At 30.2% G+C, this 115,194-nt stretch overlaps 15 protein-coding genes across 19 annotated transcripts in view; 6 read left to right on the forward strand and 9 right to left on the reverse strand.

Moving 5' to 3' along the window:
• Positions 1-1,002, forward strand: part of LOC137815039 (putative acetyltransferase At3g50280) — a 1,843-nt gene extending 841 nt beyond the window's left edge. The window contains exon 2 of the mRNA XM_068618060.2: positions 62-1,002. Within this exon, the coding sequence (XP_068474161.1) occupies positions 62-822 (761 nt within the window). The 3' untranslated portion in view covers positions 823-1,002. The remainder of the gene's footprint in view (positions 1-61) is intronic.
• Positions 1,003-8,660: 7,658 nt separating this feature from the next.
• Positions 8,661-10,686, forward strand: LOC137816256 (putative acetyltransferase At3g50280). Its single transcript, XM_068619333.2, has 2 exons — positions 8,661-9,346; positions 9,721-10,686. Exons 1-2 carry the CDS (start codon positions 8,710-8,712, stop codon positions 10,506-10,508), a joined length of 1,425 nt encoding a protein of 474 aa, XP_068475434.2. The 5' UTR covers positions 8,661-8,709; the 3' UTR covers positions 10,509-10,686.
• A 5,587-nt stretch (positions 10,687-16,273) lies between these two features.
• On the reverse strand, positions 16,274-20,345 carry LOC137815059 (26S proteasome non-ATPase regulatory subunit 7 homolog A). The gene is made up of 10 exons (XM_068618089.2): positions 20,146-20,345; positions 19,158-19,250; positions 18,986-19,067; positions 18,604-18,700; positions 18,369-18,444; positions 18,161-18,219; positions 17,887-18,009; positions 17,565-17,622; positions 17,399-17,484; positions 16,274-16,594 (listed from the first exon to the last, which is right to left on the reverse strand). The coding sequence occupies exons 1-10, from the start codon at positions 20,330-20,332 to the stop codon at positions 16,526-16,528; spliced, it is 930 nt and encodes a 309-aa protein (XP_068474190.1). The 5' UTR covers positions 20,333-20,345; the 3' UTR covers positions 16,274-16,525.
• A 2,181-nt stretch (positions 20,346-22,526) lies between these two features.
• Positions 22,527-23,358, reverse strand: LOC137816257 (WUSCHEL-related homeobox 5). Of its 2 annotated transcripts, none has more exons than XM_068619335.2 (2): positions 22,927-23,358; positions 22,527-22,828 (listed from the first exon to the last, which is right to left on the reverse strand). In XM_068619335.2, exons 1-2 carry the CDS (start codon positions 23,255-23,257, stop codon positions 22,626-22,628), a joined length of 534 nt encoding a protein of 177 aa, XP_068475436.1. In that variant the 5' UTR covers positions 23,258-23,358; the 3' UTR covers positions 22,527-22,625. The 2 variants fall into 2 exon arrangements, with proteins under 2 accessions (XP_068475436.1, XP_068475435.1); XM_068619334.2 differs by having other exon boundaries at positions 22,527-22,831.
• Positions 23,359-26,641: 3,283 nt separating this feature from the next.
• Positions 26,642-30,497, reverse strand: EIF2 (eukaryotic translation initiation factor 2). Its single transcript, XM_068618062.2, has 6 exons — positions 30,083-30,497; positions 28,802-28,881; positions 28,274-28,503; positions 27,329-27,450; positions 27,146-27,259; positions 26,642-26,981 (listed from the first exon to the last, which is right to left on the reverse strand). The coding sequence occupies exons 1-6, from the start codon at positions 30,311-30,313 to the stop codon at positions 26,892-26,894; spliced, it is 867 nt and encodes a 288-aa protein (XP_068474163.1). The 5' UTR covers positions 30,314-30,497; the 3' UTR covers positions 26,642-26,891.
• A 1,890-nt stretch (positions 30,498-32,387) lies between these two features.
• Positions 32,388-33,761, reverse strand: LOC137815060 (putative aquaporin PIP-type 7a). The gene is made up of 4 exons (XM_068618090.2): positions 33,374-33,761; positions 32,993-33,291; positions 32,762-32,902; positions 32,388-32,641 (listed from the first exon to the last, which is right to left on the reverse strand). Exons 1-4 carry the CDS (start codon positions 33,708-33,710, stop codon positions 32,549-32,551), a joined length of 870 nt encoding a protein of 289 aa, XP_068474191.1. The 5' UTR covers positions 33,711-33,761; the 3' UTR covers positions 32,388-32,548.
• Positions 33,762-40,713: 6,952 nt separating this feature from the next.
• LOC137815061 (nematode resistance protein-like HSPRO2) lies at positions 40,714-42,879 on the reverse strand. The gene has a single exon (XM_068618091.2). It carries the CDS (start codon positions 42,310-42,312, stop codon positions 40,813-40,815), a length of 1,500 nt encoding a protein of 499 aa, XP_068474192.1. The 5' UTR covers positions 42,313-42,879; the 3' UTR covers positions 40,714-40,812.
• Positions 42,880-50,233: 7,354 nt separating this feature from the next.
• On the reverse strand, positions 50,234-52,112 carry LOC137816258 (Ribosomal protein L10 family protein). The gene is made up of 5 exons (XM_068619336.2): positions 51,720-52,112; positions 51,524-51,592; positions 51,209-51,307; positions 50,714-51,106; positions 50,234-50,504 (listed from the first exon to the last, which is right to left on the reverse strand). The coding sequence occupies exons 1-5, from the start codon at positions 51,975-51,977 to the stop codon at positions 50,370-50,372; spliced, it is 954 nt and encodes a 317-aa protein (XP_068475437.1). The 5' UTR covers positions 51,978-52,112; the 3' UTR covers positions 50,234-50,369.
• A 10,275-nt stretch (positions 52,113-62,387) lies between these two features.
• Positions 62,388-66,517, forward strand: LOC137815042 (auxin transporter-like protein 1). Its single transcript, XM_068618063.2, has 9 exons — positions 62,388-63,103; positions 63,194-63,375; positions 63,617-63,802; positions 63,929-64,041; positions 64,227-64,410; positions 64,517-64,614; positions 65,304-65,511; positions 65,630-65,887; positions 66,140-66,517. The coding sequence occupies exons 2-9, from the start codon at positions 63,205-63,207 to the stop codon at positions 66,350-66,352; spliced, it is 1,431 nt and encodes a 476-aa protein (XP_068474164.1). The 5' UTR covers positions 62,388-63,103; positions 63,194-63,204; the 3' UTR covers positions 66,353-66,517.
• Positions 66,518-68,227: 1,710 nt separating this feature from the next.
• Positions 68,228-72,763, forward strand: LOC137815063 (anthranilate synthase alpha subunit 1, chloroplastic). Its single transcript, XM_090294431.1, has 11 exons — positions 68,228-68,533; positions 69,138-69,322; positions 69,421-69,610; positions 69,990-70,141; positions 70,542-70,657; positions 70,744-70,990; positions 71,091-71,147; positions 71,311-71,463; positions 71,899-71,979; positions 72,080-72,166; positions 72,263-72,763. The coding sequence occupies exons 1-11, from the start codon at positions 68,353-68,355 to the stop codon at positions 72,584-72,586; spliced, it is 1,773 nt and encodes a 590-aa protein (XP_090150557.1). The 5' UTR covers positions 68,228-68,352; the 3' UTR covers positions 72,587-72,763.
• Positions 72,764-73,525: 762 nt separating this feature from the next.
• Positions 73,526-79,223, forward strand: LOC137815062 (anthranilate synthase alpha subunit 1, chloroplastic). Of its 3 annotated transcripts, XM_090300477.1 has the most exons (11): positions 73,526-73,794; positions 74,132-74,307; positions 74,377-74,566; positions 76,666-76,817; positions 77,045-77,157; positions 77,242-77,488; positions 77,573-77,629; positions 77,782-77,934; positions 78,309-78,389; positions 78,475-78,561; positions 78,657-79,222. In XM_090300477.1, the coding sequence occupies exons 1-11, from the start codon at positions 73,629-73,631 to the stop codon at positions 78,978-78,980; spliced, it is 1,746 nt and encodes a 581-aa protein (XP_090156603.1). In that variant the 5' UTR covers positions 73,526-73,628; the 3' UTR covers positions 78,981-79,222. The 3 variants fall into 3 exon arrangements, with proteins under 3 accessions (XP_090156603.1, XP_090156577.1, XP_090156630.1); XM_090300451.1 differs by having other exon boundaries at positions 77,242-77,629; positions 78,657-79,223; XM_090300504.1 differs by lacking the exon at positions 78,657-79,222 and having other exon boundaries at positions 78,475-78,570.
• Positions 79,224-80,009: 786 nt separating this feature from the next.
• Positions 80,010-84,891, reverse strand: LOC137815064 (flocculation FLO11-like protein). 2 transcript variants are annotated; one of them, XM_068618095.2, is made up of 6 exons: positions 84,562-84,706; positions 84,121-84,438; positions 83,809-83,926; positions 82,403-82,517; positions 80,713-81,810; positions 80,010-80,515 (listed from the first exon to the last, which is right to left on the reverse strand). In XM_068618095.2, the coding sequence occupies exons 2-6, from the start codon at positions 84,317-84,319 to the stop codon at positions 80,258-80,260; spliced, it is 1,788 nt and encodes a 595-aa protein (XP_068474196.1). In that variant the 5' UTR covers positions 84,320-84,438; positions 84,562-84,706; the 3' UTR covers positions 80,010-80,257. The 2 variants fall into 2 exon arrangements, with proteins under 2 accessions (XP_068474196.1, XP_068474195.1); XM_068618094.2 differs by having other exon boundaries at positions 84,121-84,891.
• Positions 84,892-88,883: 3,992 nt separating this feature from the next.
• Positions 88,884-93,732, forward strand: LOC137815065 (arginyl-tRNA--protein transferase 2). Its single transcript, XM_068618096.2, has 6 exons — positions 88,884-89,262; positions 89,942-89,980; positions 90,533-90,683; positions 91,122-92,246; positions 92,496-92,811; positions 93,421-93,732. The coding sequence occupies exons 1-6, from the start codon at positions 89,151-89,153 to the stop codon at positions 93,535-93,537; spliced, it is 1,860 nt and encodes a 619-aa protein (XP_068474197.2). The 5' UTR covers positions 88,884-89,150; the 3' UTR covers positions 93,538-93,732.
• Positions 93,733-95,158: 1,426 nt separating this feature from the next.
• On the reverse strand, positions 95,159-98,015 carry LOC137815068 (Yippee family putative zinc-binding protein). The gene is made up of 6 exons (XM_068618098.2): positions 97,891-98,015; positions 97,713-97,812; positions 96,227-96,270; positions 95,687-95,795; positions 95,546-95,601; positions 95,159-95,442 (listed from the first exon to the last, which is right to left on the reverse strand). Exons 2-6 carry the CDS (start codon positions 97,806-97,808, stop codon positions 95,358-95,360), a joined length of 390 nt encoding a protein of 129 aa, XP_068474199.1. The 5' UTR covers positions 97,809-97,812; positions 97,891-98,015; the 3' UTR covers positions 95,159-95,357.
• Positions 98,016-99,753: 1,738 nt separating this feature from the next.
• LHCB4.3 (light harvesting complex photosystem II) lies at positions 99,754-102,032 on the reverse strand. The gene is made up of 2 exons (XM_068618097.2): positions 101,362-102,032; positions 99,754-100,275 (listed from the first exon to the last, which is right to left on the reverse strand). Exons 1-2 carry the CDS (start codon positions 101,872-101,874, stop codon positions 99,955-99,957), a joined length of 834 nt encoding a protein of 277 aa, XP_068474198.2. The 5' UTR covers positions 101,875-102,032; the 3' UTR covers positions 99,754-99,954.
• Positions 102,033-115,194: the final 13,162 nt, after the last annotated feature.

A 115,194-nucleotide genomic window follows, 5' to 3' on the forward strand; every position in this document is an offset into this window, starting at 1 on the left:
TTTAATAGTAGCAACGTTTAAAATTACAGTAAATTGTGTAGTTGCTAATATTTTGAAATAGAAATCAAGGTGACCTTCGACGTTGACGCACCCTTTCGCGAGAGAATCTTCAGCTTCAGCCGTGAATCAATTCAGAAGCTGAAAGCCGTGGCGAATAATGGTGGGAAAGTTTGTTTGTCGGAGAATGTTGAGTTGATGGGGAAGCTGAGCCACGATACACAGGTGAAACCGGTTACTAGAGGCATAACTAACGAAACGACAGAGATTTCGTCGTTTCAATCTTTGTGTGCGCTGATGTGGCGGTCGGTTACAAAGGCGAGGAATCTGGAAGGGCCTCAGGTGACGACGTTTCGAATGGCAGTTAATGTTCGGCAACGCATGGAGCCGAAGTTGGGAGATTATTACTTTGGAAATGCGATTCAAAGCATTGCCGCGTGTGCAGCAGCAGGTGACGTGGTATCCAGCGATCTCCGATGGTGCGCGGAACTACTGAACAAAAGTGTGAAGGCGTTCGACAGCGATACAGTGCGCCGCAATGTGGAGAATTGGGAGCGTGAGCCAAAGTGTTTTGAGTTGGGAAACCACGACGGCGCCACCTTGCAGATGGGAAGCTCACCCAGATTTCCGATGTATGAAAATGATTTTGGATGGGGGCGGCCCTTGGCTGTACGGAGCGGCGGAGCCAACAAGTTTGATGGCAAAATGTCGGCGTTTCCCGGGAGGAATGGCGGCGGTAGCGTTGATTTGGAAGTGGTTTTGGCGCCTGACACAATGGACCAACTTCACTCTGATCCCGAGTTCATGTTTTATGTGTCCGGTTAGTCTGGATAATCACTTTTAGAACGTACTATTGCTTTCACTTCGTCAAAATCTACAATAAAAGTCCGTTTCTGTCTTTACATTTCCTAAAGATCGGAAAAGAAAAAAGCTACGTTGTTTAATATATTCCGCTTGGATTTCACTGAAAATTAAATATATAGAATTTTATTTCACGACAATCAATTCTTATCTCATCATATTAAAAACATTTGAATGTATTGAAACAAAAATAATGTTTATTTGAAGAGATGTTAGTTTATTCTATATCGTCATAATATAAATTTGAATTTTATTTTTATTGACTTATATATGATACTAGGACGGTAGTATTATGGGCGAATCCAATATTAAGAGACATGTAGGTTGATTGGAAATCGTCAAAGTAAACTTGACTTATAGTTTCATTGACTTATGTCTGAGATTAGGGGCTCTAGCGTTATGGTTGAACTTGATATTAAATAATATAAACAGGTTCTCTATCAACATTCATATTTAAGAATAATAATAGCATATCAACGTAAATTAATAAATTTTGAATAATCTATCTTAAATAGAAGACGACATTTATTATTAAATTAAACTAATAATAAAATCAGATACAGAGAAGATATCGTGAAAATTTTAATATATTAAAAAAAATATACAAGAAAGAAAGAAAGGAGTTTATATATACTTAATTAAAAAAAAATATTATCGTGAATACTATTGTCTAAGTAAGAGAAAGATTGTCAAATTTATTAACAATTAGAACAATATAAATTATTTGTGTTCCTCTTTAGAACTGCTACAATACTTCTGCTGCTATTTTACGCAAGTTTAGCTTAAGAGTTTCATAAATATCGACAACCCATATAATAAAGGTCGACATAACATCTAAAGGTTAATTATAGCGACAATAAATTCAATTTTATATTGACAAATATTAAAAATATCTAAAATGTCGTTTGTGTAAAGTGAAGTGAACCACCCTCTTACCTATTTACTGTTTCTTCAGTTTTAAAATTATATATATACACACACATTAACCTTAGTTTAAAGCATCAATACAGCTTCAATTTGAAACCTGATCTCACTAATAATAGGCAATTTTATAGAGATTTGTGTGACTAGTTTTTGAAAGTTTGTATTTTGATTCGGGCTGAATTGATTAGATGAGATACCCGAATGCTTCAACACGAATCACACATGTTGGGAAGAGGACCTAGTCCTCAAACATTTTTTTTTTTTCAAAATGAATTTATTTTTTTAATTTATGTAAAGGAATCATGATATGAAGCACTTTTGGATAGTTTACTTTTTTTTAAGATATGGTACGTAGAAGTCGTGCTTATATTTATAACTTTAGGATATTTAGTTTTTTTCTTTCATTTAAGTAGAAATTGTGTTTCATGACAACTTTAAGGTTTTATTTTTAGTTAGTTAAAATTTCATTTGTAAAAATAAGTTTAATGTAGATTAATAAATGTGTTGATTTGTAAATGATAAATTAAACAAACATCGATGAGATGAGAGCAAATCAGATAGTTTGAAATTTCAAGAACCATACAACCATTGTTGTGTTTCGAAGGAAAATTCTTTATGAACTACTTATAATTTTTTTTTTTAAAATCCACATTTGCATACATTGCCATACAGATGTAGTACACAACCTTCAAAGTAGTAGAAAATATACTTTCCCTTGACGAATTTAACTTAAATACATCACAGATGATGCATGATAAGATATAAATTATTTAAATTTTTTATAAACTGAAAGTGTGCATGCCAAAAACAAGGTGGAATTCCAGAGGATTGTGGTAGTGTGTAGTCTTGTAATTAGTGTTTTGTACGTATAATTAGTTCTGATGCCTTTTTGCTTTAGCCTCGATCTTCTTTAACTCGAATGTTCTGCCAAATTTGGTGGTTGAGGTTGGACATCACTTCATGTATGTTGAGACACAGAATAATGGTCTCTGTTACATTCTATATACTCCAAATGTTAATGGTTCCAAAGAAGATTCCATTGTTCCCACCACATGAAACTTCATTCATACACAATCCATGTTTGGAAAGATAGATATTGTCACTCTGCTAACTGGGTCAGATCACCTCATTTATTTCAAAGATTTCTCTTATAAAAAATAACATGGAAGAAACTCTATATTAATTTAAGGGTAGAAATTATCATAATTTCTTTCTTTCTGAATAAGTTGAGGTGAATGAGAGGTAGCGTCGTTATTTACTTTTTAAAAGTAAAAAGAGCTTAAGTAGTTTGGAGTTAGTGTTATGTTTGATTTGAAGTAACGTTAATGAATCACAATGACTCATGATATCATTTTTTTTATAGTTTATGATGAATGGAGCATCTGAATCTGTTAATGATGTTTGAGAAACAATTTGAATTGCTATAATAAGTGAAATTTGGAAGCACATAAACAACGTCACATTTAAATATGGTGTGATTGATGTTTCAAAAATATTTACTTTTGTTTAAGTGAAGGTTTGGTCGTGAGTTACTTCCAAGATATCTTCATTTTTTTTTTCTCTTCTTCTGATTAGTGTCTTCACCATTTGATCTGTATGAGGTTAGTTATATGATATTTTTGCAATGTTAGCTTGTCTTAGGTGTTGGCAGAAGTTTTGTTTATTGTTGGTAGGAGGTTTTATTTTTGTTAGGAAAAGACTAAATTTTTCTTTTTTGATATATATAAGGATTGTTCACATTTTTTTTATAATATAAAAATGTTTATTTCTATTATTAATAATGTTTCATTGTACATTCTTTTATTTATTAAGTTTGTTATTGGCTCTACCGAGCCATAACACTTGCCTATTAAAGAAAAACTAAGTCATAACAATTAAATAACACGGAAAAATTATAATTTGCCATTGAAAATAAGTAAATTGCCAAATGCGAAAAAATTTACATATATGGAGAGTATTCGTCAACAAGTACAATTTCAATTTTCAAAATAATTAAACTCATTCAGTCTGAAAAAGAAATTACAATTTTCAAATACAACTTCAACGTAAATTTTAATAAAAGTCGTCTTCCTTATATGCAAATTTAATTAAGTCTTTAATCTATTAATTTGTTTTCTAATTCAAGTTATGATAGGGAATAATAATTTCAATGTAAATAAATTATAACAAGTCGTCATTGTTTAGTATGATTTTGTTTTAATTTATTTAACTGAAATTAATATCGTCTATTGATGATTTAATTTAAAAGAGATTATAACAAATCAGAGATTTAATTAAATTTGTATATATAGATGACGACTTCTATTTAAATTTTCATCAAAAATTATATTTGGTCATGAAGATTTCTTTTTTAAATTAAAATTTGTATACATTGAAAATATTTAAATTATTTTGAATGATTAAAGTTGTACTTACTAATAGCGAATCTATATACGTAATTTTTTGTGCGTTTATCCGTTTAGGTATTTTCAGTGTCAAATTGCACCATTTTTATAATTTTTCCAAATAACACCATCTCTATTTAGTGCGTTTTCATGTGTGAAATTCTCCTGATTAGCATTTTCCTGTTTTAAACACCTTCAAGTGCATGCATCTTAACATTTTTTTTCTCTAAAATAATTGTTATATATGTTTTGTCTCAATCTTTATCCAATGTTCTGCCAAATTTTTATTATTATTTATTTCTAATTGTTCTCATCAACCTCACATGCTTTGCTCCCGGACCACTACATAAGACCAAGAATCTTTTCTAAATACACCAAACCTATCTTAACTAGTTAAGATTAATTCGGTATGAAGTTGTGTCTTATTTTATTTTGTTAGATGATCATGAGAAAAAAAATATGAAAAGATATTTTATATTATTACATGACCAAAATTGTTTTATGATTTTGTATAATATCACGAAGCATATATAAATTACTATTACCATTCAGGGAGTACGCCAATCTAATATTATAAAATAACTAAATTTCAGTTGGACTATATCAATTTTAAAACAAATAACTATCATATCTAAGTAGGTAGTTGTCATTCTACATTTTTTATTTATTAATTGAATAATATGATAATGATTTTTAAAAGGTTTGAAAGTTGTATTTGTTAAAGTAGATCTTATGTGAAATTGATTTTTTTTTTTATCTAAGCTAAAGATTTTAGTCCAATAAAAACATAATAGAGATTCAAGTTTTGCTCTTTAGTCTTATTTCTATTTAAGCAAACATAGAACTAGAAATCAAACATTTGTTTTTGGTCCTAAGTGAAAGATTTTTGGTCCAACCAAAAATAGAGTTACAACTCATTATTATTTTAAGTTGGATTTTTGTTTAAATAAAAAAAAATTGTTCAAGCAAGACAATTTTCATTCTAGGTTAATTTTTTTTTCACTTTCTTTGTCTCTTCAATGAAATGAATGTGAATATTTATTATAAATATAAAATAAATATTAATTTATATATTTATTTTATTTGTGATTTTGTTTAAATAAATTATGTTGTTTGAAAATAATCAAAATAGTATAAATTTAGAGTCACAAATCTAAGATGTGAACTATTAATTATATATTGAATAAAGATAATTATGCTATTTGTCTAACATGAAATTTTTTATTAAAAGAATAATAATTATGTTATTATATATATTTTTTATTTTATTGATAATCTAAGATGCATACACATTGACATCAAGTAATTAGAAATAAGGAGATAATTATTATATAGTGACATATATAGTAAACTTATTCTAATTCATTATTTTTGGTGGTAGATTTTTCAAAAATCCTTAAATGTTGTAGTTCGCATTGTACATTTTATATTTGTTAATTGAATAATATGGTAATGACAAAGGACTGAATTTTATACTGGCCTAAGAGATTGTGATAATCCTTAATATGAAATCAAATGAAATTACAGGTACAGATTTTTTATTGGACTTAATTCTACTAAATTCAGCGGATAAACTTAACTAATTTAGGTCAATTACGTTATATATTTTTATTTTTTCTAAGATTTGTAATTTGAAAAAACAATGTTAAATATTTATAATAATTAATTAAAATAAAATTTAATTTAGTTAATATAATAATTTTTTTGGTTTTAAATTAATTTTTTTATTTAATAATTTTCTAATATAATGATGTCATAATTTTAAAACAAAAGTTATTTTTATTTAACTATAAACTGTTATATATTTTATAATAATTATACTAATAATAATTTATAAACAAAAAAAATTAAGAAATTAATTTATAAACAAAAAAAATAAAAAATTAATTTAAAAAGTTTGTATACTATTTATGTTTTAAAAATATATTTATAAAGAAATTCATCCTAGTTTTCAATCTTTATTAAAAAAAAATTGCATTTACATTAAATGGTGGACATGCAGTGGTGCAGACTATGGGTCAATCAGTTGACGTTGCAGAGATATAACAGTGGCCCGCAAAATTATAATAGTGGCTGCCACCAACTAAAACCTTGTCACACACAAACAGAAGAAAAAGGGTCAATTCTGACAATTTAGTTAATATAATTAATTATTTATTATTTTTAAATTAATTGTTATTTAATATTTTTTAATGACACCTTGGTTAGTAATAAATTTTAAATTTAAAAGAAATTGTTAAAGAACATATTATTATAAGAACATGGAAAAGATGGAAGAAAAAAAATGTAATATAATATGTATAGTAAGAGAAAATAATTATAAAAATAATCATATATAAACTATTGTATTATTATCAATTATTTTCATTTATTAATTTTTAATTTTTTTATTAACTTTTATTTTAATTTCATTTTTTTTTCTTTATTTTAAATAGTTTCTATATTTTTTTAACACAAAGGTTCATCCTTTTTTTATAGTGCTATTAAAAAAAGGACCTTCAATAACTTACATTAAATGTTTGCAAAAGACTTTTTTTCCCATTAAATATTCAATATTGAATGTTGATGCTATAAACAATTGCTTTGATTATTGACTTTTTAAATTGAAGAATCAATGAATTAAAATAAATACTAACAAGTGGTTTTAAGAAATTGATTACCAGATTTCAAATAAAAATAATTATTTATGATAAACATTAAGAGGAAATTACAAGGCACTTCAAATGTAAATTATAACAAAAAAAAAACAGTTGCTAGTGTACCAATTATCAGGATTTATAAATCCATATAAAATTAAATGAAAGAAATAATTAACCTCTTATATTTATATACTGTGAGTATTCTCAACAAGATGAATTTAAGGGAGTTAGTCTTCTTTTGATCCCTTTATTTGAATAAAAATAAAAATATATTAAATTTAAATACATGCAAAACAAAAATTGTTTGATATGATATTAACATCTGTAACTAAGCTATGGTGCTTGTTGACATAATTATGTGACGATGATTCGTTAAGAAATAATAATGCTAAAATGGATTAGACATAAAAAAGGTGAGACTTTCGAAATACATAATCAATTATATATTACCTATAATAATAGGATAATATATATAATTATTATGTTATAACATAATTAATTATACAAATAATTTATTATATTATAACCTAATTGATATAATATAACAAAAATAAAACAATAATAATAAAATTAAATTAAATTAATAATAATAAATATAAACTAAATTTATAATAAAAATATTTAATTCAAACGAACTCATTTTTTTTCTATCTTTATTCTCAAATATTTTTTATCTTTTCTAAAATTTATCTTCAAAATCAAACAAAAGCATAAATATAATAAAAACATTGACACGAGTACATATAATATTTAAAAGGTAGGATACGAGACACAGATCTATATATTATATAATTATGAATTATATAAATTGACAATAGAAATTTATATGCTCACTTTTTTTGAAGAAAAATGTGTTATTTTTCATGTGTGGTTCAAAAAGAATTTATTTCTTATTTTTATAATCATAATAAAAATTTATACAACAAATTTTAATTTTTAAAAGATTAATTTTTTTTTTTCAAAATTGTATTAGAACGTGTTAGAATGGTTAGAAATTCAGAAAGAAAAAAATTTGAATTTGATATTTCTAAAATTAATATTTAGTTAATAATTTTTTTCCAGTATTATTATGTAAACTATAAAAATATAAAGAAAACGTAGAACTGTTTCATTAGAAAAAAAGTTATTATAGTTTTAATTATGTAAAATAGTCAAATATTTAAATGGTATTAATTGCTATTTCATTGATTTTCGTGAAATCAATTTCGCTATAAATGATCTTTTGACTTACTCTCTCTCTTTTAAACTAGAAACGTAAACATGTAATATTAAATTGCAAGAAACATATAGAAACTGGTTATATTAATTATTTTTGTTATGCCACATAAATGAATAAATTCTAATTGACGTAGCATATTTCAAATAGACATTAACTATCCTTAAATTATTATGTAAATAAAACTGCTACTACCTATAGCGTAACATCTTATTTTGTGTTTTCTTCACTTTTGATTTTTGTTTTCATAAAAACTCTTATATTAAATACTATTATCAAACCATATTATCACTCACATTTTTTATATCACATTACAACTATTAATATTATTGTTTTAATATTTTTTCATATTATTCAATTTCAAATTTATTTTTATTATATAAATTTATTACATAAAAAATTATATATAACTTTAAGGGTCGTAAATAATAACAATGGTCTTTCATCACATAATTTTTTTTTCTTTCTTCTCTCTTCTTAATATGGTTATTTATTACTTATTTTCTTCTTTATCTCTCTCCTCCATAATTTATTTTCAGATGTTTAAAGAAGAGTTAAAAGTGTTTATCCTTAAGGGTATGAGCACACATACATGTTTGGTAGTTAGTATAAATAAGGCACACCCATCGTTCTCTTTTCCACAGAAACAAGAGTTTGAAGAACACATTCGTTTTTGTTACATACAAAAATGTCTTCTCCATCTTCTCCTTGTGATTCAGTCACAGTGATTTCAAAATGCAAAGTTGTCCCTCTGAAGAACTCCACTGTGGGAGATCTGAAACTCTCAATCTCAGACCTTAACATGCTCTTATGTCACTACATCCAAAAGGGGTGTCTCTTCACCACCCCATCTCCACCGTCTCAACCTCTCATCCCTCATCTCACCAAAGCACTATCCCACACACTCTCCCTTTTCCCTCCCTTTGCAGGTCGCCTCAAAACTGATGTTGACGGCTACGTCTACATCGCATGCAACGACGCTGGCGTCGATCTCATCCACGCCACCGCCACTCATATCTCCGTCGCCGACCTCCTGTCGTCGTCCGATGTTCATCCAACCGTCAAGCACCTCTTCCCTTTCCACCACAAAATTAGCTACGCTGCTCATTCTTCCCCTATCATGGCCTTTCAGGTCACCGAACTCGCTGACGGCGTTTTCGTCGGTTGTGCTGTCTGTCACGCCGTCACCGACGGTGCCACCTTCTGGAACTTCTTTAACACTTTCGCCGCCATTTCGCGAGGAGAAACCGCTTGTCCCTCCAGGCTCCCGGATTTTCGTCGGGATTCCATCCTCTCCTCGAACGTCGTGCTTCGACTGCCAAAAGGTGACAATACTTGAAATCAAAACTTTTTTTTTAATTTCTATACATAAATGCTTTATGATTATAACTTTTAATTAAAAAAATATTATTATATTTTTTCTTCTTTCACAATCTTCAATATATTTTTATATAAGACGAATGTTGTTGTGGAAATTTTATTCTCAGATGACTTTTAATTAATTAAAAAAGAAAGAAAAAATGTAAGTTGTTATTAATTTGAATTATTGGATAAGAAAAGAGTTTTGAGGGTAAAAGGTATTAGTAGTAAAATAAATTAAAATTTATTTATAAAAACAAGAATGAAATGTTTTGAATTATAGAGAAAATTAATAATTATATACAGAGTGCAGAGTAACTAACTTTCTTTGTTTAAGTAGAAATCAAGGTCACCTTCAATGTTGACGCGCCGTTTCGCGAGAAAATTTTCAGTTTCAGCCGTGAATCAATTCAGAAGCTGAAAGCCTCGGTGAACAGCAGCATGTTTACGGCGGAGAACGTTGATGTGGCGGATGAGTTGACGGCGAAACTGAACGGCGACACAGAACTGAAAACAGCTAGCGAAGGCGTAAGGGGTGAAAGAACAGAGATTTCTTCGTTCCAATCGTTGTGCGCACTGATGTGGAAGGTGGTGACGAGGGCGAGGAATATGGAGAAGTCTAAAATGACGTCGTTTCGAACGGCTGTTAATATTCGGAAACGCATGAAGCCCGAGTTGGAGGACTGTTACTTCGGAAATGCGCTTCAGAGCATTACGACGTGTGCAAAGGTGGGTGATGTGGTGTCGAAGGACCTTCCATGGTGCGCAGAGCAACTGAATAGGAGCGTGAAGGCGTTTGATAGCGCTACGGTGCAGCGCAATGTGGAGAATTGGGAGAGTGATCCCAAGTGCTACGAGTTAGGGAACCATGACGGCGCCACTGTGCAGATGGGAAGCTCGCCAAGATTTCCGATGTATGACAACGATTTTGGATGGGGGCGGCCCGTAACCGTGCGGAGCGGCGGAGCAAACAAGTTTGACGGTAAGTTGTCGGCGTTTCCCGGGAGTAGTGGCGATGGCAGCGTGGATGTGGAGGTGGTTTTGGCGGCTGAAACAATGGCGCAACTGGAGTCCGATCCTGAATTCATGGTTTACGTGTCTGCGCAGAGCGTAGGGAGTCGTGTTTGAACGTGAAAGGAAATAATAAGTTTTATCGTAATCTTGTTATTGGTAGATTATGTTTATGTTTAACTATAATTAACTATGTCTTGTTGTTTGCGCCAACATCTTTGCATGGATGTAATATGTATTATCGCTATTTACTATTATTGGTTTGAGTTCTTGAAAATCTTATAGTTTTTTAAAACATCTTTCTTTATTAAATTTTATTAAATGAAGAATTATTCTAATTAAAGGAGATGTCTCCTTATTAAAACATAAATTGAGTTAGAAAAATTAAGTAAGAAACAGTGATTTTTAGTTTTAAAAAATATTGTAATTTAGTCTGTCATTTTGAAATATATTCTTAAATTAATTACAATCTTATATATACATTTAATATTTATAATTAACGTTCTTTTTTTTTTATGAAACATAGATGAGATCTTTTATATTAAAATCATTTTGAGTTCGGTTTATAACCTTACAACCCCCTAGTCTCATGGGTAAGTCAATGAGACTAATAAACTTAAATATTAAATTTTAGATATGACTTCATAGCCCAACCTCATGCAAAAGACAACGAGGTTCATAAGTTCATAAACATTATTTATATAGATTGACATTAAAACCGTTTCATCACATAATGAGGCTCGGTTCATAACCTCACAGCCTCTTAGTCTCAGGTATAAGCCAATGAAGCTAATAAGTTTGTTGGTATTGCTTGATTCCACCTTTCAACTGACTTCCGATAGTGGATCGAACTTGAGCTTGACACTTCTTTTACCTGCAATAAATATAATTTAAAACTCAATAATTTAGAAATAACTAAATGAAAGGTCTCTAACAAAATGATTATGATAAGAGAAAATGTTCAAAAGCATAAGTACATTGCAGTTTTGGTAACTTAATTCCTGAAGTTCTATATTTTTTAATTTAATAAACTTTCTATCCATTCTAATTAATAACATAATTGAATTCATGAAAATAATTTTTATTATTGACCAAAATGATTTGAATGCTCCAAATGTTTATGATTATCCTTCTCACGAAATTTAACCAACAAGTCATTTTTAATTGTTATTACGAAAATATTAAAATATAAAACAAAATTTAAAAAGTAGGAGAATTATCCAACACTAACATAGTTTTATACAAACAATTTTTAATGCATAAAAGAGTATTAAATTAAATATAAAAATTAAACCTAGAGAACATTAAAATAGTAAAGTAAGACAACAAAAATTACTTACCATTGAGGAAAGAACATTAAAAGAGTAAAGCAAGACAACAAAATTACTCACCATCATGGAAATTGTGTTTGGAATGTACCTAGTGGTTTGCAAGAGAAATGGTTTGATGGTGTGTGTGCTGCCTTGTGAAATAAGAAATTTTTTTCATATATGTTGTGGAGGTAGAAAAAGTTTTACAAATGTTCTAGTTAAGAGAGATGTCTTCTTACTAGAACATACAGTTAAGCTGAAAACCGTGGTTTCTAAACCTAAAAAATGTTGTGTCTTATGAGATCATCTTTTTTTCCTTATATAAGGTAGTACTCTCCTTCTCTTTGTATTTGGTCTTATTTTAAGTTATATTTTCAAATTAATTACAATCTCGCATATACAGTCAATCTCCATAATTAACGTCCTCCCCCTCTTCATGAGAAATAAATGAAACATTTTTCATTAACTTTAGAGATCGTGAGATCGACATTAAAATCATTTCACCATATGATTGAACTCGACGCATGACCTCATAGCCCCTAGCCTCAGGCGTAAGCCAATGAGACTAATAAACTTAAACATTAAATTCCAGATGTCAATATCATATATGCTTTCAGCCTATTATTGGGCTTGGCCCATGACCTCACAACCCCAGAGTCTCTAACATAAGCTAATGATATTAATAAGTTCATAATCATTATTTACATAAATCGACATTAGAATCGTTTCATCACGAACTCGACCCATAATCTTATAATATTAAATATTAAATACTCTGTATACTAAGTTTAAATTTTATTCTACAAATACCAATAAAATTAAATGAACTAATTGTATTTAATGATTATAGAAGAACCCCACCAATTAATTATATCTTAAAAAAAAAAAAACTTTTAGTTTCTCATATATTTATAATATAGGTATGCATATATATCCTCCTCTCCACTTACGTGTGTTCCCATTGGGCAATAATGGGGGTACCATTCCTATGAACAAGTAAAAGTTGTACTCATGATTTCGCCATATCAGTCCCATACGTCTAGTAGCATTCTTATTTAATCATTGTAATGGGGCAATAATGTTTTCACAGATCACGTAATTGTAATGTACTTATTTAATCATTGTGTTCACGAACTAATATAGTGAATTTACTCTTTCAATATTGGTGAAACTATAATTTATTAATTTAATCTCATACTAATTATTTTTTTTTATTCTTTAATAAGTATTTTTTTTATTTAACATTTAAAAGTTGTAATTTTTAAGTACAAAGAAGGTAAATGATTTTTCCTAATCCAATTCTTTTATAAATCATGTAAATTACAGAAAAAAATGTAAGCGGAAAATTAAGTACACACTATTTTCCACTGATTATAATGTAACATATAAATTCCATAGTGCAACTGCCATGTTTCTGCTTTTATAAATGTGTTTCCTCCTGTAATAGTTTTTTTTTTATATTATTTATTAAGTAGTATTTTTTATATTATTTTACCTATAAAATATATTGGGAACAATAAAATATTTACATTATCTAATAAAAAAATGTGATTCAAATATTATATTGAAAAATATTGTATTATGAGTATGAGGTATTACATGTCCCATCTTTATACAAATACATTTTATACATTTTTTTACAAATATTACTACCTTAAGAGTACCTCTCCACATAATTAGCTTCTAATACATATATTTTCTTCATATATATATATATATATATATATATATATATATATAATAAATTATAATTATTTTATTGAAAGAAGAAATTAATAACCATTAATTTATGAAATACTCGTTTCTTTTTAATCGTTAAGATTTTGAAATATTTTTTTTTTAATTTAAATGTTATTTTAAAATTTGTGAAGAGATCAAAAGTATAATAGATGAACTTCTTCCCAAATATTTTCAGAAGAAACTAAAATAAAATAAGTTTTTTATAAATGAAAATAAATAAATTATAAAAATCTTGTAAAATAATATCTTGGTAACCTTTTTTAAATAAGATTTTCAGTTATATGTAAATGATGAAAATTTTAATTTAACTTTTTTTGTTTTTATTAAATTTTTATAGAAATTTTTATCCAAATAAACGGTTACTGAGATGTATTATGCACGAGACTAATCTAAAACTATATATATATATATATATATATATATATTATAATAAAATCATTTATGATTAAAATAGTTTTAAAATATAATTAATGTATGCGCCATTTTAATTTTTAAAAATCAATATCCTTATATGTATATGTGATAAATGTTAATCAATATCTTAAATTACTTATTAAGAAAAAAAAAAACAGTGATGTACGTTCACATATGTTTTCTATGGTGAGAATTTTTGTAGTGTATTAGTATAAATTTATAAAACAAATAAAAAGTAAGAATGTTATGTAAAGTAAGATTAAAGTTTAATTAACAAAGTATGTAAGTACATAAGTAAGGATGTATGTAGATTGGTTTAAATGGCATTACAGAAGTGATGTGAATGGAAAATAGCGTTGAATTTGTTTTAAAAAAGAACATAAGAGAAATAGAATGAGGGGTAAAGATAAATAGTACAAGGAAACTCATTTTTTTATTTCCTTTTTTTCATTTTATTTTTTTGTCTAAAACAAAATCAAAATATCTTTTCTCTTTCTTGGTTAATTTATGACTACAATTTAATGAAAGGAAACTTTATAGTTCCAATCTTGAGTTTGTCTTGATATGTACAAGAAATACACCATATTGTATTGTTATTTAAATGGAAAGCTTATCAAAACCAACATTGTTTTTGTGAAATGAGAAGGAAATAACATTTATAAAAAAAAAAATACATATCAAAATGTTAGTAATGATTTAATTCATATTTCTCTTTTTACAATAAACTAGATAATAGAAATCATTTTTTTCACAAAAGTGATATAAGTTGACTTGGTAATTACAAAAAAAATTTATTACGAGATTAATTAAATCATATATGGATTAAACAACTTTTACATAGAAAACATATAATACTATGATTATTGGCGTATAAATAGAAAATGGTAAGTATTTTGCATATTCTTTTATTAATAAAACATTCTGATTCAATAAGCCATATTTTATGGAAATAAAAATGTAAAAATGTTTTTTGAAGTCTTCTCCTAAAACAACTAGGAACGCATTTCAAAAGTAATTGACGAACCAAAAGCTCATAAAAAAGGGTGAAAAGATTTCATTTCTTGCATAAAGAGTTTAAAACCATTTACTTGGTTGTATTGGTTTTTAAAACGGGGCAAACGTTTGTTTGAGCAGAAGTTAGTAACTTAGCATTTGGTTTTTTTATGGAAAAATGCTTTAAGAACGTATACCATGTCTAGTATGTACGATTAAACGTATACCATGTTAAAGATTTTTTAGAAAAATCGTTGAAACATAAATTGTAGGGGTGGCCTTGGATTTTCCAAAAGATCCAATCCAAATCCAAATAAATATATCCACTTTAAATAGATCAAAATATAATTAATTTTTTTAAAAATTCATTTAAAAAGTGAGATTAAGTTTACATTAAATCTACTTTGTTAATTATATTGAATCCACTTTGTAAATTACATTAAATTCATTTTGATATGGACACAGACTAACTTGGCTTGAACTGGACCTAAGCCGACTCAACCTGGACATGGACCAACTCGGCTCTACATCGAACCAGACCCAGACGCTCAACATCGACCTGGGTCCGGACGACTCGACCGAACAACCAGACATCGGTCCGGGCCCGAACTAGTCGACATCAACCCGGACCCGGACAACTCAACATTGACCCCGACCCAAACGACTCTACATCACCCCCGGCCAAAACGACTCGACGTCTACTTGGGCCGAAACTACTCGACATCGACATGGGCTGGAACGACTCAACATCAGCCCGAGCCCGTTCACCTTGAAATCGATATGGGCTCACTCGCATCGAAATCAGCCAAGACCCCTCGGCTTCACATCGGCCCGAGCACACACAACTCAACATCGACCCCAACCCGGACGACTCAATATCGACCCAAGCCCGAATGACTCAACATCGACCCAGACCCGCTCAGCTCTACATCAACCCGAGCCCGAACGTCTCAAAATCAACCCACGACTCAACATCGACACGAGCCCGAACGACTCGACATCAATGCGGGCACGCTCGACTTGACATCGGCACAGGATTGCTTGACTCAACATCGATGCGGGCCCCCTCGGCTCGACATCAATGATGCATTTAAATTGACACAAACTTCACTTCTTGTTTTACAAAAATGATTTGCATTTAAATTCAAGATGATGTGTTACTAAAATTAACACTTCTGGGGCAATATATCAAAAATCTAGAACTTGCAAGTAATTTACGATCTAAGTAATTTACCATTGCAATTAGCAGATACTTGCTTATTTGCAGGTTATACTCCCACCACCCCCAATCTTAGCTAACATGGTTCAATCTATTGCCTAGTCCATAAACTATAATATGGTATGTTACATGATTTCTTTCTAGTTGCAACTCAACACAATGCACGGGATTCAGCGGATACAGGTCAATTAAAAATCAGCAAAAAATTACCAGAGCAAAGATTCATTTCTGATATCTTCAATCAATTTGTTTATAATAACGAATTCTTTAAGAGCCGTTACCAAAGCTACCGAACAAAGAAAATGAGCAACGTAATGAAGAGTAAAATACACGGAGCACCGGAACAAGCATAAAAGGATCATTATGCCATGTTAGGTGTAAGTTTCTAACCCGACAAAAGTGAAAAAGGTGTTACAATCTCAATCCAAGGAGTTCCGACCATCACAATCCATCAAAACTTATGCAGCTGCACTCGGCACTGGAACTGACTTTGAGTCTTCTGCCCGCTCATGTTCTTTGTTAAGCATCTGAAATCACATTCCAAAAAATAAAGACATGAAACACAGTAAATCGCTGATGATTTAACAACCTCTTTCACCTGACAAGATTAACTCATCATTTATGATATAGATATAATCCATGTACCCAGTAGGTGTAAGCAGAAATCAATTGGAATTCACTAGTTTGAATCCAGGAATCCAAACTGAACCAATTAAATTGGTTTTTGATTTTTAACCTAATCAAATCAAATTCAATTTGAATCAAACTCAATGTGATTAGTAGAATTAGATTTATGAACTACCAAAAACTCAACAAAATCAGTATTGTAAGTTTTTTGCTATTAAATATTGTGCATGGAATTTTATAGCACAATCTTTTTTTCTTTTTTAACTTCGCTATTATTTAGTTAATTTAAGCCACTTACAATAAGATGTAATTTACCGCTTTCAAGGACAGGACTATGCAACTTTTTTTTGACAAAATAATGTATTCATTCTATGCCTAAAATAAATTTTTTGTACATTTACATATCAGTGGACTTAAATCGATTCAAACCAACCAGTTTTTTATTGGTTCTGGATCATGCAATTTAAAAAGAAAAATTCAAACCAATAAAAATTAATTGGTTTGGATTTCATTTTCCTTGAATCCTGTTCAAAGTAATGCATGAACACACCTAAGCTCATCAAGTGCCTAGCTTGTACAAATGGAGCACTAAATTTTTCTCCAACCTTGCCACAATTGCTATTTTCATAATTTAATACCAAAATATTAAGTAATCAGCAAACATAAATGATACTTGCAGCAAAAATTAGGGAAATGTTTCTAACCTTGTTGTTAATCAAGTTGTGGAGTGCAATTACACTTCTAATGAGAGACGAGAGGTATATTACCAGCATCATATCATTGGTTTTCACTACACAAGACAGATCAACTATTTAAAAGAGATATTCTAGAAAAACATGACATTGAAAAATACAAGTCACAAATCATAACCTGCAAACGCCTTGATAAGATCGGCAACATTGAGATTCGGTAGCAGGTTAAACACGTCCTGGAAAATTGCAATAGAAATGAGAAGGAATAATGTAGCGTAAGAAAAAAGGAAAAAAATGCTTCTATTATTCCAAGTAATTAAATTAAAGCCTTCCAGCCATTAATGTCACATCACATGTTTTGTTAGTTTTCTTACAAAACGTTACAAATTAAACTAAGAAATTTGGATCAGCAGACAATACTTAATCAAGATTCTTTAACCAATTGATAACAAAGCCAAATAATCAGAGGCATTAACTGAGCCAGAATACGAGAAACAAACCTGCAGATGGTACAGGATCTCATGGTTTAATGGAAGTTTTCCATCAATAACAAGGTCAAGGTAACTCCTTATCTCTTTAAGTCTAGCATCCAAACCTTTCAAGGCTGTAAGTTTTGCACTTACCTGAGTAAAAATTACATTGTCAACACTAAACATTAATTTTTTTTCTTTTAAAAGGACAACAAAAGTATAAGCAGTGAAAAAAAAATCAAGAAAAATGAACACAAAGTGAAAGGAATTAATAAATAAGGACATCATGACGGAATAATGAAACCTCAGTCGCAAGGGTGCTAATGGTTGTATCTTTTACATCTCTAAGCAAATGTTCCACTCCTGCACAGGGGTAAGAAAAAAATAAAAGAAGAGGAATTGGTTACACTACTGTATGGATAATAAAATTCAGAATTTTCATATTAGAAAGTTTATAAACAGAATAAAAAAAGAAAAATTACAGCAGTTTTATGTTCAATGGCATGGAATACCTATTTCTTCAACTTCATGAGCTGCAATCTCTGATGGCACATGTACAAAGACCTTTTGGCTTTTCTGGGTGGCATTCTGCATTCAAAATAAACTATATGTAACTTTCTTTGACAACTAATTTAGTAATGAGCAAACTCCCTTCCCACCATCATATACAGCAATATTACTTATGCAATAATATCAGTAAAAACAATATAACATTTCTATTACAGATATAAAGGACTTAATTTCTACCTCTTTAACCTCTTCAACGGCGTAATATGCTTTTGTTGGGATTCCCAATTCCTTGGGTTCAACATCAATGATAACCAAGACAGGATTTGGAACATAACTGCAATCGTTACAAGCTTGGTCAATTTGGAAAAAGTTTGAACAGGGTACACACAGCTACAGATGAACACGAGTAAAGACAGAATGAAGCAAAGACCATAAAAGTAACACTTAGTTTAAATTTATTAAAAACATATTGATGAGGATAAGGAACTTCCAATGTGTGTGTATCTATGTTATTTTATTTTTCCTGTAAAACTACGAAATATTTATGCTCAAATGAAGTGAAGAAAACACATTGCATTTGAAATATTATTATACCCAGATATTCGGATCAATAACATACTCATTAAATAAGCCATGAATGTCAAGGTCATTTTCACGCAGCTTTGGACCAGTGCTATACCACCCCACAACATGCTCCTTTGCTGTAAACCAAAACAAAAAATCCATGTTCAATTAGTTAGAGATATTCAATTGAAATAAAATAAAGGAAAAGGAAATTGTCCAACTCATACCATTTATTCTTTTAAACATGGAAAACATTGATTCATGGTAATTGTGATCAAGAAACCAAATGCTGGGATCTTTGTCATCTTCTTCAAACGGCACTGTCAATAAGATAACTAAAAAGTGAGCAATGTTCTCAATATCAAAATCGTAAAACATAGTATCCTAACAAGGTTAGAACGATCTTACCAAAATGTAAAATTGTACTAATACATACACACGTATAGAATAGGTAAGAAACAGATAAATAGCAACATTAAAGCAAACATCAAACTGAAATTTAATAACCATGACGTCCAAAGAGACTCATAATATAATTAGTTGCGTAATATCCACCAGTTCCAGACCACTATCTCCAAGCCCAAAAAAGGAAATGTTCAGTGATTACAAAGCAAACCAAAACACTAAACCAGTAACAGCATCCAGAGATGAGAAAGATGTGCAGGGAATCAGCAAGACAGCAAAAGAGAGGGTCAGGCGAGAAGGCAAAGAACGGCTTAAGACAGCAGCAAGGCAGGCGAGTGAAAGAGAAAGTGTATATGAACGGCAATTATGGTGCAGAAGAAAGAATAGATGAATCTGTAAAGCGCTTGGACACATATAAACAAAGGTGGAGGAGCAAATGCAACGCATGGTCAACGGAGTAGACACACAGAGACACAAAACTTACACGAATTGATCAACGACATGCCACTGCTCTCAACTTCATTTTACTCAGCAACATGCTTTTAAGGTCTCTAAAGTAATTACTATCTTGGCCACCACGCTAAATAAACCTAGCTATACATTAAATTTACATGTTCAAGAGATTTACAGCAAGAGAGGTTTTAGTGTCGGAGTTTCTATTAATCAAGTTTCAGGATCAACAAACACACGATCTCACTACCAATATCTATTAGCTAGACAAAATTAGGGCACAAATCCTTGCAACAACTCTAACAATTGAGTAAAGGAATGCGGTAATGGAAAAGGAAAAGGAAAAGGACAGATCCGAACCGGCGTAGCTGTTGGTAACGTCGACCGTGCCTCTGAAAGAGGAGCCAAGCAAAACGCCGACAACGCGCTTGCGAGTGTCCTTGGCGACTCTGTTGTAGTTGTCGACGATGCTAAGAAGCACTAGCGGGTGAACCACGACCTTCTCGATTGGTCGAGATGAGATTTGCTGCGTCTTTATCACGTCCATTGCAATTTCAGAAACTCCGATTTCCCTCTTTCTTCCTCTTCTTCTTCTTCCAACTTCAATTCTTTTCTTCTCCCTCTCCTCTCTTCTCTTCTGCGCCTCACCAACCGGCTTTTCCTTTTCCTTTTCTTCAACTTTTCTTTGCGTGTTGTGTTGGATTGGACTCTCATCTTATTTAATCCCTCGATATTGTACAACGGCCCACTTTTTCTGTCCTCAAACTGCTTTGGGCTTCAAGCCCAATCTTAAATCGAAACTTCCAGAAAAAATAGTTAATTCATACTAGGTGAAAATTACTAATATCATTTCATTTTATTATATTATATTTATTCAAATGTTATTTTTTATTTGATTAAAATTTGTACTAATAATAAAGAAAACTAATGAAGGTATAGTTGTGACTAAATAAAAGATATTTTTCATACTGGACATGCTATCATCTTGGTGTGATATCATATGAACCGGTCCAATTTTGCGAATAAACCAATGACTTTTTGCAATATTTTTAAAACAAATCCACACATTGATGTATATAATCCATAAAAATACAAAAAAAAACACTCATACAAATACAAGCAAATTTTAACACTAAGCCAAATTGATTAGCAAATTATATATAACTATTTTTTTATTATTATATTGGTTTGTGTAATCATAATACCATAAATTATTATTTTTTAAATAAGATCATAAATTTGAATAATAGATTTTACCTCGTCGATCAATTTTAAACTGCACCCAATTTTTATGTAAGATGATAAAAAATACCCTTAAATAAAAGTAACAGTCCAAATAAAAAATACTTTTATAATTCTCTTTCTGAAACACGTTTCTGAATTTGGATTTTTTTAACACTGAATTTTGGAAATCTTTTTCCGTAAGTTTTCAAAAAAATTCTGGAATTGAAAATAAGATCATGAATTCGAATAATAGAATTTACATCGACAATTACTTCCCGCACCTGATCAATCAATTTTAAACTGTATTCGATTTTTATGTGAAATGATAAAAAATGCCTTTGCATAAAAGTGGGGCCGAATCAAAAATACTTTTGCAATTCCTTTTCTAAAACATGTTTTTAGATTTGGATTTTTTGGAACACTTTTATAAATCTCATAAATCTTTTTCCATAATATGTTTTTAATTTTTTTTCTGATTTTTTTTTTCAAAATGTATTTTTTGTATTTTGAAATTATTTTTTAATAGGATTTTGATTTTCGAATTCTATTATGAAATTTCGTTTCTGAAACATAATAATCTATTTAAAAAAAAAATCCATAATATATTTTTGAATTTTTTGAATTTTCAGATTTTCAGTTCAAGATAAAGAAGGGTAATTTAAATTTTTTGAAAGAAGATCTGGTACAAATCACAATTAATGAGGTGGAGGAAGAATTTGGCTTTTACCTCCTCCTATGTTAGATATGGGCTAGAATCAATGTTTAGTGTTTAGGCCCAGGACTATAAACAGCTGTACAGTATTTCAGAGTGGACTCTTTCTTCCTACACCTCCATACCTTCTTGTGCCACCCCATACTAAATATGAAAATACTATTTTATCATTTTTTTTCACCCCCTTAGATTTGAAATAATAAGCTTATGGATTATGTAATCCGGATAAATTCCGGATTACATAATCCGGAAGTCAATTTCATATTTAGAAAAGACTTCCGGATTATGCAATCCAGAAGCTAATAACACATCTGAAAAAAAGACTTCCAGATTACATAATCCGGAAGCTAATCTTATGTATAGAGAAGACTTCCGGATTATGTAATCCGGAAGCTAATCACAAAAGACTTCCGGATTACATAATTCGAAAGCTAATTTTGAATCTAGAAAAAGACTTCCGGATTATGTAATCCGGAATATTGAAAAGGGTATTTTTGGAGTAAGAAAAATTTATGGGGGTGGCACAAGAAGGTATGGAGGTGCAGGAAGAAGCAGCCTAGTATTTTTAGCATGGTGGCACAAGAGTGTATCCTAGTATTTTTAGCATTCAATTTTGACTTTCGTCAACTAACTCTTTTAAGAATATTATGGTTTTCTTGAAAAACATCAAGAAATTATAAATATAATTAAATAGATGTTAAATAGTAAAATTATTATTAGAATGCAGAGTTATTAGAATCACAAGCATTGAAGATATCTAACGACAATCCAACAGAGTATACTCAGAAAAAAAAAAAAAAAAAAAAAAAAACTAACACGACGAACATGCAGAGAAGAATGTCCAAGAATTTATCAAAGAAAACCCTTCTCTTTTCTAACCACCACCCGAAAAAGATTCTCATGTTCACGTGAAACTCAAGCGAAGATCTAATGGTGAATGATTCATTTGTTCCTCCTCTGTGAAAGAAAACACTGTATTATTCCTGCAGTCACTTGCATGAACCCTCATATTCTCTGATTCTGATTCACAAAAAGAGTTCAGGGGGAACAGTTGAAGGGTCTCAGTGACTTTCTCAGTCTCAGAAACGTCATATAGCTGAGTAAAATCTGCTAAAAGAAACATATCAGATAACATATTAGACCAATATGTTTGGTGTTTGAAAGAAGATTGTGGTGATACAAAATGAATCTGATATGGTACTTACTTTGTGTGAAAAAATTAATGGAGATAGAGTTTTCACTACGAGTCACATCCCTATCAACCTTGCGACGCTTTTGTCTTTCCCTGGCCTTATGGTTCTGAAACCAATAGAACACATTTTTGCTCTCAATCTTACCATAAAAACTGAGCTGATTAGAGATCTTTTGAATCTGATCAATGCTTGGGTTTCGAAGTCCAGAACTGAACAGTTGAGTCAGAACCTTAGCCTGCTCAGTTGTGGGATTCCAACGCCCACACTTGGTACCACTACCACTACCTCTATTACAACCAACATTTTCACCTCTGAAACAAAAATCTGACATGCCCTCTTCCATAGAATTTCACTATCAGAAGCCACTCAATGATTATGTGCCTCTGAACCTTAGCTCTGGGCTTCTGAACCATAAAGATCTCAGTCCGTGTACATTTATAATGCCATGACTCAATAATCTAGTACCAAAATCTTTTACCTTTTCCACTTTGTTTTTTGTATTTGCTTTTGGGGATTACAGATCAACCACTATGTTTTATAATTCATCTTCTGTCTTATTGAATTTAGGAAATATGAGACTAATGAACACTGAACAACATGTGTAGTTTGATTTAGCCTAGTTTTTTGTGCTAATAAAGAAGTAGAAAAGAGAAAGACATGCGCAAAAGCAGTCACTATTCAACGTTTTGGTCTGAGGCCGAAAACATGTACGTATTGATTAAACTATATATGTAGTTTATGCTATGGAAACATATTTAAATGTTTTCCACTTCTCCTGCTATTCTTCTTAGATACAATACTGCTATTCTCCTGTAATTTTCAATGCTTTATGTTTCACCAATTATACTTATGAGATTAATCTAATTCCATGAAGAAGTGTGAGTTGAGCCAAAATTTGTTTTTAAAAGAAGTGGTTGTCTTCTAAAGTTTGTAAAGAACGGTCTAAAGTAGTTTTATATGTAAGTATGAAGGAGAGACAAAGGGAAGTGAAAGTCAAAGTTGCATATTGTTTCATCTCTTTTGGACTATTGTGATCAGAGTAAAGACTGACATAGAAACGAGTTAGGTTGACTAGTTTTCATGGAAAACTTCTTTTTAAGATGTGAAAACATATACTAGTGACAACGAACCCACCCAATTGATTGATTTTAGAGGAACAATTCAAGACCTACAAAAAGGAGAGTAACTTGGCTTTTCTTATGTCACTTTCTCTTGTCTTTAACATTTGTCTTTCGAACAGGGACTCAAAGTAGAGTGTGATGAAATAGTAGTAATAGTATGATACAATACTATTATTTGGTAGTGAAGAAAGGAGAGAGGATCACTTCCTACAATTCTCGAGGATCATTTGTCTGTTCATAGTTGGCAATAAGGGGTTTGGGTACTCTAACTTGTAGGACTTTTGGACTGAAGTTGTTATCCCAACTTCAAATACTAGGCATCTAGTTATTTGTCATACACAAAAATACCTCATCGAGCAGCTAAGAATTCTTTAAGAAGGTTAAGTGTTTCAAGTGCTTCGTTCCAATATAATTAAATCTCATTAATTTTAAGTATAATTCTATATTTCAATTATTTGGATTAAAAAAAGTGATAAAAAAAAAATTACACAAAAAGTAATTGACCAGTTTCTTTGTCAAATAAGTCATCATTATAGTACTTCATGCTAAGAAAATGGTTAGTAATATTGTAAGTGTCTTTGCAAAATTTCATGAAGAAAATGTCACAAGATTTTGAAACAACATGGAAATATATGAAATTTCTGATTTGTTTAATTCAGTTATCTAAGGGTTCGAGGAAGGTAACACAACTTGAAATCAACTGAATCAATCAAAAATCAAACGCGATCGCAAATAACATAATTCTTTTAATTTTGAATTAAGCACGAATATTATTTACCAATTTGAACAATCACGATAGATATTTATATTTGATCTCTTCTACCAAAAAAAACATCCACTTTATTGATAAACTATAATTTTAGCTATTTTTATATAAAGAACTTTTTTTACTCTGTCTTTTCTAATTGTCAAAGATCCCCCAAAAAATAGAACAATAATACTTATATACACTCCATGGATGATCAAATTTCTTGCATTCATTAAGCTAATTCTTAGTTTTACTTGAGTAATAATAAAGATTGCATAATTATATGAAATTTTTATCTTTAAGAAAAAATGTTTTGCTCTAGATCAAATATTATATTTAGAAAAATTGTATCTATACTTTTGATTATTCACGAGATATTTGTCTAACTATTTGTGACTTTCCCAGTTAAATTAGAATTTTAGTTTGAATTTTTTCATTTTATTAAATAATAACTTGAAACTCCAAATATGATATTATCAATAGTATTTTATTCGTTTTTTAAATTTATTAAAAAAAAGGTTTAGTAAAAATAATTCTATAAAAACGGTTTAGTAAAAAAAAGAATTATTCTATTTATATACTTTATAATCAATTTAAAATCTACAATACACCATCTCGAATTAAAGAGATCAAACATAAAAGTTGAGGGAAAATCGATAATTGATAGTATAATAGACTAAAATTTCAATTAGAATATACTTTTAACTGTTTTAATACTATATTAAACTAATAAAATTTAAATCTAACTCTTCCAACAAAACCACATGTATAAGGTGATATTTACTCTAATTATATACTATTAATTAATCTTATTTCTAACTTATATGGGATTTTCAACAAAGTTTTGAAAAAAAATTGCTCTACTTTTCATACTTTACCAATTTTATATTCCATCTGTGTCAAAAGACAACAAGTGACTAAAAGTCCTCCATTGTATTTTGCTTGATTGTAGCCGCTGAGTGAAATAGTGTTAGTTTGGTAAACCAAAGATTAATATAATGTGTTAATGAGAACTATTATCACAATTATGTAAAGGTGCATGCATCAAATAGATCAATTAGTTAGCATAAGGAATAAATTAATTTTGAAGTAAATAAACCCTAAACCCTATACTTCATGGCCAAAAAATATATAACCTAAAAAAATAGTTTTTCTGTTAAATAGAAAATAAATTAAAAAACTGTTCAAATCAAAATGTCTTTATTTATAAAATGAAGGATTATAGACCAACAATATTAATTTCAAATATTAAATTGTTTTTTTTATCAGCAAAATTTAAATTGGTTAATTTATAAATATTTGATCAAATTACTGCCGCATTGTGACTAAACTATTGTGTATTGTGGAAGTCTAAGGGCAGGATTTAGAATAAGAATTAGTAGAGTGCAGTGTGAATGTTTGACGTCTTTCTGTATCAGCCTGCGTCTTTTATACTTTCATCGACTTTGTAATCCTTAACAGCTCATTCATTTAAAAAGGATGAAAGGAAAAGAAATGCTAAATTAACAACACACACATTGAATGGCAATAATCGCTACATATTGTTCTTATTCAAACTTCAAACATTACATTTTTTAAGCCTGAAAGATTTAAAAAGCACTATTAAAAAACAATTAACAATAATAAAAGTAATAATAGAGAAAATAGACCGGCTTGTTCTTTAGCAAAAAAGTTTAATAATACAATATAATACTATATTAGTATCATTTGATAAAAAGTTTTAGAAAAAATCTCCATTCTTCAGAAAAAAAAATCTAATAGAAAACCAAAAACGAAAATAAATTTCAAGATTAACTTCTAAAAGAAAAATATCATTTTGTCAAGCTTTATCCAATCGCAAGAAGAAACAAATAGGCAATGGAGGGAAGGCATTCGCTCATATTACATTAAAATTAACAAGGGGAAGCTACAACGGCATACCTTGCTAATATCCAAGTGAACTAAATAAACTATGCAAAGAGGACCCAAAATATTAAAAAAATATATATAAAGCAAAGTAAAACTGGAGTATAAAACGCTAACATTCCACGTTTCTGGAAATTTGACATAATAATGACAACAAAACTATCAGGAAAATTTGTCTTCCACGACACAAAGAGGCGAAAGAATCACAGAATCTGGGCAGCTGTGTTCAGTTTTTCGGCCAAGCTAAGCTGCGTTCTTGTGATGCTAGATAAATATAGCAAAAGCAAGTGATCCTGAAATGGATGAAACACCCGTGTCAGCACAACAACACTATGAAAGACAAGTTCACAAGCCAAAAAAATAATAATTGTTCAATCAATCACGTTACAAAATTTTCATCAAAACTGAAGTATGAAATTCTAAGCTATCATTCACCAGTAAAGCATCAAAATATTACCTGCAAGCTATCGTTCACAAGCTTATCAAAAACCCGTGGAGACACTTTAGGAAGGGAACCTACAGCATCGGATATAAATCTCCCAATTTTGTTGTCTGGCGCAACTCGCCCTTCCTGTGATGAAAAACTAATTAATACGATCTTATAGGACATGAGGAGAGATTAAAGATGTCAATATCATACCACAACATCGTCAACATATTTGTAGATATCATCAATCAAGACTAGTAGATGTTGCATTGATGCTTCCATCCCTTCTAAATCTGAAGGAATTTTGTCAACTGCAGTTGCCTTAAGCATATCAACTGCCATTACCAGAATAAACATAAATTCAGCTATAAACATTTCAGAATCATTATTATAGAAAGATAATTTCAACGTTAGTTAAAGGATGCAATTGAAAAGACATCGCCATAGCATAGTGGAGAATATAGATCAGAAAATTCCATCATAAAGATAAAATTTCAAGGACCTTTCTTTCTATACTATGAATATAAACATATGAACAGCTTAAATAACTATGAACTTTCATCCAAGTGAACGTCCAACCAGATGACAATTAAAAAGGGACATTAAAGCACCCACAATCCATACACTAAAAAGCTGAACCAGAGAAAACAGTTTGGAATAAGAGGATAGGGAATCCTTAGTTGAAGACTCAGTGAAGTACCACAAAATTTCATTCAGTGAAACTAGAGGTTTTCAGATTAAAGGAGGATAACTTTATATTAAAGAATGACTTTAGACTTAGAAGGTATGTCATGAAAAATTACTTCATCAAGAACTAAAGAAAGAAGGTCAAGAAAGTCAGAGAGCACGTGTTTAGACTGCATCCTTTTGGCACAATGCAATGCATGACTTATTTACATAATTATCAATTAAATAATTTCAAAATACTCCATATCAAGCAATATTCTAGAATACAACTCACAGAAAACAAGTTACTGATGAAGAGAAGAAAATTAAAACATTTGTTTCAAGTGCATCCAAGGAAGTAAGCACATACTCTTTATTAAGTATATAAAATAAGAGACAAGAGTAAAGAGTGAGAGAGAGTGAGAGAGAGAGAGAAGAATGGGAAAAGGAAAGAGAGAGGTGATTGAAAATACAGGCCCAAGAATTACTTACATCCAATTCGCTCTGCTTCAACCATACGAAGATCTAATGGGATTTCCTGAAACTGTGCAGCAATTTGCCGTTCTCCAAGAGATAAATTGTTGGACACGTATGCTTTGATGGTACCCCCTCCATTTGTAAACCCAGTATCAACAGTCAAATGAATAGGATTTTGTACTTCTCGAGAATAAAACTCGTGGATTAATGCACTACCACCAGTTACTCCAAGACCAGTAGAATACCTGAATAAATAGCCAAAGTTAGCATTGCTTTCTTTCTCCAGGAAAATAAATAAATAAAACAGGATTCAGTCTATTTATACCCATCACCGAAGCTCCCCCCTGAAAAACATTTATTTTTTCCAATAGGATCCAACAAAACCAACTTTATTTATAAGTCAAATATTGCAGATGCCTCCACCAAAAGTAAACGTCATTTAACCTAGGCCATATGGATTTCAAAGTACTCTTGACCACCACTTCATTGAGAATACTATCATGATAATAAAAAAAATTACGTTTTACAAAAAAATGGAATTACCATCCAACTATGATTTCTTTTGGATTCACTTTTTGGTGGGATATTAACATGTTGTGGTGGTACTCTATATCCAAAGCAACCTGTAGATTAAACAAGTTAAAATATCAGAACAATTTTTAGTAAGACCGGAAGCTGAAATGTAAGAAGAAATAGAATCTGCAACCAGAAGAGAGACGGTTAAAGCCAACTGCAAAAGTTCAATAATAGAGTCAAAGGTAAATTTTAACAATGCAACTCTTTTATAGGCTTTAAATACTAGTGTCAACTATACAGGTATCGAATATAATTTTAACGTAATATTAAAAATTAAAACCTTTCAATCTTTTTAAGAAATCCATGCAGTACGCTCAATATAATTGACTCAGAATTACTAATCTCAACTTCCATGACAAAGATAAAAATAAATTGCCTCAACAGGACATAAATTAAACATATACATCTTCTCCTATAAGAGGCCCTAAGCCAGATTTCACCTGGCTGTAGGATAAGGCTGTCATTATTTGTCTAGGCTTAAACTGACTTTCAATTAAGAAATGGGCATCCCTCTTCCTTCCGTCCAGTTTGAGTTTCAGAATGAGAACAAAACAATTAAATAATGTGAGAATAGTATATGAGCCTTAAACTATGTTTGAATATCAATTAAAGAATAAATTGGGAGAGAACAGAGAGGAGTTACAAATTGCTAGTATGCAACAATTAACCAGAACAGAGAGCATAGTAATCAAAACCAAATTACTAATAAAAGCTCGGGTCTTTATTGGATAAAATTCTCTCACCTGTAGGAGAAAAAAATAAGAAAGTAAAATGCATAATGTTTCTTTCTATCATAACTCCCTGGGTTAACATTTTCTTGGCATAGGCTAATTCATAAAAGTTTTCTTATTTGACTTCCCCAAAGGTTTATTTTAATTTGTAATAAGGTAGGTTTACCTTACACCTTTCTTTTTTTTCCTATCCTAAAAGTACTTACTGAGAAGTTTATCCACACAATGCCTAAATAATAAAGAAACAGCAATGAGAAAACATGTCGCATATGGTCAATCCAATGCGAGAAATATATTGGAGCATACACAAACCTAAATGCAAATCCAAATCAAAACATAAACTAAACTAGATAAATAAATAAAACTACAAAATATAAATGTAACATCCAATTTCTCAGATCCAGATGCGGAACTAAATTCCAAATGTATAGAAGGCAAGATAACATAAGCAGCTACCAAGGTTTTACCCTAATTATCGATGATAATATAAATAATGATAAAAAAAAGAGTAAAGGACCTGCTCAATAGACTCGTTGTGAGGAACAGCATAGGAATTGCGAATGTCGACGGTTCCATCGGGAAGGACGGATCCGAGAAGGGTTCCGATGACACGGTCTGCTTGGTCAGGACGCCGAACGTAGCAATCGCAGATGTTGAAGATAACGAGAGGGTGAACCTTCGCCGAGATGCTTTGCGAAGAAGAAGATGATGAAGAGAATTGCAACACTGTGCGATCGCTCGACGCCATGTTCGGAGATTCGATTCTGCACCGTCACTACTCACAGCACCGAACAAGGCGTGCAAACACAGCACAACGCAAGCACCCTAATCTGGAAGTAGGGTTTTACAAATGGGCTCCTCAATATTCAGGTTTTGGTCAATAGGCCGGTCAGCAATCACAATTCCCTTTTTTCTGATGTAAGCTTTACTTCAAAAAAACAAAGCCCATAAGGCCCAATAATAAAAGGGTCAGTTACATACGCTAAGTTTTTTTTTTTTAAATAAAAAATATGCTACTTACACAGATATATTTTTAGGGTTCAATGTATGTCTACAACATTAATAAAAAAGATTATCTCTTTTAACTTTTTTTCCATACAAATTCTTACTTTTTATCTAATAACTCTAAAAAATACTATTTACAATCAAATTATTTAATTTATAATTCCTTTTTATCTATATTTTAATAATTATTCTAATATTTGTTTATTTTTTAAATTATTTTAAGACAAATTGAACACACGTATACATATACAAATGTGTTTTCACTAATTAATATATAAGAAAAAACTATTATCTTTCTTTTCTCCATCTAATTTATATTGCAATGAATAATAAAGCACATAATTAAAAAATAGCACTTTTGTGTACTTTGTTGTTGAAGAAAGTGATATCTGAAAGAAAAAATTTATTGCTCTATATATATATATATATATATAGGGAGAGTATTTTTTTAATAAAACAAATTTAATTTTACTTTCCAATTTTTAGACGTTCAAAATATTAAAATTTTAATTAAATTCTACGAAACTATTTTTATTTATAGGATTATTTTTTTGAAATTATTATTAATTTTTTAAAATATATTTAAACAGTAATCTTTAATATTTTAATTAATAATATGTTTTAAACTTCAGTATCAAAATATTTTTAAATGAATTAGGTTAAAAATAAATTGTGGAAAAAATTAAAAATATTATACTATTTTTTTAAATATTTTTCAAATTAAAAAAAATGTTGTATTTTAAACTATGAATTTTATAGTAAAAATAATTAATATTCTAAATAAAATGATAATTTAAAAACTAGTTAAATATAAATTTTAAAATTATATAGCTTAAAATAAAAATTTATAAAAGAAAATAAATAATTAAATTTATTAGATAAATATTTTTATTTAAAAAATAATTATGATTCAAGGAGAAATTTAACTGTCATCGTCTGAGGATGACGTGACTTCAATACAAAAATAAATTAGCTAGGTTTATTAAGTTTTTAAAAAAAGTTATCAACTATAATTATAACTTTACGTGAAGTGATGACTTCTCTATTTATGTAATCTTCTGGGCTGGTGTAATTTTATGATCAAATTACATTATTCTTATCATTTTCCCTATCACTTTCACAAGTATTTTTTACAAAGATAATTTCTATGTTTTTTTTTATTAAAGATAAACAAATCAACTAAATATATAAATTTCATCTCATCAAACTCATAATATTAAAGGTCAATGAGTCATCAAGAATCCTGCCTAATTTCCTTTAACTTGTAACTTTGTGTTAATGCTTGGCCCCTCTTATTTATTTGTATCTTGTTTTTAGCGGATGCTACATGTAAAACCGTAAAAAAAAATGGTACGAGAAAGAGGATTTGTCGGTTTAGGAAAAGGCCCGTGATACTTTAACACCGTAAAACACATCTATTTAACAATTGATAAATTAATATTTTAATTATATTTATCTTATTTTGTTAATTTAAATATTATTATAAAGAATTGTTAAATGAAAGTAAGTTACTTAACAAATCTTTCCTTTGGAAAATCATGACTTCTGGTTCGTGAAGAAGCATTTTTAGTTTTAAATGTGCTAACAACTCAAATAGCAACATGGGAATGATGATATATCTTTGGCAATCAATCTTTAATTACATGTGGTGTGGTTTATGAATTCAGGGTTGTGTGAGTTAGGCATCACCACCCACCCACCTTAATAATGCAACAATATTAGTAGTGTGCATAATTGAATGTAATTTGAGCATATACCCAATGAAAGATGCCAAACGCAGAGGGACAAAACACTCTCAAGAAAAAGAGGCACAACAATGAGCCCAGAAAAAGAGGACGTTGTTTTTTATTTCACAAGCAATTACAGCACACATCGCTCATGGTCATCTTCCAACTTAAATAACAGATAACAATATAAAATTAGACCATAAACTTTGCTTCGTCTGGTTCTTTTACCCACTCATCACAAGCTTCATCCCTTAGCTGGATTTGAAGGGAATAGCTCTGATCACGACTTGGTGGTAAAGAGCCGCAAGAGCTGCTCCAACGAAGGGTCCAACCCAGAAAATCCACTGTGCAACAAAAATGCAAAAGGTTATAAATAACACTGCATTACCTCATTAACTTGGTTCCTGAAAATTCTAAAATTTGATAAAACTATATTTCAAAATTTACAGAGAAAGATAACATACGTGATCATCCCAGCCAAGGTCTTTGTTGAAGATGATGGCAGCACCGAGACTTCGAGCAGGGTTGATACCAGTGCCAGTGATTGGGATGGTGGCCAAGTGCACCAAGAACACAGCGAACCCAATGGGCAAGGGTGCCAAAATCTGATCATTTCATCAATATTATTATTAACACATTTATATATGTATTTATCTAAAAATAAAATTCATGCATAATAACATGAGGGTACATACAGGAACGTGTGAGTCTCTAGCGCTACGCTTGGCATCAGTGGCTGAGAAAACAGTGTAGACAAGAACGAAGGTTCCAACAATCTCAGCACCGAGTCCATCGCCTTTTGTGTAACCAGGGGCAACGAAGTTGGCACCACCGTTGTGTTTGCCGAAGAATGTTTTTCCCTCGAAACCCTTGACCACACCAGCTCCAACGATAGCACCCAGAACCTGCATCACTATGTAGAACACTGCCCTAGTCAACGACAATTTCCTCGCCAAGAAGAGTCCGAATGTCACAGCCGGGTTAATGTGTCCCCCTGCATCACACACCAACACAAACCATTAGTATAATTATAACAGCATAACAGCATATGAAAGAAAGAGAGGAAGTGTTTTGACCTGAGATTCCAGCGGTGCAGTAAACGAGAGCAAAGATCATACCACCGAAGGACCAAGCAATGCCTTGAATGCCAACGGTTGCGCACTTGGAATCGGACCTATTGACACCCATGACGGTTAAGATGGTTATGTAGAGGAAAAGAAAAGTGGCTACAAACTCCGCTATTCCGGCTCGGTAGAATGACCAAGAAGTGAGTTCGGAGGGGTCGAACAGTGGAGCCGATGGAGGCTCTTTGTAGTCCTTTCCATCGTCTTGGATCTGAGCCGCAGTGCCAATGGGTTGCCTCTCCGAGAATTTGTTCGCTCCCAGTGAAACATCTTGCTCCTTTCCCTCCATTTTTGCTCACTCTATCCCTCACACAGTGGTGATGATGATGAAGATGATGATGATGATGGTTGTGTTGAGGGGATTATTTATATATGCGTAGAGTGTTATAATGGATTAGAAAAGAAAATTAGAAATTGAGGGTGAGTGGGGGGTGGCTGGTGGGGCCTAATGATGTTGTGATTTCTTATCTTTTTGGCCGTCCAATCATTCTGATTCATGAATTGGTATGAAGGGGACTTCGTTGGAAGACTATGATCGGAGAAACAGACAATGGTACTGTCCTTGCTGGCACGCCTCTAACCACGGAGACCATGGCCCACTGTGCCATTTTTCCATTCAGTTGCACATGCTCATATAAATATGCACAAGAGATGGAATTCGATTTCGCCATGTTTTAATTCCACTGTCAAATTCAAATGCACTCACCGTCATTCTACTCAAATTGTCGTTTTCAATTTTCATAGCCTATTGTCACAACATCTTACACCTTCAAGAGTCATAAGACTACCGATTTTACCAAATTACACCTACCTCAAGATTCAACACTAGTTCAAGATTAACCGATAATCAAAACTACGACACTAAACGTAGGATTAACAAGATTAATTAGTGGTTAAATACTAAATGATACACTCTTAATCATTATTTAATTTGATTCAATAATAATAAACTCATGCAAATCATTTTATACTAATAGCACCGAGTGTTGAACACCGAAATTTTATTTGATCTTCAGAGTGTCTTTTACAGGTACCATTCGAGCTAGAAGTTTAAGAAAACAAGGAGTAGAGAAGCGAGATGAGTATAAGGAGATCGTTCGAGTGAAGGGAAAAAATGTATACCAACCAATTGAGAAAAAGACAATCATTCTCTTAGTTTCAACCTGGTTGAAGAACAATTAATTTATGTTCCTGTTAGGGATATGAGACCTAGAGAACTATTGAAGTCTTCGTCTTTCTCCTTCGGTCAGGCAGGTTGTTGGGTATTTGACTGGGGTTCTTCTCGTTTTCGTACTTCTCCTTTGGCTCTCGGTCTCGGGTGAACACTGAATGGGGTACCTGTGGAAGGCACTCCGATGCTCAAGTCAGTAAAGCGGGTGATCAGTATTCGGGTAGGTGCACAGTAATAAATGACGTACATTTCTCCTTGGGATGTGTGTTATTTATATTATTTTAATGAACTTATCTTATTGGGTCTGATTAGTGGAATGAACCTCACTTATGGGTGTATTACCTAGTTCTTAATGACGAATTAGCTTTATTGACCTTGGTTTGAGCATTGATGGATGTATGGGTCGGTCGGCCAGGCCGACTGTGACGATTTCCCTCGTCTTGACCAAGTTTCTGTAATCTCGACTAAGTTTTCCCAATCTCAGTCAGCAAGCCCGAATCTCGATCAGGATGACCGAATCTTCGATCTTGCCCATACCAATACAATTTACATTTCTCCCAACAACCATTGTCTTAAATATATTTAGATTAATTTGTTGTAATGTTAGACTATAATATTGTTGCTTGCTTGTAAAAAGTTCAACACTATATTTAGCTTATGAGTTGTTGTTTTAAATTTTTTTTTTTTTTTCTTATTCCTTTCGAAAAAACTAGTGAGTATATAAATTCACTTCCTAACATATTTCTCCACGTTGTTAATATTAAATAGCCAAAGCCACCTTTATATATAGAACCAATCATACTTTTAAAAATATATCGAGGATTAGATAAACCTGGTTTTCTATCCGTTATGATCGATTTTCTTCTTTTTGAATTCGAAAATCAATTAATTAGAATATGGTTGGCCTATGGCTGTCCAGCAATTAACTTATCTCACGTCTGCTACATAATGTTTATTCTCAATTAGAATAATTGATCCAACTCTGCACTATTTTGTTTCTATAAGATAGAACGAGACAGTGAATAACTAAGCCATATACTTTTTATGCCTCCTAGTTTGTATATCAGGAACGTGTTCTTTATATTGAAGCACGAGGTAAAATCAATTCCAGAATTAAAGAAAATAGATATATAATAAAAAATTCGTAATTTTGTTGAGTAAAAATTGAAAGAAAACTATGTTATGATGACAACAAAATGAGTATGCCGATAAAGATTATAAAATGGTTGAGACAAGTGTTTTAGGTGATTTACAACTAAAAGGAATATTGTATTTTTGTTTCATAGAAAAAGAAAGAAATTTAAACCATGCACTTAACATATTATAATGGTTAATAACTACTTTCATTATAGTTATTCATAGACATGCAAAGTTGTTATCACATAAAACAAATTAAATATTTTTATACCTTTTTTTAATAATGCTACCTAACATGCGTTAATTTAGTTCCATGTCTGGTTCCAATGACTTGTCAGGGATGGCATTAATAAAAACAAATTATTTGTGATCACTTTGCCTTGTAAAACCATTTTTTAGTAAGCTTAGAGTTTTTCTTCATCATTGTGATCTGGCAATGCCACTCATGTCCTGTTCAAATCATAGTCCTCGACCCTTCTTGCTTCTTTTAAACTCTGGTTTTGCGATGTTAAATAAAGAAAGAGTTAACTATGTTATATATTTTTTCAACAAATTTAGATTATACGTTTTTTTTATTTTTTTTTTAAATATTTACAGCAGCTCTCTTCGCAATATAATTCAACGGAATCTTTTAATTAAACAATTAATGGAGATTGATAGATAATATATAAAAATTATCATGATAACATTTTTAAATAATAATAAAAATTCAGTGAAGAAAAAAAATAATTATAGTGTTTAATATTGTACTTTACCCATTAAAAAAACTGATAAAGAAAAAACTTTGGTTATTCGCTTTTTGCTTTCAGAATGATGTATTATTTTAAGAATAAGAATTTGTCTCTTTCAATTCATAACAACGTATGCCTCAATAATTGAATATATATATATATATATATATATATATATATATATTATACAGAAAAGTTTTATTTTCTGTGTTGACAAACTATTGACGGAAAATTATTAAATAGTGTAATATTTCTTCACCATACACTGTCAACTAAATTAGAGCCACAAGTTTCAAATTATATATTTTTTTAATTAGAGGCTATATGAATCTTGACGGTTTATTTTGCTATATGAAAAATTCTCACAGCCGCACACTCATTATATCACATGCTGAATAATAACATTATTTGTATCATTTTCGTATTCATTCATTCTTCTTTTTTTACACCATGAACCCCATTTTGACCTTGCCGTGTTCTGATTTTCCTTCTATCTGATTATTTGTCGATACTTTTCATCTTGTTCTTGTTCTTTCTTTAACCCATTTTTGCATATATGTCATTTAGCAAGGTTCATGAACTTGGAATCTGGAGTGGTATGCATGAGTTCATGAATTAGTCCTGCAATATGATGGTACAGAAGATGGCTCTGAAGGAAGCACTTATTAATTTTTAGAACAAGAATGCAAAAGTTATATATAATGGTTATTTTAAATTTTTCTCATTTTTAATGATGTTTTTTCAAAACCTTCTACAAGGACAAATAAATTTAGTGTAATGAGTTCTGAAAACTTTAAAGTTTAATAAAAAACTTCCCTGTTTAAGAGATTCGTGGAACTGTTTAATAAAAACACTTCCCTGTTCTCTAACTTTTTGGATATGGTGTTATGTTACTTACAGATTGAGAAGTTCTAACGGGAATTATTATTATTATCTAATTGGATCAACAACAACATTGAGAAATCTTTGTTTATCTACCTGAATGGCACGTATACGTATATTACATTGTACATACCTTTAATTTCTTAATTTCTAGCTTTGTTTGTGATATGCTTATCTTGTTCTTGGAAATTTCAAAATTTTAAAGTTCATAAAAGTAGTGGATACACATCCTTATTTTATGTTTCATATTTTCTTACACGTTGAATCATGTAGTGTTGTTTTTTCTTGTGTTTACATTGCTTCCTTTGACGCATTCAACATAATTTCTTATCAATGTAAAATTTGGAGATAAATATCTAATGATGTCATCACATTGGTAATTGGCTCTTATAAATCAGTTTGACATTGAGGTTTGGAAAAATACAATTCAATACTATCGGATGTATGTATAGTAAAACTATATTATAAATTAATTGTAGGTAATAAGCTAACCTTTAGCATCTAATTGATAAAATTTAATTTCTCTGAGTTAATAAGTTAGTTTATTGAATGAAAAACATTTATTAGAACTAGCTTATAAGTTAGTCTATAAATATAAAATATAATTACATAATTTTTTTCATATAAATATTAATAGAAATTGTATTTTTAAGACGAGGATATATTGAATTTTTTAAAATAATTAAAATTTTATTAAATTTTATTAAATTTTTTGTATTTTTATTTACTTTTTAGAATACATGCTTTTATTTATTTGTACAAGTTCTATTTAAACTGGTTGGTTTATAAGCAATAAACAATTAAAAATAATAAATAAACTAAAAGTTAAATTCTAATCGAAGTAGAATATGAAATAAAAAACTTAAAATAAATTATTTGAAATATATTATGAAACATTTTGTTGTAACAATCAAACTAATTATAGTTAAATAAATAAACTAGTATTTAATTTATTAGCCTTGCCAAATACATGTAAGTATATGAGTGTAATTATTTTTTAAGAATAAACATTTTTTTTTTACTTGTGAACACTTAATTTTATCTAAATTAAAATATTTTAAAGAAAAATATTATGTCCCTGGTGATAAAATATTTCTCAGAAACAACACTTTTCTTTTACTATAATATATTTTAGTATTTAAAATTTTAACTAATTTTCCCAATAAAAATAAAACATAGTTAAGTTTTTTTTTAATAATATAAAAGGTGTTGCGTAAATGCAATTGTTTTTTGCTATTAAATTATGCGTGGTGTCTTGTAACTGTAAGTTATAGATTTTATCGAGGTCAAAGTATATTTTTATTTTCTAATAAATGGTCGACTTTCGATTTTAGTTGATGTTTTTTTTTCACCTCTTTTCAATTTTTAGTCGCTAAGTTTAATATTTATAAAATTAATGCATTTTAATTACAGTTTTTACAAAATATTTTTTAAATGTTAATCTTCCGTAGTTACTTTTTAATATTCTTAATATTTAATTTAAGTTAAATAAATTACATTTGTTTTAAATGTTTTTGAAAAATTTATAATATTATATATTAACGTAGTACCACGAATAAACCTCGTTTCACAACTGTCAAAACATTACCTTGCATTGAAAACATATACTGTAATCAAATTTGACTGAACAGACAATTGACACTTTCAATATAAAAAATAAGCATTTTCTTTATAATTAAAAAAAAGATCACCTAACTAGAAAAATAGAAAAAATAACTTTGAGAGATGAGAAATATTATAAAAAAGTTAGTCATTGTACAAAGAATAAAATAATTTTCACAATTTTACTATCAATGGAGCCCCTTCAATAAAAATATAAATTTGTGAAAAGCATGACCTTTTGACTTCTAGTTTTAAGCACTCATCGTTGGATTATTGTGGTCTTTTTTTAAAATTATAGCCCAATGAAAAAGGTGTAAACAATAAACAATATTTTTAAAATCTTTTGCTGTTGTGGGTACAATTGAATGAGCTGGGCCAGCATAAATCATGAATGACCCACAAGGCACTGAGGGTGTTTCTCCCTGCACCCCAACAAATGGCTTCCTGCACCCCATCTATTTTGAAAAATACCATTTTATCCTTTTTAAAAATAACTTTCAGATTTACCATTCTGAAAATTAAAAAATTGTGTTTCAAAAAGAATATTTTGAAATATTTTTTTGCCTTCTAGAAACTCTTATTTCAAAATCATCCAAAATTATCAATGCAGAAAAAAATGTAGGGATGTAGAAAGAAATATCCGATTCTGAATGCATCTAAGCCCGTCAAATTTTATGTATGTAGACACACATATCCAAAGCTTCAAACCTAGTTTTAGCAAGTACTGAATTATATGTCAGAAAAGATACAAAATTCAAAAGTGATTTGTGGAAGGAACTAGATGCTCAAAACAGAGTAGAATATTACGGTTGAAAGGATTGAATAGAAGCAGTGGAAACTCAAGTTACTCCATAGATATTCCATCATTACCAAAACGATAACCATGTTCTTGTCTCAACTTTGGATGGATAAGTAACACGCTTTTACTCATTTTAACACGACACACACATTATCTTGCAAATAAATCAAATATCATAGTTAAAGAAAATAAATAAAAGGTATATATTGGGAAAGCAAAGATGATATAATACATCGAGAATCTGACTGAGCAAATGAAATGAGTTTATCTCTTTTTTTAAATGATTGTCGAGTTTTAAAATAAAAGTCACGTGGATGTTCATCTGAGGGAAATTCTCAAAAGTCTCAAGAGAGTAAGGGTTTGATAAAATATAAGTATGAATGAAAGTATTATTAAGTGTCTCAATATGGTCCCATGTAGGCATATTTGACTAAATTTGAACTTGGAAACATTCTTGGAACCTTCAACCGAAACCATGACTTGGTTTGTTTCCTACGAGTTTCTTTAGCTGGCGGCTTTTTTTTTTCCATGTTTGGTGGGTCTAGTTGCCTTTGCCAATATCATAATCAACATCTACTCAATCCATTTTCATAAAAGAGTAATAAAATCTTATAATGTTAAGAGTAAAATGGGAGCCACGTTCTGATTTAATAGGCAAACATGATCATAATTATCATTCATTACAATATAAAACACAGTCACAACATCTTAAGCGACATTTATCCACCTGGTAATCAACTTTTGAAATAAGAATTAATAATTTTAAGTTTTGGAATGACTAAAATAGTTTTTATAAATCAAAACTAAACTCAGACTATAAGTCGATAGTTTCAACATTACTTAAAATAAATAAAAAATGTATTCGCGAAATTATTCCAATTTTCATTTTTGAAGTTCTGTATTTCATTCCAAAGAAATTAACGAAGCAGAATCATTTGTCGAAAAATAATTTAGACCGACGAAGCCCGTTACAAAATATAATTTTCTTTAAAAAGAAAAAAAGAATTTCTAAATTACAAATTTAGTTTTTGTGAATTACACGAAGATGAAAGTGTGTTGGTGATGAGATCTAACACTTGTTATCGCTATTATCCCAGAAGTAACCAAGGAAAGTCTTGGCGGCATCCAAGCTTGGAAAGTACGTCGGTTCAAGGAATAACTGAGTCAACGAGTCACCCGACTCGCAACTCAGTCCAACTCGGTTGCCGTTAGCCTCCGAACTCCCCATCACCACCGTCAAAACTTGCTTATACGCGTAGAAGAACCTCTTCATCGCCGCTTCAATCGCCTGCATCGCCTGCAACACGTGAACCTTCTCGAACGCGATCTTCGAGACGTACAGTTTCATCGCCGCTTCTTGAATCCTCGGTCCTCCCTTCGGATCCACCTCCACCTCCAATATCTCCGGCACCCTGTGCCTCAGATCTCTGCACATTTTCGTCAGTTCCACCAATTCCTTCGATCTGAAGCAGAAAGACGCCGTTTCGCCGCTCGACGAGCGCACCGAGAGCTGGTTCTTCAAACGCAAGAATTCGTCCGGATCCATCATCAGGTGGAGATCCTCCACCTCCGCGAGAAGCTTCCAGATGCGCTCCACCGCGTGGCAGTCCTGCGCCGCCTGCTCCAACCTCCTGGAGACGATAGCATCGCCGATCCTCTCAAGAAGCTTCCGCGACGCGTGGATCCAGGACTCCGCGATCTGGAGCGTGGCATGCACCGCGTGGTTCTCGTGGTTCTCCACGCGCTCGTCGTAAGGCGTGGTCTTGAGCGCGTGGATTTCATTTGGTTTGCAGACGCGATCGTAGAGCAGGCTCGGTTTCCCCGCCTGGTTCGACTCTCCCAACCCTAGGGTGTAGCTACACCTCCTCATTTGGCATTCCACGGTGAGAAGAATCCTCTGCGCCACGTCCTTGGATTTGTACCACGTGGCAAGCCGCGGAAGAAGACTGGCCTCGCTGTAGCTTCTGTTGGTGGTATCTAGAGTGAGATCAGCGGTTGGGACGGCGCCACGTGTCTGAGAATTGTACTCCTCGTCTTCGCACAGCATGGCTATGATCTCTATCTGATGAACAGCGAGGGACTCTATGGTACGTTTCCATTCTCTTCGGTTGGAATGAGGCCTGGTATCGGAGAAAGCAATGGAAAGAAAACGGAAAGTGACTTCCAAAGCATGCAAGGCAGGTTTCAAAATTGGTTCGTTGGTCCAATTGGGAAAGTCTATTGAATTCCAAAGGGCTCTGAGTTGTGGAAGAGAGAGATAGTAATCGTATGCAGCACAGAGTGAAGGTGCAGCGGGAGATATGTCTGTGGTGCGGAAGGGAAGGTGCAAAGAGGGTAAGGAGTTGGCGGAGAGCGAGAGTTTTGGAGATTTGGAAGACATGTCGGAAGCGGGCATCTTTGATTTCCAATGTAAATCAACCATTTTGGGAGTTTTGTGTTGTTGTTGTTGTGTTGTGATGAGGAATTGAAACGGGGAAGGAAGATTGAAGGGTATATATATGGAAGGAAGGAGAGGAGTGATGGAGTTGTGAAATTTGAAAGACGTGTGGACTGGGAATGTTGGGGGCATGAAGAAGAAGAATAATAAGGAGAAGAAAGTCGCGGTGGTTTTAAAATGATTTAAAATTACGGAAAGTGGTTTAGGATAAAGAATATATTAATTTGAAGATTAATTAAGGAGAGGGGGCGATATTTATCTTGTGGGAAAGAGGGAGCGGCAATGCAAAATTGAAGCTTATCCAAAACTGAAGAGGCTCTCCGTTTACTTTCAACTCTCAAATGGGAAACTGGTGCTTACTCCAAGTTACGGCACGCGTTGGAAGGCAGCGTTTGGTTTCCCCACCCACCGCTTTTTCACACTCCTCTTCTTCTGTGCCCAATCATTCGGCGCTCGGTTCGCCCTAATATCCTTCTCAATTCATTTCTAAAATTATCATATCAATCTCCTTTTTTATTCTTCATTTCTATCATTTTTACCTTTTCAAATTCATACTTATTTATGTATAATTAATCTACTCTCTAGACCAAAAGGTTCAAAAGGGAGAAAGATTGACCAAAACGTAGAAAAATTAACAGTAAAATTGAAAAATTAAATAAAAAATAATAAAGTTCATTAAATAGGTCCAAAAGTAAAATATGTTTAAAGAATATTAAGGAAAAAAAATAAAAGTCCAATTGAATTTAAGATGGTCAATAAAAAATTGTAGGTATAATGAATTTTATTTCATAATTAATTAAAATTGATTTTGACTTTAGGAATTATTTTAGATAAGAGAAGTTAACAAATTAAAAAAAAAATTGTTTCTATACTCCGTAGTAACGTTATTAAGGATTAACTTGGTCATCTACTCTCAGACTCATTTAAAAACTTATATTATCCCTGTGTTTTTTGTACTTTAATAGAGGTTGTTGATCTCTAAAGTTATTAATAAATCTCATTATCTATAGTCTCTTCATGTCCTTGATGCTGGAGAGTGAGAGACTCTGTAGACTTTAAACCCTATGTCTCTATATCGACCAATGATTCTAACTTCTGTATTTACATGCTATATCTCACTCACATATACTGTGTTAATATCGAGATACGCCATGGACAATCAAACTAATATTTCTCCAAAAACTAAATAAATAATCAAATTTAGCTTCTTTTTTCGATAACTGTGAAATGTTTCTTAACTTCTATTAATAATTATTTTTGTCATAAAACTTTGTTTATCACTTGTAATATTCATTTTTCGACCTATTTTTTGTTTGTAAAACTTGAAAGACTTTAACAAATGAACAACCTTTTACTAATCACCATTTTTAACAATTACGTAATAATACTGTTGCGTTTCATTGGAGACAAAAACAAGTAACTAAAAACACTTTGAATCTAGATTAAAAAAGAATTCATAAAGTAATAAACAGGTCTGGCATAAATGCTGTGATCAGACTCCTTTCCAATCTGACAGATAATAATAATAATAATAATAAGAATAAGAAATTTCACTGTTGTTCTTACACAGTGGCCTAATTCATGAACTTACTTTAACTCAGTCTTAAGTAATATGCACGAAGACTTTCTTTGGGTAGATACACAGTAACTATACATACATACATATATATATATATATGTGTATAGTGTGCATTCCTTAAAGAGTAGGGAAATGTAGGAGAAGACTAGATACGCAGAATGCGAATGGTTATTTTGGTAGAGATGAGTGAAGTTTCTTTGTCACAAACTGCCCAATTTGGCCGTGCTTTCTGGGAAAACGACGGCGCCCACACTCCACCACATCCACTGCTTATTTTCTCCAACACACTGTTTTAGCTATTAAATTTGTTTCAATTAATAATATTTTATATTTAAATATTATGAATAAAAAACGTAATTAAAAGAAGAGGCTCGATTAAAAAAAAACTGAATAACAATCATAAAAAGATTTCATCAGCGTGGATAATTTCTTTAGCAAGAACTATCGGTGGAATTCGCCAACTTTGTCATGCGTCAGAAAATATCTCAGTAGCCGCCACTTTTCACCTTTTATAATGCATAAAAAAAACCATTTACGATAAAAACGACATAAATTTGAAGTACATTACACCGATTAAACTGGGCGTTCTCCCATGCAGAACAACTGGCATATGATGACCAAAAAGGTTAATCAGTATTCATTTACAATTAAAGATTAGTTCACAACTTTCGTAGTTAAAACGAAAGGTTGTATCTTAAATTAGCCAGAAACATAAGGATTTGTAGTTTGAGTTTCTTTTTCCCCTTTCAATTTTCTCACATGTTATAGTTCTATTGATTTCTTATTCTTCCTTCTTTATCTATACTGTTTTTAGTCTTTATTTATTATAAAATACTACTTTTATACTTTTTATAATATTTTAATATTGTATTAAAATTATCTTGAATATGAAAAAAAAAATTAAAGAGTTCCTTTTATTAAATGTTTGTTTCATCTTCAATTATATATTTATCTAAAATCAACTCTTATTCTATCAAAATCATTTTCAATCGGATTTATCCATGACATCATACAACCAAGGTTTTGAGACCTATATAATTGAAATTTATGACACCATATTACTTTTTGTCACTAATTTTTATAATCTCATATTTATCTACTCCTTTGTTATAATCCATACCATGTTTTTTTTAGTTTCCATTCATCACATTTATTACTAATTACACTTCTTTAAAATCATAATGATTCGTATTAAAATAGTTTAAATGTTTTAACGATATTATCCAAATTTAGTTACTAAATAGATATAACTATTGTATCTTGTTCTTACATGACTCTTACATGTCGGTCAACAACTTACAGGTAAATTAAAGATACACCAGGTTTGAACAATATATAACCTTCAAATTATGAGTGTGTTAATCAGATCGTTGTCTCATCTTCTATCTTCTATATTTTGACCTTAAATTCATGCCTTGTATTTTCCTAAACATTTTATACTCAATGCATTTAATTTTATCTTTGAAACTTCTAAGCTTTATAATGAATTACTTTTGCTCAAACAAAAAATAATCTAAAACATACCTTAGAAAAAAGACATCATCCAGATGTACGACATCACTCATCTAACTCAAGATTAATTTAAAATATAAAATAGTTGGTAGTTAAAACTTTGGTACTAATAATCTAAAACATATATTAAAAAGACTACCATCTAAATATACGACATTACTTATCTAACTCGAGATTAATTTAAAATATAAAATAGCTAGAAGTTAAAACTTTGATACTAATATTAAATATCAATTTAGATATTACTTTAAATTTTTCTATTAATAATAAAACCACTTTAAATATCAATAGTCTTTTATTTATAACATAATATATAATTTAGTCAATATAATTAATTAGTTATTTTTTTATCTCTAAATTAGTTGTTATTTAATAATTTTTTTTAAATCTAAATAATAAAAAATCACATATTTAAATTAAATAGATCATTCTGTTCTGTCTGCCACTTTCTTTTCATGAATCTAGATTAAACACTGAGATTTACGTTTTGAGGGTGAAGTTTCCTTCTTCTTTTAACATGGTGTTGATTCGTTTTTAAGTTTTAACCGTCTTTTTTATGATTTAGGGTTTAAGAAGATGAAATTGGAGAAACTCAATTAAGTTGTCTCTTTAACGAATAAAAAAAAACATAAACAATTTAAATAAAACACTCTATAGAAGATTGAACAACACAAATTTTCTTTCATGCATCTAACCAGCCATGTCCCACTCTGACAACTATCTTCATCTTTTGACTTCTGAAAATGATGTTTCTATAATTCCAATTTCAATTTCTCCTTTGCAGCTTGCACAGCTGGATCCCTCCCATTCTGAGTTTTTGTAATATTATATAGCTCAATGCACTGTCATTACATAGTTAATCACTACTTTTTCTTAAGATTCTTCACTATTTACTTTATCTACTATCTTTACCAAGTGAATATCCACTATTAATATCGCCCAAACTTAATATTTAGAAGTAAATTATATCTCTTAATATGTACTTAACTTAATTATTATAAGCATCTTGTCTTAATACTAATATTAACATAATAATTAATACTATATCAGTCTACACTCAAGATTCATTATGATCATATTAGTATGTAAACTAATAAAGATAAATATTCTTTATGAAAAAAAATATGTATTACCAACAATAGCTATATTTGTAATACTAACTTAAATATCATATCATAATATTTTTAAAAATTGAAAACTAATAATAGTATTACCACGAGAAGACTAATATCTTTCTGCCCTTAAATGAACACTTTAGTCTAATTGATCATATAATATATAATATATGAAGAAATATATAATTTTTCAATAATCGTGTTAAATATTAGAAATAAATCATTTATATCCTTCCATAATTTCAAGTCTATACCTGAAATTAGGCACTCAGCATATAGTTAACTAGCGTCTAACATTTTTAACTTTTCATTAACCAAATCTTTATTATCATGTCTGGTAAAAAAAAATACAGGTCTTATATGTTAGGAGGTACAGAATAACTACTGTTTGTTATTTAAATCAGATCCAAACATATTTGTGCTTTTATATCCATTCAAACTAAAATAACAAAGAATTGCCTACCATTAACAAAACTGAAAATAACTATAGCACTAAAATTAGATTCATTCAGAGAAATTAATTTAAATGAACTATGATCACGTATCCATGTATTTAAAAGTGAATATGATTTATAGAATAATAATTATATTTAAAATAAATAAAATATCTGTCGACTTATTAGAAAAAAAAAAAATCCAGCCTAAACAAAATTGTGAATGGACGGAGTCGACCGTTACAAGAATAAATTGTGAGACGTGGCGGTCCACTCACGCTGTCGGTCAAAGGTAGACACATCAGGTCGCTCGGGCGGTTCACAACTGCACCACAGGATGCTTCCACGTGTCACTAGACTGTTACAGTTCACAACTGCATCACAGGATGCTTCCACGTGTCACTTGATTGTTATTGGGCTGTGAGTAAAGTAAAGTATATATAGCAGATATTTTGCCTGTGTACCATAAACTGTTAAGCAAAAAAAGGTGATAAACACAAACACGGATTCATAAAATTTGTACCAATTAGTTGATACAAAATAATTTGATTTTGATCTGTGATGATACTGAAGTAACAAATGGTTTTAAGGGTTTTTCTGTTACAAAAGCATGTGTGTGTATAATATAACAATTTGGAGATTATGATTTGTTTATTATGGTTTTGATAAGGATAAAGGAAATGATGATGTATGGTAGTTTGAGTAGGTTGACATCGAAAGAAAGCGTGTAAATGATGAGAAAGAAGCATGTTTTGTGGCGGACTACATGGGACTCTGAATCCATGTGTATCAATAGATGAGGCAATACTATAGGTAGCCGTCATCTACTACCACTTCAAAAAATGTCGTCTACTCATTTTAACACGTTTATTATGAAATATTATTGTATAACATGAGGTTTAGAAATTCATCTCTGTTCGTGCTTTAATTTTTTAAAAATAATTGTTTATATAAATTTTTATTATCAATTTATAATTATATAATATATAGATTTGTATATCTTTGTGTTTCTATTCGTGTGGTATTAGTGTCGGTGATACATATTTTCATAATTATCTACATTTTATGTATGTCAACAATCCTGTAGTCTAAATGTTGAAAAAATTCTAAGATGGTTTGTTTTGGTGTTGGAAAGAAAGATAATGTTGGCATGATTGGTGGTACATTCTCCATGTGTAAGTTGTTAATGTGATTTTGGTTCAAAATTCAAAATGCAGGGACGATGAGAATGATTTGTTGCACTGACTTTTGGAACCATTGTGCTCTCATTTTCAGTCCCTTTCTTTCCCAGTTGGCTGTTGGGTGACACAACCACAGATATTCTCATTCTAATCCACCTCTACTTTTACTAACAGATATACATGGATCACTTTCTTTCTAAATATTTCTACAAAAACTTTATTCAAATATTTATTATTTTTCTAAAATGAGTTGAAATGTTCTTAAAATTCTTAATTTATTTATTATTTTGCTCATAAAAAGTTAACTAAAAGATAAGGTAAGGTAAATAAAAACAAATTCTTTTTATAATTTTGTGTTATGATGTGGTTAACCTGTTATTTCTTTTTATATTGATATCTACTTGTTATGTGTTATAATTTTTTTCATACATATGTTTTGTTTCATCCAATAATAATATAATCAATTAGAAGTTATTTTAAGATAAACACTTATAAACTTCACAAATTTCAAAATATTCACTTCCTTAATAAATGTATAATAAAAAGCATAAATGACTTATATATTTTATTGAATAAATAAATTTTAAAAAATAAACACAAAGCACATAATTTGTAAGTATTTATTACAAAATTCAGCGGTAATATTTTATGCAAAGTGACATGATTAAAGCAATTATTTACATTAGATGCATTTAAATTAAATTTAAAATCTACAAGAAAAATAAAATGAATATTTTATTTTTAACCTCTTTTTTGTTAATCTATCTGCTGCTGAATTTGTAGCCGTGGTTTATCACTACCAGTTTTAGGTTGTGTTTGTTTCTGGTTGTATTCGAAGAAAGAAAGACACAGATTATTTGCGTTTGTTTCCACTGATTTCTGTGTATTGGCGAGCGAAGAAACGTGCTGAAACATATTTTTTCATCTTCACTGGTGTCCAAAGATTTGCCAAGAAAGTCACATAGATGATGTGAATTGATTATATTACCCTTGATATTATAAAATTATTTAATAATATTATTAATAATAATAATAAATATAATTATTTATAACAAAGGATAATTTATATAATAATAGTATTAAATATAAAAAATAACAATAACAATAAATATAAATTACATATTTAATAATAATTAAAATAAATTTATTAAATAATAATATTAACAAAAATAAAAATAAAAGTTAATTTTAGTTTTGATTTGATTTGTGAATTTTTTTTTTAAAGGGTAAATTTGTAAACTTACATTTTATACAATTTAAAAAAAATAAAAATCTCCTAACAACCATCCTATCATACACAAACTTCAATAAACTTTTCTCACATATCCACTCTAATATACCTTAATCCAATCGAACACCGGCGGCAAAGAAGAAAATATGGCAATGCTACAGCAACATCAATAATATAAAATTGTTTTTTTATTAAATTAGTCTATCAAAATTATTTTTAAAATATTCTAAAAATAGTAGTATTATTCATAGTAATTTGACTCTATTCAAGCAAGATTATATTAATGAAGGAAAGTCATTGAAAAACAAATTACAATAATTGCGGCATTTCCTTATAATATTTTAAATAAAAAATTCTTCGTAAAATAAAATAAATTCATCCGTAAATCGATTTCTATAAGTTATTTCATATAAGTTCTCTAAATTTTTATTTTTAATTTATATACAAATTAATTTTAATCTATAAAAAATAATTTATTTTTTTATATCTTTTTATGAGTCATTATGTAAAAGTAACAAGACTATGGGAATAACTAAAAAAATTAAACTATCTAGATTAATGTCAATAGTGAAGGTGTTCAAAAACTAAGAACTTTACGTTTTAATTATAATTCAAGAACATGTCGAAAATAAAGTCTCTTAATAATGTTCAAAAAAGTTTTTAAATTTTTAATGTAATTCACAGTTAAAAATATTGTCTAATTATGCTAAATGTTAAGACCGAAAATGAAATCAAATCAAACTGTGGTATGGCAGGCAAAAGTTTCACAGCATTAGAATACAAAATACATTATAACTGATACTTTTAATTTATTTATATATTTTTAAAAGACAAAAACGAAAATATTTACCAACTAGATAGTCGTTATTTTTAATCTGAATTTTAAAATTGTTTCGATGTAGTCGTATATAATATTTAAATATAATAAATTGCATTATATTAAAATAAATTAAATAAAACTAAACTACTCCTAATTACTTTAAAATGGTTCAAATAGTGTGTGCTAGCACTATTATTTATTATAAAGAGTAACTAAAATAGGAATGATCAAAATAGAAAATAACACCTACATAAGAAAAAATCTATTTTACCAAACCAGACAGCAATTTTAAACTAAAATGAATATAACCATACAACTTAATCAAACAAACTGAAGCCCATGTCATCATCAGATTCTTCTGGTTCTTCCTTCTTTTCCTCCTCCTTAGCAGCCGCTGGAGCAGAATCAGTAGCAGTTGCGGCAACAACAGCTACTGCAAATTTACTAGGATCCTGCAATCATCGTCTCAACGGTTAGTCACAAAGTTTAAAAATGAAAACAATATCTCATGAATTCTACAGCAATCTATATAACACAAACACTAATACAACATGGACATAGATGTATACAAAAATTCATATAATCTTTAAAATGTTATGAAAATCCTTGATGTTGAATTGTTGAATGGCATTGAAGACATAAATATTAGAAGAGTATATACCTTCAAGAACTCCTTAACCTCGTCAGCCTCGGGGAAGGAATATTCTGTTACGACTGCGACAGCGAGGACGTTCTTATAGGAATTGGCGAACATGTGTAGTGCAGCTGCAATTGTTGGGTAGGAGATAGCCAACGACAGTGAAGAAACCATGGAAACACCATTAGCAAACATATTAACCAGGTCATCATCAGTGAGGTTAAGAACCGCAGGGCTAAACACCGAACCGTTGTCATAGACAGAAACCACAACAAGGCCATAAGAGAAGGGCCTTATCGCAAGCTTCGAAAGCAGTGCAGCCTCAGAAGACCCCACCTTCTCACCCTTCCTAATGAGTTCCACAGGGGTGATAATTTCCACAGTACCCTTGTTAATTTTGGTAGGAATGTTCAACACCTGAAATTTTATATTTGTATCAAATTCATGTAAACGAACACCATACTATATATGTATATTATAAACAGGTTCTTCCAAGAAGAAGAAGAAGATCGCAGAAACCTGGAAGAAAGAAGTTTGAGATGGATCCAACCCTGTGTTGCCTGGAGGAACTACAACATCAATTGGTGCAATCAACCCAACACGAGCAGGAGCTCCCACCTGTAATCACACATTCCAATACAACAAAATTCAAACGCCAATATATAACAAACCACCACCTTTTATACCTAAACTTTTTATGCAATGTATACACCAAACGTTCATACATAACCACGATGTTAAGTTCAGTAATGAATGAAAAATGCACCATTAAAACTTGAAAGAGAAATGATGCATTGGAAGGATGAAAAACGAAAACAATGATAATGAGTATACCTTGTATTTAGCCACCACTTCACTAACCTCCTTCACGTCACCTTTGGTGAAAATCAACCCCACATTACCCTAACTCAACCAAAAACATATACATATAAACATCATGAATGAACAAGGTTATGTCTAGAATGGTTAGAATAGCGGAAAGCTTTAATGAGTGTAAGGATATTGTGAGAATGTTAAAGCATGCACTGACCACGAGAAGTGGAACAAGATTGAGGAAGGCATTGTTGCCGGTGCTCTCAGCATGGAGTTTAACAGAGCGTTTCATCATGGTGTTCTTTCCCATGAGCACAATGGAGTCGCCACGTAGACCCTGTCGGATGTTCTGAAGCTGGTTGGATCCCACGTTGTCCGCAGCCACCACCAGAATTTGGGTGTAGTTATCCAGAAGTCGACACAGCTTCGCATCGTACGCTATCTTCTTTTGCGCTTTCGTGAGTTTCACCGCCATTGTTGTTGCACCTTAGTTCTTCTACTAGGAGCGAGGACCTAGACAAAGTTAGCTAGCTAGGGCTGAGTCAAGGTGGACAGCGAAACGCCGCCGTCTCTTTAACCTCCTCTACGGTGGGTGCAAATCTATCTGAGAGGAACAAGAAATTGTTAGAAATGAAGTGCAAGTACAATACTAAGTTATGTGAATACACACTTTAACTGCACCCCACTTGGTTTCTAAAATAGCCCACGACTTCACTGCTCCTACAATCCTGCTTTTTGACTAAATCAGAGAAACAGAAAAACAACAAATTGATCCCTTAGTAACTACATTATAATTGTTAGCGGCAACGTCTCTGTTTTTTTATTTTTTTATTATTATATACAGAAAAAAAAAGTCTCTATTTGTATTTTGTATTTTTATTATTATTACATGTGTATTTATATTTATTTAAATGAGATATAGATATATGTATATTTTAAATATTCAATTATTAATTTATATATATATTAAAGAGAAAAAATTAAATTATTTTTTAATGAAAAGATCAACTAAAAATAACTATTAATGTTAATAAAATCATATTTTAAATTTACTAATTTTATAAAAAAAAATTGCAGTGATTACAATTAACTTCTTTTTTAATTTAAAACTTAAGTAATTATAAAATGCAAAATAATCGAAATAAAATATTAATATAATAATAAAATATGAAAAAACTGTGTAAAGAAATACAGCTATAATAAAAAAATCCTCTTTATATAGATATAGAATAAGTATAATATTACTACCGGAAACATACGCATCAATTTTTTTATTTTTATCATTTATATATATTTATGTTTAATATTAAAAATTAAATAAATAGTATCTGATTTTTTTATTATTTATATATAATTATGTTTAATATTAAAAATTAAATAAAAAATGTTAATTAAACTAAATAATAAAAAAATATAAAAACTATAATTTTAAGAAAGACGAAGATATAAAAAGAAGAATGGTTTCAGCTTAAGAATGTTTCCACGTCTAACGTTTAATAAACTGTTAACTGTTAGCACGTTTAATAAATAAAGATTTTTGACCAACTATTCCATATAAATGGATAACTGTTCACACTATATTAGTTTTTAAAAAAAAAATAGTTTTCAATTAATTATAAAAATAATTATTTATTTAATAAATATTTAAAAATAAAAAATAAGTGAAATATAAAAAAAACTCGTCTACGACCAATTGTTTTTAAAAAATATAAGAAATAACATAATATCAAGATAATGAAATAAAATTAAATATTAATATAAAAATTAAATAGAAAAAGAAATGGTTTGCAGTTAAAGACAATAATCTAAATGCTACACCGGTGAAAATGTTGATGATTATTGTTCAATATTTACAAATAAAGCACCAAAACTAAAACAATATTTTGAAATATTGGTAATGGTCCAACTTGCTGCCAATATAACTTCTGCCCTTGAAAATTTCACTGCTCCTCTATAATCCTGTTTGAGTAAATTAGAAACAGAAAAGCAAATTAATCCTGACTAAAAACAAATTAATCCCTAACTACATTATTATTATTATTATTAACTAGTGATTTTTTTTATCATTTATATATAATTATACTTATTAAACTTTTTAAATATAATACAAATAAGACACATCAATCATCTAAGTGAAGTATGATAAAAAAAAAATAGCCAACATAATAATTATATATCACAAATGTCATGCAATTTATAAATGTCATGTAATATGATAAATAAAATGTCATGTAATATGGTAAATAAAATGTCAGACAATTTATAAATATCATACAATTTACATAGCCAAAGATAATAGTTAACCATAAATTTGGTGTCTTAAAAGTTTTAATGATAAACTTTAAAGAATAAAGCAGTAATTTACAATGTTGTGATTTTGTCATAATAAATTCTAAGACATTAAATAAATATTGAAATTTAAGATGTTTTTATTTTTCCATTCAATTAAAAGAAGTAAAGTATTTATTCAATTATTCTTCATTTTCTATTTGCAATATTTAGTTTCTAAATTTGTCTTTCACATTTTAGTGTTAATAGATATTAAAAAAATCATTTAAAATAATCTAAAATATAAATATTATTAATGAGAGTTATAAAGTAAAAAAAAAATAAAAAAATAGATGCAAAAACAATTATTAGGATATAATATAATTTAAAATTAATAACGACTTTTTACAACATGATAGAATATTAGATTAAAAAACAGTTTTAAATTAATTATAAAAATAATTAATTAATTATTAAATATTTATAAAAATAATAAAATAATTGAAATTTTCAAGATAAAATAATAAAATAAATATTAATATAAAAATAAAATTAATAAAAAATACAGTTAAATTAAAATAAAATTAATTAAAAAATACAGTTAAATAAGAGAATCTCTATATTTTATTGATAGGGATAGATTATGATCTTATAAATAGAGAAACCCTCAAGCTTACTGAGTTCTAAACAACACTTGGAATATTGGTGATGGGCCTAGATCCAATTTACTGCCAATATGACTTCGGCCCAAATTAAAACTCTAAAAAAGATAACAACAAAATGCAGGCAGTTTCTTCCTGCACCCCTACATTTTTCTTCCTGCACCTCCATAATTTTGTAAATTTCGAAACTAACCTTCACCTATTATTTGAATTCAGGATCTAGGAGTGTGCTATGGATTCATCAATCTTGAAGTATGTTGCTTTCTGGATGAGAGGATTTTCCGAAAGCAAAGTTTGCATAAATTGTTGATTTTCGGATTACTGAATTCAAAAGCCTAATTTCTATTACAAATTGGTAGATCCATAATGAACTTTTTCAATTATAATTCTGAATCTAGAATGCATATTTTGAATTATGGATTGGTGGATTTGTAATAGTTTTTTCAATTATGGATGTTTTGCATTTTTTTATTTTGGATTAACACTGTCATTCATGTACTACCGGAAGCATCAATCCGGGAGATTATGGGACGCGCCAATCCAAAATTTTACCAGAAGCACCAATCTGAAAAATTTCTGGATTTCATAATCTGAAATACAAAAAAAAAAATGTACAGTTTTATAAAGGGACAGTTTTGTCTTTGCACAACCGCGTGGGGCTGCAGGAAGAAAAATTTAGGGATGCAGGAAGAAAATGCCCAAAATGCATCTTGTTTCAGTGTTTTTTGTACGTACTTAAATGGGCTTCATTCTTTTATAATGCTTTAAAAAAAATTAGTGTGTTAAGTGAAGATTTGTGTGATAAATTAGAAAAAGTTAAACAGTGGTACCAAAGAGAGGAATTAAAGGATAAATAAAGTAGAGAAGAAAAAGAAATGACCATCTTCAATTGTTCGTTTTGCATTGATATGTTGCATCAGTAATTTGTTGCAGCAGGACTGGACCAAGAATCTTCACTTTCTACACCTTCACTTTTCACAATTTCGATTCCTTTCAAGTTTCTCTCCACGTAACTATTCCCTTCACTTCAAAAAATCCCTGCTAAAACTTTTCAAAATATATCATAATCATAGTATTACATTGCAACTCATATTCGAACAATTTCCTTAGTTCTTTGTGTTCTTCGAGGTAGCCACAACATGAATTTTATGCCCTTTTCATAGTAACTAAATCATAGTCTTTGGATTCCAATGTTGTCAGTTTTACTCTGTATGTATTCATAAAAATTGATGTTTCAAATTTCAACCTTATAAAACCAAACCGAAAAATAAATAAGTTTACATTATTAATATTTATTTATTATACAAGTAAATTAGTTGAAAAGAAATCACATTATTACGATCTAGTTAATTTTTTTAAAACAAATTAAAATTAAATAAAATAAAGAAGTTAATTAAGTCATTTTATATTTAGGTCATATAAATTTAAATCCATTGTATTTAGACATAGGTTATAACTAAAATTCCAGTGGTGGGTGGGGTCACCCCCACATGCAATGAGAGGCTACAACCTACAAGCCTATAGCATTTTAGGGGTATCATAGAGTGCTTTAGATAACATTTTTCACATTATAAAAAACTCTCACTGCCAAATTCTCTAAAGATATTGTATTGAAATTAAAATATTTTTTTATTAAAAAATATAAAAGAAAAGTTAAAAAAAAACATTTTTATTTCAATTAAAAAAAATCTTCTAATTCTTTAATCAGTATCTACCTGTTAACATTTATATAAAAAAAAACACTTGTGTTCCCACATCATTAATGATTTTTTTGTGGTTTAATAATTTTAATATGAAATTATTACTTCCTAATAGTTTTTTTTACAATGGTTACACTGAGATTGAAATTTATATCATCACATGTATTACTTTAATCTCTCACTGCTAGATCGAACTCAGTATTTTATTTATAATAGTTCTAATATATGATAACACTCGGATTCAGTTTCTGCAATTCTTTCTTATAAATTCTCAATTTTAGTCTTAGGTGGTGGCAAAAATTTATTGAATATAAAAATACAAAAATCTAAACACCAATTGATACATCATTGTTTTATATTAACTATCGAGTTCATATCATAAATAATAATTATTTTAAATATTTAAAGCGTAAATTTTGTTATATCCTATAATTCTTCTCCACTTAAACATATAAATATCACCTATAAAAATACGTTTATTTAACAGTAATTTTTAAGAATATAAACTGAAAATTTGATTTTAAAGTATGTAAAAATTAGATTATATAATAAAATCAAATGATTTTTATAAATATTTTAAATAATTTGTACCACAAGATGTAAATTTAAATAAAATTAATATATTTTAACGATAATTTTAATTCCATAAATTAAAAAAAAAGCCAAAGTTTGATTTGAAGCGGTCACAAATTGAATATATTCCTCTAAAAGTAGTATATGAGTAATGAAGAGAAGATGGTAATAATATTTTCCACAACCAAGTCATTATCACATATTCGTATTCTTGTAATTACATGTAAATTGTTTAAAGTGACGCACTTTTTCTTCAACAAAACTTTACATTAATTTTATTTGTCATAGAAAAATGATAACCCGTACCCTAAAACACATGATAAAAAAATTAAAAGAGATTTTTTTGAGATGTAAAATAATACACGTTTTCATATTTTTAATTTTCACTCATACTGTTATCAAAGAGAAATTTATTTTTTAATTAATTTTATTAAAAAGTGAAATTTAAGTTTAATTTAATTTTATAAAACTATGATGAGATGAAATTTGCATTCGTTTATATATTATTAAATATTTTTATTTCTAGTTAATTTAAAATCTCTAACCAACTCAACTTTATCAAATCGAGTTATAAGATAAAATTTGTTAAGAAGTAGACTTGAAACCTAACTCAATCCCATAAAACCGATTCAATAAGGTGAGATTTGCATCCACTTATATATTATGAAAACTCTAATATCTAATCGATGAGAGATTTCCAACATGATTTACACCTACTTGTATCTCCAACCAACTCAACTTTATAAATCGAGTTATAAAATAAGATTTTCATTTAAAAGACTTTCCAACACTATTATTATTATTATTATTATTATTATTAAATAATTATATTAAGAATTTGGGGAGAGGGTTGAAAAGAAAGAAAGAATCGAAATGAGTGAAGCAGTGATTACATGGCAGCCATGCTCCTGCAAGAAAAATGATAGCCATTGGCAAACATGATGAAAGAAAAGAAATGAAGTATTAGTATGGCGTTTCCAAAGCCTATATCCTACTCATTTTCTCACTTTTATCTCTCTCAACTTCAATCATATTCTTATACATCCACTCATCTTTCCTCTAATCATAACTACCAAATCAGAATCGAGTACTTTCAAATTCAGAATTCTCATACACACAACAACTTGTGTGTTCTTCCTTCCTATACACATAATTATATCACATTCTAACTTTCAACTTTACTCATACCATATGTGAGTAAAACTCTATACATTTTCTTTTCAACTATATGTATGTAACATTCCTATTTTCTATCATATCTAACTCACAATATCTCGAAATATATCTATATATATATATGAAAGAAGACAACAATTCTAAACATAAACTACTTCCTCATTTTAAAATGGACTATCATTATCTGAAGTATCATTTGCTACCATATAATATACGGTTATTAAATAATTTTTAATTTAAGATTTTTTAGGATTTTAAATAATTTAAAATTTTATTTATTTTTTTTTTAAATACAAAATTAAATAATTTATATTTAATTTTTTTAATTTTTTTGAATAATTTAAAAAATTTAATTATTTCATATGTTATTTAAATAGGATATTAAATAATATAATATTTTGAATAATTTATAAATTTTATTTATTTTCATATTTTTTAAAACACGAAATTAAATAATTTAAATTTTTTATTTACCTTGATATTTCAAATAAAATAATACTAGTATATTTTTCTTTGAGAAATTTTCCCATAAATTACTACTTCTAAACATTATTTATAGCTTTAACTATTTCTCTTTTACATGGATGGGATATACTTGCGTAGACACAAAACGAGTATCAAAAGTCTACAATTTGAAAAGTGGGTATAATTAGGATTGAAAAGATTGTATTTAATATTTATAGAAAAAATTGCAATGAATATCAAATGAGTAATTTTAATGAATACATATTAGACATAAATATATATTTTTTTATTATTTGCTCCTCAACGGAGTTTCGTAATACTAAATTGTGTTTTACAAGGTTAAGTTCATATTAGAGGAATACTAAATTGTGTTTTACAAGGTTGAGTTAATATTAGAGGAACTCTTTTTTTTTTTCCTTTTGGTTTTCAGTGTCTTTAAGTGTAGTGGTCTTTAATTGTTTATTCTTTTCACTTAGATAAACTTGTAAAGGTACTCTGACGATCAAGTTAGTCTGAGTACAATGTGCAGGTGAGTCGAGAGAAAAAAATTACCTTTGGCACTGGGTCTCGTTTGATATTTATATCTTTTGGATGGGTCTTAAATGTCATGGCCTACTCGTGGGTCCAAAAGATGACTCAATCGTGCCTTAATCACGATTTACAACTAAACTGAATTAATTACGATTAATTGTGGATTTACAAACTGTGTTTGAATTAAAAGAGTCATTTGACTTTTTCGACCAATCGATTATATCAATCTTCTTGACTATCCGGTAATACATTTGTTCTCAGGTTCGAGTGAAGCGATTTAAGTGTCACTTAAAAGTATGTGTAAAAAAAAATGTTTTTTCTTTAGCTAGAGTCACGGGATCACTAATCTTTATTTGAATGATTTTTAAAATTAAGTGATCAAAATAAATTTGTTAGATGAAAAAAATATTAACTTTTATATTTTTTTTCATATATTTATATTTTTTATTTAGATCCATTAAATGAAAATTATATTTAAAGAGATAATTTTGACTTAAACTATACTCATTTGAGTTTGTTTTTCTTAAAAACTAAATTTAAAAAAAATGATGATTGGTAAAAGTGATGGTTCCTAACATGTGTAGCAGCGTGGAGTGTGGTTGCGAACTTTACGGAAGAACTGTAGATAATAAGGTTCAAGTTTTTTTACCTGACCCACGCATCATTATTACCTCCTTTGTTTGTAACAAGAGGTCTTACAAAAATGTTTAACAGAAATGAATGTTGGATAATAATTATGTTATTCAAAATGAAACTAATGGATAATAAGCTTCCCTACCCACTAACTATGTTAATAAAATCAATTAAGAATTTAAAATCATTAAAATCTAATTATTAAATATAATTTTATTTTCAATATACAGCTTTTCTGTCAATTGTATTCGAATGACTGTTTAGAAAAATTTAAAATGATAACTAACAATATAATCATGATGACTAACCAATTTTAAATTTATTTTTTATACATAATCCTCTTTTGTGCTCATTTGATACAAATATATCAAACCAACCGTTCAAGTGTAACATTCATAGTTATCATGTTTAAATAATATAATATATATAATACCTAATTAAATATTTATATATATATATATATACATACACATTCCACCCATTTAATATTTCATAATATGTTTCTCTTCATACAAATTTTAATATATATATATATATATATATATATATATATATATAACTTAAAACAAAATATCAAATAAATATAAGTTTCTTTATCAACTAAGAATGAAACTTTATTACATAAAATATCATTGATTATGTGAAAATACACAATCTTACCACATAAAAAAAATACAACACAAATTAAAGGGTAACTAGTTATTTTTAAAATTTATACTATAAATATTAATTTAAATAACAAATATATATTTATCAATTCTCATTATTTTTTTTAAAGTAATTAAGTGTTTATAATGATTTTTTTAAAACAAAAGCTTTCATGTTAGACATCACTGTTCAACTTGATATGTCAAATCATTTTCCATTACATGAAAAAAAAGTATTATTAAAAAAGAAAATACAAAAATATGGGGATTAGACCAAAATTCATATGTTAACAAAAACGATACATAGGTAGACTATACATATTCATAAAGAATTCTAATAACAGACTAAATGGTAGCCTATAATACCGTTGAAAATATTTTTTTATGAATAAATCTTAAATTAACAAACTTATCAACATACACATTATTTTCACGAAAAATATGAGTAACCCCTAAACTTGATTTCCCCACAGTAAAGTGTTTATTATAATTTATATTTGTTAGAAGTTGAATGATCAACATACACCAATACTTGACACTACTTTCAAATACTCTGTACATTGACTTGAACTAAAAAAATCTGTCATACTACCTCAGTGTGAATTAACACAATTATGCGCATAATAATTTTAATATCGAATAACCTCATATGATATGATAATTAATTCATATAGTAGGTCAAATTAGTTATTTTTCAAACAATTGACTCATTCATAATAACCTTTTTTTAACACTCACCATCTGAATAACTTTATCTATATAACTTCATTACCCAAGTAGAATCAAGATACATCATTTTAGATGAATCACTAGCCAATGCACATCCTAACAATTTCAACATGGTATTTTATTTGTTAAAAATATTATGTCTAGATTACAATTTCATTCAAACTTATAATTTAATCAAACCAAAAATTTATTCAAGAAAACACATAATTACATATTCTAAATGATTTTCAAATAAATATATAATTAAAATTTCACATAAAATTTAATTAACTTATTCTCATTTTGCTTACGTAGTTATTGTGTAATAATAGTTTTTTATTTTATTTTAATGAATATTTATTTATATATTTATAAGTTAAATATTTGATCTTTAATGAATATACGATGTTTGAAATAATTGATGAAAAAAGTGAAAGCGTGACAAAAACATAATATTTTTAATAAAGAAAAAATTGTATTGAAATTGTTAAGAAAATATATTGATTTGTGAGTTTATGTGAAAGAGATTATCATGGCTGCATGATATACTAAAACTATATAGACAAAGAGTACCAAGTGATGGTAGTCAAGAGGTCCATTTTATTGAGTATAAGTTTTAAAAGAACTTATTAGAGAATTTCTATTACGAGTGATGTGAATCTGAGATAATTATAGACGGTTAGTGTTTAATACTTTAAAATTGGAGGATGTATATGATTAATATGTTTTTAAATGGATTCTTTTAAATTAAAAATTATATTTTGTGTTGGTTTTAAGATATGTAATCTTAATTTATTACACAGAAGTTGTCGTTACAACTGATCAAACTCTAAATTAATTATTATTATTATTTTTTTGAATATTTTAATTTAATACGTGTATGTATATATATATATTTTAATTTTCCTATGAAAATTGATATATTTTATAAATGATATATATATATATATATATATACTTTATGATATAGTATTTATCTAATATAAATAGGATGTTACATTAATTCAAACAAAAGCTAAAATTATACTAACATGTTTGAATGATAACTAAATTTATTAATCCGCGTAAAAAGAAAGGAGAAGGTCGCAACTGTTAAAAGAGGCTTAGTTGTCAATGAAGAAATTTAACGTTTGTTTTAAGGACCTTACAGTAAAAACACATTCTTAACGAATAAATAAATTAATATTTTAACTATTTTCATTTTAAGTTTTAATTTCAAATATTATTATATTATTATAATGGATTGTGGAATGGTGTTTCTTACTGTTTGGAGTGTTAACAAAACTTTTTCCTTGATTTAACGCTTGCAAAATTAAACACACATTTAATGCATTCACAGATGAATGATGATAAAAATTTAATACGAACTTACGGTACCATTAAATTAAATGTTCTTAAATAATCTATGAAATAATTCCAATAAACATTTTCAAATTGTTTCCCAGTTTATTTATCATTATTATTGAAAGATCTTGATCTGTGGATACATGTTAATAAAAATGGTGGAATGAGTAGTGTCACTGTCACACAAATGTCTGAAAATTACTATTCTACTGTCACATTCTCATTTCTCACCAACCATTTGCAAAAAGTCTCGAGTGACAGCAGAGACAAATAATAGCAAGAGATAGAGAGAATACAGAAAAAAAAAAGACACACTATAAAGAGAATGCGAAGGCAAACAAAAGACTGTGACAAATGTAACCATAGTTGAATTGAAACTTGAACACTTTGTTTCTTGTTTTGCCTATTGCCTATGGTTTCTCTCATTTACGTTTCTGTCAGATTTCCATTCTCCAACTCCAAGAATTGAGCTTAACTCTCCCAATCTCACCTTTTTCATTTCCCATTATTTAATAACACAGTAACTGTTACTTGCTCGCTGGGTTTCCGCAATCTACATGCATTGAAATTGCTACTACACTAGCTGCTTCTTCTGCCAAATCCTCGTGCATTTAACACCCTGAACTTAAAACCTGGTTGAGTGGTAGGAGATAGGAGCTTCGGCTTGCAATTATGAAACTTTATCCGAGTGAGTGGTAAAGCCGCAAGAACTGCCCCATCGTAAGGAAAAATGAGATAAGCACGCTGGTTTGGAAGGAGTTACAAGGAACCTTCCCTTATTTGTTGCACCTTAAACCGCTACCTTCCAAGTTCTCAGTTATAAATCAACAAGAGCAATAAACCCTTTCAACATTGCTCAGTTTTCTTGCTTTTGTTCTCTTCTTGAATAATTTGGTACTGTCCTTCACACACCCAAGTCTCCTCTCTTGTCAGGTTTCAGCTTCGTTCCTAACTCTGACACTCTGTGTGTATGTGTCTTGACAGATTGGAAAGAGATGTCGCGCCAGAAGCAAGCTGAAGAAGCCATGGTGTCGAGCCTCACCCAAACGGTTGAGCGTGAAGAGGGAGAGGAAGTCAAAGGAGAGACGTCACATTTTAGCTTCAAAAATGCTCTCTGGCATGGTGGTTCTGCCTATGATGCTTGGTTCAGCTGTGCCTCAAATCAGGTAGCTATACTCAGGTTTATGTGTATATAATAGCATTTGCTTTGAAAGATCATTTTTTCAAATGAATCTCATGATTTACATAAATTGGTTTTGGCTTTTTGTTACTTGTGTTCACCTAAAAAAATGAGTCAACGAATTCTTTTTCTCATGATAGGAGATGAGATTCTGAGGTTGAACACCGTTTTGGTTTGTTCTAAAGCAGGAAAATGTACAATTTTTTTTGTGATTTTGTGATGTGCAGGTTGCCCAGGTTCTGTTGACTCTGCCTTACTCTTTCTCACAGCTGGGGATGGTTTCAGGGATCATATTCCAAGTGTTGTATGGCTTGCTTGGGAGTTATACTGCTTATTTAATTAGCATTCTGTACATTGAGTACAGAAGCCGGAAAGAGAAAGAGAATGTCAGCTTCAAAAACCATGTCATCCAGGTTAGATATCCAAGGAACCCAGATAACAAACAATTGAACCACTTTTTACCCCCTTTTCCACTCTATACAGTGCCATTTTTGTTTTTACTCTTAATATCAACAACTTTCCCTTCAATTTCTTTGCAGTGGTTTGAAGTGTTGGAAGGCTTGCTGGGTCCATACTGGAAAGCCATTGGACTGGCCTTCAATTGCACTTTTCTCCTCTTTGGATCTGTCATCCAGCTCATAGCTTGTGCCAGGTTTCAATTTCCTCATTACTTTTTCATTTTTGTGTGGATAACTCTTATGTCATTGGAACTATTATACAGGGTTAGAATGTGCAACAGTGGCCTGATAGAAGAGTGTGAATTGATTGAGCTAGATATGTATGATCCAAAAGATTTAACTTGTTTAGTTTTATATAGACTCTTGTCTTTATATGCAGTAATATATACTACATAAATGACCACTTGGACAAGAGGACTTGGACCTACATATTTGGGGCATGTTGTGCCACCACAGTGTTCATTCCATCATTCCACAACTACAGGATATGGTCCTTCCTTGGTCTTGGCATGACCACATACACTGCTTGGTATTTGACCATCGCAGCACTTGTTCATGGCAGGGTAAGCAAAACCAACAACAACCTTAAATGTTTTTCTCTGGTGGGGTATCTACCCTTTGAAATTGTTTCAACTAAACTTGGTTTAAAAACTGTTTTTTATTTGGTAGGTTGAGAATGTGACTCATTCGAGCCCAAAAAAGTTGGTTTTGTATTTCACAGGCGCCACCAACATACTCTACACTTTCGGCGGGCACGCCGTCACAGTGTATGCACTTTTTAATATTTTGCTTATTAAGTTGGACAAGACAATCATGATATTGTTTTTTCTTTATTGTCTAGGACAGACACCAAAGAAAGATAATTGGAGAATTTCACTGCACGGTCCCTTTCTTCAACTGCACCTTTATCATCCTGCATTCATTTCTAATGTCCCTTGGAAATAAGACAAACATTTTATGCAACCCTTTTGAATAACCATTACGATGGTGTCTTGGCTCACTGTGATTCTCTGCATTACCAGTAAAAATATCAAACCCCACTTCAACTTTTTTCTACTTCGTTTAGAGCTGGATTTGTAGCCTTAAAATAACAAGGGAGCCACATTTTACCCTGTGGTACCGGTACGTCCTAGTTATTTATTTCACTCCAGTGAAAGGTGCTAGAGGCACATAAGTTCGAACATAAACGCACACATTAAATTATGTTTGTTTGTCTTTCAGGCATTGTTCACCATGAATTGTTTCATAGTTCAACTAAGCTAAAAATGGTGCCAAAAGCATGTGTTTACCTTTTTAGCATTAAAATACACAATCTTGGAAATTCAATGGGTGGTTTGTTTTTCCATTTAGTGTAGTTCATATTTTCGAAATGAAATATATATTGGGAATCTCATGTGTCATTTGTAGATGAAAGTTTCAATGAAGTAATAAGGAGCATGTGATATAACTATTTCAGGGAAATCATGCATGCAATGTGGAAGCCTCAGAAGTTCAAATATATATATCTTTATGCTACATTTTATGTGTTCACCCTCACTCTACCCTCTGCTATTTCGGTTTACTGGGCCTTTGGTGACCAACTTTTGGATCACTCCAATGCCTTCTCACTTCTCCCACGCACTGGCTGGCGTGACGCTGGTGTCATCCTAATGCTCATTCACCAGGTCCATGCATACTTTTCTTACGTAATTCAAAACCATCATGTGAATTAGTCGAGATCTTAGTGATGTTTAGGTTCTTAGTGAGTAACTAATAGTTGGTGTTTTTCTGTGTAACTTGCAGTTCATAACATTTGGGTTTGCTTGTACGCCATTGTATTTTGTGTGGGAGAAAGTGATCGGAATGCATGACACAAAGAGCATATGCTTGAGGGCTCTAGCCAGGTTGCCTGTGGTGATACCAATATGGTTTTTGGCTATTATTTTCCCTTTCTTTGGACCCATCAATTCAGCTGTTGGGGCCCTTTTGGTCAGCTTCACCGTTTACATCATTCCTGCTTCTGCTCATATGCTTACCTTCAGATCTGCCACTGCAAGACAGGTATAATTCAATTCTCATTTTTTTTTATCAGGAAGAAACAACAAATAAATATGATCACAACCCTGCCTACTAAAAACAAGCATGTATCGAATGCTCATCTTATCTTAATATCTTTGTTTCAACTTTGAAAGAGTTCATCATAAGAGCAGTGAGAAGCAGAAGTTGGTGGAAATTACATTGTATCATGTAGTATTTTTTTTATCACAACACATAGTATCTGATATGGATTATTCATTTTGGTATTTTAAACAGAATGCTGCAGAGAAATTGCCCTCCTTCATTCCAAACTGGACGGTGATGTATGTGGTGAATGCACTTGTGGTGGTGTGGGTTCTGGTGGTGGGCTTTGGGTTTGGAGGGTGGGCCAGCATGACAAACTTCATCAAACAGGTTGACACATTTGGGCTATTTGCCAAGTGCTACCAGTGTCCACCCAAACTGACTAACCACACCCTGCATCACTGAGAAAAAAACTATGTTTCTTTATTTCTATGTAGGGTGGCATCTGCATCACCCCTTTTGATGCTGCTGAATTATCCCTATTTTGTCCAGTTTAATCTCATATGATCTTTATGTAGAAAGCCATATTGCTTTGGCAGATATGTTATTATACAACAATTTCTTAGAATACTTCCTACAACATTATTACTTTGCTTTTTATGATCATGATACTTATTTTCTTAATCACTTGGGGTCATCATGAACATGAACATAGCTAGTCTAGGGATTGATGGTTGGCAGAAGGTATGAACCACAAGTCCCTATTATAGCTTCCATTTTCAATAACACCATGTTACTCCACTCTACACCTCATCATCATTTCAATCATTATGGCTAACACTAGGCCACGGTGTTCGGTTTCAATTCATGAGACTGGATCCGTTCTATTCTGATTTTTAACAAGAGTTTTTCTTTTCCCCCGTAAAAAGGTTTTAGTATTTTTTTTTTATAAAGAAACTATTAAACGCTACTATTAAAATAATGAATTTTAATAAATAGGATTTTAAAACATTGCTCAAATAAATTAATCATGTTTTTATGATACAATTTTGTCATAGCAAGCAATTGGGCCCAATTGCTTTTCAAAGAGAGGTTGGTTGAGCAAAGAATAGTAAAAAGTGTAGGAAAGAGAGAAAATGGAAGATGAGAAAATTGCATAGTACATATGTTCCTCAGTAGAGAACAACATGCATGCATGATGGATGTGTAATACGTGAGAAAATTTGCATATCATACGTTCAAGCATGTAAGTAACAACATGTGAACATTTTTATGGCATAGATAAATATGGGAAATGGAAATAAAAAGAAATATATGGTGTAAGAAAGGCATGGAGGAGTGGAGAAAGTTTCTTTCATAAAAGTATTTTCAAAGGAATACAAGGGCACCTGTGAAAAAGAAAAGAAAATTTGTGGAAATGAGTAAATTTTTAAAAAGTTATTTATAATTAAATATAATTTAGATAATTTATCGTTATAATTTAAATAAATATTATAACATAATTTAAATAAGTAATAAATTAAGTTGATTATGTTACATAATTTTTTATTGTAATGAAATTAATGTTTAAATGCAAATTGCATTTGTATTTGACTTTTTTTTTTACGTTTTCTACTTTTTAACCTACGCTTTTAATTTTAATTTAAAAAAATCAAAAACAAAAAATAATATTTAATTACAATTTGTATTTACATTTCATTGACTATTCAATCACACATATTATATGACAATTGCATATATAAATAAATACTACACATGATTCAATAAGTTATTTCCTACGTAATCATACAGCCATATATGAGATATTATATTATAATAGAAAAATTGACTATAGCTTTTTGTTTAATTCTGTGGATTTATTTATTATATTATATTATATACTTTTTTAAGACTTTCATTGTATTATAAATTTAAAACATTATTAAAAATAAAATAAAAGTATAACATATTACAATTATCGTTTTTATTTTCTTGTTTACTTTTTTGGGTTGATATGAATATTATTTTTGTCTTCTCATTTTTTAATTTATTTCTTAACTTTTTTAAAAGTTTTCTTCCTCACTGATGTCCTTGTTCTTTTAAAGAATGAGTTGGACAATAATTAATAAAAGATTAAATAAAAAATAAAAATTAATTAGTTGAAGACCAAATTTCATTATATCAATTAATAAAATTAAACCGACCAATACTTCAAAGGAAGATAATAAACACAGTTATGATATACATTGAAAAAATTATAAAGAAAAAAATTAATTGGATGCCAAATATAATATAAGGATAATTGAATCCATGTACTTAAACCCTCACTATAAAAGGAAACAAATATGAAGATGCAGTTGCTTATTAAATAAAATAAAATAGTATGTAACTGAATCGATTCTTACCCTGCATTGCATTGGAACTTGAAACATAGAAGAAAAAAAAATATAGAGAATCAGAACTTTGCAGTAGCTGAATTCGTGAACATGCTTCCTCCTACATTTCCAATGTCTCTCACTTCGCTCATGCCAGCAAAGGTCTCTCTAGCCTTCACCGGCCGCCACATTGTTCCTTTCGGCGGCGGCGATGGTCTTTATGCTGTCCGTATTTCACCCTCACGGGCTTCTATCAAATGGAGGTGTTATTCACTCCCAAACTCTTACGACGGTCAGTGTTTTTTTTTTTTTTTGGTAGTCTTGTTTCAAGTTCCAATGCAATGCAATGTAAATTCTTCATTTGAAGCAAATGGTTATTTGAATGTGTTAGATCTCTGATAGCAATAATGATAAATAGGCAACTATGTTTAGTCAAAAGTTTATGATCTTTTTGTTAGAGAAGAAAAAGAAGTAAGAAAAGGATTGACCAAGAGATGCTGTTATTAATAATTTTATTTATTATTTTTAATTATTTGGTATTTACAACTGAAAAGGAAATATATGGATTTTTCCCTCACATGTACACAAACCGACAATAATCAATGGAGTCCACAAAACTTTCTTCACTGATCCAATCCCTCCAAATCAGTTCAAACAAACCACAATCATCATTTCTAATTCCTTTTTTCGCGCAAGCAAGCTTTTGAGGCTTAATCTTTTCTCCATGGTTGAATAAACTTTTGATATCCTGTGATAATTGATTTTAGATGAATGAAGGAATCTTCGGATAGCTTTGGGGCTTCCATTCATGAACATTTGGTTAATTGTTCTTGTGTTATTATTGATCATAAACTTTTTTTTTGTTAATATTGGACTAAATGAATATTACTGTTCAGTTGAGGAAGGAGCAAAGTTTGTAGAGGCTTCAAAGAATGGGAACTTGATTCCTCTCTGTCAGTGCATATTCTCTGACCAACTTACTCCTGTCCTTGCATACCGAACTTTAGTCAAGGAAGATGATCGAGAGGCTCCAAGCTTTCTTTTTGAGTCTGCAGAGCCTAGCTACCATGCTTCAAGTGTTGTGAGTGTGCTTTTGGTAGTTCTATGATATCAAATTGTTGAGTTGAGTTGAATGTGTCTTTATTAATATTCTACACTGGATTGATTGATGGATTACAGGGACGCTATAGTGTTGTAGGAACTAACCCAACTATGGAAGTTGTTGCCAAAGAAAATAAGGTTACAATAATTGACCATGAATCTGGAAATTTAACCGAGGAAAATGTTGATGATCCTATAATGGTTCCCAAAAAAATCTCAGAGGACTGGAAACCCTGTCTCATTGATAAACTTCCGGATGCATTCTGTGGTAAGAGTTCTATAATCATAACTCAACTCATGTGTACTAAGATAGGATATTCTCAAATCATTTATTTATTAACATATAATGTGGGGTGTTCACAATGACAGAAAGCTTATTGATAAAAAAATATCCTAAGATAGTAGAGAATATTAAATCTGCTTGTCGATTATGCTTTTACACAGTATCTGCTTTTGAAATCTAGAGGTTGGGGATCTTGATTTCTCTGTATGTTAGGTGACTTATTTACATGTGCGTGTCACATGTGTGTATTCACACACATACACCTGTGCTTGAGACAGAGGATTGTATTTTCGAAGCATTTTTTTATTTATCTAAATATATTATCCATAGTACATTAACTTGTTTCATTCAACTGCTTGTCTAGGTGGTTGGGCAGGTTATTTCTCATATGACACAATTCGTTATGTAGAAAAGAAAAAGCTACCATTCTCAAATGCTCCAAAAGATGATAGGGACCTTGCTGACATACATCTTGGTTTATATGAGAGTGTGATTGTGTTTGACCATGTGGAAAAGGTATCTTTTCTCCCTGTAAATATTGCCATCTAATATGGTATTTCTCACTATACAGTTTTTTTCTAATGTTGTTAGCTCAGTATTTCTAATTTACAGTATAGAATATCCTTTTATCATTTGAGAAAAAGTCCATTCAGATGCTCATAAACAAAATGTTATATTCTTTTCTTTTTTAGTTTTTAATTGGATTTTTGTTTCATTGAATTACCAAGGGAAAATCTTATCACTTTTTAGTGTTCACAAACATGGCTTTTTACATCTTTGGACATATATTTAAAGGATAAAAGTTGTGAAATGACTCTCCAATTATTTCACTATTATTTAACTGTATGATATGGATTATATTTAGGACTAATGCATAACTTCAATATTTCTTTGTTATTCGTATTGTACATAACAGAAAGCATATGTGATTGTTTGGGTGAGGATTGATAGATACTCCTCTGTTGAGAGTGCTTACAAGGATGGAAAGGAACGATTAGAAAAATTGGTGGCCAAATTACAAGATGGCCAACCGTAAGTCATCTGCTGATCACTTTTCCCTCGAATGATTGTACATGTTATGATTGAGTCAAAATTAATTTAAAGTGTGGTTTTCCTAGTCCAAGGTTGGCTCCAGGCTCTGTGGATTTACATACTCACCATTATGGTCCACTATTAAAGACGTCAAGCATGACAAGAGAAGCATACAAGGAAGCAGTCCTTCAGGCACAAGAACATATTAAAGCAGGAGATATTTTCCAGATTGTGTTAAGTCAGAGGTTTGAGCGAAGAACATTTGCTGATCCATTTGAAATTTATAGAGCATTGAGAGTTGTGAACCCAAGTCCATATATGGGCTATTTGCAGGTTTATTTTGTGTAACATCTGAAATTGTTTCCTTCACTAAGGAAGGTTTTATGTTTCAACTATTTTCATCTTTTGATGATTATCTCTATTTGCTAAACAGGCTAGAGGATGTATTTTGGTTGCTTCAAGTCCGGAGATTCTTACGCGTATAAAGAAGGTATGTTATGTAAATATTATAGATTTTTAAATTAAATTATACTTCTTTCTTTGACTACTGCTATGGTTGGCATAAAATCTTAGAAAAAAACCCTATTAAGTTTGTTAAATTAGTCTATTATTTAGTTTAGAACTTATAGTTATTTTGATTTTTTCACAAACAGAATAAGATTGTGAACCGTCCATTAGCTGGGACAGCTAGAAGGGGGAAAACACCTGAAGAAGATGCAAGGTTAGAATCATTACTGCTGAAAGATATGAAGCAGTGCGCAGAGCATGTCATGTTGGTGGATTTGGGACGCAATGATGTTGGAAAGGTTAGTGTTACATGTTCATTTTAATGGATACTCTTATTTCTTTACAAATTATATTCCTTCCCTTGTCCCAAACTAGAAATCCAATTGACTAATCCGAAGGACTAAAAAGTCAATGACACAACTTGGAGTCAGACCTCCTTTTCATTTTCAAAATATTCAGTTACAAATATGAAGCATAGCTAATAATTGGAGTTAAGCAATGCTTTCGTACCTGTAGTTTTTAATCCTTAATCTAAACCTGTGTATGTGTTTAGTAAAATTCAATGTTCAACTTGTTATATAGCTAATAGGTGCTTTGCTCGGGTATCTTTAACAAAGCTTTTTGGATGATCATATGAAGAAAGTAGTTTATTCTTGCATTTTCAATAGATGGTTTATATTTTGGGATACTTTTAAGTTGTGATGGTTTTGAAAATGAAGAGATCCCTTTTGTAGGTTGCGAAAAGTGGTTCTGTGAGAGTGGAACAACTAATGAATATTGAACGATACTCCCATGTCATGCACATAAGCTCAACGGTAAGTGTTAGCTGATATTCAATTAATTAAGTCAAAATAGTGGATAGTATTTAATAGCATTGTGTTTGGATAAAAATGTTGGTTATTTATTGTATTGTAGGTTGCTGGACAGTTGCAAGACCATTTGACTAGCTGGGATGCCCTGCGTTCTGCATTACCTGTTGGAACTGTGAGTGGAGCACCAAAGGTTTGTAAGTTCGAGGTCATTTGCTTGGAATAAAAACAGAACTGTGTTTGGTGTAAGGATTGATACACATTATCTACTGTGATGATGTGGTTGCAGGTAAAGGCAATGGAGTTGATTGATGAGTTAGAGGTGACAAGACGAGGGCCTTACAGCGGAGGATTTGGATACATTTCTTTATCCGGTGAGATGGACGTTGCTCTATCTCTGAGGACAATGGTATTTCCCACTGGAACAAGGTATGACACAATGTACTCATACAAAGATCACAACCAACGCCGCGAGTGGATTGCTTATCTTCAAGCTGGTGCTGGTATAGTTGCTGACAGTGTCCCTGAAGATGAGCAGCAAGAGTGTCAAAACAAAGCTGCTGGTCTTGCACGTGCCATTGACTTGGCTGAGTCCTCATTTGTTGATAAATGAACTCACTTTAACTCCTGATTGCATATAGACTTGATAGAGCTTCAAGTTTAAACTTCATTTAGATAGGTGAATATATATGAGCATCACTGTCTTTCAATCATGTGAATGTGGAGAGAGGAGTATGTTTCTACAAATTCAAATTTCCATCAAAGGAATGAACTTAGTTTCTAGTTCAAATATGAGTCTCATTGTTTCTTTAAACTCTTTTTTTTGTTTTTTTATATGGTTAAATCTTGTTTTTTATTATTATTATTATTATCAAGAGTATAACATGTTACTTTTTAGTTTTTTTTTCCCCTCGGAGGATAATTGTTGGTTAACATGCATTATATAAAACATTTTGCCATGAAACTTCAAAAAATTGATTATTTTCTCTTTCTAATAGTTTATTGATCTACGGCTTTAGTTTAGGGTGAATCAACTTAAACTAATAATCACTAATATAATGAGTAATGTTCTCAAAATAAATAAAAAAACCAAAATATTTAAAATAAAGAAGTAAAATATGAAAGCCATAGAAAGAAAATAATTGAATATGTTGATATAAGTTTATTCAGAGAAACAAAATAGATAAATAAATAAGAAGTAAACTTGTTGCACAAATTTTGAAATGCATCTAAAAATATTACTTGGTCATTAAATAATAAGGTTTTTTCTCTATGAGAGAAAAAAATAAACGATAAGCCTAAAAATGGTAAACATGAAAAAAATAGTATAATCTCACATAGCAATTAAAATACAAACAATGTTTATGATAATAGACATGAAAGATAAATATAATACAGGAAAAGGATTTGGAGAAATATGTCTTGAAGTTTAAGGAGTGTTGTCCTTACAAGAGTTGCAATTGCATTGAAACTTCTAAAACAATGTGACGTGCTTTTCTCTGTCAACATTTTCCAAAAGAAAAGTTCAACATGATTATCCTATAAATTAGGAACGAAAAGATTCATTGTTAACTTTTCATTCATTCAGTGAATGCATAAATTTCTCCACATTAGAATTAGAGCCAGAAACGGTTACACTAACAGAATTTACAAAGATGTTTTCCGCAACGATTCCAATGTCTCTTGCCTCCGCCACTTCTGCAAATGCCTCCTTATCCTTCTCTCGCCGCTTGGTTCCCCCTTGCAGCCGTCTCTCTCCGGCTACACTCACCGCCGCTTCACTCTCATGCGCTCCTCTCACGTTGAGGTGCTCTTCACATCGTAAGTGTTTTTGTTCTTGTTTTGGAAATTGTAGGTAGAATCACAAGGTGACTGACTTTCTTGTTCACAAAGATTCAATAATGTTTCATGTTTGAATGCATTCTACTATGTCTGAATGGGTATTTTGTGCTGCTTTTAATCTTAAGGAAAACATGAGAAATGGGTAAGTATGTTGATCATCAAGTTATGATCTTTTCTCCATGTTTGGATTAGTTCTTGGATATTCTATGGTGAATGAGAAAGTATGCTGTGAATAGGCATTGCATTTGGCTTGCTTTTGTGATATGGCTTTTCAAATCTTGGACTAAAAATGTATTACTTTTTGCATTTGAGGAAGGAACAAAGTTTGAAGAGGCTTCAGAGAAGGGGAACTTGATTCCTCTCTATCAGTGCATATTCTCCGACCAACTTACTCCTGTTCTTGCTTACCGGATTTTGCTTAAAGAAGATGATCGGGAGGCTCCAAGCTTTCTCTTTGAGTCTGCAGAACCAAGTTATCATGCTTCCAGTGTGGTGAGTAGCTTTTAGCACTTTTATGATTTTGAATTTTTCAGATGTTTTACTAGGATTTTTTTATTGCAGGGGCGCTATAGTGTTGTTGGAGCTCATCCTTCAATGGAGATTGTGGCAAAAGAAAATAAGGTCACGATTATTGATCATGAATCTGGGAATTTAACTGAGAAATTTGTTGATGACCCCATCATGATTCCAAAAGAAATCTCAGAAGGTTGGAAACCCTGTCTCATTGATGAACTTCCAGATGCATTTTGTGGTAAGCATTTCTGGATTATAATTTCTTCCTACAATAAATGTGTGTGTGTGTATATATATATATAAGTGTATATGAATAATGGGGCTGAATTTATATGGTATTATCATGCATAAATGTTGACGTAGATAGGGGAAGTCTGGCATGACAGTGTCCTTCTTTCTCTTTTATTTAAGAGACACACCTACAAACGAAGAAAGGTATCTTATGGATAATGATATATTAATAATTCACATTTTTTTTATATAAATACATTATAACTTTTAATATTATTATTTTAATATGTTTTTATATAATTTAATTTTAAATTTATCCTTTATTATATATATTTATTTTAAATCTATCAAAATATATTTTGCAATAACATTATGTTATTGATTTGTCACATCACAAGTTTATTTAATTTATCTGAATCTATTTATATTATTATAATATAGTTGCTTTGATTATCAAGATTTTACATCTGGATTTCAAAGGTAATGTAACTATTCAGAAGTTTCAAATTATAAAGTGTTTGGTATTAGTATGTTGCATAAATGGTGATATTTTGACACTACCATAAAATACATTTATTTGATATTATTAAAAAGTAAAATATATTCATTTAACATCATTCAAAGATAAAAATATTATATATTTTTTAATTTTAAATCTTAATATATATTATTATATTGTTAAAATTGGTTATTAGGTGAGAGTATTCTTTTGGAAATGTCCAAATATTCTTTCTGTCACCTAATTATAATTATAATTATATATATATTATTTTATTTTAAAAATTTATTTATATTTACACTATCGTCTTAATATAATATTTGATCATTAAAAGAAGTTATCGAGAGATTGTTTTAAAAATAGTGGACGCCAAATAATCATTTTTTGCTAACAGATAGTAAACTTTTTTAGGATATGAAAAGGGTTCAGTTTTTCAATTTTTTTAATAACTTTGTAACTTTTAAGTTTTGATTTTTTAAATATATATATTTATTTAAAATTCATATTTAATTACGAAAATATTTTCTAAATTTTTAACTTATTAATCAATGTATTCAATTAGATAAATTAAAAATATTATTATTCTATTACAAACAACAAATGAAAATTTAATTTATAAAGTTGATGATTGAAATTATAATGTTTTTGCATGTTGTATCTCTCAAACAATTCGATAAAAAAAATAGTTTCTTGTTTTAATTTTAATTAGAAAAGAATTGACCCATCAATTTAGTCACAAAAGTGTCAAAATGTGATTACAAAACATAAAAGTTTTTACTATAATCCAAAAATTACTCAAACTAAAGATTTATTTTGATTATCACTTAAACCTTGTTCATGCCTTCACAAAGATTGAGTTAAAACCATGATTTTAATTGCCTTAGGTTTTATTTTTCTATAAATATTTAATATAATAACCTTTAAGTACAAGAAATTCTAATTTCATAAAATTGACAACTATTCGTACTCAAACAAGTACTTCTGTACTTTTTTTCCCGTTTGAACCAAAAACAAATTATTGAATTTGAATTCTCCATGGAAATACACCATACCATAATTTAAATTACTTAACCATGTAATGTTTTGTAAAACTTTATAATATATCACAGTTGACATTGTAACCAATTAAAATTACTCAAAAATCTTAATAACAAAACATAAATCTCCAATATCGCATGTCATAAAAAAAATCATTTCCAAAATTGCATTTAGAAACTTAAATCTCAAAGAGCCCATTGTAAATATTTTTCTTATAATAACAATAAGAGTTTTCCCTCTCGCAAAACCAACCAACAAAAGATGCAAAATTACAAAAAATTCTATCAATATATACTTAGTCTTTTTTTTACTATGATCATTCTCCAAATATGTATTTTTTAATAACCAAGGTCATTAATAATTTTAGCCAAATTTTTCATATCATAATAGTACCATGCTATTAAAAATATGAATTAAAACACTTTTTAGTGAAAACAATTTAGTCAAAACAAAAAATTCTTAAGATTTGTATTTTCTGTTTTGGATTTCTTGTGGTTTTAGATGATTAAGATTTTGGTTTTCTAATTACGTTATTCATTGTACATTAACTATTCAAGCTACTCTTCTAGGTGGTTGGGCAGGTTATTTCTCGTATGATACAGTTCGTTATGTGGAAAAGAAAAAGCTACCATTTTCAAATGCTCCAGAAGATGATAGGAACCTTGCTGACATACATCTGGGCCTCTACGAGAATGTCATTGTGTTTGACCATGTAGAAAAGGTACCTTTTCTTTCTTTGCTTCACAAATGCTGTCTCAATGTTGGTATGGTATCTAACTTGGTAATCCTTCCATGACAGTCTTTTGTTTCTGATGTTGAAATTTGCAGTATGTCTTCTTATCATTTCAACAAAAACTCAATTCACACGCTTGCACAAAATGTTAGAATTGCATCGTATAATTGCATTGATATGGATTATATTTAGGACTCATTCATGACTGATAACAGAAAGCATATTTGATTCATTGGGTGAGGATTGATCGGTACCCCTCCGTTGAGAGTGCTTACAAGGATGGAATGGAACGATTAGAAAAATTAGCTTCCAAATTACAAACTCAATCGTAAGTCATCTGTGGATCGTTTCTATGGTTGATGATGTACATGTTATGGCTGAACAAGAGTAACTTAAAATGTGCATTTCATAGTCCAAGGCTGGCGCCAGGCTTTGTGGATTTACACACTCACCATTTTGGTCCACCTTTAAAGAAGTCGAGCATGACAACTGAAGCATACAAGGAGGCAGTTCTTCAGGCCAAAGAACATATTAAAGCAGGGAATATTTTCCAGATTGTGTTGAGTCAGAGATTTGAAAGAAGGACATTTGCTGATCCATTTGAAATTTATAGAGCATTGAGAGTTGTGAACCCAAGTCCATATATGGCCTATTTGCAGGTTTATTTCTGTGCATCCTTCATTCAAGAAAGTTTTTGTCGTTTTGCTTTTTCATCTTTTGACTATTATGTATTTCCTAATCAGGCCAGGGGGTGTATTCTAGTTGCTTCAAGTCCAGAAATTCTTACTCGTATAAAGAAGGTAGGATTATGTACATCTACAAATTGAATTATACTTCTTACTTGGCCACTGTTATCTTAGTCATAAATTAAATAAAATTATATTAGGTTTGCTAAATTACTCTGATACATTTTAAAACAAACTAGGGCATTAAGAACTTTTTTCATGAACAGAATAAGATTGTGAATCGTCCTTTGGCTGGGACAACTAGAAGGGGGAATACACGTGAAGAAGATGCAAGGTTAGAAGCAATACTGCTGAAAGACGAAAAGCAATGTGCAGAGCATGTAATGTTGGTTGATTTGGGACGCAATGATGTTGGCAAGGTTTGTTCTACATATTCATTTTAGTAGATACTCCTATTTCTTTAAATAGATATCAGTTTTTTTATCTGAACTTGTGTTGGTGTTCGGGAAAAGCCACACTGTGTTAATGTGTATCTTTATTTAAATTGAGTTGTCTATTTTATGGATATTGATCATAAAAGTTATTGTTGTGGATTTGCAGTAATTAAGTAATCTTCATTTCTTTGTAAGAAACTAATATGTTGTTAATAGTTGATTTTGTTACATATCATGAAGCAGAAAAAAATGTTTGTGTGATCACATGGAGAAAGTAATTTATTCTGACATTCTGAAAAGATGGCTTATTTGGTACTTTAAGTTGTGATGGTTCTGAAAACAAAAATGATTTTTTGTAGGTTGCAAAAAGTGGTTCTGTGAAAGTGGAACAACTTATGAATATCGAACGATATTCCCATGTCATGCACATAAGCTCAACGGTAAGTGTTAGTTGGTATTCAACCAAGTCAGTATTGAATTGCATCTTTCCATTTCAATAGAAATGTTGATTTTTATTTTTTGTAGGTAACTGGAGAATTGCAAGAGCATTTGAGTAGCTGGGATGTGCTGCGTTCTGCATTGCCAGTTGGAACTGTGAGTGGAGCACCAAAGGTAAATTGAGGTGATTTGGGTTGTGATAGGAACATAGCTGTGGTTGGTGTGAGGAGTGACAGCCCATTATCTAATGTGATGGATGGTGGATGCAGGTGAAGGCCATGGAGTTGATAGATGAACTGGAGGTGACAAGGAGAGGGCCTTACAGTGGAGGTTTTGGATACATATCTTTCTTTGGTGAGATGGACATTGCCCTTGCTCTAAGGACAATGGTATTTCCAACAGGAACAAGGTATGACACAATGTACTCATACAAAGACCTCGACCAACGTCATGAGTGGATTGCTTATCTTCAATCTGGCGCTGGTATAGTTGCTGATAGTGTTCCTGCTGATGAGCACCAAGAGTGTCAGAACAAAGCTGCTGCTCTTGCTCGTGCTATTGACTTGGCAGAGTCAGCTTTTGTTGATCATTGAATTCAATTATCTCATCATAATATAGTCATGAGCAAATGCATATAGTGAAGTTCTTCATTAAAAGCCTCATGGACCACCAAACTTAAATTTTATTTGTGGAAGAAATTAGTTTCTTGTATGAATCTATACACATCACACTATTGCACACTTCAATCATTACAACATCATGGCTATCTTTTTAAATTGTCACTTATTTGTTTGAATTTTATGTCATGATACCTGAAGTTTTGTTTTCTACAAAATAGAATTCAAGCACTTGCAATTTAAGTTGTTAAATACTTAATTATGTAGACAAAATATTGATTGCTCGTAGTGAGTGTCCGGATGACAACACATATTTCCTATTAATTAATGATTTTAGGTATTTAAAAATAAATATTAAATCATTTTTATTTTGAATACAAAAAAATTGGTAAATATATTTATTTTTTACGTTAAAGTTGCATGTTCTTTGTATTTTTGTTATTTTGGTACCAGAGACCTATGTTATATATGCAACTTTCATTTTTACTTTTTGAAATATTTAATCTAAAACATATTTAGTTCTTAAAATAAAAATGATATTCTTTTTTCTCTTGTGTTTAGTTTTTGTCTCTAAAATAATTATCACTTGACCGTGCTGATAAAAAAAAAAACTTGACCGTCTCTCTAAGTTTTTTTTTGTCCTTGTAGTATGTTTTAATTTTTTTATTTAGTCCTGAATATTTGATTTGTTTTGATAAATATTATAAATAGTCTTGTAGACACACTAAACTGATTTGACCTTTTCCCAGATATCAAAATATTCACTTTAATTTTTTTAACGGAGTATAAATCGTTTAATGATAACCAACAAATATGAACAAGCCTTAATAGTTTGAAATATTTGAATCAATTTCACCAACGATTAACTTTTAAAACACTTATTTCGTAAATTATCTTATTTTTCATCCATTCGCTGCTTAGGCTTATAAAGCTGTCAATTATTTAAAAAAAAAAGAAAAAGTGAAGCGTAATGCGAATTTGTGAAGCATTTACATGGACATGACATAGGATATAAATATCTGGCTTAGGGTTTCCAGATACTAAGCTCAATTTTCATAAATGGAGGATAAACCTCGGCTTGTTTAAAAAAATGAGCATTACAGCTACAACAGATAATCATCTACTTCAAATCAGAGTACCTCCCACTACATGAGGTTACATAGCTTCCAAGATGCTTTACATTAGTAAAAGCGTGGTTAGCTGAGCTCCAATGCAGGATGAACACTGGTGCTATTTAAATAAGTGCGAAAGGTTTACCTTCCCCGAACACTGGCAGGGGATTGACCACATCTCTCACTGCCAATATCATCATCTACTTCACTGCTATCTAAACAAATTCCATTTTGGTTTACGCTCAGTTCCGAACTAGCATTACTGCTTGTGGCATGTGGAGAGCCTGAAACACTGATTGTTCGGCCATGATGAGATCCAGACCTCACGCTATACAAAGAAGATGCCGGAATATTTGTCATCAATGGCCGTAAATTGCCTGGAATGGTTCTCCTTATATCCTATTCAAAAGATAAAACAATTAAAATCATGATGTCCGGAGAAGATAATAAATAAGAAAATTGGATTACAGCACGCATCTAAAACAAGGTAATCAGCTAGCAATTATGAGAAGAGTGGTGATTTATATGCAGGTATGGCATGACAAGTTTATTTTCATTAGGAAAGACAATAAATAGGATGCAGGGAAGATGTTCACCATATGCCTAATCGCCATATCCAACGACTTCTTAGAAAGTGTTCTTCCAAAACCTGAGCTATCTGGAGATGAGGTTGACTTGCCGGACAGATTACTACGCGGAGAGTTTTTGTCATCAATCATTGGTGGTGCTAGTTTTCGCATATTTATTACCCTCTCAACCATTTTGTTGCCCATTACAACGGGACTAACATTGTCATTTACTTTGGAGCGCCCTCGACTAACCGCTGGCATAGAGTTTCCGCTGATATGAGCAACACCATTGGAAGCCCTTCCTCTTGAAGGAGAGCATGACTGTCGCCTGGGTCTTCCACTAGAAGAAGGCTCAATAGATGAAGACCGAGAAGTAGGTGCTCCGGGCCTGCCCCTAGTTGCTGACAGAGGCCTGTCATGTAATGTTGTTCTCAAATTAGGTGGGGCATCAAGTGAAAAACCTGGCATATCAGACGGCTTCCATGGTCTTGATCTCATTGTTGGTGAACTGCCACGTGATGGTACTGCTGGCTGCCTTGAGTTCACAGGAGCGGGCTTTCTTGTTGTCACAGGAGTTGGCTGCCTTGATGTCACAGTAGCTGGCTTAGGGTTCAAAGAAGCTTTAACTGAAGAAGCAGATATGCTGGGTTCATTTGATGGTAAAGAGGGTCGCCTGGTTGGGGTAGATGCTCTTGATGTGGACCTGGAAGGAGGTAAAGTAGGTCTGCTAGTTGGCGTAGATGATCTTGCAGCAGATCTTGACAAGGGCGTAGAGGATCTTGAAGGAATTGTGGATTTGGCTGCAGGGACTGGAGTCTTAGCGGCAGAACTCAGAGGCTTTGTAGTAGAAACTGCAGGCTTGACTGTGGAAATTGTGTTCTTAGATGTAGCTGCCATGGACCTAGTTGAAGGTAAGGTGGACCGTGTAGGTGTCGAAGGTCTTGATGATTTTGAAGATGCAGTTAGTGTAGGGCGTCCAGTAGGAGTTGCAGGTCGTGATCCTGGACCCCCTGATGATGAAGGCCTCCTGGTTCCCCCACTTGAAGAGCTCAACCCAGGAGAGGAAGCAGGTTGTTTAGATACAAAATTAGTCCTCACAGCAGGCTCTGATTGATGATTTGCTAACTATAACCACAAGGAAACAATAAGAAAAATATTGAAATCCTGACACTAACAACAGCCATGCCAATTCTCCCTATGAGAGATCAGTGACAACATGGATCAATCAAAGAGAGTCATCATTTTTATCACCATATAAAGTTTAGAACAAAATAATGGACAATTTACCTCAATCTAAAAGTCTTGATACATATTCATTGCAATGTTATACTTAGATCTCAACCAAAGCATGTTACGGAAAATATGTAAAACATGCAATATGATGGGAAGCTATTTCCATATAGACCAAAGACGTCATTGCTATGAGGGGGCAGTAAATAATAACAAATAATATCTAGTAAGTCATCAGAAACCCAAAATATATAATAACTCTAATAAAATATAGTGATCACATCTTAAACATGTTCAACTACTTATGCAGAAAGTCCACACCACATCATCGGGTATACAGCATAATAATAATGATAAAATTTCTAAGACCAAAAATTACAAGGAAAAGTACCACTCCATTAGTCATTTCAAACCAGACACAAAAGATGTGCATCCACTATAAATAAAATAACTCACATAATCTGAAAGCTTCACTCAAAATGCTTACCCTCGATTTTAATGCTACAGGACGTGTGGTTGGAGTACCAAGCTGACTCATAACAGTCCTTCGACTTTCCATTTCCAAAGAAGGAAAAAGAGGAGTACCAGGAGGAGTGAGAAGCCTGAAACACATGAAACACACTAAGCACCAATTTGAATAACAATATATGTTCTCATATATAAGGAAAAAAAAAAAATCTTCCCACAAATTAAGGAAACCAGTTAATTCATTACGTTTTACTAATCTCTTAATATTCTTTCTAAAGTGGTGGTATAGTAAAACAAACGAAACATATTGTGATAGTGTAACCAAAAGTCAAACACTAATTAAAGTTAAGGTATTTTAGGAAAGGTATCATTAAATGAAATACTAGTTAAAATTTACTTATATTTGAGAACAAGAAAAATGTAATTTTTTTCTCTTATATATGAGAACAGAGGTAGTAATAATTTATTTGGCTTTACTTTGCATTTAGAGTCAGTTAGAACAGAGTCCTCAACTAAGCAATTTAATAAATGGGGGAAAATTTTCCATAAATTAAAATCAACTTTTGCGTCACAACTTGTTATAGGAAAAAATTATTGAAATGTTTAGATTCAACTAAAACATTGAAATGAACCCCAAATATATTAACACCACGATAATATTCTATTTTATTTGATAATATCAGGGTAAAAAATTACTACCTCATAGTCCACACACCCAGGTCCTGAGGATTTTGTTTACGCATTGAAGCAAACCATACTACGTTTCTTACATTTTCTTTTTGCCTTTTACTGGGAGCATAGGTGAACAAGCTCAGCCCCATGATACCAAATGTACAAGGTGTGGGACAAATGTACAAGGTGTGGGAATTGAGTCCCACACTGGAAGTACGGTTCACCTAAGCTAAGGTTCTTATCAATAGGTAACCATATCTCTCAGATGCAATCGACCAGCATGGGCGATGATGATGATACTGGCATTTCACAGTTTGCCTTGGATTCTAGTGTGGGGTAAGGTCTTGACCTTTCCCACTACAAAAGCTAACTCTCGTGGTGTGGTTCTTCCAAAGTTCTTATCAAATACTAGTAACGCTATTTCATATGATATGAAATATGGTACAAAATATATGTACTATCAACCTACCTGAAAAAAGGAAAAGAAAAAGGAAAAAAGGAAAGACTTCTCCATAAGGAAATGATCTAAAAACACAATCAGTGAGGGGTTCTAAAGCCAGTCAAGAACTCAAGAAACCTCAAGCCTCTCCTCCTATGCATGAGCAAGTGTGATTAGGGGGTCATGCCTATTAATGGTGCCCTCTAGAAGCCACCATATTGGGATATCGTATAGCTATTTATGCAGCGAAAATTCCATTATTGCACTAATAAACACATATGGAACCAAAATGCTATTAGAAGGGTACGACGTACCAGTCATAGTCATTCTTATCATTCTCCGAATTGAGAAACTCATCAACACCAGTCTTCCTCACAGGAGCCGGCGTAGACGACGAAATGCTAAATATGGGATTCGCGCTGGCATTCGACCCTGCAACCATGAAACATGCAACATAACAAACAGAAATCCAAACAACACAATCATTTTCTAGTTCTTCATCCAGTTAAACGACCAGACAAAAGTTCACATGCTCGTCTCAGTTCACTAAACACTGCAAATAAGCAAATCCTCAAAAATCTCAAAACCAAAAGCAGATAAATAAACTAACGAGCACAAATCTATACCGAGAGGTGCATCGAACTCCTCGGAGCCGTTAAGCAGAAGATCACTCCGCTCCTTCTCGCGCTTCTTCATCTCCAGAAACAATGCGAGCTCCTCCTCCTTCTCCTTCATCACCGACGCCCTAAAACCCCCAAATTGTTGCTCCCTCCGCTTCAACGCAGAGTGCATTTGCGACTCCTGAGCCCTGAAACTCCGATTCATCCCCAAAATCCAAACGACACGAACCCTAAATTAACAACCGAAAAACCTAGCCGAGTTTCTCGCTGACTCCACACACAAGCACAGAGAACCAGTAACAGCGGTTTCCTACACAGAGAACTCTACAAAAGCCATAGTGAAAGAAACCGCTGAATATCTCGCGAAGTTCAAATCTCAGCGAGAAAAACAAAACGGTCGCAGCTCGAACAAAACGACATTGTCATAAAGAGATAAAAAAAACGAACCGCGTTCTAGAAAACGCCAACGTCGCGTGGGAAAGGTGGGAGCAAGAGGCGCGTGGGGGATAGGGATCGGAAAACGGGAAGGTTGAGTTTGACGGTGGAGAGAGAGAGAGAGAGAGAGACAGTGGCAGTGAGTGGTAATATGAGTAACTGTTGAGATGCAAAATTGGGAATTTATTGTGGATAGGACATCGTAAAGATATTGGTTCCTATTGGTTTGATGCAACGTTTCATGGTTTGGTAGATAATCACCAAAATACCCCTCCTCTTCCAACTTCTATTTTTGAATTTTAGCAACGGTGACTTTCCTTAGAAGCCATGCACTCTCCCCAATTTCAATTCATATTTATTGCTTAAATTAATCATATCACAACAAAAAAAAAACATATTATTATTATTATTTAATTTTTTAAATGGAAAATGTGACTCCAAAATGAAGTCTCGTGTAGTCCAATTATGTTAGAATGTCTCTCCAAATACTGTAATTAAAATATTCAACTTTCCTAATTTTTTTAGCATTAATACATTTTTCATATTTTCTTGCTTCAAACAAAATTCTCAATTAGATATTTTTTAATTTATAAAATATGGTCTTCCATATTTCAAAGCTAGTAATAATTTTTCAGTATTGGAGTGACACTAGCAAAAACTGTTATTATTTTCATTCTAAAAACGAACAATAGTACAAAAAAAACTACCAAAGGTGGCATTCCTCTGTCTCCAATTCAATATTTTAATAGTTTGATAATTATTGCTTAAATTAATTAATTGTATTATAAAAACATTACTTTAGTGAAAAATTTCACGTGAAATTGCGTTTACGTTGTTTATGACAGTGATATGTTAGAAGAGTTTAATGTTAACTTCAGGCGTTCCGTTAAAAATATACTTTTGGTTCATTTTTATTTTTTTGTAGTTATAGTCTTCTTATTTTTAGAAACATAATTCTTATATAGTTTGTAATTTTGTATATGTTTGTTTTTTTGTTTTTACTTTTAATTGATTAAATCATTATTTTGATAATATATTATATTTAGAGTTCAAAATAAATAAAATAAAATATATGCAAACCAAAATTACGAATTTTTTGAAATATGGAGAGAAAAACTAAAATAGTTTACACATGTTATCTTGAAAACTTCATTTACATTGAATAAATTATTAGCAAATATGAATTAATAAAAAAATATTGTTTTACATATTTAAATAAGAGTTTTCATATTCAGTTGTTCAAATACAACACAGTGATGTTGAATTTAGCTCTGTATGATTTAGCATTATGTTTTCAAGTTAATTTTGTTGCGGTAAATGTTAACTACGTTGAAGAAAATAAAGGTACAAAAATGTAGACAAAAGTATATGTAATATAAAAATACAACATACTAAATTCTACTTTTCACTAAATAAAACTTTTTAATATACGAAATATTTCTTTACTTAAATTTATGAAATATTATTAAGATGATTTTTGAGTAATAACTGTTAATTATTTCTCTGGAGACCCTGTTTACAAATATTCATAAAATTTAAATTACTCATTATACTAAAAAAAAAACTATACTATTTAATTTATAAGTAACAAACATGTATTGTATTAAAGGACAATATTCTGACATTATTTTTCTCCCTTTTTTTCTCATTACTATTTTTGTTTACTTTATTTTCATGATCTTACTCTACAGAATCTATAATTAAATTTTAATTTCAGCGTATTAATTAGTGTCTATTAACATTTTACTTTAGGAATATTTAAGAATTGATGTGTTCAACGATGTAATTTAAATATATTATTATTGATTTTAAAAGACAGAATAAATACTTGTTATCAATTGCGTCAATAATTAGTACAAGGAAAAAGTCTCCATAATATTTATTCACCGACATATAATTCTCGTATAAAATTAATTCATCTTTTAAGAAAAATAAAAAAGAGTGTAATATGTAAGATGTAAAATTTTGTTTTAAATAAATTTTAAATGGATAAAAAAATTAAAAAGTTTCATTTTTTATTTCATTAGAAATTCTATATTTTTATAATTTCATTGTTTTTAAACACTCTTTAATATTAAAGTATACCTGGGAAGTTGTTGTTCTCACAAAATAAACTTTAATAAAGTATTTTAAAGTATATAGATGTACAATTTTATAAATATTATGAAAATTATTGCATTTATAATTGATATTTTTTAAGATTTTATAGGTGGTACATGTGATAATAAAAGTTATATGGATTAAGTAAATAGGGTAAACAAAAAGAAGTAATGTTTATCCGGAGAAGTGATATAGCTTGAGTGAGTAGTATTATATCACAAAAAAAAACATGTAAGTGATTATTAGAACAAAATTTCAAATAAATCAAGTTGTAAAATGTTATTTATATTTTTATATGTCATTTAGACAAAAATTGCCAATTTATCATGTCGTATCATTCTCGTATAATTTTAAATTTATATAAATGCATAATGAAGATGTAGTAGTTTTATATTATTTGTTCACATGGGTGGTGTGAAACTTGTGTATGAGAAAGGGAATTTCACTCACGATACTTGATAATAAACTTTAGTAACTTTACAGGAATATTAGACATTAAAATTATAGTTAAATTAAATATATTATTGTGATCCTCCAAAATTATTGGTTAATATCCGTTGTTATTAACACTTATCCCATGTTTGGATTGATGAGTGGGATGTGTGAACATTTGAAGGAGTAAATGTGTGAGGATTTGAGAAGAAAATGAGGTTGTTTGGATTGGAGTATGTTAGGATGAATGTGTGAGGAAAGTTTGTGAGTGATGTAATGCTGTGAGGTTTTTTTATTTTTTTTTTTAAAAATGTAAAATATAAGTTTACAAATTTACCTTTGTATTTATAAATATTTAAATAATGAAATATGATGTATTTTTGTGAAACTTTGAGTTAGTTGAAATATTTTAAATTATTTTTTGTACAATTGAATAATTTATTTTGATACTATTAAATAATTATTTTTAAAAAAATACGAGTTATTTAATATTATCGAAACATGAAAAAAATCATAAAAATAATATTATCTAAGCATATACAAATTTATTTATACATTTTGAAAGTTTTTTATATTCATTGATTTTGATTTAGATTGTATGTAAATACATAACAATGTAGATATCTTACAGGACATTTATAATAAAAAAATATTATATATAGAGTGAATTGTACAACAAATTTATTTATAAAGAACAAAAAATATATATAATAAAGTATGAAATATCATAATATGATAATTACGATTGAAAAATAATAAAAATAAAAGGTATTATTATATATATTATTACATTAATGACAAAGAAAAAAAAAAGACCAAAAAGGGAAAACACCACTATCTTAGGTGTTTTCCCCTCAAATTTTTGTATATGAGAAGGATGAGAAAAATAATTCTTCATGGATATCCACTTTCTCACTTTTCAACATCCCTTGATCTAAACCATGGATATTCACTCACATCCTTCCTCTTGAAGAGTACAACCCATGAAGCAAACAGAGCTTTAAGCAACAAATGATAAATGTGAACTCAAGAGTTGAGGAAGTGATATGAAGGATGATTCTTAAATTTTGGGTTATGTAAGAAAGAACATCTCTCCTGCATTGAAATTGCCCTAAGTAATAAATACTAAATAATGGATAAGGTTTAGAGTGAGTGAGAAGACTAAAATGATAAAAGGTAATTAAAGTGAACAAAATATTATATACTCCTCTTAATGTCTCTAAGACATTATATATTTCTCTTAATATCACTTAAAACCAACAAAGTATATTTAATTATCTGTATTATTAATAAATAATATTCATAATATGAATTTTTAATATTTTTATGATTTAAGTATTATTATATAAGAGACGTCTTTAATACAAATATAAAAAAAAATGTGATAAGTATGATAAATTATACAAAATTATTGAGATGAAGTTAAAAATTAATATTTTTATGTAAAAATAATTTAATTGTAATTCATTGTATATTATTTTAGTAAAATATAATATGTGACTTATTATATATATATATTTATATTATTTCCTGTTCTTTATTAATTCATATATATATATTGTATATGTTGTAATATAACTAGTTCATATTTAACTAGAAGTTTTTAGTTTCTTTGTAATATTTATGTAATTAATATGAATATTAGTTTGAAGAACCTAGGATTTCTGTTATAATTGTGTAATATATATAAGTATATTTATTAATATAATAGTCGCGTTAGACAATACAAATACATTTTTTTTACTTACAATAAAAAAGAACCACCCACTGATTAAATTATAAAGAATTATATATAATTAATTTGCGATAGAAACATCCTGTGAGACCAGAATATGAATCACTGTTATAATCAGACGGAACGGGGTTGTTGTTGTTGTTGTGCGTTTGATGTTGACGCATTCTTTTTTTTGCTGTACTGCGTAATTATTTAGTTCTCCAAACAAACAAAAATTGAAAAACTTGTCTGAAAGAAAGAACCCTCTGATATTAAGAGTACATTGACATCGATGAATATCCATTAATACGACGCCGTTTAAGCCCCAAACCTCTGAACCAAGCGCGAAGAAGAAATGGCGAGTAGCAGCACTAACATGCCGAAGGAAAGCGTGATTGTGGATTGCGGAAGGCGTCGAACCTCTTGCGGCTATTGCAGATCTTCTCGTCACAATAGCATCTCTCATGGTCCCTTCCCTTTCTCTCTCTCTTCAATTTGATTTTTTCGTGAATTCTCCTTTTTTTTTTCCTGAACTGAGTTTTCGGCTCTTTATTGGATTCGGTGCGGTTTGCGTTTTCTCCGTCAATTTGAAGAATTTGTTGGTTGGTTAATAGAAACGAGTCATCTTCTGCGGAAAACGATAGCGTCTAGTTTTTAATTCAAACATAAACGCATTCTTCTAATTCGCTTTGCTCTAGTTAGTTAATCACTTAATCCTGCTATGACTAAGCGAGCTTACAAAATTGCTTTCATTTATTGTTCAAAGGTCCTTTGTTTTTCAATTTTTGTTTACTTCAATAATCTTATACCACTGAGCCATGGACTCGAACAATTAATTTGATTGTTCTGAATAGATTATAAAAACTTGTATTGTTGATAGACATTTTATAACTGTGAATTAGCATTATGTTATGGCCATATGGATTACTATTCAGAAATACACTTCTGATAAGCTTGGCGAGAGCACCAAGTTATTAATGTCTACGTCGGATTGTGTGTTTAATTCCCTTTTGGAAAATCATGCATTTTCAATATTATTGATAGATAAGAGTACATATCATGTCTTGATTGTTTTCTTGCCTTCTCCAGACTTACACTAATGTAATTAATCAGTTGTCTAATTATTTTTTTTCCCTCTTATCATAGGGATGTGGGCACATAGCCTTACAGTGGAAGACTACCAAGGTCAGTACAGTTTGTTCTTTGCTTATGCTTGACACTCTCTACTCAATTCTAGATTGCTCATTTTTTTTGCATTATCTAATATCTAATTTCCAACTGAGTAAGAAAATTCTCGAGGCTTAGATTAACAAGCCTGCTTTTTGCATCATGAAGTATATGTATAGCTTTGTGACATGCTTTGGAACTACATATTCTTTGTTGCAAATCAAAACTGATGCTTTTCTATTGAATATTTTCCTCTTTGAAATTGATGTGCAAGTTTTAATAAAAAGCTTCCAAAGTAAGCTTTTAAAAGAATGATTATTTCTCCTCAAAAGAAATGTTTCTAATGAAAGTGATTGCTTTTTAATTGAAATGGTGATTTTTGCTTCATGGTTTAATTTTCTCTCCCTTCTTTCTTGACCTTCAAATTACATTATGTTCCAAACTTCTGTTTTCGGAGAGATGTATAGCTTTTATCTCTTAGCTGTTCGTTAGTAAAACTTTGATTTGAATGGATTTGTGGGTATTATTTAGTTCAAATTATTTAAATTTCACTTTATTTTCTTTTGCTAGATCTGCTTGATCGGGGCTGGAGAAGATCTGGATCTTTTCTTTATAAACCAGAGATGGAAAAGACATGTTGCCCTTCTTATACAATTCGTTTGAAAGCAAGTGACTATGTTCCCTCTAAGGAACAACTTCGTGTATCTAGACGAATCCAAAGGTATGATTGTTCGATATGGTTTTTCTTGAGGGTTTGAGCCGCATTTTTTAAAATCGAAATTGTTGAAATTAGAAAGTGTTATTTTTGTGAACTTTTTGCAAGTTTAGATGTTTTTTAAGCATCTTACAGGCATGATATGAGAGACAATTTTTAACATTATTTTACAAAAAAACCTTTTTCTAATTTTATTCTATTTTCTTTTGGGGTTGGGGATTGAAGGTGGTTGGAGTTTTGAAGTGCATCAATATATTTAGCTTAAGACATTGCTCCTCTTTTCTTTCCTTCATTTATTTGTGTGGGAGTTTTCAAGTAGGTAGTAAAGAACATTAGAATTGTATTTTTCTAGCACAGGAAATTCTCTTTATTTGACATTTGTGACCTGCACATATTCTGTCTATCCATAAACTGTATTTTTCATCGGCAATTCTATCTGCCTAGGTTTTTAGATGGAGCCTTGGATGCAAAAAAAGTTGAGGCTATGGAGGACCCAAATACTTCAACCAAATCAGAAAACCACTCCAGACCTATGTCAGAAGAATCCCTAGCTGCTGTCAATGATGACAAGGATGAAGTTGAAGAATCTCTGCACTATTTATCAAACAAAATTGAGAGTGTAATACACATCTTCATTGAGAAGGGGGAATTTCCTTCTGGTATTCAATTACCAAAAGCTTCAGTAAAAATAGTTTCACAGGGAAAAAGAAAGTTCCTAGTTAATGGATCTGAAGATCTCTTGTACAGCAGCAATATTGCCTTTCAAATTGCAGCATCTATAAAGCGGGCACAATCATGTGACAAGGCTGGCAATGATTCCCACCCATCAAAAGTTTGTGAAAAGGAGAATGAATTGTCTCCTAAAACTATTGCAGAAAAGCTAGTGGCTTCTTTAGATCCAACATTGAAAAATTCTGGTCTTTTGACCAGGGCTTGCAATGGACATATTAATTTTTATGCTTCTAGGAAGCACGATTCCCTGACTGGAAGTGGTAAAATTGCTTCAGTTCCCAAAAAGTCTAGAATGGAGCGTGATATTGGAGAAAATGGTTTGATTGGTCCTCAACATTGTCAGGTAAAAAGGAGAAAGCTTGAGATCCGTTTAAACAGATCCAGTTTTGATCCAGAAGAATTTGCTTTGTACAGAAGATATCAGATCAAAGTACATAATGATAAACCACAAAGTGTCACTGAGAGCTCATATCGCATGTTTTTGGTTGATACTCCATTATTACAAGTTTTTCCTAATGGTGATAGCACGGTTCCTCCTTGTGGTTTTGGCTCTTTCCATCAACAATATCTAATAGATGGAAAGTTAGTGGCAGTTGGTGTTATAGATATCCTTCCTAATTGTTTGTCAAGTAAATATTTGTTCTGGGATCCAGATTTTGCCTTTCTATCACTAGGCAAGTACTCAGCGTTTCAAGAAATAGGTTGGGTGAAAGAAAACCAGGTTTATTGTCCTAGTTTACAGTACTATTATCTTGGCTACTATATTCACTCTTGCAACAAGATGAGATACAAAGCTGCATATCGCCCTTCAGAACTTCTATGCCCTCTCCGCTATCAGTAAGTTATTCCATTGCAGTGAGCTAACATCATGCTTCCAGTTTATTTTTATAGAGTTTGTCTGCAACCCCTTGGTTTTGCTTTTGAATTATATCCATTCACATTCTCTTTGACTACAAATCTTGGTGTAATCGCTTAAGGAATAAATAATGTAAAATGGCAGTTATTTTCCCTGAACTTGGATCACTTTTTCTCTGCTCCCTTGTCCCTATATATTATACAAGTCTGACAGCAATGCACGACCTCCAGGTGGGTCCCATTTGATGTTGCAAGGCCTCTGCTTGATAGAAGACCTTATGTTGTCTTATCAGATGCTTCCATTTTACAAAATGGAGAGTCACCCCTACCTCAAAATACTGATGATATAATGGGAAGGGAGTTTGATGACGGTGGCCAAGAAGATGCAAATGATGTTCCAATGCTTGAGGATGAAGAAATGGTTGAGTCTGAATCAGAATGCTCTGACGATGAACCTGATCTAGAAACTACTTCATATGATGATCCAGAAGTTAGTGATGTCAGCAAGGTTTTGCTGGGGATAAAGGGATCGCATATGAAATACAAGGTATGCTTAATGGTTGGTGAATAAATACACCTATTACTTCCTGCACTTTAAGCACCTGACTGTTCTTAAATAGCATATAACATTCCATTTAACATGTTTTGACTTCATAACCACCATTTTAACATGTTTGACTTGGTCACAATGGAATCTAGTATGTTTTACTTGAATTTAATAAGAAGCTACTCAGGAAGGAAACAAACCACTGCAAATATAATTCACGCGTTCTTCTGTGCTTGATTACCCAATATATCTCACTAATTTATAGCATTTTTTCAGACGCTATTTGAAATAGCGTTTGAACATATGATGGAAGTAAAAAAGGAAGGAAATGATGAAAATAGCTATCTTGTTTCATCATTTGGGTAGAAATATTTGAAAACAAAAAAGAAGCGAAAACATAACATTCTTGTAATAATTTGTAAAACATGGAATGAAAACAAATTATGCATTATCAAACACAAAACAGGATTGCATGGGATAAGAGTCATTGATTTGGTAGACCTTTGTGTTTAACAACAGGTAAGTGCTGCGTGATTTATCCCTTTTCATTCTGACTATAGCTTTGTCTACTTTTTTGCTTTGCATATACTGGCGTTTTCATCTCTGAAGGATCTGCGGATTGCCCTTGGTCCTGAGCAGCGAAGTTACTTGGACTCACAATTGCGGAGATACAGGAAGGTTGTGGGTACAGTGGTATCTGAGCGAATGGTCTATTCTCTTGGATAATATAAATCTCTGTACTTCAATTTAATAAGAAGCTACTCAGGAAGGAAACAAACCACTGCAAATATAATTCACTCGTTCTTCTGTGGGATAGTCTAATGATAATGGCAATAGCAATTGTGTGAGCCCAGAAGTTTTTGGTTAATGGATTGTTTCATTTTACATCTTACATAATCAAAATTCTCTTGCGTTTGAATAGACGGAGTTCAATGGTATTTTCTTTTCCAGTGCATTAGTTAAGGATTATATTTTATAATGTAACAAAAAAGAAGAAAAAAAGACAAAAAATATTTTTTTATGTATAAAATAATTTGTATAAATTATTATGTAAAAATTAATCTCTTTAATATTAGTTTCTTCAAAAAGGACATTTAATCTATGCACAATCTAAATTTAGTTTGAGAAATATATTTTGTCATGAATTCTGTTTCTGGAACGAATAGTATTTTTTTTCCAGTTAGCTGGCAGGGTTTGGGTATTGTCTGTAAAAAAATCAATTTACTTCATTTCCCCCATTTTTTTATCTTTCCTCTGTTCATTGCATTTTTTAATCCAAAAATATATTTTTAGATTGCAAAAAACATATTCTAGATCCGAAAATATATTCTAGATTATAATCTAAAATACGTTTTTATATTGCATAACAAAAAATACATATCTAAATTTTAGATTATGCAATCTAATAACAATTTGAACTTCTCACACACTAAGTGCGAGAAGAAACTATGGAGTGCTAAAAGATAAAACCCAAAATAATTTCTTTTGGAACAGAACAAACATTTATACAAATCCAACAAGATTATAAAAAACACTTATAACAAATAAATAAAGCAAATTTCTTTTTTTCACCCTTATACTTTTTTTTGCATCCCAAAAAAATATTAAAATTCCCACTTTGTCATTCTTTTTAAAGTTTTTTTTTGGATTGGGCACTTAAAAACCTATTGTATTGTGCAAATCAGAACTTGAAAATATATAATTTGAAACCAATATTATCTTTTGGATTATACAATTTTGAAGTTCTATTTTTATGTAAAAATTAACTTTTTAATTGCGCATATTTAAAAACTCTATTTATGAAAAATGATTTATGTATTGTATAACGTGGAATAGGCTTTCAAATTCGAAACTAACTTCCAGATTCAAACAATCCGTAAATCATCTTTTTCATGAAAAAAAAGTTTTAGAATTGTGCGGTCCAAAAGTAATTTTTTTTAAAAAAATAAAAAAAAATGGATTCTGCAATTCAGAAGTTATTTTTTATTTCTGAAAAAAGAGCTTATGAATTATTCAATAAAAAGCTATCTTCCAAATTTGACAATTCAATTTTATTTTTTTTGAAGTAGATACCGAGAACGTTTCTTTCATGAATATACGACACATCCCATGGACTAGGGGGTTGGCAACGATGAGAAGGGTATGTCTACAGCAAGAGTCAATTTTGTCTTTACACACCCTCAATATATATTCAAACATATTTTATTATGAAAATCTGTTTCAAGAAGAAACTAAAGCGAGTTCAACCAACAAAATTTTAGTTATACATATTTTTTCAGCAGTCTTTTATTTCAATACATTCTATTTAGTGACAGTCATAATCAGGGCACTTGAAAGACTTTCTAAATTGAAAAAACGGGATTCAATAGAAGTTTGAATCAGTTATTTCTCTTAAAAGAAAGCATTAAACCAACAATGAGATGTACTTAAATAACGTTATTGACAACAGAATTTGGCAATGTGTTGTTTTTGTGAAATTTCCTACATAAATCTAAACTCATTGCACAACACAGGGTTGAGGAATGTACAATTGTGAATGGTAGGATCTAAGCATCATCTGCATCACTTCCACCAACATGTGGCTCATGACTGATCCAATAATTGCTTCCATCCGGACCTGAAACTTTGTACCTGCTCAATAATAGAGATTATCTAAACCACTGCATAAACACTAAAAGAGGACTTCACTTTCATTATATTATCATCAATGTTTTCTCACAACATTTCTACTAACCGTTCAAGGACGGATTTTCCTTCCTTGTACTTCTGGCTTTTTTCATAGGCAGTTTCCTGAAAAACATCATTTGAGTAACTAAGAACTACATAAACACAGGCAAAATACCATGATGTTTGAAGCAGTGGTTCATAATCTTACATATTGCCAACCCACGATCGATCCACAACCCACACAGAAAATGTCGGCCACGGTATGTAACCCAGTCATCATCTGTCTGTCCTCCATTTCGCCAATAGAAACATTCACACTGACAGAGAATAAAAGTTTAAACTGTATCTAAGAAAAGAACCAACTGCAATATTATAATGTGACTACTTTAAAGGTCCAAGAGCCAAGTGGTCATGAATAACTTAACTGTTATGGTTGCCAGTTTTCTTACACATGCTACACACAATAACCGAACAGTTCACAAAACTGATTGCAGTAATGCAATGTTTTTGTCACGCAGTTGTGATTCACATACAATTGTATGATTTCCAATTTGATTAACATGTGCTAAATGTACACAAGAGAATTTACCAGTGGACAGTGATGTATATCTTCAAACAAGTTCTTGGACATACAAAATATCAATATTCTCTCTACTGATGGATGATTGTCTTGATACAATAAGCGAATGTTTATTTTTGTTTCTAAGTATTACACAGTGATAAGATGCCCAAAGCAAGGATAACTTACACCTTATTGAAGAGATAAGCTTTCCCATGTCTGCAGTGGAATGTCTGAATATAACAAAGGAAAAAATTATAGTCAAATAATTTGTTCTTATTAAAAAAAACTCAATTCAGAATTGGGGTCCTAGCAATAAAATCACACAAAAAAAAATGAAAATATCAAATTTCGGAGAAACTAAACTCTAGCAGCATTTGAAAGGTAGCACTTCATATGACATCTATTAGGTGCCTAGATAAGTGGCACTTATGAACTGACAGAAACAGAGTTATATCTGATATTACTTATAAATGCAGGTAACAAATTGCAACACTTGAAGATGCATCAATGCAAATGGAACCAAAGTCTGCCTAAACATAACTAAATACACTAGAGGTAACAGGTTGCAACATTTGAGAATGTGAAAGCCGATTGAGGTCTCCCTTGTTCTAGTCAGTAAACAGGAAACTTGAGTGAACACAACCTATACCTGATTATTAAAATGCTACACAAGTTACTCAATGCAATCAGTTTTCTCCAACAATCATAAATACAGTGCAAATTCTAATGGGGAAGAAGAGCAATGTTACAAGTAGGAATACTCTTTGAAAAGGGGCAAGGAGGCCTAAAACTCTATCACATTTATTGGCAACAAAAGTTCAAAGAAATCGGATTCAAAATGGCTTTCTACAGTTTCCCTGTGAAATAACCATGTCTCGTCTCAGCAGAAGGTAAAATATCTAAAGGCGTCCATCATTTCTCCATACAAAGAGATCCAGAAATTTATCTGATTTCTTCTCCACCGTTTTCATAAAAAAAAATCAGAAAAAACACAGCAAGTATCAATGCATTATAGTTCAGAAGTAGAAAAGAGAGAAACACCACACATCTCTAGTCACTTCGTCATTTACTACAAAAAATGATAAACACACAAATCATAATCAAGATCCCCATGGCTTCAGGGGGGCATAAGTTGCTAAATAAACAGTCTAAAACCACCAAAAGCATGGCATAAGAAGCAATAACCATTTCAAAGATTGTTATAGGAGGAGCGCTTTAAGAAAACAATAGGGTAAAAAGAACAAAAATCTACATCTCCTTTAACAAAGAGTAACAAGATCCTCATCTCCACCCAAGACACCTAACTACACGTGTACACATGATTAATTTTATCTCATAAGCAGTTAAGAGTAATTGAATACAACTATCGATTGTGCTTGTGACTAAAGGTTTAAAATGTTGTAAAAATGGCTATGGTGTATCAGAATCACGAAGTTATTAAAATGTCTGGTGGTGGTTAACTTGAGGGGTGGATTATTATTTAATAAACCGACTCCGGTTAAGTAAAAAATGAAATTTGGTAAAGCAACAGCCAATGAAAGAAACAGAAAAACATCACACAGCATGAAGATCCATTTGATTTTTGAACAGATGAATGAAGAAGGGGATTGAAAATGTTATACCCAGAAAAGCTATAGAGGAGAGAAAAGAGGGGAATGGATAAAGATGGAACCTTTGAGTAGATGTCATCGTAAAGAGCAAGATGGGTATGACAGTGTTTGCAGCTATAGATCTTCCCTTCCAGATTCACCACAAACAATCTCCCCATTAGTCTGCACAGTAAAGACAATTGGGATAAAGGAGAAAAAGGAACAAGAAGAAGAGGAGAATAATGGTTGAAGATTATTTACCTGTGTTGTGACAATTGCTACAATATAGATGCAAAAGATCAAATAAAATCATGGCCTCAAAAGTGAGATACTAATGTGTATTTGTATTTATTATGTTTTTTTAAAGTTTGTATTTTCATATTTTGTGAAAGGCCACAGGCATAAGGTTGCTCATTTGTTGGTTGTTATATTTTATTTTATTTTCGACGGTTTATGAATAATATAAAATGGTTGATTCACTCTCATAGTGATTATCAATTTGATAGAATATTCTCTATTTATATATATATATATATATATTTTTTTTAATTATTATATTTATATTTATATTTCAAAAAAATAAATAATAAATAATAAAAAGGGATAACAATTAAATCAAATATCAAGAAGAAGAGATAAAAATTATACTTGTTAAGAGAAATAAAAATATGAAAAGAATATATATATTTCAGGTCGATAAACGTTTAATCAACTATTTCGTTTCACGTTTAATAAACTATTTCATATTTTAAAAAATTTAAAGTTAATAACTAATTTTTTAGGAGATGATAGTATATTAATATTAAAAATAAAAAAAATAGTTTTACTAATTATAATAATAATAAATATTAAAAAATAAAAAAATAACTGAAATATCTAAAATAATACAATAAAAAAATAACTATAATGAAAAATATTTTTATATATAAGTATAAGATAAATATTAAATTTAGAAATTGAAAGAGGTTAGGTATGTTAATATTTCCAAAAGGCGTTACACCATTTACATTTAAATTGAAATTGAAATTGGTCCGTTGAAAGAGGTTAGGTGGTCATTCAAGTTTTATTTTTAAAATGTTTGGACTGGTTTGGATTTTAGAAAATTAAATGTGATTGAAATGTATATTTAATTTTTTTTAATTAAAACTGTCGTAATGAAATGTGAGTTATGATGGATAAAATTAAGATTAGGTTTTAACTAAAGGGTTTAATTATTAAATAATGCCATTATGAAAAATTTATACTGTGAATTAATGAAAAATGACGATTAGTATGAACTAATTTAGAAATATGTGAGTTTTTTCCCACTTTTTTACAAGATAACAAAATACCTTTTAATGGTAAAATTCAGTACAAAAGGATACCAAGTATATATTTCAATAGTTAAATTTATAACTAAAATAATTAACTATCAAAATTAAACTTATAAATAAATAAAAGTTAACAATTTTTATTATTATCAAAGTTAAACTTAAATAAATAAAAGTTGATATTTTAAAATAATGTAAAATCTTCTTTATCTCTGGATTATGGAAAGTGATTACGTGATTGACTAAATATACTCAATTGAAGATTCCTATTTTCGTGTAAACTAAGTTATAGTTGGATATCTCACAATAACAATGCTAATACTTTTTCTGTTGGTACCTTGTACCTATTAGATGAATAATTTAAGCAATAAATCATAAGAAACATCACTTTTAAAAAAAAAAAAAATAGGTAGGTCTTAATTATTCATTTATAAAATACTTTTAAGTATTACTAGGCTACTTGACATCTCATAGACTAACAAGTCAAGTAACAACAATCATTTGCCATCACATGAAAAAAAAAATTATTAAAAAAAATACAAAAAATATGGGGACTAGATCAAAATCCATATGTTAACAAAAACGATATATAGGTAGACTATACCTATTAATAAAAGGATTCTCTATGAATAAATCTTAAATTAACCAACTTTTCAGCACATGCATTTCATTCATGAAAAATATGAGTAACCTTAAACTTGATTTTTACACAATAATCAAGACAAGTATTTAATGGATTATTAAGCTTCAAGGAACATTTGTCCAACCAATAAACACAACACAAATCAAGACAGAGTCACATTCCAACCAGACATTAGTAAAACCTAACTTTTTGAATTTTGTAATTTTGATGATTAATGTAATTTTGAAAATCATTCAAAAACATACCGATACAAACATACATCAAATACGTCCATTATAGGTAACAGTTTTCATATTTTAGGTGTACAAAAAAAATATTAGAGGATAATGGAAAATTTTCATATATAGTAAAGTTATGTTATATATATATAGGTCACTTGTTGAAGGTAGCAATAAAACTGATAGGGCCTTTTCCTGTTACAGCAGCTTGAATGGCAAAGATGAGGAAGACGAGCATGGCCAACCGGGAATGCTTGATCTCTGCAAGTTGAAGTCTGGCTTTTTCATCAGGGTCGACGGCCAAACCCAGAGGATCAAAGAACTTGCCTCCTGGGTACAACCTTTTCTCTGGGTCAAGTTCTGCATTTCTTTGAAACTCTATGTATCCTATCACTATCACCTCGATCCATATCAGTGTGCTCAATGAAAATGGAAGTGGAAGTCCCAAGTAAGATGATCCTTCCACCAGCTCTACCTAGTAAACAATTACACACTCTTCACGTAACTCAATCATTTTTACACAACATTTTTAATATACCTAATAACGACCAAGAACAATTTCATAACAGATCCATACATCTAAAATATTTATCAGTCTTTTTATCGTTGCGTGTTGATATTATTCTCACAAAATCAATGCAAGTTTATTTTAACTAAATGTCTGGGACTTGTGTGTCGTTTTGTTCGTTTAAGGATGAGAACCTACAAAAAAAACATTATTATACATACGACAAATCAAGTAATCATGTGAAGCTTTATTTTCATCCTTCACGGCCACAAGGGTCTTCGTCCTTCAGCTATATAATCTCATTACACAAATTTTATAGAAAACATTATAATATAAAAATAAACAACAAAAGAGTGAGGGAAATAAAATAATTAATAATGAAAAGAAATAAGAAAGATAATGTCATGAAAAATATATTTTCGTTATTAAAGAATTTTATTTTGTACATTATAAAATCAACAATTTTAACCTACGATATCATTTTTATTGAAAAAACATTAGTTATTACTATATTAATTTTGTTGAATGAGAGTGTAATTTGCTTTAACAATTTTAGTGTATTAAATAAATTTTGTAAAATATTATAATGATTTGTTGAAAATATCTGGTCGCACTATAGTGTCAGTGGATAACAATAAGACACGTCCAAGGTATGTTAGTACCGTATTACGCGGTCACTGACAAGGGGCCATGCTACGTTGTCTGAAACTCATACACCACAATACAACAAAACAGAAACACCATCATCCCACAAAATAAAATAAAAGAATCAACATCTCCATGCAAATTCTATGGTCTTGTCAAAAAAGTTCAGCATCCAAGTTTCCACACGCAGATATCCTACCACTATGTCGTTAACCAAAGGAGAATCAAACAAATCAAAATGTAAAATCAAGCAAAAGAGTAATCAAAGTTCGCAAACACCAAGTGTTTGATAACTTTGGCTGTTAAAAAATGACGCCAAGTTTCTAAAAAATGGCGAAATCCAAAACAGAAAGCAAAAGGGTATTGAAAAGCATAATCAGTTCAAGGAAAGAGACACTAAAACGGTACCTTTCCGGCGTCTTGCCATGCGACTCCGGTGAGAGCCTCAACGGCCAAAGCACCGAGTGCACCCAGCATTGCCCACCTTCCGTGAATGACTTCGCACTCGCGGAACCTCTGAATCCCGAAAACCTCCGTGTAGGGCTGAAACGGCGTTGGTTTGACCTCTGCGACCTCCACCCTTGTTCCTATCACGTCGCCAGCGAGGTTCTTCGCGAGGTTCTGGTCCAGCGAGTCCAGGTCGAACTGCAGGTACTCCGCGGGCCTTGCAAATCCGAACGGGTCGAACCCGCGGTCGCCGATCATGCTTCCGTCGAGCCACTCCGGCGGATCCGCCTTCGGGAACCACACCAGCCGATCGCCGGAGACGGGTTTCACTTTCACTTCCTTTTTCTTTGGCGGCGGCGGCGTCTTCTTGGTGCCGAAGTTGAAGAGCGCGTGGAATCTTCCGGTGTTTAAGGTTGTCGGGGTGTAGAGATGGGTGCCGAAGAGGTATGATGTGGTGGCTGCGATGGCGGCCATGTCGGAGTTTGGAAGAGTAGTGAGGTGTTGTTTATGGGTGGAAAAAGTGTGGGAAAGGGATGTTTATATATGAATATGGTTAAGTATGGTTTTTCAGTGTGGGGTAAGTTTTGTGATGATGCAGTGAGGAGTTAGTGTGTGAGCATAAAATGTGGCTTATCTCTCAGCCTTATCTGCATGGGTGTTCTTGGATGGTTGGTTGATTGCTGCTTCACATTTATTTTGTGGTCCTAATGGAAAAACACCATTTTTTTTTTACATTCACATCTTGTTGGTTTCTCTTGATTTTTTTTATGTCTGACAATTATTCCTTATTTTCTACTTGCCAAATAAAAAAACTAATACTTGGTTTAGTATGATCCGTACGTGAAATAATCTGAAATCATCATGTATCTATGATCGCAACCAAATTTTTACCTATAGTCGAGTTTGTGTATGTCATGTGTAGAACATCGTACAATGAGTTTTTGTGATGTGAATTTTCAGTACTTTAGCTTTTGCACTATTCTTAGATGTTATTATGAATACTGTGTTCAAAACACATTCCCAAACATGCACATAGTAGTGGAGTGTGAAGACCCTCTAATAAGTTCTCATATTTAACAAGTCGTGCAGTTTTGTGACTGAGAAATTCATACAATGAAACATCATGTTGCTCTGGCCAGAGAAAGTTGGGTGCTTATAATAATATTATCACCATTACACTGTTGTATACTCATAATTTAAACTCGAGATTAATGGTTAAATAATTTTCCCAGGGGTATCGAATTAAGTAATTGAATATTAACCCAAATGGTACACTGCTTACGCTATAAGATTCGGTGTATCTAGCTTATGCTTATGCAGGAAATATCAACCACGTTGTTTTAACACGCAGAGTAACAAAAAGGAACAATAAGAAATGGAATAATATGCTATAAATTTGTATGTTACATATAGAATCATGACTGTTTATATACGTAAAGAAGCAAAATAAGCAGTTGTACAGTAAACAAAAAAACGTAACAAAAGAATACAATAAACAGAAACTAACAGAAAAGTAGAAATTAACACTAAATCCAGCTCGGAACAAATGGTTTGAAATATAGTAAGAGATAAAGCTTTGTTATACACATCAGCAAGTTGTAAAGAACAAGAATGCTGTGTGGAGAAATAGCTTCAAATTGTTGGCTTGCTTCTCGTTTCTTTTGGATCATGGTGATGAATAAGCCGCAATGATTTTTTTCTTAAAAAACACATCTGTGAAAGAGAAAAGGATTTTTTTTTTAACGTGAATTCCTAGGTGATATTGGATGTATCAGTAAAGGCTTCCGACAAACACAAAAGGATGTACAAGGATTTGCCTTTCAAAGACCGGATCAATGTGTCTATAAACTTAGGATACAAGTTACATCTATGGCCAACTTCATAAATTTTTGTATAACAAGAGACTTTTATGTTAAGAAACACTTTTTAAAGGTGATCAAATTCTTATACAAACACGAAAAATAAACATGTCACGCCTAAAAATCTCAAACCCATAAAGAAACTGACACCTAACATATAAATATAGAACATCAGTAAAAACTGTTAAAACAAACTCCAAACAAAAGTATATCAAAGTTTAAAACCTAATACAGATCGCCTCAAAAATCCCAAATACCTATAAGAATTAATGCAGTTGTATCATGTAAGTTGCATTGCATTCATGTTAATGTTGCATATGCATAATGCATTTGCTATAATCTGTTGTCTATATCGGTGGTTCTTTTGTGGGTACTCTTTTCTTACTAGGTAACACAAGCAAAGCTTAATGGACTATGAACTGAGATTTTTGGACAAAATCTGATCACTTGGTCCATGAAGCCCAAATATCAGAATTTAAAATGAAGCCCATGAAGTTCAGAATCTATGCAATAGTGCATGGCCCCCACCACCAAGGGCAAATCACAAATATTTTCAATTTGGTCTTTAAAGTTTTGCACGCTATCAAATTAAATCTAAAACATCATCATATTTATATTAAAAGAATCCCCAATTATATTTCATGCTTACGACAATTTTAAGAGATGACCAAAACCAAATATTGATTTAATAATGAGAGATGAATTCTATAATAACAAGCATAAATTATCAGTACAATATTATTTTACTTCTTTAATAGACCAATTATTTAACCACGTTCACGCATTTAACTTTAAGGAACCAACAAAATTTTACTGTAAAATTTAACTATAGAAGGTAACATGGCAAAAGGAAGAGTGACGCTTAAACAGAAAAGAAAATGTTATGTTTTACTCACACACAAACATGAGGTAAAAAGCCTTTACCTCAGCTTAACTCACTCTCACTCTAACATGTGTCATGCATTCTTATAGGCTTATAACTGAGCAAAATACACATGCATGAACAGTGATTACTATTGTTTGAGAATTCAGAATTCACATGTAGAGATCTTGATTGATGAACAGGAAACTGTGGTGAGTGATGTTTATGTTATAAAATATTTGAGAGTGATGATTGTACACGTGTTGGGTGTCGGAGAGTGTCACTGGAAAGTGAAGAATGTTGATGGGCAGAAAGGTTGCAAGGGCCATGCCTAAGTGGAGTAGATGGGGCCATAATCTGTGCATTAAGAAAAAAGTCAAAACAGGAATTAGAAATGAATACCTCCCACAATGGCTACACATTCAACACTATCATTTTGCAGCTGTGTTTGTTTGCTGCTAATCATGATTTCACCTACAATTTTTCCTCCACATTAATCATTCCCAATGTCACTTCCAAACTGTTACTAATACTCCCAGGTTACTCTTTCTTGCTGTTCATCGTTTTCGGCTACATCATCTACAATAATGCTTACTTCACACTCAACTAATTAATCCCAAAAATTGCCATCATCATCCATCACAAATAATTAAACCTCCCATCTACTTCACAACCATATTCTGTGTTCTTTTTATTTATCATTACTTTGCTGGGTATCATTCTTAATCTTTTATAAATTATATTTATACCAAGAATTTATATAAATATTTCTGATTAACAAAAACAAATGTTAATATTTTTTTTGCCTGTTATGTACGGGGTTTCGAAACTCATAAGTTTCTGGTTTTGACCGATTCATATATTTAAAATGCATTATGACAAGAAGATTAGCGAATTTAAACAATATGAAAATATTAAATAACATGTTTTTAAACATGATTCAAACCTTAATATCACCAAATAATAATAATAATGTATCTATCTATCATAAATATATAAATAGTCATAACTTTTAAAAAAAATTTACATCATTGTGTATTAATTTCATTGTGTACTAAATGCTTACTTGAGATTTTGTTCTTCTGACCGAACATGCAAAGAAAATGAGAACTTAATTAGAACTTAAGGTGAATGAATGAGAACAGAAAAAGATAGAGTGAAATAGTTAATCAGGAGAAAGAAAAGAAGCGAGTAGAGAGAAACAAAATAACATATACAAGTTCTATGAATTCTCTTTCATACGAAAACATGTTGCATTCTCTCTTTTTCTGTATTTGTATCCTGGTATTACTGTTTATGAAGATGGAAAAGAGGGTATTTGAGTGCATGATAGTCATTTGTTTCAAGTGATTTGATGAGAAGAGCGTGAGAAGTTAAATTATAGAATTCACAAAATTTTAAAAAAATTCCATTTTTTTCTCATTTTTATTTAAATCTAAGATTTACCACGTGGGTTTCATTTTTTCTTGACTAATCGAAGTAACAAAATTGAAAATATTAAAATAATATTGTTAACACCCCCAACATAAATAAAAAATAGCAGATAGTATATGTGGGTTTATGACTCACCTTTACCGTTATCTTGGCATAAATGAGAGGTTAATTGCCACACTTAATTGCAATCAATGGGAGGTTAATTGCCGCAATCAATTGCAATCAATGGGAGGTTAATTGCCGCAATCAATTGCAATCAATGGGAGGTTAATTGCCACAATCAATTGCAATCAATGGGAGGTTAATTGCCACAATCAATTGCAATCAATGGGAGATTAATTACCATTAATTGTATTTATTATTGTTGTCTCCTATAACCACTATATATAGTGGCTTCCTTCAAGCAATGACACAACACAACATACAACAACACACACTTGCTTCCTCTCTCTTTTCATATACTCTCTATTTTTGTTATTGGGTGTAAGTGTTTAACCCATACAGAGAGGATTTGTTTTAGGGCTATTTATCTATTAGTCTGAGAGGAATTCATTGTACTCCCAGTATCATTATAGTGAAAGTTTTAGCTCTCGGTGGTTTTTTACCTCTATTGAAAGGGGTTTTCCACCTAAAAAATTCTGGTATCATTCTCACTTTACTTGTTACTTTAATTTCTCATAATTTTTTGTGAAATTATCACGCTTGCTTCCGCACATGATATCCTTACAGTATAAACTAAAGTGTCAATATTATAAAAAAAATAGTATTATACTATGTTATTTCTCTATTCTCAGTCTTTTTTTATTACACGAGCGTAACTGAATTGCAATTAATATGCAAAATTAACTCAAATCAAATTACATTTTAGTAAATTAGGTTAAATTATTGGGTTTAATTATACTTTTTAATATGTTCAAATAGATTTGGAATAAGTGGCAAGTTTATAATTTGAAACATTAGCTCAACCAACTATATAATAAAAATATTAACTGTCTATTAATTTTTTGTTTTACTATTATAAGTGTTCTGTCATGCTATAAAAAAAAATATTTATTTTTAGATAGTTTTTGTTAAGATCAGTGATAATTTTTTTAATCATTCGATTTTTGATAATCAAAATAAATCCCTAATTAAATTTAATTAATGGTTTATTGAGTTATTGAATAAAAAAAATAAATTTATTTAGTACCACGAGATCTAGACACTTTGATATTCGGTTATGACTAACCGACATATTCAAAAGTATTAAGATCAAGAGAAGATTACATGTCTAAACCGTACGACAAAATTAGATAATACATATTTAATCATGATTCAAATGTTAGCCTATCTCAATAGTTATGGACTCATTATAAGTATATAAATACTTACAATGTTCAAGAAAAATATACGTCATTGTTATGTATTTATTGTTTACACCGAACATTAAATACTTACTTGAGCATTGAAGCATTTTCTGTCAGTATTGTCTTGTCGGAGAAAAAAAATGAAAAATTAACTAAAATAGATGAATAAAGGAAATTAATTTGATAAAGTAAAAAAAATAGATGGAAGAAATATATCGATCTATGAAAGAATAAATTTTTCTATAGGAAGGATTTCTCTAAATTCCTTAACAACAATTATTAAAATAAATTTGTGGCGAAAAATTGAGAAGTAGCAGAGTGAAAGTGAGCTCTTTGAAAACGTACGTAAATTGGAGTAGCATTTGGATGGGCTTAATGTTTTGTTAGAATAGGATTAATTATTGAGAATTGGTTTGAAAAGAAGAAAAGGAAAAGTAGAAATGGAGAGGACATGACAGTGGCATTACAGAGATATGATAGTGAGAGATGTGAATGGCATATTAGGATACCATAAAACTACAACTATTACTACTTTTTCATTTTAGTCTCTGTTCCCCCATTTATCTTTGCAACTCAGAACATCATCACTGCTAAACTGTAACCACGTACTTTAAGTCTTTTCAACTTTTAATCACTTTCTTTCTAAATTCATAACCAACTTTATTATTCGTTTAGCCTTCTCAATATTAAAGAATCATTAGAGACCAACAATTTTTCAATTCTTCCAATGTTCTATTAACACTAAATTACCCCGCAATTAATGTGAATCAGCTAATCTAATTATCACTGGTTTAACCAGAAAGTCTTCCAATAACTATTGGTCTTTATTTAAGATTACAAAAGCTAATATTTTTCTAAGATGTAGATGTTTTTGGTTCCTCTGTTTATTGTTCTGTTTTAGCTTTACGCAAACTCAATTTCTTTGCTTTCAAGGCTAAACTACTTTGCAATCGTTGTTCTGTTTTAGCTTTCAAGTCTAAAGTTTAAATAATACAAAAAAACAAAAAAACATATTTAATTCAAAATAATATATCAAATTCATAATAAAAATTAAATTAACACTTCATAAAATAAATCTAAAATAGAGATGGATGGTCCAAGATAAATGAGAAATACAAAAGTGTAAAGTAGCTGAAAAGTTTACAAATCACTTCATGTCCCTGTATGATTTTTTGGCACTGCTAATAGTAGTACTTCAGGTACGAATTCCTCTACCAAGAGAAGTGTTAACCTGGCATTGTTGAATGGTGCCTGAAATGAAACAATACATATTTTTTTTTATCTGAAAAAATAAAAAAATATATAAAAAAAAAGGTTACAATTACACCATAAGGAAAAGAGTAACAAGAAAGAATAGAAAGAAAAGGTAAAAAAAAAGTAATGGATATTTAGTGACAGTAACACGTGGCATGGCAGTAGCAAAATGCTTGGGTAATTGCAGGCATGTGAAGATGGTATACGGAGATTATACGTAGATTATTATTATTCCTGAAACATATATAAGAAGTGGCACCACAATAATTCAATATAAAGATTGAAAAGAAAACTAGGGTACACGTGCGAGGACTGACACGTACTATAGCCATTCGTGGGAAAGTGGACACGTGACCATGTTTGCTCACCAGGGACAATCTTTGTTTTCACTATGTGACATCCTTGTCTCGTCGTATTTTTTAATTTTTTTTAAAAAATTGTGAATTCTATAATCTTACCTCATTAAAATGAGGTAAATTCCAGCTTTGTAATTAAATCGATCTGTGTAAAGAATGAAATCCCTTAAACTTTGACATTCATTACCCATTAAAACTTAAATATATAAGAACAAATTACAATAATACACTAATTTCTGATCTATTCAAACATTAACATTTGAAAAATGAGACTTGAAACAATTAGAAAATTACATATACATCAATAATTATACGTTCAGTTACATATATTAATTAATTCTTTTGTCTATAAAGATTTGAGGATGAAGATGACATAAAAAAAATATGAATAATAGATAGAATTACGAAAGATATCATATCCTAAAATTAGAAGGAAATATGAGTTGGATTAAATGGGAAATGAAAGTAGAACTCAAATTTACTTGACTTGGTATTATTACTTTTTTTTTATTTTGACTCAAATTCACATATTTAGTTAGATTCAATTAAGTTAGATAATATCAAATAGACAAAAGTATGAAAAAAAATTTAAAAAAAAATTATGATTAAATTTATTATAACCTCGATATTATATGAATATAAAGAAAGAAAATCGCAATTATTTTTTCTGATATTATAAAATTTATACTCTTTTTAATTTGTAAATAAACTATCTCTTTTTTATTTAATAAAATAATACTCTATCTTTTTAGTTTTAAAATAAATACTAACTGTTCCATGTTTTTAATAAATCATATTCATCTTGTTTTTTTTTAACAAACTAAACTCGTTTTTTATTATTTTATTCAAAAATTAAAATATTTATTAAAAAACAAATAAGTAGATTATGAATATTAAAAATAAATTTTAGAATATAAAATTTTAAAAAATATATAGAAAAAATTAATGATTTAACTAAATTAAATTTATTTTCATCTTTATTAAAATGTCTTATAGTTTCACAAGTAAAATTAGTCTTTGACTTTGTGGAGAGAAAAAAAAATACAATATATTATAGTTTAAAAATAAATATTCATTTTTCTTTTTTGATATTAATAAAACAATAATAAAAAGAACAAATTCAGGTCTTACACCAAATAACTTAATGTTTTTGACAAGTTTCTCAATAAGCCTTCATAGAAGATAAAAATAAGAAGAAGAAAAATGAAATGTTATTTTGCATACAGTAAAATTAGTTTATGAAAAAAATTAAATAAGAGAATATGACTTTGAAATTGAAAGAGAAAAAGGAAGATAGGAAGAAAGAAATATTTGGATTAGTTAGGAAGAAATTCTTTTAACTTCTATTTGTCACCTTCTGCCACTAAGTTCACCATCCTTATTTCCAGCCCAAAAGTCAAAGCATGTGTAATTTTACTGTATTTATTTATCGCCAATAATTAATATTCTCATCCTTGAACTTAAAACGTTTAAAATTACATTACCCCACGCACATCAATGCATACCTTCAATAAACAACTAATTAAATTCAACCTTAGATATAAAATAAGTTTTATTATCACTTTTCAATTTATTTCTCATTTATATTGAAGCACAAAACACGTCTTCATAACAGAAAAACATGTTAAAATACCCTTAAAACAATTAATTAATTATATATATATATAAATAAGTATAAAGGATGAGAAATCATTATTAGTGGATTACAAAAGAACTACTCTAGAAAATGTTAAAGTAACAAGTGTTGGTTTTTGATCATGATGGGGTTATTTTTTTTCTCTTTTTACTAGAATGAGGTCGGTTTAAAAAAATTACAAATTTAGGCAAGTCGTGTCAATTCGACACGACTTTATATGCACAAATCTTCCCAATTAGGCACGACTTTTACCTTGTCATATTAAAGTTGTGCCAACTTGGCACGACTTCTGCCCTGTCATACTGAAGTCGTGCCAAGTTGGCACGACTTCTACCACGTCATTATTTTATTTTATTTTTATTGTTTATATATTGGGTAGTAAGTTATGTAATGTTAAAAATTAATTTGATACATAATTTTCTAAGAGTGTTAGTTTTAAGGAACAAAAAATTGGATAATCGTGTATGGATCATGTTTGACGGTAATGTAATACAATAACTTGATTAATTAAAAAACGAAGAAAACTGTTATTGAATTTAAAAATAAATAGATAAATGAAAATTTATTGTATTTGAAAAATAAATAGAGAATTATTGTTGTGAATTTGCAAAATAAATAACTTGAGAAGTAATGATTTTACAGAACACGTAATGATGAGAAGAGATTAATTAGAACTAAACAAATTATGACGTGGTAGAAGTCGTGCCAAGTTGACACGACTTCAGTATAACAAGGTAGAAATCGTGCCTAATTGAAACGATTTGTGCATATGAAGTCGTGCCGAATTGGCACAACTTATCTAAATTTATCTAAATTTGTAATTTTTTTAAAGGGATTCCATTTTGGTAAAAAAAAAAAAAAAAAATAACCCCATGCTATAAAAACCCAATAAATGAACTTCTTAATTTCATTACTTTTCCCTTTCATCATTGAAATTGTTTTAATTATCGTGTCATGTCATGTATTAGTTTTAGAAATTGTATTGTAATGTGTTATGGGCTATCTGTTTAAAGTAACATTTGAATTTATTTAATATTATATTTGGATTATTCAAAGTTTTTGAAATTTAAAAAGAAGTTTCACAGTTAGTTGTATAAACCTTTTCAACTAATAGTTTTTTTATTGATTTGTTTTAAGTAAAATATAAATAACCAATACAAATATATAAATATTACTAGATAACAAAATAAAACTATTATCCGCATAAATATAAAAGATGATACAGATATTATAATACCTTGTTGAAACTTTAGGAATCGTCATTTTATTACAGATATTTAAACTGAGAAAGTAATTAATCTGTCTCAAAACCACTAACGTACCTACTACTACATTCTATATTCCCTATTCTTCAACCATGCAATATGCTAAGAATGTTCTTCCTCCATAAACTAAATTAAAATAACCCTAAGATGCTTCAAAAAGTAATTTGTTACAAAAGAAAACGTGAACAAATGTGTTTTCATTAAAGTGTGTGGGGTATCACCTTTTTTTCTAAAATCAATAAAGTTTTAAGAAATTAAAAAAAAATGTTCTTTTTTTTAAATATAAATTATCCATATGATGAACCGTATTGTAGGAAGTGTCTTGAAGATTATTATTATGATTAATTAATTAATGGGATAAAGAAGAGTATAATGATGTGCATTATGGCAATCATAGGAGGTGATGTGTGTTGATAATGTGTTGGTTGAACCACATGTTCCCTTTGTAACAAAAAAAGACAAAGGCATGGACCCTTGTAAAGGGACATCGATCAACCCATATGCCCACTCGACAAACCCATTATCCCCAATAACCTTTTTTAGTTTTTAAATATTTTCAGAACATGCTAAGCTCTACAATTCTTTACTATTTCATTTGTTATATGGACAAAATTAATTTCATCAATCTTTATATATTAAATCAGATTTTCAAGAATTAATTATTTTCTCACAATCTATTCATCTTTTATTGTTGTTAGGCATATTGATGATACGTTATCTTTGAGTGGTCAATTGTATATTATATATATTTTTTATTTGTGTTTTTAAGATTTTTATTGTATATTAGTATGTAATTTTTTTTTATTTTATATACGGATTTTTCTATATATAATGATTATTTACTTATTGAGTTAAATTCGTATGTAAATATTTATATATAATGTCAATTTACATACGGATTAAATCCGTATGTAATAATCAGTATGTAAATGAATAATTTTTTGTATTGCCTCTTCATATATTATAATAGTTCTTATATATGTTTATGATATCATAATCATTGGTTTCTCTTCGTTCGAAGTAAATAAACTTATACTCATATTTTACTTTGAAAGATTTAAGTTATCTTCATCATTTTTTGGGAATACAAGTTTCACGTACTTCAAATGGTAGTATGCATCTCTCTCAAGTTCATATACGGGATCTTCTACACAAATACAACATGTTGCATTCAAAACCTCAACCCACGCCTATGATCTCCTCCTCTCATCTTCAACAATATTCTTTTGAACCTCTTACGATCCTACACACCATAGGTTTGTTGTAGGTGTTCTCCAATACATTTTATTCATTAGACTTGAGTTCTCCTACTCGATGAACAAGGTCTGTCAGTTTATACATGACCCTTAGGTGCATCACTAACAAATTGTTGAACAAATTGTGAGATATATGGTCGAAACCATAACATTCTTCTTTGTACAAATTCATCCTCATCTATCAAAAGATTTGTAATGCATATTGGAGAGTTGATATTATAAGTCAACAACAAATTATTGTGTTTACTAGATTTTAACATTGTGACATGTGTTTCTCGTAAACAAATTCCCATAGTAGCAAATAACTATAATCTAAGACTATTTTACTATTTTAAATATAAGATTATAAATATAAATGAAAATGACAATGATTCAATACTAATAATAATTTTGCAAATTGGTCAAAAACAGTGGAAACATGAGGTGAGGAGGGAGGGGTAAGTAAAATTTCATTAAAAAAAAAATTTATACTTTTGGAGAGTTATTAAAAACTAATATAAATAATTTATAATAGTGTAAAATTTGTTAGATTCGATTATTTTTTATGTAAATTATTTTATTTTTTAATTAATATAAAAAAATAATTATTTATAGTTATAATTAATTACATGCTAAATTGGCATTTTAATCAAACTTCATTTGATTTATTATTGCTTAAAATAGTCAATTATGGTCAAATGTATTTAATTATAAGTCAAAACATACGTCTTTAAATAGTCCATTATGTTTAACTAGTAACTAGATTCTGAAACACATTATAATTTTTTTAAAAGTATTTAAAGTTTGTCAAATACGTATAAAAAATATAACTTGCATAAATAAAAAATAAAATTCAAATTAATACGTGACTTACAATCGTTCACCCTTCAAAACAAAATAATATCTCGTAATTATTTTAAATTACAGCAGAAAAACAAAATTTATAAAAATCTTGATTAATACTGAATAATCTATAATTACATAAAAAAAATAATACTTATATAAAATTAGGAAGTGTTCAAATATAAGTGGATCGACGCTTTAGCATTTTCTATACATAAAAGATTAACTACTCTAACTGGAATTTTGTCTTCTCAATAAAATTGTAAAATATTTTTACAAACTTAAATCTTACGGACCAATTTTATTACTTTCATCTGCATAAATTGTGGTGATTAAATTCTAGAAAACAATTTTTAACTTATTTGTAAATTTTTTTGACCATTTTTTCATATTGAAATCACCAAATATGTTTACTTATTTTCTCTATTTAAGTTATGTAGTTAATATTTATCTTTAATGTCAATTAAAACAGCTTCATAATTAATTTCCTAAAATAAAAGCATGCTCAATTACTTATTATTTAATTATTTTTCTATTTAGAACAAATATTTTATATTATTAATGCTAATTGTGTTCTAACTGCTTAATTCAAATTTTCAGGTTTTGTTACTCGTGTGTGCTTTTATTATATTTAATATGCATTTAAGTTAACTGTATATTATCATGAATAAATACTATGATAGTACATTACAAGTAATTATAATTCCATCAGTTTAATTATTAAAATTACCAAATCTGTTTACTTATTTTCTCTACTTACGTGTTAGGCAATAATTCATAACAAATTAATTTCTAAACATAAAAAAATGCTTACATTCATTATAATATTAATTATAGTAAAATTGTAAATTAATTGCCAAATACAACCGCAATAATCGGTTATATTGATTATTTTCATTTTATCATTTTAATTATGTGTGTCTTTAGAAAAAATTTATCACACATTGATGATAATGATCGTTGTTTCACGTAAAGATATAAAATATATAATTAAAATGATATTTAAATATTTTATTATTTAAAAAATAAGTTTATATAATTTTTATTATTATTTATGTTTTATTTTAATGACCACCATTTATTTTGAGAAGTGGTTTATTTTATTTTATTTTATTTATAATTTTGATCCCATCCTTAATTAGATTGATAATTAGAGATCACTTATGGATTTCTGAAACTAAATAAAACAAAGTTGTCTAATCAATTTTTTTATTAAAGTACATTCAATTTTACTCATTTTTCTTTGAGTCTGTTTTGTGTCGTTCTGTGTAACGTAGAAGATACATGTAAATTGCATGTGATGTGTTTGACTTTATGATTAATCTTTATTAGTTTAGGATTCTAGTGATGTGATTTTATTGTTGATCATGATTCTATAGTGGAGGTTAAGTCATCTTTGTGTCTTTCGGAGTTAGGGCTTATATTTAGGTAAACGAATATAATTTTATCTATCAATAACACCCTAAATTAGATGAATTGGATGTGAAAGTGGTATAATCACATGTCCCATGTTGTCTAATAGGATTGTTTTGTCCCGTGGACCAAATTGTTACTTGAATTAGTAGATACTAGAAAATTGCTAAGTGTTTAGAATCGATTGAGCATCTTTTGATGGTTGGTTGCGAATGTGAAAGTATAATTTAATCGGTTGATAAAATGTGTGATTGTTCATGGGTGGTGTATATGTATAAATTGATTTATGAC

Source organism: Phaseolus vulgaris, chromosome 1 (genome assembly GCF_051622355.1).
Source record: "Phaseolus vulgaris cultivar YP4 chromosome 1, ASM5162235v1, whole genome shotgun sequence".
NCBI classification, from domain to species: domain Eukaryota; kingdom Viridiplantae; phylum Streptophyta; class Magnoliopsida; order Fabales; family Fabaceae; genus Phaseolus; species Phaseolus vulgaris.

Excerpts from the sequence above, each read along its gene's own strand:
- LOC137815060 (XM_068618090.2), bottom strand. The coding sequence starts at position 33,710 with ATGGAGGGAAAGGAGCAAGATGTTTCACTGGGAGCGAACAAATTCTCG. Across the intron at positions 33,292-33,373 it reads CTGCACCGCTGGAATCTCAG|GGGGACACATTAACCCGGCT; the intron begins GTCAAAACACTT and ends TGTGTGATGCAG. Across the intron at positions 32,903-32,992 it reads CTAGAGACTCACACGTTCCT|ATTTTGGCACCCTTGCCCAT; the intron begins GTATGTACCCTC and ends TGAAATGATCAG.
- LOC137815064 (XM_068618094.2), bottom strand. The coding sequence starts at position 84,319 with ATGAATCGGAGTTTCAGGGCTCAGGAGTCGCAAATGCACTCTGCGTTG. Across the intron at positions 82,518-83,808 it reads GATAAGAATGACTATGACTG|GCTTCTCACTCCTCCTGGTA; the intron begins GTACGTCGTACC and ends CATGTGTTTCAG. Across the intron at positions 80,516-80,712 it reads ATATGGCGATTAGGCATATG|GATATAAGGAGAACCATTCC; the intron begins GTGAACATCTTC and ends TCTTTTGAATAG.
- LOC137815059 (XM_068618089.2), bottom strand. The coding sequence starts at position 20,332 with ATGGACGTGATAAAGACGCAGCAAATCTCATCTCGACCAATCGAGAAG. Across the intron at positions 18,010-18,160 it reads TTAGCACCCTTGCGACTGAG|GTAAGTGCAAAACTTACAGC; the intron begins GTTTCATTATTC and ends ATTTTTACTCAG. Across the intron at positions 17,485-17,564 it reads TCTTATCAAGGCGTTTGCAG|TGAAAACCAATGATATGATG; the intron begins GTTATGATTTGT and ends TGTCTTGTGTAG.
- LOC137815061 (XM_068618091.2), bottom strand. The coding sequence starts at position 42,312 with ATGCCCCCAACATTCCCAGTCCACACGTCTTTCAAATTTCACAACTCC.
- LOC137816257 (XM_068619334.2), bottom strand. The coding sequence starts at position 23,257 with ATGGAAGAGGGCATGTCAGATTTTTGTTTCAGAGGTGAAAATGTTGGT. Across the intron at positions 22,832-22,926 it reads CATTAATTTTTTCACACAAA|CAGATTTTACTCAGCTATAT; the intron begins GTAAGTACCATA and ends TGTTTCTTTTAG.
- LOC137815042 (XM_068618063.2), top strand. The coding sequence starts at position 63,205 with ATGTCGCGCCAGAAGCAAGCTGAAGAAGCCATGGTGTCGAGCCTCACC. Across the intron at positions 63,376-63,616 it reads TCAGCTGTGCCTCAAATCAG|GTTGCCCAGGTTCTGTTGAC; the intron begins GTAGCTATACTC and ends TGTGATGTGCAG. Across the intron at positions 64,042-64,226 it reads CAGCTCATAGCTTGTGCCAG|TAATATATACTACATAAATG; the intron begins GTTTCAATTTCC and ends CTTTATATGCAG.
- LOC137815063 (XM_090294431.1), top strand. The coding sequence starts at position 68,353 with ATGCTTCCTCCTACATTTCCAATGTCTCTCACTTCGCTCATGCCAGCA. Across the intron at positions 68,534-69,137 it reads ACTCCCAAACTCTTACGACG|TTGAGGAAGGAGCAAAGTTT; the intron begins GTCAGTGTTTTT and ends ATTACTGTTCAG. Across the intron at positions 70,991-71,090 it reads CATATATGGGCTATTTGCAG|GCTAGAGGATGTATTTTGGT; the intron begins GTTTATTTTGTG and ends TTTGCTAAACAG.
- LOC137816256 (XM_068619333.2), top strand. The coding sequence starts at position 8,710 with ATGTCTTCTCCATCTTCTCCTTGTGATTCAGTCACAGTGATTTCAAAA. Across the intron at positions 9,347-9,720 it reads CGTGCTTCGACTGCCAAAAG|AAATCAAGGTCACCTTCAAT; the intron begins GTGACAATACTT and ends TTGTTTAAGTAG.
- LOC137815065 (XM_068618096.2), top strand. The coding sequence starts at position 89,151 with ATGGCGAGTAGCAGCACTAACATGCCGAAGGAAAGCGTGATTGTGGAT. Across the intron at positions 89,263-89,941 it reads TCACAATAGCATCTCTCATG|GGATGTGGGCACATAGCCTT; the intron begins GTCCCTTCCCTT and ends CTCTTATCATAG. Across the intron at positions 92,247-92,495 it reads CTATGCCCTCTCCGCTATCA|GTGGGTCCCATTTGATGTTG; the intron begins GTAAGTTATTCC and ends CACGACCTCCAG.
- EIF2 (XM_068618062.2), bottom strand. The coding sequence starts at position 30,313 with ATGGCGTCGAGCGATCGCACAGTGTTGCAATTCTCTTCATCATCTTCT. Across the intron at positions 28,882-30,082 it reads ACAACGAGTCTATTGAGCAG|GTTGCTTTGGATATAGAGTA; the intron begins GTCCTTTACTCT and ends TTTAATCTACAG. Across the intron at positions 28,504-28,801 it reads AAAGAAATCATAGTTGGATG|GTATTCTACTGGTCTTGGAG; the intron begins GTAATTCCATTT and ends CTATTTATTCAG.
- LOC137816258 (XM_068619336.2), bottom strand. The coding sequence starts at position 51,977 with ATGGCGGTGAAACTCACGAAAGCGCAAAAGAAGATAGCGTACGATGCG. Across the intron at positions 51,308-51,523 it reads AAGTGGTGGCTAAATACAAG|GTGGGAGCTCCTGCTCGTGT; the intron begins GTATACTCATTA and ends GTGTGATTACAG. Across the intron at positions 50,505-50,713 it reads AGGTTAAGGAGTTCTTGAAG|GATCCTAGTAAATTTGCAGT; the intron begins GTATATACTCTT and ends CGATGATTGCAG.
- LOC137815068 (XM_068618098.2), bottom strand. The coding sequence starts at position 97,808 with ATGGGGAGATTGTTTGTGGTGAATCTGGAAGGGAAGATCTATAGCTGC. Across the intron at positions 96,271-97,712 it reads ACGATGACATCTACTCAAAG|ACATTCCACTGCAGACATGG; the intron begins GTTCCATCTTTA and ends TGTTATATTCAG. Across the intron at positions 95,443-95,545 it reads GGAAAATCCGTCCTTGAACG|GTACAAAGTTTCAGGTCCGG; the intron begins GTTAGTAGAAAT and ends ATTATTGAGCAG.
- LOC137815062 (XM_090300451.1), top strand. The coding sequence starts at position 73,629 with ATGTTTTCCGCAACGATTCCAATGTCTCTTGCCTCCGCCACTTCTGCA. Across the intron at positions 73,795-74,131 it reads GTTGAGGTGCTCTTCACATC|GAACAAAGTTTGAAGAGGCT; the intron begins GTAAGTGTTTTT and ends CATTTGAGGAAG. Across the intron at positions 77,630-77,781 it reads TTCTTACTCGTATAAAGAAG|AATAAGATTGTGAATCGTCC; the intron begins GTAGGATTATGT and ends TTTCATGAACAG.
- LHCB4.3 (XM_068618097.2), bottom strand. The coding sequence starts at position 101,874 with ATGGCCGCCATCGCAGCCACCACATCATACCTCTTCGGCACCCATCTC. Across the intron at positions 100,276-101,361 it reads CATGGCAAGACGCCGGAAAG|GTAGAGCTGGTGGAAGGATC; the intron begins GTACCGTTTTAG and ends ATTGTTTACTAG.